Raw genomic sequence first — 144,179 nt, forward strand, 5'->3', positions numbered from 1 at the left:
ATCCATCCAAAATAAATTAAATAAAGCAGAGCTGATCAACAGTTTTCATTCAAAACTTTAAAATGAAAAAAAAAAAAGGCCTTTTTGAGGGGGGAAGCGGGAATACAGAGAAGATTTTTTTTTCCATTTCCCAGTTGGTTAATAAAAAAATCCCCAAAGTGAACAAAAACATTTTTGTAGTTTTTAAGTTTTTGCTTTACCCTACCCCCCTTCCTCTCCCTTTTATCCTCCTCTTCAACCTTTTTCATTAACAAAGAGACAAGAAGAAGAAGAGGTGGGAAACCTAAAAGCTGAAAAAAAAAAAAGAAAGGTTTTGGTGAAAAAAAAACACCCCACACCATTTCCATTTTTAATTGAAAAACATGAGAAACAAATCATTTTTTTAAATGGAAAAATTCAGGAAAACAAAAAAATGTGTGAAAATGTTTAATTAAATATGACTGCAATCTTTCAACCTGATCTAAAAGTGTTTTCTGAGGAGTGGTGCTACCTAATATGAGCAATATCTGGTTTAAATCAGGTGAAAAACAAATCACCACCCACAATAACCTCTGAAATAGGTAAATATACTTATCATCATTTCATATCTTGGGCACAGACGGGTTATATTGCTTCCCCACGAGCTCACAGATTAGTAGTGGCAGAGATAGAACACAGAAGTTCTAACTCCCAATCCCTTGCACTATCCATTGTATACCCTACCTACCTACCTCCCACCCTAACTATCATCACATTGTCTTTATGATATTAAAAAGGTGTTATGGCTGAGTGGAGGATGTTAGATGACGTTCTTTCTTCTCTAATCATTTTGTTGCTGTTGGGCATGAACAACTACTGCAGACCAGATATTTCTTACAGTATGATTCACCAGTGGCATATGGAGCTATAAAGCCAGTCCACTGGGCCACCAATAGGGTGATCAGATGTCCCGATTTTATAGGGACAGTCCCGATTTTTGGGTCTTTTTCTTATATAGGCTCCTATTACACCCCCCCATCCCATCCCGATTTTTCACACTTGCTGTCTGGTCACCTTAGCAACTAAGGAAGACGTCCTCTTCATTGCCCCATCACAGCACCAGCCACTGGGTTTTGGTGAATGAGAGAGGAGTGTGGCTCGAGTGCTGCTGTGCTCTGGCTATTCTCAGCTTCTGGGATGGCCCCTTAGGACACTATGCAGTTTGTGTGAATTAGACCAGCTTTGAAGCTTCTTCTGACTTATGCTGGGGGGCTGGCCAAGCCTACAGTTCCAAAATAGGAGAAATGCAAAGGTGACTTAAAGGAACCTTGACCCTCTCGTTGCCCCATTCCTGCATCAAGAGTAGCTCAGCTGGAACAGAGAATTAGGGCCCCTACTTCTCCCCAAAACATATTAACCAACAGCTCTACTTCAGCTCCCAAAAAATGTGAATATACATCCAAAATCAACTTTGCAGATGGATTTTACTTCCACTAAATTCCACAGTGAAAAAGCCATATATTTTGTTTAATTCAATTACGGGTATACAGCACTTGCAAAAAAATAGCTTCATATTTGGATTTATGGAATTATTTTATTGAAAAAGAATTACGTTACATATTTAAATCCCTGGTGGCAACTAATGTTTTATTAAACACAGTGTAAATCCAGCTGTGACCATGCAATAAAACCTCCAAGGGGCAAAAAAAGAGAGTATTTTATATTTGATTTCTGCACGCAACTACTCACTTGCCTAAATTCTGCCCATATGCCATTGTGTTCTCCTTGACATTGATGTTTAATATATGTTCAACATGCTGCACCCCTGCTTAAGTGTTCAGAAGGAGCATAGCAAAATTACATACCACCTATAAAATTCCATAAATCTCGGCCCAAGGTCACAAAACAAAACTTTGTGCTAATCTATTATATAAATGCACTTAATGGTGGTTAATAAAATACACAGGAAGCCAATCCGTAGCAGGAGAAGTTGATTCCACTATAGAAGTATAGGAACTAATGATGTGACTCCGTGGACAGATATTCACCCACTGTAATTAGTTTTAAAGTAAATCCATTTGTTTGGATTTTTTTTTTTTTTTTTTTTTGGTCATCAGGACATGCATTTGCACTCTCATGTGCCCAGTGTTTGAAAGGTTTACATTACATAAAATTAGGACTGTATAAACTGTCTGCTTCATCTCTTTTCTAATATGATTGCCCCTTCTCTTGAATAGGGTAGCCTAATTGATAGCCTCCATTGTATGCAATGCACGTCAATAAATACTGAACATGAATGTGAATCAATATTGTGTTAGTATTGGGATTAAGCAAGCTATTTTCTGCTCTCTTTTTTCCTGAAGAGATGAATATGAGTAAATAAAATGAGTGTTTGTCTGAAATTGTGTCTGGGGATTAGGTTTTGTGTTTTTCTGTTCAGGCACAATACTGCAAGTGACTCTGTCCTCACCACTTTGGCCTAGTGCTGACAATAGAAAACTCAGGCATGATGCTTGAGAGGAAACAGGAAAACCCTCCCTTTCCCCTAAGCAAACGAGCTGCAGTTACCGAAGTTAAAAGGTTCAGCTTCTTATAACTATTTTTCCTTCCCCCTCTAATTTATGGGAGTCTAATTTATAGGGATATTATTGGCTGTTCTTGATCTTGTTTGTTATTTTGCAGTATATACAATGCCAAATCACTTCAGGATCCAATATCATGCCGCAGTCCATAGGCATCTTATATTTATTGTGCTCATTTTTAAAGCATAGCATAACACAGCACAGTGATAAATGATCACGGAGACCATTTTAGACCTGCTCTTGATGCTACAGAGCTTCTCCAAAGTGACTGTCAGTGGGAAATGAAACTGGAAAAGGAAGACTTTAATGTAATTAGAAAAAAAAGAAAAAAAAAAGTCCGGTTGTCATCAGCTCAAAGTTAGGTCCTGGGAATTTAAAGTCTGAAAGGTAGGAGCTTATGAAAAAGTCTAGGCTATTACACTGCTCGTCAAAATTGGAGTGCTTCAAACGTAGAGAAAGATGAGTCTGCATTGTGAAATGCACCTCGCTAATTGTGTAATGTGCACATTGGGGAAAGGATCTCACCTGATTTATGTAGTGATCAAAATTCATTATTCCAGAGGTGACAGGCGAGTGCACTGACTCTTTGCGCTTTCAAGCCCTGGCCAACATTTCCTGGCTTGGACACGTTGCCTTTTGTCTCTAAGCAAACAATTTATTTTTCAAAATCACCTCAGTGACTTAGAAGCCTCAGTCTCGTTGAAAGCCACTCAGACTTAGGTGAGGCAATTGATAAAATTCTAGCTTTAAGCAAAAAAAGCAGCGGCTCACAGGTGGTCATTTGTTGGGTTCATAAAGCTATTTCTCAATTTTAATTGAGAAACTGACTTTTGTCAACAACATTTTGTTGTACGTTTTGTTTGTGCTCACGTGCACGAAAAAGTCATTGGTTTTCATGCACACACACAAATCAAACACACTGTGTTGTGGAAATGCACAAAACTATCATTTTTTTTTTGACCAGCAGCAAAAATGAATCCGCCCCTCCCCCTCCCCCTCCCACAACTTGCAGTGGATGTACTATTGTTTCCTTAGCTTGGATTTCCTACAGTCAGTTTCAATGGTGGCTTGATGGAGGGCTTATAGCTAATCAAGTTTCCAGTTGGAGGGGATCTGCTTAATTTTCTGTGGCATCTTTTATCATAATATGTCACATCAACTTGGATGAAATAGTGGATGGATTACCATTAAATAAGACATCATTCTTAAATGAGTTGGTTGAACTGTCTCTAAAAACAAACAAATATCAATGACTTGACCACCAAGTGTCTTAATTCTTTTATGACTAATTATTATTATAGTGATGCTCTTTCCTTCAGATCTGGGAGAGTGGGGGAGAGGACACCGTTTTGCACCAAATAGTGAGTTTGCATTAGTCCTTTTAATTGTAATCTACACTGGCGGCATCTCTTGCTCTGCCTAGTGCATTACCCCGAAGTACCTTAGAAATTAACAAGCCAGCAAATTCAATCAAACTTTTTTTATTGGCCTCCTGCCCCTTTCTCTTTTGTTGCTATAGTAAAAATGTTTCTACTTTTCTACATCTGTCTGCTGTTACCAACAAAACAGTGGCGAACAGGAGGTGATCTTTCTGTTTTCGTTCCAGCAGCCTGGCTCTGAATGAGTTTAATCGGCTGAGAAATGCGACTGAAAAGGGCTTTGCTACCCTTTCTAACTCCACTGAGCTCAGGCTTTCTGTAGCCTAGCGAGTGACACCCTATGCCTTATTTCACTGTGGATTATTTAGAATGCTTCAATTGTGACTTGTCAATGTGGTCCAGGACAGATCAAGGCAAAATCTCCGACAAGAAAACAGCAATGTGAATATGATGTGACTGACTACCACACAATAGACTAATACCTCTTAATTTGGACTTTTAGCAATCGTTTACCATCCGTATGTCCTTGAAGATTCCAAATCCATTCTTACAGAGAAGAAAAAAAGTCTTTTTTCTCCCTGTATGCTTGCCCCCCCTCCATAACTGGAGAGTATCGATCAATGACTCCGTATGCATTTAATAGCTTTATTTCAAAGCACTTTACTCTTAAAAGCACATCTCAGCACGGCATACTATTGGAATACTGTGCAGGTGTAATTAAATGAGCCCAATTTTTGGTCGTGTGCTGTATGCAGTGTTCTTTGTTTGCTGTTATAACTGACAAGATCAGGGTTGGTCATTTCTTATTTTTAGTTGGACATGATTTTGTTTGTGTCTTTTTTTCCTAATTAAAATACATTATCTAGTTAAAGTGAAATTAGTGCTGGTTAAAGATTTATAGATGTGGAGAATAAAGTCCTCATCGGAAGTATACTGCAAGAACTAGCAGCATGAACTTCTTGATATGCTACAAATCAGTTGTGTGTCTCAACAGCACCAGAGGGGAAACCTTTGTGGGTGAGGGGATTATTCAGTAGACATTTCATGCACCATCTTATGAGATGTTCTATGGAGATTGCCAGAAAGTTGCCTATTAATGCCAGTGATGGTGACTTTTTTAAGATATGGTCCATATCTATTAAGAACTGGACTGAAACAATCAACTTATTTCATATAGGTCACTAAGCAACCATCAGATAATGGCTTTTGTTCACACCGAGAGCTTGAAAAACCCTGCAAAAAGTATTTGAGAGTATTCATATGAGTAAAACCCATGAAATTCCTTTGAAGGTATTTGCTATCTTTAATATTCACTTTTCACTAACAATCAGCTGCAGAAATAGAAAACACTCATGCACATATATTCTCATCATAAATGATAATGGGCGATTTTTGAAATATCTTTGCAGTTTGGGAGTCATCCAGTCATTAAGAAGAAACAATGCCATGTGTCACAGATGACCAATCAGGCATCACAACTAGGCAATTATGAATAGGAAATACTCAAAACAATAGTCATGGTGAATAGTTTGAGATCAGTCCACTGGCTGAAATATGTTCACGGGAACCATTTATCATATAATTCGGAATGATGAACATATCTGTAAAAATCAAAGTCAGTCTGTGGCTAATTCATGAACAAAAAAGAGGATAAATTCATCAGAGAAATTGTTCACTGTGGATAGTTAGCTGAGCTCTAACCTGGGATAGCATTGAACCTGGTGACTTAGAGGTGTAGAGCTGAATAGCCCATCAGCAATCACATCTGAATCCAGTGTACCAGACTGTCTATTTGAAAATTAAACAAAGACCCAACTGCAGTAATTGTGTCACCTTATGTACGAACAGTAATTTTCCTGGCTAAGCTCAATATCTGGATGAGCAAATAGAGCAATTGACTGTTGTGTCACTTCTCTTTTCCAAAGCTTCATATCTGTTCAATTCTTTCTCAGTGCTTTCCTACTGCTCTTCACAAAAATATAGCAAAGCTTCTTATAATAGGCAATAAACTGCACAGATGGCTAAACTGTCTGAAATTAGACAAGAACCAGAACCTTCACACAAAACCTGAACCACAACTGAAGCAAACAAAACAGCCCTTGGAGAACTCCTTCCCTCAAACATTGTTCATGTTGGACAGGCCTGTTCATTAAAGCTGGTCTGAAAATGGTTTAATTATCACCACAGAAAATTTCGACTTTTTGGCACTAAGCCAAAAGCCAAATAGTTTTGGTTTTCCAGTGAAAATCTGAAAAATTTAACACAAAGTAGGCACATCCCTCCCCTCCCCCACCCCCACCAAAAATCATTTTATCAAAAAAAACCACACACACACACACACACATACAAAAACCAATTTTCCATCCAAACATCTTTTGACAGAAAATTTGAAGACTGCCCTACTGACCATGTTTGGTGTCAATTTATATGAATGGCCACTTCAGCATAGTTTGTAAATAAGCATAATTCCATTGACTCCAAAGGATCAACGTTGACTTCTCCTGTCTGAGGATCTGGCCCAAATACGGGAGAAGGAACGCATGCAATTATCTAGGCAAAAGAAATGTCACTGCTCCAAGACATTTACAGCATATAAAAGAAAATCTGGCTCTTTCTATCAGCCTCCTCATGGAGGGAAGGGAGGAGGAAGAATGAATGGCTCCAGCTGCATGGTGGCTCTCTGAGCTATCCTGCTAGTGTAAGGCAGAATTAATCAGAGAAGCTAAAGAAGATGATGTTCTACAGTGCATCATAATGCTGTACCAAAAGGAGCAGGCACCCCCCTTCCCCCCAGCCCTTCTTACACACTGCAGCATATGCATGGGGGATCAACAATCCATTGGACTGGCAGACTAGCATGAATGCCACAAAGTTCAGGCAGGCATATTAGCCAAGCTTCTCCTTAGTTTGCAACCAACTGCTAGGAAGTGCTGGTCTGCTAAAGAAAACGTAGCAGGTCTGTGCAACCTACAGAGGCCAACCTATTGGCTCCTTCCCCAAGATACAGCTAAGGAAGCAAGGGTTAATTCAGGACCTTCCACCCTGACCCATCCAGTGGATTAGAAGGTAGATAGGAATCCCCAGGTAGGAATCACCAAGGCAACTAGCATCAGATATAGCAGAGGGTGAAGGGACTCCTGTGCCTTCTGAATTCTTTCTCCAGTCAATGGTCATATAATATTTCTGGATCCACATTTTTGCCATGTTTTTGATTACTGATAGGTGAGTCTGAAAATGTTTGGCTTGGATGAGCATTCCAATGTATGGATTTTTGTGTGTGCTTATTTTACCTCCTTTGGCAGCAAATGCCTGCTTTCATCACTAAGTCGCTCCTCAGTAATAATTGCCATCTCCTTTGATGTGGTTAACTAGAAGCAAATATTAATATGTGTTTAATGGGCTTTCATAAATGGCTAGTGGGCCAACTTTCACTTTGTCCTAAAAAAAATGTTTGTTCTGTGATTTTGGCTGCTGGTTGAATGTAACGTGAAGGTTTAAAGAAAACACGTCACTCAGGCTCACCGTGAATGAATTGAGGTCCTTCTGCCACCAGACGCCTGTCTTTCCACACACTTATTGGGTCAAACATCCCATGGCCCCTCCTTTCCTCTCATGGGACCCTGGGAAAATATTTCTCTTGACATGAACTCCTGAGTAGCAAGCACTTGCATTTTCTTTCAGTGTACATTTCATTCAGAGTAGTGTTGCTTTTTTAGAAAATATTTCTTTAAGAAATTAGGAATGATCTTATTTTGTTTGTCATGGTAGATAATCAAACTTGTTGCACTGAGAACATGGAGATTGTGGGGTTGGGGGAGAGGGATGTTTTAATTTTAATTTACTATGATTTAGGGACCCTCTTCCAAAATCACTTAAAATGATTTTTAATATGTAATTCTCTTCTCTCTGATGGTTCTGTGGGATGGCGTTTCTGGGTATGGTAAGGAGTTGTCCTGTAGTTCAGTTAAAAGTAATGATAAGAAAACTGGTTCAGATAAACAAGCAGTGACCTGAACTTTCACCCGGAACTCAGACTTAATTTGAAGCACATTTATTTGTTGTGGACATTTTCAAATTAGTTTAGGTAACTTATTTCCCCTTTGCTCCCCTCACTTCCACTCTTCTGTGCTTCCTGGAGCCTTCAGGAACTGGAAAGGAAAGTGCCAAAATGCCCACCAAGCCTACTGAACCGTTTATACATGCGGAAGAAATTCTTCCCAGAACGGTCTGAAAAGGCCTAAAGCCAGATTGTTCAGAGGGCAGCTAAATCTTCACTTTCTTTCTCCATAGTCGTTCTGCAGATGGATAACATAACAGCTGGCGTCTGTCACCTTTCCTTTGAAGCTATCGTTGTTGAGGGTGAAGGGCGAGTATCGGTAAGTAGAGTTAGCTACACTGCAGCAACACACTCGAGAACAAGGGCTAAATCCTAAATGATATAAATCAACATTGTAGTGGCTTCCTCAAACTGAGGAACTGGCTCTTCAAGTCTGCAGTAGGAGCACACTTTGGGCACTTCAACTACTTCCCATTGCATGATGGGGTGGAGGCAGGGTTTCTGGAAAATAACAGAAGGAGGAATAGTCACAAAGATAAGTCTTTAGGAAATGGATATGGGGTCCCAGTTTACTAGTCTTCATCTCACTGAGGGCAATAAATTTCCCTGAAGACTCTATTGGCAGGGTATCACTGCTGAAAACGTTTGCTGCCGGCAACCCTATTATTTTCCATGAGAAACACAGTCCCGTGAGAAAGCACGTTCTCACTCTTTTTCTGTGGGAAACACCAGCAGAAGAAGGATCCCAAATCCTGCGAGACTGTGCAATTGGAAACAACACCAGAAGCCCTTTTGTTTGCGTAACATATTGTAAAAATATTGAAGGGGAAAGATGTTTACATAAAATTATCTTAGTGCGAGAGCTCAGTTTTAAGGAGCCTCTGGATTTATATCTAACAGCCAAATTTCCCAAGGAGGTTCAGTCTATTCCAGTTGTCAATTTATGATCTTTAAAACATTTTTAAAATTGACTGAACCTTAACTACATCCCACCTCATCTTGTATGAGCCAAGTTTTACAGATGCCATCTTAAAAATCAATTCAAAGAACAGCCATAAACTTGAAAGCTTCCTATTTGAAGTGTATATGGCAGAATGCAATTTTGTTTAATTTTAATTGACAGAGATGTCAGCCTCAGAGAATATTTTAGAATATTAGTAGGAACAGTAAACTCGTGCCTTGACACTTTTATGATATAATGGTATAATTCTCTAGAAAAAAAACCCACCACTGTCAGGATTTACACGAAAGTAGTACGTTTTACTTTTTCCTCAGTAAAGGAGTGACAAATGTATTACTAATTACACAATTACTTTATTATGTAGAACCAGTCATAAAACCCTTGATGTGCACTCAGCAAATCCCAGCTTCAAGGAAATTGAGGTTTTTGTTTTGTTTTGTTATTCTCATCTGAGGACCTCCATCTGTGGAACTTAGTCCTGTTCACTAGAGTCTGTGTATTAATGTAAAATTGATACCACAATGCAAGCCATATTTGTTGACATGGGGTAGATCCTCAGCTGGTATAAATGGAGCTATGACCTTTTATTCCTGCTGAGAATCTACCCCCTAGACATGTTAATCTGTTATCATGGAAGGCCTAAGTATATTCTAGGGATCGGCAACCTTTGGCATGCGGCCCATGAGGGAAAACCACTAGTGGGCCAGGACAGTTTGTTTACCTGGAGCGTCCTCAGGTTCTGCCAATAGCAGCTCCCACTGGCCACAGTTCGCCATTCCAGGCCAATGGGGACTGCCGGAAGCAGCGGCCAGTACATCCCTCAGCCCACGTCGCTTCTCACAGCCCCCATTGGCCTGGAACAGCAAACCACGGCCAGTGGGAGCTGCAATCGGCCGAACCTGTGGAAGCTACAGGTAAACAAAACGTCCCAGCCCACCAGCAGCTTTCCCTGATGGGCCGCGTGCCAAAGGTTGCTGATCCCTAGTATATTCACTTGAACTGGTTGTCTCAGATTCAGACTATTTTATGTTAGTTGTTTTTTTTTTTTATTGTACCCACATGCCATGGCAACAGAGCACCACATAAAAATACATAAATAAATGTATTCAAGGATTTACATAAGCCATGTGTAGGTGCCTGTCTGATTCCAACAGATAAAGAGATGGGCCTGAAGTGAAAGTCTGTATCTGGAACCTTTTCTATCACTTCCCCCAAACATTAAGTATGTTCTACTATGAACCTACATCCAAATTTTGTGAATGCTCTCACCTTTATAATAGTCCAAACTAAAACCCTCCCTCCCCCATACTAAGTGTTGTAGTGTTTGAAGTCCAGATCAAAATTCTGTACCTTCATCCCTTTTCTAAACAAAGGCATAAAGGGAAATGACTTGGTATAATGTGAAGTAATAACTAACTTTAATGGAACTACTTGTGTGCTTGAAGTTAAATATGCCTGTTAGTACTTTGCTGATTTGTGTCTAGCTGCTTAAGCCAGGTATGTCAGTGAGCTGGTGAGCAATTAATAATTATGGATGGACAAGCTAGTTGGGGTAAACAAGAACTGGCCAGAACCTTTGCCCTTCTTTTGAGACAAACCCAAATAAAGGTCAAAAGAGTTTGTTAAGGATGTGCTTTTTCTGAGTAAACTGGGTAAGACTTTTGAGGTACATCCACCACTAGTAAAGATGTTGGCATTGTGTCCCCCTGGAATTCCCCTAGACATGATCAGAGATGAACTCGTTTTCCTATTCGACAGGCACGTGCATGGGGCTGGTAATGTGTTATGGCCAAAGCTGGTGTTCGGTGACCATGGAGCTTTTAATATGGGAGCAGAGGAATCAGGATTAAAGTTTGCAGCTGCTAAGATGCTAAAGACCACATATAGCTACCATGACTTGGTTGTTATCAAGCGTAAAATCTTTTGAATACATCCTTAAATGGGGGCACTGTCCTAAACTACTCTCCTACATACTCCTTTCATAGCTTTAAACTGGAAAAGGTTGTTGTGATGCTGATGGACCGAGTGCCAACTCATGCCAAGGTCCCCATGTCTCAATTGAACACCGACAAATACACAACTGGAATCAGTCTGGTGCACCTGTATGTTAGTGTTGTTAAAAGAAGCCTTCAAATCATAAGGATATGTTTAGTGTTTAGACTTTATTTAATGCTTCTAAGTTGCTGCGTGCTTCTGTATCCTGTATTATAAGGTAATATTCGAGAGGTTGTGTTGTGAGCCTCTGTGACTGTGTAAATCACTAGACAGGAGAGGGGCATTAATTAGTGTGAAGGGCTGATCTTCAACAGGTGCTAGACCCATCCCAAAAATAAAGGTCCATCCATACCAGATGGACTATTGTGTGGCTTTGCAACTGGAATTTCCCTACGTACCATTAACAAGAGGACCAAAGACTTTTGTTGTTATTCTGCCTCCTCCCTGTGAAGATGAGTCATGCAAAGGACTCCTCCCATCAGCTGAGCTTTGCAACCAAAAGCATGTGGGAAGAAAATAATAAAACCCATAACAAGAAGGAACAGATTATCTCTATGCTGCTTGAACCTTGGGGAGCAAGATGTTTCTAGGCATAAACAAGAGATCCCCAGTTGTTTAGCCTGGGTTAGACCTAACCGTCATATAGAGCTTGCTGATGATAGAAGCTTTTATTACCTTCTGAAATTTAAGATTGTAATATATTTGTGTATCTATGTTTACCTACTTTAACATTGTAAATAATTATCTTATTTCCTTTTCCTATTTAATAAATCTTTATATAGCTTATTATAGGTTGGCTACAAGCATCTAATGTGAGACTAAGGTGCAATTGATGAGGGTAAGGGACTGGTCTTTTGGGGACTAGGAATAACCTGAATATTGCTGCAATTCTTGGTGTAAGGGACCAGCTATCACAAAAGTAGGCTCACTTGGGTGGGGAGATAAATCGGAGCGCTCAAGAGGATTGTCTGTGACTACATGTTAAGGCTGTTATAATACCTGAGGAGTTCACACTTGATAATTGGTTGGTGAAATCTAAATATAAAACTCAACATTAATTTGGGGTTTGTGCCCTGGTTCCAAACACTCTGCCCTGACGTCAGTACTCTTGAGTCACTGTAGATAGTTTTCAGAGTAGCAGCCGTGTTAGTCTGTATCCACAAAAAGAAAAGGAGGACTTGTGGCACCTTAGAGACTAACCAATTTATTTGAGCATAAACTTTCGTGAGCTACAGCTCACTAAAATAAATTGGTTAGTCTCTAAGGTGCCACAAGTACTCCTTTTCTTTTTACTGTAGATAGTGTTACAGTTGGGTTATTTTCAATAACATGCCAAAGGCGTTTCAAATCAATTTCCATTAATTCCAAAGGACGTTGCATAGTAAAAATAATGCCTAGATAAAGCACTGTAATGAAACTGCTGCCTTAATTGCTCTGATCATCTAAGAAGAGTTGTGACTATTTTATTCTGTAGGACAACATTGCACAAATTATGCTTAATCAATGAAACTCAGATCACTTTGGGGGTTTGATAGGCAGCATGGTCTAGGAGAATGGGCATGATTTTCAGCATTTGATACTGTAACTTCTAACTATCTATTTAGGATCAAATCAAAGCTCTCTCACACAGTTTCTCTGTGGTATTTATATCAATCACTGTAATATCTGGATGCTGAGTTCTAATCCCAGCTCTGCCACTGATTTAATGAGTGGCCTTGGGCAAATTCCGAGTTGTAAAATGAGATACTGAGAAGATGATTTTGTTAATATTTGTACAGCACTTTGAAAATGTAAAGTGCTACATACTGTAATTATTTGGAGCTTTGACACAGAGAAGCCCCCACAAAGGTTTGGATGCTTAAACAAAATATATCCAAACTCTTTCCCTCCATGGCATGACATGTATCCAAACATTATTGCAGTGTCCAGTACAGCGTTCTGCTGCACAGGAAGATCCAGATGCAGGATCCCCATTTAAATGATGTAAAACTTGATTGTTTTGCTTATTATGATTCGTTTATTATTTCTTCTTAGTAGTGTGCACTATGTGCCAGATACTTTCCAGACTCTCAAGTAGGATGGTCCCTTCTCCCAGGAACTTATGCTCTAAGGATATTTTTTGTGGGTTCCCATTCAAGTTTATATGAACCCAAAATCTGAATGTGGGAGTTCAGCCTAAACCATTGGATATTACATGGCTTCCACCCAAACCCATTAGTTGCCCCAGGAATGCCCAAAATTCAGCTCAGGTTCTCCAAAGGGTTTACGTTATTCTGGAAAGTTGTATATAGTGTATCTTTGGTTGGCGTTTTTATTGCAAAAGTTTGGCACTGCTCACTGTGATGGGTTTGAGCCCTTTGGGGGTGTCACCCGATGTGCTGGGATGCCACTGAGTCAGCCTATTCTTCCAGCCTGGGTCCCCTTCATCTGGTCTTTCTGGGTCAGGCTCACGAGCCTCTGCCAGCCAAGCACACAGGCAGGGCCACACCCAACTGCTCAGAGAGACAGAGATCTGCTCTGGAAAGATTCAGCCTTAGGGGCTTGCCCCAACACTCTGGGGCCCACTCCCTTTAAGGGCAACAACCCAAAGGTTTTGTGAAATTCACCCCCTCCCTCAATGTGGAGGGAGATATGCACAACTTCTTGCCCCCCACCCCAGGTAGAAATTACATAAACTGGGTTATATTATAAACAAGAAATAAGTTTATTATTATAACTACAAAAGGTAAATTTTAAGTGACTATAAGAGATAACAGACAGAACAAAGCAGATTACTGAGCAAATAAACCAAAGTATGCAAGCTAAGCTCAATATACTTAAGAAACAGGTTACAAAATGTAATTTCTTACCCTAAAAGTTATTTTAGGCAGGTTGAAAAGTTTCTCTGGTTCAGAGTTCCAGTTATATTTCTTTTCAGACTGGACCCCTGTCTCAGGCTATGTCTACATTACAGCCAGGATCGACGCTCTGAGATCGATCCACTGGTGGTCGATTCAGCAGGTCGAGTAAAGACCCACCAAATTGACAGCAGATCGCTCTCCAGTCGATCCCTGTACTCTACTCATGATGAGAAGAGTAAGGTAAGTGGACGGGAGAGTTTCTCCCATCGATCCCCCGTGGTGGAGACCCCGTGGTAACTCGACCGAAGGTACATTGACTCCAGCTATGTTATTCATGTAGCTGAAGTTGTATAGCGTAGGTCAACTTACTCCAGTAGTGAGGACATAGCCTCAGTCTGGACTCCCCCACCCCCCACCTTCCCTTCAGGTGGCTTTAGCAGTCTTTCTTCTTGGGCAAATAGGCCATGGAGAGGAGGAGTCCCGTTTGCTTTCCTCCCCACCCTTAAATAGGATTTACATAAGGCGGGAATTGTTTGTTTCCCAAACTTGACCCCCGCCCCCCTTTCCTTCCAGTGAAAAGTTACAAGAAGTCCCAGGTAATGTTTAGTATCAGGTAACAAGACCACCTGATTCTGTTGAATCACAGCATCCATGAGTCAGTGGCAGTATGGAGCGCCCGCAGGAAGGCAAAGTCTTTTCACAGTCCATGGTCCTCACTGATTGGCCATGAGCCCTATCTGGCTTTTCCATTGTTGTACCTGAAGTGTTAGCAGTGAGCATCACCCAAAGTAGCATAGTTGAAATACAAATACATAGTCAATATTCCTAACTACGGATACAGAAATGATACAGGCATACACATTGGATAGTCACATTTAGTAAATTATAACTTTTCCAGTGATACCTTATCTTGCATAAAGCACATCTCAGTTATGCCATATTCATATCATAAGTATATTTTCATAAAGAATATGGAGTGAAATGTCACACTCACATCCTCAGCAGGGCCCTCATTTCCCAGGCTGCAGAGACAACTGGGATGAAATTCACCAAGTGTCATTCCCAGTTCCATAGGATAAAGAACAAACATTTGTAGCTTGGATCAAACGTGTGGGGATTGTCCACACTAGTCTTTACCAAACATGCTAAATACCTCTAATTAATTAGCAATCAATGATGGACAGAATGATCCCCGTCACTCAAGAGATGCATTTCTGGCAGAGACAAGTATTAAGAGCTTTTGCATCCAGCTCTTCTTGGGTAAAGGACTATGCCCGCTCAATATCATCACTATTGTTATCTGTTAAGCACTATTAGTGTGATTGGTCCTGTAAGTAACAGAAGAATATATGGCCCGTGACCCAAAATCTTTACATTATAAATCAGACACAGTCAGAACAGCATAGGCACATTTTATACACCAGTAAAGCTCAAAGCTTTGGCTCAACAGTGCAAGTATCTCCTTTTATATTCATTTCTTAACTGTCATTCAGATTCCTGGAATAAATGCATGGGATTGTAATGAAGAGTGTTATATTATTCCATGTACAAAAAGCAACAGTATATTTTCATTGTAAATGGCTTTCTATTATTGTAGATTAAAGGAAATGAACAAAATAAGAGAGAACAAGGGTAAAGTCTTTAGGAGAGAGAGCGAGAGAGAGGGCACAATGGGTGAGTTTTCTGCTGTTACAGGCAGCTTAGCACAAAGTGGCAGCTACCTCCTGCAGACTCCTGGAAATTTAAAGATTAAGCAAAATCATTATAATCATGTAACCATCATGGAGAAGGAGAAGTTTTGGCACACAAGCAAAAGGTGTGCGGGAGAAAGGGTGGATTTGCTTCTCCTGCAGTGCTACCTGTTATGTTTGAGAGTCCAAGAGTTAGTGAAGGAAACAAAAGGTGTTGTGGTTGTTGGCGTTGTGGGATAGTCAGGTGGAAGATAAAGGGGGGAAAATGAAAGGATCTTCCAAAAAGAGATTTTCCCCCCATTGAAAATACAAAACAGGCACCAGGAAGGATTAAATGCTTGCTTGTAAAATGTCATGTTTCAAAATTAAGCCATTTTTTAGCTGTAACTTGGCAAAGTGATCTCTGTTTTTTTGCCGCTCTATAACTCAGCCATGACGTCTGGCCTGTTCTGAAGAGTACGCCACGCCTGGACTGGCATCTTCTGTGCTAAGCTTCAACCCTGTGGGATTTGCATTGAATTTATGAGATTATCGCATCCTGAAATACAGATTTTATAAAATGAGAGTAAAAACAGTCAGCACCATAGCTAAATAGTAACACTTGGTGTAGCTGAAAAACAATATTCTGAATAGTAGGTGGCACTCTTTTCCCAGGACCTATTTTTAAACATATCCAGTGTTTCTTCGACGGTATGAAAAACATTAGCCCATGGAAAGGTCCCACAGCCTGTAAAATGCTCGTGCTTAAGCAAAAATTTAGTTAGAGAATAGTAATTAAAGTCCAAAATTGCTAAAAATAATCCCATAAAACTCCTGTTTTTGTGATACTGTTACACTTAAAACTGCTTTAATCATTAGATAGATAGATAGATAGATAGATAGATAGATAGATAGATAGATAGATGGGGTGCGTGGGGATAGATAGATAGATAGATAGATAGATAGATAGATAGATAGATAGATAGATAGAGTTGTAGTAGCCAGGCAAGGTACTAACAAACTTCAACAGGACTTTATTTTTTGAAGTGGAAACCTCTTTTCCAAGCTGCTGCTGCACCCTTAGTAGCTCTCACTCTGCCTCTTCAACTCCTCCACCATCCTTCCTGTTTCCTGTCCCTTCAGACTCCCAACAGCCAGTACTCCCAATTCTAATAATTACAAGCAACATCTAAACATGATAGATAGATAGATAGATAGATAGATAGATAGATAGATAGATAGATAGATAGATAGATAGATCTTAGCCAAAGCCCACTGAAGTCAGTGAAAGTCCTTCCATTGACTTTAATGGAAGCTAGAATTTGGCCTACAAATAATGTGTTAATTTACACATTGGGCTTCAGCCAGATATAATTTAAAACAGTTTAATTATAGATCATCATTCATCCTCCTTGGTGCACTGCAGAGTAAAAGCTTTTTCGCTACACTGCTCTGACCCATCAGGTTTAAGGCCTACAATAGAACCTCACCACCCTTGACCTGTGACTGTTGAGTGACCTTCCTATTAATATCTTTTGTCCCTTATGTTGCCACTCTAAATTCTTTAGAGGTTTTTCCCCCCTGATTTCTGGCTCAGGGTTTCTGAAAATAAGGTTCTAATTCAACTGCTGACAGCCAGATCCTTCACACTCACAAGACTACGAAGCATCACTATATATTGTAGTATGAAAAAGTCTAACGTTGAACTTTTGAAGCAAGTGATATCAATGTGATCATCCAAATTCTACCCTCATCTGTGAACACCCAATTTGACCCATTGTCAGTGATTTTTTTTCAGACCCACACTGCTCCCAACAGGATTACATAAGAAAAAAAAAATAACCAGATTGTTTAATAAAAGTTGCTGAGCTAAGCTGATTTTATTTTCCAGTGATGAGCAGGCCCCACAGAGTTTGGAGGTTTGGATAAGGAGGCAACATTGTAGGAAGCCAAACTGGACAAGTACATTCACAAGAACAGCCTTTCTTGGTAGATTTCTGGGCATTCCTCCTTCTCATTTGACTAGAAATATTATGAAATTCATTTCTGTGCCGAGGAATGTAAGTGATACATAGGCCTTTTCCTGGCTTAGTGCTTGTGGGTAAATCTCATGCCTTATGAGTCCTTCCAACTGTATTTCTGCACTTCCAATACCAGGCCTGACAGCTCTTGGGAGTACAGAGATGCATGTGTATAAAAGATAGTGGGGAAAAGAAATTAGCCAGTTTTTCAGATTTCCAAAGAAGAATCACCAGGGATTCAGTTTGAATTTGGGATAAAGGTTTGGGCTGTTATTTTGTTATCCCCCGCCCCCTCCACCCTGCCGCGCTGCCGACTACTATAGCCTATCCACCAGGAAGTAAAGCTGTTCCGCCCTCCAAATTGCTAAAAAGTTACCAAGTATGAATTTTGTATAGCGGCCTACTGTCCCCTCAACAAGCCTGCAGGAATATTGTATGAAGGAACTTAAGAATCATGGAAAGGAAAATGCTATAGAATTTAGAAGAAGGAGAAGAAGAATTCTTCCGATTTTCAAAGGGCCTGACTCTGATACTTACTCACTTTGAGGAACACATCGCTCCACAAAGAGTCCAATAAATTTCATAGTTCTACTTCAGAAGTAAGGTGCTACACAACATAAAGATGGCAAAATCTAGCGCATATTTTAGATTAAAATACAAATACTAACTTCTTCAAAGTCTGGATCAGACTTAGGGTTAAGTCTCAAAAGTAACCAACAAGACCTCTCCCAGGCAGTATTAATTTTAGCTATAAAGTATGTTAATTAAATTAATTATGACTAATTTTGTATTTTTAAAGGAACACCAAAGCACTCTATATAGTAGAAGGGCACCAATTCATGAGAAGCCAGAATGGTAAGATAGGTAAGTTGGGTCACTGAAACAACAGAAATAGAAAATCCCTCCTTTATATTTATGTATTACAGAAGGTTCATTACATGCTGTATCGACAACATCATATTTTTTCAATGACACCTCTTCATTAAAGAGTCATTTTAAAGGCAGTTGATGGGTTCCAGGTTCATACTTTTCATCTAATATAAGGATTCATGAATTTGTATATTAAATTTCCTTTCCCGACGATCTGGTAATCCTTAAATAAAAGGTCCCATCGGTACTGATCCTGATCTCACTTAAATAGATTGACTAATATACACTGATGTAAGTCAATGGAGTTACTGGTCCATTGCTGTATAACCCGTGTATGGGAAATCAGGTCTAATGGGACTACTTGTGTGTACAAAGATTACAGCATTGGAATCTACTTTTATTTAATATTTTGGAAGGTTATATGCCTTTTCATGATTGGACATAATTTTCCTGAGCATAGCTTTCCATAGAGGTGCATTTGCCTCCATGGCAGCGTGCTTGATATATTGTACTGTTAATTTACAAGCTTATTAATGGAAATTGAGTATATTAAACTAAGCATGAAGCTCATAAGTGTATTTTGTCATGTTTTAAATACATATTAGGTTTGAAAAATAAAATCAAGGTATTGTACATCCAAAACAAAAGCATTAAGGTGATTGGCAAAACAGCTGGAGAATAATGAGACTAGAGTTCGGTTTAGAACATTTTTATTTTTATTGTCATTGTTAGCACACATTTTTGCGTTATGCATTGTATCCATTTGATTGTCATGTGTGTGTTAGCACATTTATATTATGCATTATTTGATTGCAGTGTGTGTGTGTGTGTGTGTGTGTAAGGGGTCATGACCTTTATTAAAGCAGTCAATTAAGGCACACATAGGACAGGCTTCTAAACCTGGCATATATTTATATTTATACTCATTTCTCATTTGGAAACTAAAGAAAAAAAAATCAATTGGAATTTGCCATTTGATTGTCTTTCACCTTGATTCTTTGATTTAAAGTAAGCAGGTAAAGAATTGACATTGCCCCAAAACAAACAAACAAACAAACAAAAAGCCTCAACCTGCCAAACAAAAACAAAGAAACAAACAAAAGACACTCTAACATTATTAGGCCTTCCAAAAGTAAATAAAAAGTGGTAATGCTGAGAGTGAATTGCTGCAGTGATTCCAGGGAGAATCCTGATTTTAGCACTGCTGTACCAAATTTGTCATTTAGGAAAGCTCTTGTTCCCTTTATTGAGTTCCACTGTAGCGAACAATTTCTGCCTGCATCCCTCGTGTGTCCTTTTGGTTTATTATCTTTCACTGTGAATTGAGCATCCACAATCAGTTTCACAGGAAGTCTAATTTCACTCACTGCTTATACATATGAGGAGGCCTTTCCTCTCCCCCGCCCCCGCATCTCCCAATGTTCTTATCAAATGAAGAATTGTGGATAAGGGTTAGGTGCAGATAAACATGAGTGTAGCACTTCCAGAGAGGTCATGATCCCCCCCATAAGGTGCTTCTTGTTATGCCTGACCTTCAGATTTTCATCATCGGCCCGCCTGACAACTTAATAATGCAGAGGTGCAGGATTCATTTCTCCCCTCTGAGAGAGCCAGTACGGGACGCCCTTTTCCCTGATTATTTCCCTGCACTCCCGGCTGCCCTTTATAAGCCAACCAGAACTCCATCAATCATGCTCTTCTTTCCTTTCCTCCTCAGCCCCCAGTCCTGAAAGCTCTAAAGCTGCAGTGTCCCCTTTTGTCTGGTCTCAGTACACGTCTCCGACAACAAAAAAGCCTCACTGACTGAAAACACCCTTAGCAAATAGCAATTCACCTTCCTATTAAAAAAGCGAAGGTGCTTGAAGTTTTCCCCTGCGTTTGAATGTATCATTATCGTGCACCATCCCTCTTAATGGACTCTGCTAAGTGAATGGGATGAGAGCAATTTCAATGGCAGTTAGAAGTTTTCCCTGCTTTGGTTTTTGTATAATTTTTGCTTTTGTCATCCTGGTTTCTTTCTGATTTTAGAAAGTATTTAATGAAGCAGAAAACAGTCTCAAATTCTTTCCCCTCTCCTCCCCCAGCCCTGTTTGGAGGGAGGCTGTCCTGTGTGGGGACTGATAGCTCGCTATTTTCAGAGTAAGGCTTTTCGGAATGAAAAGTTGGGAAGAAAGAAGGCAAGGCGCTTTTGGAATGGGAGGATATGGACTTGTATCCGATTTTAAAAGCTGTCATAAACTCAGTGTATAAAAGATGTGTTGACTTCACCCCTAGCCTCACTAGGGCTTTTCCAGCAAGTGATTCCTGAAGCGATACCGGGATGGCAGGCATCTGGCAAGAGGACGGTTCAGTGTATTCCGTGACAGAGAGGAGATCTTGCAAGGCCAGTGTATTATTGCCTAAAGCAGCTGCCATTTCTATCCTTGAGAGGGTAAGCATCCCCCAGTAAGCTACAGCTCAGCTGGGTGTGAGAACTACACCATATCCAGCAAACAAGCTTGGATCACACACTGACCAGTGGCAGCAGGATGCAAATCTGTGCCCAGCTGGATACAGAAGTTAATATGTTAGCCCAGATCACGCATTAGCCGCTGTCCTGGATCTGTAAGAATAATAAATAAATAACTGAGCTGTGTGAAGTACAACAGAACCAGTCATTTGCCAAATATCACTGTTGAGGCCGAAATTAATTTTCTTAACCCCCTCTGTGGCTGGCTGAGTTGGGAGCTGTGTCATAAGAACTCCTAAACTTATGGATTTGTGTTTTCATCTGTACCTCCATCACCCCAAGGATATAAAAACTTGCTTAGAAATGGAAAACACAACTCCCACGCTATTTATTCCTACAAACAGTTACAGCGGGACTAATTGGGAACCCCCTGAATAATGCTTTACCATCTGAATAGTTTCATGTATCGCAGATTTGGGAAATCCCAACACAGCATCAGGGCTTGCAGTGAAATATGGATCTGGATTCATGGTCGGTGAACACTAAAGGTATCTTCAGTGCTTAAAACATTCCTTTTTAAAAAAGATTTGCACTCAACTGAGAGTGTAGTGAAGGGCGCAAACTGCCACCAAAAGTGGGCCTCAAAGGCAGGCAAATGTGCAGGTGACTAAAAGAGCAATGAGCCTGATCTAAAGCCCACTGAGCTAGTGGGAATTTTTCTATCAACTGCAATGGGCTTTGGATCAGGCTCAGTAAGAGAAAAGGAACTACAGCTGAGTGGATAATTTAGCTGACATATGTCACCTGCTTTTCTGCTTGTGAGATGTCCACCAGGGGCTGAGGATTTCCTTGAGTTTATCCATTATTCAAAATCATTGACCGAATAACTTTCTACAAGCTATTCTTCACCTGCTGATCACGCATGGGCAGTTCTTTGTGATACAGAATTTGAGAAGTGTGTCCAATCCAAACTAATCACACAGGTCATGTTATTATTTCTGTTCCCCAATTGGAAGGGCATAATTCTTAAATAATAGTGTTTTGCATGAGAGTTTGTGAGTTTGACATTTGTTTGCCATTAATATCCTGTAGTGTTGGCCTATATTTCCAAACACTCCTGCTAGGATTGAGCCCAGGATCATGGAGTCACCCTGGGCTCTTCCAGCTCCTTCCACCTCCCACCTGTGCCTAATGGACAATGGGTACCACTGAAACGCTATCCCCATAAGTAGAATTCATTCATTTTACTAAACTGTTCTGAGTGAACTGTATCTCTTCCATGGATCAGAAACTTCAGAAGTCAGAAGAAAATTGACAAATCAGCTTGCATTATGATGCAAATATATTATTTGAATAAACCACAATAGAAAGAAGTTCATTGATCTGCTGGAATATACTGCCTAGCTACTGCTATCCCACCTTAAATCTATTCATCCTCATTAGTTTGAAACTCAGATTACTTAGAATGACATGCTTTGTGCACTGAAGGTGACCATTTTAAAAGCAGACCTGAACAAAAAATGTTATCCAAATGCCTCTGATATGTAGGAAACTATGGATTCAGATCCCCTTCAAACTTGGTTCCCTCTCTACTTTAAACTTATCAGTAAGATACATTTTTACTAACCCTAGTTAAATAAATACAGTACAATGTATTTTACTAATATGTTCACATAGTGAATGTATCATTTCATAGCCAATTGCAATCACTGTCCTCAAACTGATGTAATTCTGAAGTAACTTTATGGAAGTCAGTGGAGTCACATGGGGGTAAAATCTGGTGTGAGCAAGAGCAGTATCAGGCCTCCAATATAAACAGCAGTAAACTACAGAAAGCAAGATGCCCTACAGGGAGCATGGTAGCGGCATAGAGAAATCTAATGGGGTCAATTTCAAGCCTGGGAAAGCTGGGAGGTTCAAGCCTTGATTCTCCTTGGAAAGAACAATACAAATTATATGTCAGGGAAAAGAATCTTGAGATAGAATTTGAGTTTTGAAAAAAAGCTGCAGAAAAGAAAGAGGAAAGGAAAATAGAAAAACAAAGAATGAGGAAAATAAGACAACAGATGGGCACTGGGGAGACAAGAGACAATGGGAACAGGGAAGGGGTCAGATTGAGATCATTGCAAAGGAGAGAAGAGGGTTAATGAGAGGAGAGAAAAGTTAACTAAACTGGGCAAAGAGGCAGGATGATAGGATTCTGGGCAAAGGGTAGACTGGACTAGTGGCAGGAGCTCAGCAGGAAGGAATGTGTGACAGGTTATACCTCCTTTCAGGGTGCCACCAGATGTGCTGGGGTCCCAGAGTCCACCTTTTCCACCAGCCTGGCTTTCCTCACTCTGTTCTTACAGTGCTAGGTTCTCAAGCCTTCTCTAGCACACACACAGGTAAGGCCACACCCAGCTGCAGACACAGGCTGAAATCAGCTCTGTGTGGGAGGACTTAGCTAGGGGAATGGCCAGAACTCACATGCACCTCCTTTGGGGTGTAAACCCCAAATAATATTGTCTTGCGCTGTGTAGAAAGATCTGCACAGTGCAAGCTCATAAAAATCACCCTCTCCCTCAATGTGGTGAGAGATATGCACAGCTTTCCTCCCCACCCCACCCTGGCAGATATGAATTGCACAAACTGCATTTTGAAATTAACAAGAAATATGTTTATTAACTACAAACGGTAAATTTTATATCATTATAAGGGATAACAAACAGAATAAAGCAGATCACTGAGCAAATAAAACAAAACATGCAAACTAAGCTTAATACACTCAAGAAACACTTTATAAAATGTAATTTCTCATCCTAAATGTTGTTTTAGGCAGGTTGCATAGTTTCTGTAGCTTAGAGTTCCAGTTATTTCTCTTTACAGCCTGGACTCAGCCCCTGCCTTTCCCTTCAGGTGTTTTTAGCAATCTTCCTTCTTGGATGGGGAAGCAATGTACAAGAGCCTTTACTTCTACTTAAATAGAATTTACATAAGGTGGAAATCTTTTGTTTCCCAGTCTGACTCCACATGCCCTCTTAATGGAAAAATGCTGAAAGCCCAAGATGGGCTCTAGTACCAGGTGACACGATCACCTGACCCTGTAGTGTCAAAGCAGCAACCCGGGAGCTTCTCAGGAAGGTGGGAGAGTGGGATTTTCCAAGTCTTATTGTTCTTTCTAATGGCCCATTGAGGTTGATTGCTTACTGTCTGGTGGACGTTCCCCCAAATACACACACAGCTGTAATTGTTACATAGTCAATATTCCTAACTTCAGATACAGAAATGATACATGCATACAAAATGGATAAACACATTCAGTATATCATAACCTTTTCAATGATACCTCACATGACCGTGCATATAACATATCTTCGTTATGCCATATTCATATCATAACAATATTTCCATGAAGAATATGGGGTGTAATGTCCCAGAATGACCACCAGGGTTCAGGGTCAGCAGGGCGAGGGGTCAAACGAAAGGCAAAGCCAGAGACAGGCTGGGGATCAGGCCAAGGGTCAGTACTGGGTGTCAGGGGCCAGGTGGGTGGTCTGGGATTGGATCAGGCATCAAGGTCCGAGTCAGAGCAAAGGTCAATACCAGGAGTTCAGGAACAGCAACTGTGAGGTGATCGTATGAGCCACATTGTTATCCGGACACTTCCTAGAATGTCTCTTGGGTTTATATAGGGCTGGGAGCCGGTCAGGTGCCATGTCAAACCCCTTGAAGCAGCACTTCCTGTGGTCTGTATCTGCAGCGGGTCATGGGTAGGGGAGTGTGAGATTTGTTATAGTTGCCACAGGGTAGCAGTGTGGAGGTGTTTACTGCCTGGCAGATTGGGGTTTGAGGCCTGCTGGGCTTTAAGCAGGACTGGTTATAGCAGAGAGAAGCATAAACAGATGAAATAGGAATGAAACCCAAGAGGTGAGGTAGAGACAGGAAATTTGTACTGCCCAGCAGAAAGGGCCAGTCCAGGGCATTTGACCAGATAGAGAAAGAGTGGGGGCAGGAGTTTATTTTTAAGTTTGATACTATAATGCTTCCAATTGACATCTGGAATCTGGATAAGGTTTCCCTGGGGTTATTCTCTCCCCTCCCAAACCTAGCTATATTTTAAATTCACAACCTCCAGCAAGTTCAAATTGTTCAAATCCTACGCTTGGCATTTCTTCTTCATTGCAATCTTAATCAGCTGCATTGGTGGTGCCAATGCCTGTCTACCACTCTTTGCCAAGGCTTTGCTACCAGGACTGAAGCAGACTTCAATGCCCCATTCACACTAACAACTAAATGGACATTGGTGGGAGTTTGACACCTAGGCCTTGGAAGATATGTGGCCTTTGGTGAGTGAGGTACTGAAGGTAAATGCATACAGACAGGGTCAGACAATTCCTTGGACTTGAGTTCCCTTAGTGAAACATCAATTATGCAGGGGGGAAACTGGTTGCCCTCCATTGATATTTGCCAAGAGAATATGAGGAATATTCTGGATCTGAACCAAAGGGCCATGGAAAGAGCCAAGCCCTTTCAAATTGACTTGGCAAGGTAAGATTCTCTAGAGGAGCAGAAAAATGAGAGATATCAGTCAGAGCAGTAAACACCATATGTTTGTCTCACAGCATCTGATGGTAGTGAAGTGGACAGAGGCAGAGAGGTTGGCAGAGCTGATAAATAGGCCAGTGTAAATCAAGACACATTCACCTTTCCTCCCTTCCCACAGGAGTTCTATAAGACATGAGCAGTGTTATTGCCCCTCAATCCAGGAGCCCCTGAAAGATGCTCAGTGTTTTCCAGGCTAATTATTTACACTAAGTCTTGATTGAAAGAGGTGTATTTTTTTGAAATGTCATTTATTAAGGTATGAGACCCTCTTCATCTAGGGAGCAAGGCATGAATAAGAGAAAGGAAGAGACTACAGAACCATTCAATATGGAACATTTGGTAAAAAATTTCAAACATTTTTTTTCTTTCCAAAATATCCGTTTTAAAATTTTTATTTACTTAAAATGTTCCTTTCTTTAATATGGCCCCTTTATTCCCCCTTCTCTGTCCATTCCCCCTGCCAGTCCCCAGTCCCTCCATATTTCAGTGGCAAAATAGAAAATCGTGTGACAGTCACAATTCCTTCCCTGATCTTTACCTGGGCCAGTATAGCTGAACACTGCCCCTTACTGAGGGCAGATTGCAATGTGCCAGTCTATACTCTAGTGAGTTTAATACTTGTGGCTTGAGCATACCAGTATTATTTGTGTAACTTTCAAATGGACAGATTGTCTTCAAATCATTTTTAGGCATTTCTGAAAATATTATGAAGACAGAGAAAACATTATCACTAAGGAAACAACCAATGAAAAACCAAAGCAGCCAAAAACCCACAGACAAAAATTCAAGAATTTTATAAGGATGTTTGTTGATGGTGGGAAAAGATAGCTTAGCTACTAGTTTGATAGAAAAGCTCTTCAAGTTCAAGCTGAACTCAAAGCTTCTAAAATATTTCATATTTTGTTATCATGGACATATGTTGGCAACTTTGGAACTAGAAAGGAAATAACTGAATTAGAACTTTTACAAGTGTGGTCTCTGGCACTTTTTACTCCAAATATTTATTATTTTGTTCAGAAAGCTAGCACTTTTTTAGCGTCTTTTTGCACCAGATCACTCTCTACAATTTCCTGCTGAGATCCAACTCATTCCATGGGTTGACCTGAAAGTAGAATAGCATACCGCATCTCACGAGGTTTGAGAGTGGGTTAGAACATAGGACCATCATGCAATCTTTGAATAAGCAGAACACTCATGGAAATTAATGGGAGATGTAATCACAGGAAGTTTGAAGGATCAGTCTTCATACTCTTAAGATATTCCAACAGTATTTTCTTGTTCAGACAAGCTTTCCACAGCTCTTACTGGCTCAAACAATGGTTTCCTCTCTTTTGGCTCACCTGTTGACTGTGAGAGAACCTTTTTAAGCTAAGGCTGCTGCACCACAGACAATACCCATGGAAAAGCATTATTAAATCAGCCAATGTGGGAATGTTCCTGATAGTATATTCTATACAGGTGGCTCCATTCTAATTTAAAATGTACACAATGAACATTCAGTGAGTCTAGCTACTAAGTGGGTGACTCCACTTATAGCTAGAGTGCCTGGCCACCAACTGGCAGACAAAGCAACAAACAGGTCTGAGAAGTACGTCTCTTTTACAGAATACAATTAAGAATCTCAAAATTGGTGGTGCCAAGCAAGAGTCCATAATCAGGTTGTTTAATGCACTCCTGGTATGCACTATGGTGATGAGTGTGGTATAAGAACCTGAATAGAATAGCTGTCACTGAACAGAAAAAAAAGTGGCCCCATTGTACTAGATGATTTGTAGTTTGCAGTCAGCAAGCATGATCATGAGGGTGGCTTCTTCAGTGAAAATGACTATAAGAGACAACTTTTCATCACTATCACTTGTGATCTTTCTTTCAGTGTTAATAATCTAATCTGTAACATGAAGAAGGATATTTTTAAGGTACTATTGTGTCTATGTTCCTTTAAATCAGGTTTTATTAATCAGATGGGCGCACTTATGATCTTAAATGCTTTCTTTTTGTGATTTACTATTTTTATGTTAGAATTCCTCTAGGCCAAAGACGTATGAAAAATCTATATTTTGTCATAGCTTTTTGTTATATTTTTAATGATATAATATAAAAAACCTATTGTAATAAAGAATACCTGTAGCATAAATACCCTACACTAAGACACTTTTATCTCAGTGACAAAAATCTGTACTCATGTAACACGCTGATATGATGGATATGAGCTCAAAGAATAGTTCCAGAGCAGCAACCTTTGTGCAAAATTAGCAAAAATAAATATTAACTTCTGAAATATATGATAGAAAATCTTTAATGAAAAACTCCCAAATTATTCATTTTAAAAGATATATTGGTTCATAACCCAACTAAAATAAAAATGCACTACTAAATGTTTTCACAGGCATAATTCTGGAAATTTTACAGTATTTTGTAAAAGAAAGACAGAAGACCCTTTGTTGGAAAGTAGGAATTGAGATTTGTGTGTGGAGAGCATGGTCTATTTAGGCCTGAATTCTCAACAGAACTCAGGAAGTCTCCTTCACATTACTTTAGGAGGTCCTCTGACCCTAGGTCCTCCCTAGAGAGCCACTCCCACCTTCCTTCTTTCCAGGTAAGGTAAAGAGTAGTGCTGGCTGGTCAAAAAAATGCCATTTTGGAAAAAATCAGAAAAACTTCATTCCCCCCTCCTCCCATTTTGATGACATTTCCATGAAAACTCACAGGGTTTTTTTTTTATGAGAACCATACTCATTTAGTAAAAATGATTACAGAAAATTGAATATTTTTCAGTTGTCAGGTTTTCTGTCAACCCCCTCCTCAAACTGTCATTGAAAATTAATGTGGGTTTGTTTTTTTTTCTGAAAAAAATGTTTGGTTTCGATGAAATGTCATTTTTTCCATCTTTTTTTTTTTTTTTTTTTAATTTGATCCTACCCTGCAAGAGTGTCATCAAAGCCTACTTAACATTTTCCATCATGATAGCTACCTGCCAGCAGGGGATTTTTTTCCACAGACAAACTATATTATCAGCAATGCTCTCATCTAGACCTCAATGACCAGCTTTATAACCACTTTTACTGTGAACATGGCAACATTCCAAGTTCCCATTGTTTTTATAAAATAATATAATGTAGTTTTCCATAGAATTGAATAGGTCTGATGTGTTCTTACAAAGGTTACCAGGGTCCTAGATGTCACTAGGAGTTTGAGCTTCCACTGTCATCGGTTGCGAAGATTTCATTCTTTTGACTCAAAAAGTGACAGTGACACCAAACCAGACTTGTCCCTAATGCTGCAGACGACTGATAACATTTGTGTCCATGCTATCGGAATTCACACTTGTCTGCCTGTGTGGTGCTCAGATAAAGTTAGAAATGAGTAGCTGTATCAATCAGTTTGCTGCTAAAATAACCACCCACTGTTTATTTTTCAGCTAAGTCAATTATGCAAGCTGGTGCATCAACATTCACTAGGTGCTGATTTCAGATAAATTGGCAGGCGTTTAAGTAAATATATGAAAAAAAATGAGTATGCACCTGTTTTAAAGAAGGCAAGATCTTAAGGAAATACCGGAGATATGTTGCAGTAAGCAGAAATACAGCAGTTTGGTGACTATTTTTCATGTTATTTGTGTTTGGTTTGGTTTTTGAAAATGGCTTCATTTGAAAAAAACAAACAAACAACCCTTTCATTTTAAATATAAAACTCCACAATGACTTCAGTTACTCTTGTACCCATTGACTTCTGGATATAATTGATAAAAGACATTGGATCCTGTGCTTGAGGAGTGGCTTCAAATGTAGAGATGTGTGAAGGGGTAAAAAGTAAAAAATAGTTTTGAGCGGTGTAATAAAAAAGGGGGGCCGATTAACCAGTACATTATTCCAGTTTGATGTCACTGAATTATTATTATTTGTACCAACATGCTTAAGATCAGGGGTCCCATTATACTCCGCACTATACAAACACACTGGGAAAGATAAGCCCTGCCCCAAAGAGCTTACACTCAAAGGCTCTGTCTACACTATGAGCTAGGCCGCTAGGATGGGATTCCCCTGCTCGTGTGCACATACTCGGAGTAGCGTGATGAGAGCTAGCATGAGTATCAATAGCGTTGCAGTTGCACAAGCATCGGAGGGAGGGCTGAGCTGTGCTGCGTACGGACCCACCACTTTCAGACAGGTTTGTACATGACTCAGCAGTGTCACCCTGCTACCGTGGCAACACGGCTACCCTTGGCCTAGCTCTCACTGCAACTACTGCAAGAATGTGTACACAAAAGTGAAATCACACCCATAGTTTGTAGTGTTGATACAGCCTAAGTAGACAAGACAATCAAAAGATGGGAGGAGGAAAAAGATGGGTGAAGGACATGCACAAGATCACACAGCAGGGTAATGGCAGGACCAAGTCCCAGGTCTCCCAAATCCCAGGCCAGTGCACTACCCACTGGACCACACTGCCTCTGTGAAATTAATAAAAATACTCCCGCATGAAACGGAAGTAACGAAGTAGTGACTTGGGCCTATGGGTTGATCTGTGATAAGTTGTGTGTGTGGGGGAGGGTTAATGTAAAAGTTAAGTCATATAAACCAAGGCTGCATTCAGTGGGTTTATTCCTACCATGCTACAAAGGGTTAACAAACTAAGCCACTAGGACAATGGCATTCATAGACAGCTCTCCTCATCCCCCAGTCTCTGCTTTATTAAACACTTGATCAGTTGGCTTAAAAATTAACCATATGGTGCTATTTGTAGGCCATGGATTCAGGGCTCAGGTAGGGCACAATCTCTTGAGTCTGTTTGGACAAATGCTTTCAGTGATAATATCACAGTGCTGTCTTTACTGAAATAACAGCGGAAGACAACAAACTAATAGGATTGTAACCTATATAGTTGCAAATAAAAAACAGGGTGTTGTCCTAGTAAGTATAGGGAGATGCCCCGCTATAGTAAATGAATCTGGGGACACTAGTAAATAAAACCAGTGAAAATAATTTTGAATAGCAGTGACTCATTTCCTTGCTCTACCTGAGTCCCTTAGCCATCACCTGCTAACCCCACAAGCAGTAGAACTGGGTCAGTACTGCAAAACAGCATTTTTGAACCATTTATTTGAATTCGGAACAGCAGTTCATTCCATCCATGTTCATGCCACCTTGTTATTTGCTTTATAGAAACTCATGTACGAACAGTTTTTGTTTGGATGAATGTTTGGGGATGAGCTGGTCTCTGCAGGAATGCCTGTATTTGCCTCCAGCCAAAGGTGTCTTGCATGTGTTAAGTAGTCACTCTTCTCCCACATAGAAAAGCTTTAGTGATCCAATCAAGAAGCAGAAATAAAACTATGTGATCTGTATCAGAGGGGTAACAGTGTTAGTCTGTATCCACAAAAACAACGACGAGTCCTGTGCCACCTGAAAGATTAACAGATTTATTTGGGCATAAGCTTTTTTGAATAAAAAAACCCACTTCTTCAGATGCAAGGAATAAAAATTACAGATTCAGGTATTGTTATATATTATGTGTATCTAGGTGTCCAGTCATGCACCAGTCACAAATCATCAGCAGTGAAGAATTAAAAAGTTCATAACCAATCCGTAGGCTGAAATTTGTTCACATAAACCTAATTACTAATGGAGAATACATTCAGATAATTACTAGTAGAGAATACGTTCAACAACGAGTAAATTCTGCATGAAGATAGGGAAAAAATGGATACATTAATCAAATAAATTCTTTGCAAAATGAATAATTCAGCCAGTTTATAAAGGCATATATTGTTTGGTAATGGATGAAGTGTCATCTAGAGCAGAGTTTCTCAATGACTGGGCCATGGACCGGCGCTGGTCCCTGAGATCTCCCTGTCACAGTTTAGGAAGGCAGCAAGCCCGTCCCTGATATCAAAAAGGTTGAGAAACACTGATGTAGAGCACAGAAGTGGTAGTCAGAACTCTTTTAGTTTATTCTCAGTTCTACTTCTGACTCATTGTGTGACCTACAGAAAGTCTTCAGGATGGTATCTCTATGTGCCTTGTAGTTTGTCCATCTGTAAAATGGGTATTACAATTATACTTCTCCTCAGGAGGCTGTTCTTGGTCTAATTAGTGTTTGGAAAGTGCTCTGAGATCTTCGGATGAAAGGTGTTATATAAGTGCAAAGGATGATGATTTTTCAGGGATTTCTAGCTCAAAGAAAGGCCAGGACAAGGTCTATAAGGCTGATTTTATCTAGTGAATGCTGAACACTTCTAGTGAATGGTCAGTCTAAGGCTTTCCTGTGTCTGACTTATGTTTATCTTCATTAAGTGGAATAATGTAAGTCAACATAGTTACAAGTAAACTGCTGGATGGGGAACAGTTGTTAGTTCATGGGAAATGGATTGTAAAAATGTCACTCCTTTGATGTTAGAAGAGGGTTCTAAATTGATCCATTTCCGGTTCAAATCACTGAGGAATCTCACCTGATATTTCATCACCATCCTCACATGTCTTTCTAGCTCCACAGGGAATGGATTACCCTGAAAGTTTATGCACAAGATGCTGCAATCAACATTCACCAGAGAGTCTTGATTCACATGGGAAAGCAAAGAAAACTTCTCCTGTACTTACTGGAAAGCCCATTCCAATAAGCAATTGTCCTGGGTTCTTTGAACTTTAGAAGAGGTGGAGGTGCAGTCATATAGAAGATGAACTACTTCCCTTGAAGGAGTTGAGCACATATCTGTGCAGATTGATGGAGTCATAAGTCACTAGAAGCTAACCTGGGTACAGTCTGAGGTAAAACTGAAAACTAAAGTCATTCCAGGTGGGCTGGCAGAGAAAAAAACCCTAGACATCACATATGAGGTCATAACTTCTGTTCCACTGCAGTCCACATATAAATATTTTAAATTTATATTTTTAGAAGTTTTAAGCATCTCTATCAAATGCATTTAACTTTAGATTTTATTTAAAAGGACTCCTGACTTAGTGAGGTTCCATGCTCACTCAGGGATTTCAATAAAGCTCTCTTGATCAATCAAAATTCCCGAGTCACACCGTGTGACATTGAAATGCCTTCATTTGCCATAAGTGCCTATGATGGCACGTAAACATCTGGAAATAATGAAATGTTCTCCTCCCGAGCTGCAGAGGAGGGAAATTCTGCATTAGACTAAAAATTGTGTACATTGCAAGAGGGAAGGGTCAGCTTTCTAAAATTACTGTGATCAAGTCAAGTCAAGCTATTTAATGGGAGGCTCAGATCCAAGATCAAAATTATTTTACAAATCTCCGAGCAATTTCATGTCGGAACAAGCATGGCGTTTTGTTATGTTTTATAGTGCAGCTAGCCAATAGACAGCACATTTTCATAGTTAAAAAATAAATCCCCTTTCATGAGAGACACAAAGCAGGTGTGCTCAGTAAGAATAAAACTGTTCCCTGTATTTGCTGAAGGTAGGTAGGAAAGTCCTTCCCAATGGGAAATGGTTGTAAATCAAAAGAAGATCCAGAAACAGAAGAATTCTAAGCTGAAACAATGTTTTCCGTGGTTCCTCATTGAAGTTCTTCCCTCCACAAACTTTATAAATAGAGCTTCTATTCTGGGGAGTTCATTATTTTATTTTTAGCAACTTTTGAGTTCTATGAAGATGTTCAAAAATCAATAGGGATGGATCGTGTTCTGTCTTTGATACTGTAATGAGAAGAGCTTTTTGGCTTACCTCCCAAAATTCTTGTCTAAGTAGGATCTACTTTAAGTGTTATTATATATAAACAAGGATTTATATGTTAGTTTAAGCTTTTTAGCTTTGTTATTGAACCCCGGTTTAGCATTTTAGTGCATTTGTTCTCTAGTCTGCTTTAACATAATACTGTTTCAAACAACACTACTTTAAAGCACACTGGGGAACCTTTAGTGCACATTAGCAGGGTGTACACTGATCAATTAACGTGCAACACATTATTGCATTTTAGAAATCACACACCTAAAGTCTGCATTACTATTCCATTTAGACAAGCCATTAGATACAAGCAAGGATAGTGTCTATATAAACAAACTGCACTGGGAAAGGGGTGAAGTCAACCCAAACTGAGTAGCCATTTCTGGATAAACTTTTTTTTTTCTGGGATGTTTATTGGTTAAAACCTAAAATCAGAAGCACAATCATAAAGTACAATCCTTATTCTACAGGAAGCGTTATTTGACCAGATGTCCAGTAATCAGAAGAACAACAACAAATAAAGGAAACCCAGAAATAAAACAAATATGGAACTGACAAGACACATGATCTACTTTATTGGTCAGTCATTCTGCCTTCCATTGTATTCCTTCTCCCATACCTTGTTTGTAAATTACACATGCATGGGCCATTGTTGATCATGTTGTCTGTAAAACATCTCTCAGATTAGGTGCTATGCACAAAATAACTAACAGCTAAAGGGGTGTGAGTGGAGGGTAACTCATCCGAACATCTGAACCTATTTCAACCAAAATTATTAATTGTGATCTCATCAGCTTAATAATTAATGGCGAGGAGGAACATGATGAAATCAGCCTGCTACCCCTGTCTGTATATCTGTCTGTCTATTTACACTTATGGATTGGTCTGTTTAACTAAGGCCTGTTTCCAGTCCCATGGAAGTCAAGGAAAGTCTTTCCATTGGCTTCAAAAGAAAAGAATTCTGTCTAGGGGACTTCTGAAGTGACATGATCCTAAAACTGAGACATGCGATTCAGGAGGAGTAACTATGGTAAATATTAGTAACAGGGTTTGAATAAATTCACATTCTTACCTAAAATCTATTTGAAACTCTTGGGTAGGCTGAACATCTTATAAGAATAGGGTTTCCTCGCTAAATTTCTGCTAGCTTCTGTTTTTAGTGAGGCCAGACATAGCTTGAGAACAGTCTATTTTCATCATATTTTGGCACTTGCAGTTTTGGTACTGGCTTGACTATACAGGCCAGCTCCTGAGCTGGTGTAAAAGAAATTTACTGAATTGACAGTGTAGCTACACCCGTTTGCCCTAACTGGCGATCAGGCCCTGAAAATGCAAAGACATACAAAAGTTGATATTGTTTTCACACACACGTATTTTAAAAATATTTATGTACATATATATACACAGATACATACAGTTTTTAAATTGATTTAATCAAAACCTGCTGATATTGTTTTAAAATTATTTTATAGATAAGGTTTGTTTTGGGCTTAGATTTAAATGATGAAAGAAGTTCAGAGCAGTTTTTATTTTATCTGACTTGGCTTACTGACACCTGCCAAATTCAACTCTAATATCAAAAACATACACAGTACAGATGACTAGCTGAGGCCTGGTTTAATAGTCCAATTATAAAATTGGGAATTCCTACATTCTAATCCCAATGCTGATAGTGATTCTTTCTGGGGTTCTGGCCAAATACTTAGGCTCCTTTTCTCAGTTTACCTTTCTTCTGAATGGGCATAATAATACTTATCTCCCAGAAAAGCTTTGAGGATTTATTCATGTTCAGAAAACATTTTGAAGATGACAAGTTCCAGGTGTTGTGATTATCATGTTCCCTTTTTAATTCAACCTATTTTCTATCCCTCCAGCAGAATAACATGAAACAGTCTTGAAATGTTTTTTAGTTTCCTTGGCAAAATCTATTGCAAAGTTCGGCATCTGTATTTTTTTAACATATTCACACTGGGTTAAAATTATGTGCATAAACATTGCTAATGTATTTGCTATTAGGCTGTGTGACACCTTATTCCTTTAAAAGTTTTCATCTCTTGCCATGGTCTAGGAAAAGTCTCTCCTATCTGAGAGGGCTAGTTAAGATGTATCTTGCGGTTTCCCCGTATCTTTAGTATGCAGGGAGCGCAGGGATGGAGATAAAAGAAGAAATGTCTATCTTTGAGTCCTCTGCAATACAGAATAAGTTATCAACCTACTAACATGCATGTCTGAATAGACTCCTTTGGCAGGAGGGAGATTTTATCTGTCCTGACATGTGAATTCCTCCCTCATGTCAATCCATGAAAGTACTAAAGAATAAACTCTCTAGTAAAATGAATGTGGCATACCACTGGGACGTAGAGAGCATCATATTTTCCCCTGCCTACTTTTTCTTTTTTTAATTCTCCAACTGAAGCCTTGATATCCATGTAAATTAGTCACTCTGAAGAACAACTTGAAAATCCATTGCTTTAGTCTCACTAGCTAGGGAAGGTGGCTTACTCCACTAAGGTCTGGGAGTTTGCTGTCTTTCCTCCCCCGACCCCTTTCTTCAACACTGCAATGTGCCTTCACAGCAACCCCCACACAGAAGCGGCTGAGTTGTGTTTGTGCTAGAGGCTTTGCAGCTGTGCAAGTCAAATGAGCAGGCACTAGTTTTGCTCTCAGATCTGGTAGGCCCCAAGCCACAAATATGAGCAGCCAAAATGTCCCATTTACCATTGTGAAATGCCCAGCCATGCATGACAGAAAAAGATGGGACAGTTTGAAAGGAGCAAGACAGCATTGCACTTAGGCTGACTGTTGCATTTGGGTGGGAACGGAGAGAGAGAACGAAGTAACTTTGCTCTGTTTACCTATTACTTATCAGTTTCTTTTTCATGTAGAAGTTGCCGCATAATCATATACAATTTAGGAACTATTGTCTCACTACTTGTTTGTACAACATCCCAACCAATAGGGCTTGATCTTTGATCGGGCCCTCTGGCTGTACTGTAATAACAAAGAAAATATTAATCATAAAATAATAATTAATAATGAGTGTTATGATCATTCTTTTTAGGCTGAAAAAAAATCAAAGAAATCTAACTAATTTGTTCTGTGTCCTTTTGTTCTTCAGTCTTTATCCTTAGATCTATGTGGCCCACTGCGCATAACAAAAATACATTTGTTTACATTATAAGGTGTTTGAAGCATGGACTCTCCTATTATTTATGTCTTGTACAGACCTGTTGAGGCTTAACTAATTGATAATTAAAACAATAAATTATTATTATTATGACTTTTTTTCTAATCGTTCTTTAAATTATCTCTCTGTATAACTGTTTCTAAACTTGTTGCTAGATGCATATATAATATTTCTGCACGCTGTAAGACCTCACCCCCATTCACTTTTCCTTATTTTTACTTTTTGTTTACTTATTATTTTCACCAGTTATAGTTCACAACCACTTTCGGTGCAGCTCATCCTTGGTTCCTCTTCATGTCCATTCATATCTCCAAAGTTTCACTGGAACCTCAGTAACTGAAATGAAAAAGCCAAGTTTCTCCTGGTTTGGATGCAAAATCATAAATAGGCCCCAAATTTGTGTCAGCCACATCTCAGTCATGGCTGTGCCCTGTAACCACAATTGAATTTTGGATGGTGACAGGTTTCTGATTGGTAGCCGTGTTAGTCTGTATCAGCAAAAAGAGGAGTCTCTAAGGTGCCACAAGTACTCCTTGTTCTTTTTAATTGAATTTTGGCCATTCCTGAGGGGTCAAATCCTGAACCATTGACCTCAATGGGAGTTTTACCATTGACTTCTAAAGGAGCAGGGTTGAGGGCCAGCAATCCCATATCCAATGTAGGTTAGAGCATAAACGGGAAATACGTGGTGGTACTGGGGCTTGGCCTAGAAGGTTATTAGATTAAAAGATTCACAGAAGGGACCATTATGATCAACTGCATAAGGGGCCACTGTTGTCACCTCTCTGACTTCCTGCACTAGACAGGCCAAAACACTTCACACAATAATTTCTACAACAAACCCATAACTTCTGTTTGAGCTTTTTTTGGAACGATAGCCAGTCATCATTGAAATGCTTCACATAATGTAGAATCCACCTTTATAATTAAAGGAGGAAATGGCAGAATTCAGAGTACCATCACAAAGCTGTGGTGCTGGAGTCAGCTGCTGGGAAAAGGTTTGCTAAGGAGAAAAGAACTCTTATTTTCTCGGCCACCATCAGAGTGTGGTCATGGCTGTGATGGCAACTCACTCATTTCATTTAGACACATGAATTCCACCAAATGTGACATTTTCAAATGTCTGTCTTTAGGGCTTTTCAACTAAACTAAGACCAAGTTTGTTGCAAAAGCTAGCAGATGAGCAAAACTCTTTCATTTTATGGATCAAAGCATTTCCCACTAGATTAAGGCTTTTCATTTCCAATATTGCAAATTCTCCATTTCTAACCCAGAAAAAAAGTCTCAAGTGTCAGATTTGGAATATAGGGGGGTGGGACTTCCTGAGATCTGAAAGCTGCCAAGTGAAGGAATCATCAGCTTTTCCAAAACACAGATGTTTACCCTCTAACCCTTTCCTTTACCCTTGAGTGCCAAATGTGAAGACAGGAAAAATAGCAGAGGCAAGTACCATTGAATGAAATTAGTTAAACGTAGCAGTACAAATGGAAGGCTGGTCTGTTAAGAAGTAGGGCCACACAACAATTTAAATCTAGGGAGGGAAAGAAAAGAACAGTGATCAATTGCTTCATATGAAAATATACATATACAAATTGCACAGTAAATAGGCTTGATCCTGCCTTGTTATATGCAAGTGTGTATGTCAGAATAGCTGATAAAATCATCTACTTGTTTATGTGTGCAAAGGAGCCAATTTGAAAATATAGGAGCAGAGGAATTGCCATATTGAATCAGACCATTGGTCCATCAAGTTCGGTATCCTGCCTCCAGCAGTGGTTTAATCCTTCTACTTCAGAGAAAAGCAACCCCTAACATGCACAAAGGACTTAGCCAGTTCTGTACATCAGATGGGGTAGAGGGAGGACATGTTCTTCCTGACCCTGCAGACAACCAATTTATGTGCCAAAGAATGAGCTTGGCTTGGCCTTATCTTATGTATGTGTAACTACTAACGTAATTATTGGTTCAGAGTAGAGCTACAAAACAGTATTCATGAATATTTATTCAAATAAAAGTCACTAATTCACTTTGACATAATGTGTGACCCTTTTATTTTCCATGAACATTCAGATGAGCGATGGGTTTTGTTTACGGAAAGCAAAAGTCTGAGAAATACTCTTGCCAATAAGTGTTTGTGTGAAAGCTTGTTCCAGAAGTGGCTTATCCGGCTCCTCTGTCCTGTTTATAAATAGTTCAGCTAACCAGCCAGGGAGCAGAAGCAAAACCACGTAACACAGGTAACCAATCAGTGTGAATATTGAATTACTCCTATTGAATATGGACTCAAAGTAGTGGTCTCAGCAAATAGTTCATGAGCATTGATAGACTGACATATATTTACGTAAATTGTTCATTTAATCATTTTGAATATAAACAAATGCATTACAATTCAAACCCTGTGCATGCATAATTCTTGAAGAGACGTTCTCTTATGAAGTATTCTCTGTGGATAGTTGTCCCAGATGAGATTGTCCAGCATTTTTGAAAAAATCATCCACAGTATTTAATATGACCTCTAGCACCAGTGAAATCCACAGGCTGGCAATACAATTTGGGTTTGAGGCTGGATGCCATGTAGAGTGGTGAGTTTCAGTTTCATGCCTGTGGTACAAGTTAAAAATGCAGAGGGCAGCTTTAACATACACTAGTGGAGATTTGGGTATTGTGGATGTTCATTCCACTGGACCTCCTGGCCTCCACTTTCTTTCCCTCCCCTGCCTGCAACATACCCCCTCCTCTCACCCCTTACCCTGAGGAGGTGTTTTTATGGTGCAAACCAGTTTTATGCTGGTGGAGATTTCCCCTACGCGAGAGGAATTCTCTTGTGGCAATATCTGGCTACCTTCGATACACTTTGTAAACCAAGAACCCTACTCCTGTGTTTCTGAAGGTAGGACTGACCACATAAGACTTGCAAAAGAAATTGGTACTGGATCTAGCTCAGTGGCAGATAAAATTTACAGAGGATTCCTCATTCTTGGTATTAGAGAAGTAAGTGAGAAAAGTTGGAGAACTTGCAGATTTAACTACAAATTTAAATTTGAACCAATCCCCTCACTCTTACCCAAAACCAGGAGAAGGGTTCAACAACTAAGAGGCTCTTCGGGATTAGAAATATAATGCGCTATTTATATCACAACAGGCCACAAAGCTATATGTAAAATGTAACTAGAGCTTGTCAGTTTCAATTTGCAGAGGTTTGTGAGAACCATTTATCTGCTTTCAATTCATACCCTTCGAGTTTAACATTGAGTTGCAGATTCAAACAAACCCCAACATCCGACATGTAATGCAGCCACATTTTAGATGTTTTCCACCCAACCTGAATTGGCCCAGGTTTACCTGAACTGTAGCCCACGCTGCCTCAGAACACAGCCTGGCCACTCAGTCCAGACTCTCTGACAGTGCTGGGAATCTCAGTGAATCATTGGGTGAACCTGGCTTGAATTTCAGGTTCTTAATGGAACTGGGCAAGTGGCATTAGAACTCATTGAAATTTCTGCACAGTGGTAACCCCCCTGTTGGCAGAAATGAACGCACCACGATGGGGCTGGGCTCAGAAGATTTGAACAGACCCGTTTTGAACAGGTTCACACTTTCACCCCAGTTCCCTCCCTCCCTGCTCCCACCTCCTCTCGCCCAGCTCTTTAAAGCAGCCTTATCAGCATGAAGATCACATGAACAGAACTCAATGTGATGCTCTCCTGTTAGATCAATTCCCATTACAGTTACAATTTGTTTTGTATCTTCTTTATTTTGCAGCTTCTTTAAAAAAAAAATAAAAAAAATAAAACCTGTCACATTCCTCCCCCGCCCTCTCCCCTAGGGCCTCAGCTTGTGCTTGTGCGTAAGTCCTGGGGTCTTGGGTGTCAAATGTCAGGCCTTGTACTGAGCTGTCAAAGAGGAGAATAGGCTGAGATGATTGATGACTGGAAAGCCTGAAATCCAAACCTCTGCTGCAAATGCTTCTTTTACAAAAAAGCTGGGGCAACCCACAGTGGCTATATTCAAGGTCAGCTTGCATACCATTACACCCACTGCTTTGGGCTTCTAACAAGCCAAAGCATTCATAGAGGATTTCTCTCTGTCCCTGTCTCTCTCTCTCTCTCTCTCTCTCTTCCCCTCCCTCCCCTTACTCTCCTGGCAACCCCCTGCCAAAATTTTCAAGCACTTAATCCCAATAAAAAAAAAAAAAGGCATGGCCTTTCCCCCCTCCCCCCCTCCGCTTTTCCTTCAGGCTGCATTTGCTATGAGGAGCCACGGGCTGAAGCTTTATGCTGCACAAGTCAGATGACAAGATTATTAATGGGAGCACGGCAATGTCATATCTGATTTCATGCATATTCATGAACAGAGTCATACAGCTGGGACCATGCACCATGGAGAGAGAGAAAGTTTTCCACCCCCTCCCTGCCGTGAAGAATCTGATCACTGAGATTAAGAGTCCTTCTTTGCAAAATTCAATTGTGCTCTTTATGCGTTAAGAAAAAGGGGAACCACTTGCATGTTAATAATGATGTGATACCAACGTGGTGCAAATATCTTTTTTTACCTTGTCACTAAATTCACTGAGTGGTGCAGTTCTGGGCCTGGATTACAGAAGTGCAATAAAAGAAGGTGGAATGACACCAAAATTTACCTTAACAACCTAAAGGTATTTCTGGGGGGTGAATTATAAATTCTATAACATATGCCTTAAGAAATTGCATAGTGAACATAATTATCAGAAAAGCTTTATCAATAACTGTATCCATTTTCTGCTTTGTGCATAGATATATGGTATTCCAAAGATGAGAGAAACATCACACAAAATAATAATAGTAATTGACACTTACTGGCTAATTTCATCTGAGCATCTTCAATACACTCTGCAGAAGTGCAGACCATCAGTCCCAGCTGACACATGGACAACCTGGAGCACTGACTTATTTTAAGGAGCTGATCCAATGTCCATTTACTTGAAAGATTTCCATTGAACTAAAGGAGCATTGGATTAGGCCAATAGTAACTTGCCCTAAGTCACAGAGAATAGCAATGTCATTATAATGGGTAGCTAACTTCAATCTTAAATACTGTATGGAGAAACAACCTCTCTTTCTGTAGTACACAGACAAGAATTACAAAAAGACAAACATTGGTGCACTTTTAAAAAGATCTCCTGTGTCACGCTTCCATTTTCAAGATCTCTCCCAATTATCAATATTACTGTTGAGGCCATGTAAGAATTCAACTATATATAATTTACATATTATATTTATAATACATGTATATATTACCATAATCCTAATAAGGAAAAATCTATTATTTGGACACTTAAAATGTCCAATTCAGCTAGGCAATATTGACTACTGGTTGATAGGAAGCATATATCCCCCAGGCCAGATAATGTACCCTCATAAAGGTACTAAGACAACTAAAGCACAAAGTACAGTTATGGAATTAATTTAGGAGTTGGTTGCTGAAAATGTTCTGACAAAGAAATATAATCATGTGTGGTATGATCTTCTAATGGAAGCAGTGACCACTCCTTGAGACATTGAAAACTAATTCTGAATAAAGCACTGCATCACTATAGGAAACAATCTTATGTTGGACCCCGTGAATAGGAATGATGACCTTAGATATCTTTCCATCTCTCATTGCTACCATTTGATGCCAAATAAATCACATATAGTGTGTGATGTTCAGTTACCAGATTATTTTAGCTACCTGCACGACTCTTGCTACATACTTTTTGGCATGAAGTCACAGCACTGGAAAATCTGGGCAGGCTCATTCTCTCTGGAAGGTGAGGGTTTTTGTGTGGGTTGACCTCAGAAGAGTGAGGATGAATGTGCAGAGGTCACTGCAGTATGCACAGTATTTTATGTGCTCCTCATGTCTATATACAAACTACCCCCACTCAGAGCAACTGCAAGATACCTGAAATATGGCCCCAAAGGCTACAGTGGAAGAACCAAAATAAACAGCAGGAGAGTTCTTGTAATTCCAGCTGTCAGTGTCAATGAGGTTCTGAGAGGCCACAGAGTGCAGCACAGTGATTACTAGAGTCACACTAGAGGAGTGTGGCCTAGTGGCTAGAGCACAGGGCAAACTCAGGAGACCTGACTGCCACTGGCCTGGCTGGGTTTCCTTGGCAAGCCATTTCATGACTTTGTGCCTCAGTTTCTCCATTTACAAAATGGGAACAATGATACTGACCTCCTTTGAGGTCTACTGATAATATATATAGTGCTTTTAATCATTGGTATGAAGGTGGCTGTGAATTTGTCATAATAGGCTATTAGATGATGATGACAGTTTCTTGAGCACTCCACTAAAGCATTGGCATATCATATTGCTAAATATCAAACCTTGTTTTAATTTCTGCATTTTAGGATATTACATCCTATCTGTAATCATTTCTCAAGTAGTGGGTAATTTAAAGCACTAAAATCTGCCATTTTTCCTCATTCAGACAAGCAAAGCAAAGAAAATAAAATCAACCAGTAGATATTAGAACAATGGGAAGAACATGACAGTGATATCAGAACAGAGGAAATAACATGTTAATGACATTCAATATTCTCCCTGTGTTGAGTCATCAGCATTTTTATTACCACTTTTCCTCAGAAAACAGTATAAGAATTTATTGTGTCAATCTGTCTCCATCACCTGTGATATAATATTTTATTCAATAAGATATGGAATAATATTTATCCTTCAACTTCAATGACTAGTTTTAAGAAAAACAACAGCTTTTTACACAATAGTTACAAATGTAGGAGTTTGTCTGTTTTAATGTCTGACCCAGAGGCCATAAAGACCTTCCATGAGGAAAAGGGCTCTAATATTCCCTGAACATTTACTTCACTGTTTTTTTCTGGTTGCTTGTCCTTCTGTATTCTGGTTTGTGAAATCCCATCCCCACTCAATGAAAAAAAGAAAAGAAAGCACTATGCCTTACTTTAAAAGGAAACTGAGGCTAGGGGAGGTGAGAAATCATGACAAAATTTGAACCTCTCCCACTGTATTATTTGGAGCAGGAGCCTCATCCATTGGGAGGTGGAGTTTATCAAGATAACCAATTACTTCCAAGGTGGTTGTGGCAACCGAGAGCATCTGAAGCCTAATTTCAGAAGCTAAGGAATTGGAGGACAAGAGCCAAACGGGTCAAAGTATGACAGTCTGAGAGAGAAAGAGTGTTTGTGTTGGGTGAAAGACATGAAGATGGGCTGAACCATGTCAATTATGTTAGGACTGATTCAGTGACTAATGAACTTCTTTTAAAATTCTACATTTGACCAGAATAATAAGATTTCGAGAAGCACATGCATATGCGTGGGTTTCTACACCGTAATGGATAGAAGTAATATGTGTACAGCCCATTGTAATGTACCCATTGCATGGTTGCTTTCTGAGTTTAAGTTTCTAGGCATATGCTGCGTGCAGAGGCAATTGCCGTTTTGTGAGGTAGAACTGTTGCAACCTATTACCGAAAGGCACATTCTGTGCTTTCAGGTGTGACACTTAATAGTTTAGTGGGCTGTAATATTTTGGTCTCATTTTAGTTGTTGGGTTTAGTTTGTAAGTGCTGGGCAATGTTGGTGGCCTGTGATATCCAAGAGATCAGACTAGAGGACCTAGTGGTCCCTTCTGGCCATGAATTGTATGACATTGAAGGACCAGTTCTACATTTTCACACTAATTTATCAGCACAAAGTGGCTGAAATCTGGCTATTCCTTGCCAGGGAAGAGTTCCCCGGATGGAGGGGAAATTCCCATTGGTGTAAAGCCTTAGTCTACTAGGACCACTCCCTACAGCATTGGGGGATTTTCAGCTCCACTTTGCTGAACTTCGGCTGGCATATGCTCTCTTTAGAGTCATGCTGTCATTTACAGAAGCTCCTAAGCAGCTGTAATATAGGTTGGGGGACAACTCAGACCAGACCACAGAATTAAGGAGCTGGAACCAGTGCTCTGACAGCCCCCTCCATGTACCCAACACACAAAGTGGAACTTGTTCTCAGGTGAGAATCTGGCCCTTTAGTATTATTTTAAATCTAAAATCAAAGTTATTTGGACTGAAAGTACAGAAAGAAAAGGAGTACTTGTGGCACCTTAGAGACTAACCAATTTATTTGAGCATGAGCTTTCGTGAGCTACAGCTCACTTCATCGGATGCATACCGTGGAAACTGCAGCAGACTTTATATACACACAGAGAATATGAAACAATACCTCCTCCCACCCCACTGTCCTGCTGGTAATAGCTTATCTAAAGTGATCATCAGGTTGGGCCATTTCCAGCACAAATCCAGGTTTTCTCACCCTCCACCCCCCACACAAATTCACTCTCCTGCTGGTGATAGCCCATCTAAAGTGACAACTCTTTACACAATGTGCATGATAATCAAGTTGGGCCATTTCCTGCACAAATCCAGGTTCTCTCACCCCCTCACCCCCCTCCCAAAAACCACACACACAAACTCACTATCCTGCTGGTAATAGCTCATCCAAAGTGACCACTCTCCCTACAATGTGCATGATAATCAAGGTGGGCCATTTCCAGCACAAATCCAGGTTTTCTCACACCCCCCCACCCCCATACACACACAAACTCACTCTCCTGCTGGTAATAGCTCATCCAGAGTGGCTGTTTGTGTAGGGAAGGAAAATGATTGCCACAAACTTTGCATCAGAATCTCTATCTTATTTCTCCCCCCTCTCTCTCTGCAAGGAAGGGCTGGATACTCAATCATTTTCTACCTAAAGCATACAAAGAAAGCCATGTTTCCTGCCATTTATCCAGTTACTTCCTGAACTTCTATGGTAGGCGCTCCCCTGGGCCCATATTGGGCCATGCAGTTGAGTTGCCTTCAAGCTAGCTTTTAGCTTGACCTAAATATTGCTACAGGAATCCCAGTTACTGTGTCTTCCAACCTTGAGCTCAAACTGCACATGGGCCTCCTGTATCATTACAGGCAGCTCCACTACCTACAGGCTACTCCATACAATGCCTTCAGAGTGCTGCAGTCCCCTTTTCAAGGGTGCCTGACCCAGATGATTGGCCCAGACCTGATCTGGTGACCTGTGGCAAATCATCTGTCCGCATTTGGAATAGAGTTGAGACCCTCCTCTGGAGTGGCATTATCATCATCCAATGAGAAATGTGCTAGCAGCAGAAAGTCAGAGATGGGATTTCTGCCAGCTGTCTGAACCCCTCTGCCAACGCCCTAGCCAATCAGGGCCCAGGGGACAAAGCTGACCCCTTCACAGCCATATTAATACAACCTGAATGGGGGACTGCATGCCTGTATGAATCCTCCAGGCTTATGATGAGAGACTCAATAACTAGATGGGATAAAGCACTAGTAATAAACAGAGACTAGGGAACAACCCTGTAATGTCAGGGAGAAGAAAGGTTTCAGAGTAGCAGCCGTGTTAGTCTGTTTTCGCAAAAAGAAAAGGAGTACTAGTGGCACCTTAGAGACTAACCAATTTATTTGAGCATAAGCTTTTGTGAGCTACAGCTCACTTCATCGGCTGCATCCGATGAATTATCAGTCTGTGTAGAGTCACTCTCATTCTCTTTGTATGTATAAATATTCATTGGCTCAAAGTCCAACATAGAATCATACAATATTAGGGTTGGAAAAGACCTCAGGAGGTCATCTAGTCTAACCCCCTGCTCAGAGTAGGACCAATCCCAACTAAATCATTCCAGCCAGGGCTTTGTCAATCCTGACCTTAAAAACCTCTAAGGTCGGAGATTCCACCACCTCTCTAGGTAACCCATTCCAGTGCTTCACCACCCTCCTAGTGAAATAGTTTTTCCTAGTATCCAATCTAGACCTCCCCCACTGCAACTTGAGACCATTGCTCCTTGTTCTGTCATCTCCCACCACTGAGAACAGCCGAGCTCTATCCTCTTTAGAACCCCCTTCAGGTAGCTGAAGGCTGCTATCAAATCTCCCCTCACTCTTCTGCAGACTAAATAAGGCCAGTTCCCTCAGCCTCTCCCCATAAGTCGTGTACCCCAGCCGCCTAATCAGTTTCATTGCCCTCCGCTGGACTCTCTCCAGTTTTTCCACATCCTTTCTGTAGTGGGGGGCCCAAAACTGGATGCAATACTCCAGATGTGGCCTCACCAGTGCCGAATAGAGGAGAATAATCACTTCCCTCAATCTGCTGGTAACGCTCCTACAAATGCAGCCCAATATGCCATTAGCCTTCTTGGCAACAAGGGCACACTGTTGACTCATATCCAGCTTCTCGTCCACGGTAACCCCTAGGTACTTTTCTGCAGAACTCCTGCCGAGCCATTCGGTCCCTAGTCTGTAGCAGTGCATGGGATTCTTCCATCCTAAGTGCAGGACTCTGCACTTGTCCTTGATGAACCTCATCAGATTTCTTTTGGCCCAATCCTTCAGCTTCATCAGGAGCGATTAAAAGTCACTCACCTCAGACTAGCCTATGGGCTGGTTGTTAGAGACCTGAATTCAAGCCCCTGCACCTGCATGGGGATTCAAACTTGATCTTATCGCATCTCAGACAAGGGCCTTAACCACTGGGCTAAGTGTTATCAAGGGGCCTGAACTGACCCAGGCAGAGTTTTCTGAAGCTGACCCTGAAAAACTTCTCACCAGCTGAAATGATCCAGTCAAATTTGCAGTTCGTTTTGGTTCGACTGAAACTGCATTTTTCAGGAAATAAATGTGCCCAGCTCTACTCTCTAGTTTCTGTGATTCCATGTAAACTGACAGGAAAAGTTAGAAAATGCAGCTGTTACTGGGTTACTACTTGCTAGTTTCATCCCCTGGAGCCCAGAGCCCCAGCTGCAAAGAAGCACTGGTCCATTTCCTGTTAGTACTGCTCACCAGAAAATCCCCATCTCCCCAGCCCCAGAGAGAGAGGGAGTGCTCCAGTGGGTTATTGCCGAATGGTTTGAACTAATGCCAGCTTCAGTGTGTTTCTCTCTGTTTCAGGGTTTCCCATAGTGCCCATCACCATTGTATCGAAGCTCTGGGCAACAGGTACAATCAGGCCACATCGGCTTGGCAACAGGCAAATGTCATTTCCAAACACATCACATTAAGCCCTTGCCCCTATAGTCACATCCATCTGAACTTACTACTAGTTTATTCCCTTTAACTAATCCCCTATTAAATAGCCAGTGGCAAACGTAAACCTTGTTTTTGAAGTTGCTCTTCATGGACTAATGAAAATGACATCGCCCCAGCCTTTCAGTACCCGCTCCGCAGCCACGTTGACTGATGCTCACTCTGAGCTCCCTCGGATCCTGGCAATTTGAGGTCCATGGGTTTACAGCCCCACTCCTGCAGGAAGCTGAGTGCCTTCCACTCCCACTGAAGTCAGGAGCCGCTGAAGGCGAAAACCGGCAAACCAAAAAGCACAGTGAAATCAGCTTCTTCTGCCTCTGCAGATGGAGCTGCTGGGAGGGAGGATCCTGTGCCTCAGAGAGGAGAAGCTGTCAGAGGCCCTGTAGACTGCCCATTGAGGTGTGCGCTCTCTCTCCCTGGCAGCGTGGCTTTTTGCCAGCATATTGCACTGCCTCTGGGCATCCAACACTCCCTGCTTGGCTGCCTTTTTACTCACCTGGCCCCATTGGATCTTTCTGATATCATTCCTGCCTTCCCTTTAGGCACCACACTTGTCATTATTACACTTTCCACTCCCTGTTGGGCCTTCCTCTCACCTCCCTAATAATTTAGAGTAATTTCAACTATTTTGGAGGTTTAATTTGAATTGTTTTTTTTTTCCTTTTAGTTTTGTGGGAGTAGCAATGTGTATCTGGAGGAACGAATAAAGTTATTTCTCTCTCTGCACTGTATGTATGCGCACAGTATGCATGTTATATATAGTTATACATATATGGTATCTATAGCTGTCTAGTTTCTGCTCACTTCTTCCCCCATGATACTGATCTCCCACTGCTTCCCATTCACTTGACACCAGGGTGTCTACTTTTATCCAAATGAGCTACTGAATGAAACTCACGGCTCAATTTTTTATATTGGGAGGGAAGATATAGAGCTTCTCGTGACTAACTTACCATTGAGTCTCTCCTTGATCCTGGGTGCACACACTCGGACACCACACCTCTCTTTTTACTGCCGCATCACTACATAAATCCACTGAAGCAGGGCAGAGTTTGAAAAAAACCTGCAGCCCCTCCCCGCCATATGGTATACCAAGCTCAGTCCCTAGCATTATAACAATCATGGGTCAAACAGCAGACTTGGAGTAAGCAGGTGCCACTCCACTAACGTCAGTCAGGGAAGGATTTTGCACAACATGTTTATTCTATTCAAAGGATTCATAGCAATTTACAGGACTTCCCAGTATTCCAGCCGCATTAAGAAGAAATGTATTTTTAATTGAAACTTTTTAGTCAAATAATATGACACAACATGCATATGAAGCAGAATGAACAAACATTGAATGGACACACAAGCAAACATTTCACAAATTCTTATTTGCTATATAAGCCCCTGATCTCACAAATGGATCCACATGGGTGGCCCCTTACTTCCACAGAGAGTCCCATCAAGTCCATGCTTATCTGTTTTGCCCTGTGTTCCATTAATCTCCTTCCCACCTTCTGGGTGAAACTGAAGATGTTTTTGGTCCTAATTGACAAACACTCATATGAGTGAGGACTTCACTATTTGAGGGACTGCCTCTTTCCCTATGCACTGTTTCAGAGGTTGAATCCCCACATGTTTTGTCTTGTGGACCATAGAAAATGTGTGCCTTCAGTGAAGGACTGCTGTCTTTGGTGATCCACCAAGGCCCAAGTTTATTGACCTTCAGAATATAGTCGATAAGGTGTTTTCCTTACTTTCATTGGGGGAACTTATACAAACCTCTTCCCATGTCTGTGCCAACACCCACCAAAACTTGAAGTCTGTAATAAAAATAGGAAAAACTGGAGGTTAACTTTTAGCTTAACAGAAATAAGTGCTAGATTCTAATCTCTCTTACAACATTGCAAATCTATTGACTTTGCTAGAGTTATATAAAGGTGTAAATGAAAATACAATCTGCCCCACTGACTTTTGTGAAAGGACAAAGAAATGTTTCGCGCTGGATGGGAAATGGTTTTCCTGTCCCATGATTTTCAAGATTTAAAAATTAAAAAACAAATCCCATTCTGCATTAGGAGGAGACTGAGACCTTTCAGAAAGAAAGAGAGAGCACCCCTCTCTTACACCAAAATAACAAATATCTCACTGGCTAGGTTACTTGCCTAGAATGTGGGAGACCCAGGTATAAGTCCCTTCTCCAAATGAAGTAAAATAGGACCTGAACCTCAGTCCCCCACTTCCCCTGTGAGTACACTAACCCCTGGTGTATTGGCAGTTCAAATTCCTGACTAGCTCTAGAAATGATAAATATTTTTCTAAAAAACCAGGTTCTGTCCCTCCTCCAAATGAACACTTGCTATACATTCTGTGACGCCAGTTACATCAGCTACATCGATGTGCTGATACCTCCGTCCCAGACAAGTCCTGACGTTCACTAATGTCTTTTAAAGTCCACAGCTGCTTTTATCAGAGTCTCTCAAAGTATTACTAGTAAAGCTGCATTTAATGAGTGTCAGTTAAGAAAAGAAAATGCTGCAACACTAGATCTGCAGTGTTACCCATCTTTCCCTGTGTGCTCAACCTACAGCAGCGACACCACTGGGCGTGTTCTGCAACCTCCTGTGACCTTTTGCCGACACCCATGCTTTCCCTTTCTCTTTTGCTCCCTGAAGTAACTGTAACAAGCAAGATAACACCTCTCAGGTGAACACATGGCATCTAGTAGTGTAACTGGGTGAAGTTACAGGCCTCTTCCAGTGCCAACTGGCACTCAGGCACCAGGAGCATTTGAAATTTACTAATCCTTTTTCAAAAGATGCAAATTGCTAAATCAGTTCTAATGCCAGCTTGGCTGCTTCCCCTCAACCAAAGACTTTAATACAGCAGAGGTCCCTGGAGGAGAGAAAATAGATTAACCCACCCTTAAAACTTTGGTAGTCGGTTTTACATACTGTGAGCCTCAGGCTGCTACTTGAATTTCACTTCAAACGTTTGCTGCAAAGTATCAGCTAATTTTTTTCTCTCCGCCTGGTTAGTCTTTAAAGGAGAAAATTTCATTAACAAACCATGGATATAAAATATGAAATCAGAGATCAGCTACTGCAGAGGAGAAGCCAAACATCACTAAAAAGGATTAGTTTCTTTCACTGTCTAGAAATTTCTCATGGAAGACCTTGGCTGCCCTTTTGATATTAAAACTTCCTAACAAGTATTACACAGGAGTTTTAAATTAGAACTGGCTGTCATTGGGACAGTTGTAAACTGTTAAATATGTCCCTTTGCAGGCTGATCTCCTGAAAAGTACATGCTTGCCCACTGGAAATCAGTGGGGAAAGGTGGGCATTTGGGGAAAAGTGCCAACTGGACCCATTAATTTTTGCAAATTCAGTAATAATAAAGAGCACTTCAAATAGCCCTCTAGTTCCATTTTTAGTAGCAAACCATCAAGTCAAAATAGAAAAAGGTTTGGTCAAAAAATGTGACCTACTGGGCTTGATTCTCCTCTCACTTGCAGTGGATTGGGTGGAGTTACTCCTGGTTTACACTGGTGTAAGAATTAGGCCCATTGTTTTCAAGGTTGCAGTTGAAATAACAATCATATAAGCTATGGGCTACATTGTGCATATAGGCACCACCTTAAGTAAGGAGCAGCTGCACCATGCCATATGTCTGCCATGCCTCTTAGATCTCCTAAGTCACACAGTGGGGGGTAGAGGAATAATTTGCAACACACCTTAATAGCACGCAGCATTCTACATCCACCATCCATTCAGCTACACTGGCTGGGGTAGGGGATCAGAGCCATGACTCTGTCTGTTTCCTGACCACTTTTTTCCATGGGGAATGTCTTGGATGTAGTCCCAACACTCCTCTGAATACTGGGAGCAGCCATCCAGTAAGCCCTAATGGGACTGCATACGGGTCATCATGAAGTTGCTTGTTGTCCAGAATGGCTGGTAGGTCTAAGCAGTGGGGCACTGCGTGTCAATAGTAACCGATGCTACTAATAACTAGAGCTGATCAGAAAAGGGTGGGGGCACGATGAACCACGTGAAGTGATGAGGCAGTGCATCATGGGAGTTGCTGGCAATGGTGCATCATGGGAGGTGTAGTCTGACCCAGGAGCCTGGGCCACAAAGGAGAATGGGATCATGAAGAAACAGAACTACAATTCCCATGAAGCACTGCGGCAGCATATCAAAATCAAAATACATTGTTTTGGTGCCAAAATATTTCAATTTTCGGGCATCCATTTTTTGACAAAATATCAATGTTTTCTGTGAAAGGCAGACACTTTTCATGACAATGTATGGTTAGTTGAAAGCCCAATTTTTCATCAAAAAACAGTTTCCACAGAAAATTTTCAACTATCCTGGCTAATAATACTTTTAGGCGCCTGAGTCTTTTCTCATTTAATCTGGTATAAATTAGGAGCAAATCTATGGAGTTATATTAGCATAAAAATGATGTAAATGAAAGAAGAATCAGGCCATTTATTATTAAAATGGAACTACTTTGTTAAACCATCTTTTTTTTCAATAGTTGTTCAGTGTTTTCTTGCCTTATATCCTTACTAAGGGATGAAACTTCACTCTATTTCAATTTCATTTTTGAGTTCTCTTACTGTGGGACAATGTTGCTGTCTTGAGTTCCAGTCCTGCAGAAAAAAATGTTTAAATAAGTATTAATAGAAAACATTTTTGTGTCATACTTTTGTTGTTGTTTTGTTTTAAATATGAAACAAATGTTGGACCTGAAGTACTTGCTTTTGTCCCTTAACAATTGGGGCAGCTAATCAGAATGTGCCCCTGGGAAGACCTCATCCAGTAAGAAAATTTGACGTTCTCACTGCACACTGTTTTTTTTCTACAACAATGTCATTACGTTTGGTAATATATCATTGCATCTGTGTTAGTCTCTCCCCATTCATGAAGTCATAATCTCCTCCAGGATGGAAACTCTAAACTCACTAACAAATCAAGATATAGCCCAGTCAATTGCAAAATCCTCATTTAATCTCTCCCTCCCCCACCACAAAAAGTTTTTCTTTGTTTGTTTTATGCCATTTTCTGACAACAATAATCCCCTTTAATTGCTGGTTCTGTCAGTCACATAATGAACCTTTACTTCTGTTATCTGACCAGTAGAGCTCATAATTAGTGTTTAATTATAGTTTATACAGCTACTTTGGTCTGAGAGGAAAAAGCTGCTTTGTTACAGTCAATGAAGTATTAAAGGCTATGTCCAGGGTAGGGACGGGTTTATTAAACACTTGGGTAAGCAATAATAAACTAACATTGATCGAGCAACTCGATAGCTTTCTTTTATGTGTTGGTTAAAAAAAAATCCAGATAGAATTAAAAATAACTTGGCATGGTGATGGAATGTCCTCGCTAATAACACCTGGCCATTGCAAGGGTCTCTAGCACTTGATGTAACTCAATCTTCCCTAAAAGAAAAGAGTATTTTACAAAGTATGTGATAGCAGCACTCCCACAGTCTGAAAAAGGTAGGAAGAAAGAATTTAGTAATGTCCATCAGTCTGTTCAGAGCCAAGTAAAGATGGCTGATGCTGAACATGCGCATGTTTGTGAGGGAATTTGCTACCACTAGTGGTAAATCAAAAGGATTTGTTTGTTTGTTTTAAATTAATTTGCTTTTTGCCCAATTTTTTGTGGAAAAATTGGAGAGTCTCAAGCAATTCTGGAGTTTCTGATCCTTCTGAACAAAATCCTGATACAAATACAAACAAATTTCCGCTGTCAGCAGGTGTCCCCACAACCACTAGCTGTCAGAAAAATATTAGTCTAGGCTTAGCTCTGATGGGTCTTCTAGGCCACACAGACTGAGATGGAATGCCAGTATGTGAAGCCAAGGGTAGGGAGCCATGTAAACCACCATCTATAAATAGTTATTCTGCAACTCATTTACTTGGATTCATACCACATCCCAACCTCTCACACACCATCCATCTGTCTCGTGTACGTTTATAAGATTGACAAGAGACACAGGGGATTGACAAGATGCACTTGAACCAAGTCACAAATTCAGAGTCTAAAGGCCCTTCACGGGATTTTTGTCATGTTTAATTTTCTGGAGAAGAGAAGTGACTGGTGAGGTCCTGTTAGGGTTTGAGAGTGGGTTTCTGATGTCCTGGAAGAGTTCAAATGAGAGAGAAATAGTTGTATGTGATTTTAGATGGGATCCAGACCTCCTAAATCATGACCAGCAAGAAGACAAATAAAAATGCCCTCTCCCACTTCATAGTCTGCTTGATATTTAGATTGGGAACAGACTGAAAGGCAAGTCTAATAATTACATTCCAAATATTTGTGCAGGGAGAGGGGCTGTTTTCGGGTATATTCATTGCTACTCATTTCCTAAGCCACAGTAACTTAATCCTTTTGCAACCTCCTTCCCACACATCCCATCATTGCATACATTCATCCGGTTCCCTTGAAAATGTGATGCACTTTCCACCTTCAAGATGTGTTTAGACTCTCCCTCTTTGTAAAGTGAGCTGCATTTCAACCCTTCCTTCTGGGGAAGAGAGAGCAAAGAAAAGAAATAAAATCTTAGCAAATCCACTAACAAAATTAAGCCACTAAAGAAGGTCTTTCTGATGTGACAGCAACATCCTTCCTTATTTAGTTCTGGAGAGATTGGAGTCCAATGAAATATGTAGTCTCAGTGTGCTGTCAATTTATTCCTTTTACAAGTTTTATTCCTGTATCAGAAAGAGGGATTTCATCATATCTGAAATAAATTGCTAAACAGATTATTTATTCATATTATCAGGTGGGATGTTAATTATATTTGACCTTTTCGGTGTGTGCAGTTGTAGTTATTTAAACAGACTTAAACAGACTAGCACCGTATCGGACACTTCTTTAAGTGGAATTTTGTTCTATTTCTATTGAGCTTTATTCTGTCTCTTCCCAAGTGATGAAGTCATATTGTTATCAACTGTATATATAACATTGTAACATGGTATCACCATATCTTGGGGAAATGGAATTTGCACAGGATGTCTGTGCTGAGCTCATAGATGAATTTCTATTGTCCATTATCGTTTATATCTAATATGAACCATTCTACACAGCTCGCCTCTAATCCCCATGCTTGTTAAGGAGCTTAAAGAGTAAAATCAGTTGATTTCAGGGCCTTTTGGAGTTCAAGGTCAAAGTGATTATTTCTTTTCTCTGTCTCTCTCTCTCTCTCTTTTTTAAGGCATGGATTCATCACAGTTTCCAAAGTTCAGTTCTTTCCTGGTTCCCTAATTAGAAGCCATACCAAGAGCATATCTGGAGGCTTTTATACATGAGATCAACCCCTTGCCCTGGGACCAATTATAGAAAAATCGCTTTACACATTTTACTGTTTGAATACCTGATGTTCATACATGCTGTCATGTTGTACAGTGAAGCCATGATAAAAAAAACATACCATTAGCAGCTTGGGACATGATCATATTAACTTAGTTTAAAATATATATCATTATATATAGTTTTGTGTATACATATATATGTATATGTATACACACACACAAAACTATATATAATGATATATATTTTAAACTAATTATAATTTCTCTCTCTCTCTCTCTCTCTCTCTCTCCAGATATATAATACACTCTCTTTATATTACTATATAACTAAACTAAACAACTATATAAAGTCCCACACAACCATAAACTACAGCTGGTGAGAATCCCCCTTTCCTCGCTGAAACTGTAGACCCTGTGATAAAAAACTCCACAACCAAAATGTTTTCAGATTTCGCTTTTTCAACAAAAACCCGACGTTGTCCAGGACATTTTTTGTTTGGCTGAAACTCAATTTTCAATGTAATGTAATGTGTGTGTGTATACACAAACACACATCAACACATAACATTGAGTTTCAGTCAAACAAAAAATTTCATGGAAAATGTCAGATTTTTGTTGAAAAACTGAAATCTGAAAACGTGTGTGTGCATGTGTATTGTGTGTGTATATAGGCATCTCTATATACACACACACCTCTAGCATATATCTATACCGACATATGTATTTATGCTGAGATTTTCTAAAGCGCTTTACAGTACAGATACATATTTATACACACACACACACATATTTATATATATAATGTGATTTCTATATACAGAATGCAAAGCTAGATGCATATTAAGCATATATAAAAGTATATCGCAAAAGAAAAGAAATACTTGTGGCACCTTAGAGACTAACCAATTTATTTGAGCATAAGCTTTTGTGAGCTACAGCTCACTTCGCTGTAGCTTACGAAAGCTTATGTTCAAATAAATTGGTTAGTCTCTAAGGTCCCACAAGTTCTCCTTTTCTTTTTGAGAATACAGACTAACACGGCTGTTACTCTGAAACCTGATAAAAGTATATGCGTACATATGTGTGTGTAAAGCCTCCTGTAAATTAACTAGTGGTTTCCTTTTCAAATGTAATCAGTATTTGAATGTATCAGAGAAAGGGTCAGAGATTAGAAGGGATTCAGGGGAGAGGTTTAGGTTCACCATTCTGAGAGCCAGCAACACACAAAATGCAAGAGTGTCTCCAAAAACACCCTCAGCCTAGCTTACCCTTCACTGCTCACGACCTGAAGTTCCTTCTTCTGCTCTCACCCCTGATCATTGACCTCCTATTAACCCTTGTAATGGCCCAGGGATATGTGCAAGAAAGACACAGAACTGAGGGGGACCTGAGTCTTATGAGAGCTTTCTGAGACTACATCCACACTGATCAAATTGGCCTTGTCAACACTGGTTCTCCACTTGTGAGGTAACTCCCTTCTCTTCATGTGTCATTTTATAATGCCTGCATCTGTAATTTTCACTCTGTGCTTCTGAAGAAGTCTTTTTTTACCCACAAAAGCTTGTTCCCAAATAAATCTGTTAATCTTTAAGGTGCCACCGGACTCCTTGTCTCAGAATTACTCTAACAGGCCAGAGGGAATTTCAAATCACAACCGAAAGAAGGGAGTGTTGGAGACCCTTCCCGCCCCTCTGCCCCTCCCCCAAGAGTTCTTTCCTGAGTTTTCTTCTGCGTCCTGAATATTGGAGACCACTGAAAGGCTCTGTTTCATCTAGAAACCTATTAGGAATTCAGATCAGTCTCCACTGACATTTTTCAGACATTTAACTTTTAAGAAAGCGCTGCCTAAGCGTGACATCATAAGTGGCTCCATGCTCTTGAAGTGCTGTAAAAAGACTAATGGAGACAGCTCTGTTACTTTCGCCAGACTCCTTCAGTGCTTTCCCACTGGACAAAACACTCAACTTTTTTCCCCCTTAAGTCTGTAATGAAGACCAAATACCACTTCTTTCATTAATTAGCATGGCTAGAAAGTCAAAGAGGGCCTTTGATCCTTTGAACTGGTGCTGATATTCAGAACCCACTGCATCGAAGCCTCTAAGCCACTTGCAGTGTCTATCCCCCTTTTTCTGTCTGTGCACAGCTTTCAGAAAAGGGTTAATACTTGGTCGGCTGTAATCCTGCAGGAGAGTGCACAATAGAGCTCAGGCATCCAATAAAAATGTTATGTTACCTTTTACACATAGATTTTCCCCCTCATTTGGTTGCCCCAAAGCCTTACAGGATAGGTCATCAGAAAGGTATATCCAGGTACCCAGTGTCCCCCTCCCGCTCCCTGCTGACTTTTTTTATTTTACAGTTTGCCAAAGTGTAGCTCACAACATCACTGAGTGAAATTCAAGTGAAGTCATGTAAAAAGGGCCTATGTGAAACTGAAGTGGTGCAGGGCCTCTCTAGAGTTGTGAATTTCACCCTATGTGCACAGCCAAAACAAGGCAAAAATGAACATTTTGACAAATATCAATGGACTCTTCCCAAACATTACTTTCGTTCACCAGATCATCACCTTCTGCTGGTAAATACAGGTAAACCTTATAGCATGGCCAGAAGATCATCAGATATGGACTTTGCTGAGCCAACAGAGGGAGTGGATTATGGAGCTGATGACTTTTCACTGTGATCACTCTCTATTCAGTCTTCCAGAATTCAGATAGAAGCAGCATTAGCAAATGGTCTAGTTCTGCCAGAAGTGCAGGACACTGGACTGGATGACCTCTCAAAGTCCCTTCCAATGCTACGATTCCATCATTCTATGTTCCCCTGCAGATTTCATGGGCCATGACAGTGCATACAGCAGAAGAGAAATGCTTTCTAAAATAGCCAGTAACCATACCATGTAAGGCTTTATAAATCTAAATCAACACCTGAAATTGCCTCTGGAAGCAAACAGAACTAATGCAGGATATGGATACAATATATTTCTCCCAGCTAACACCACTACCCTAGCCAAAGATTCCAACTGGTTTTCAAGGGGGGCGGGGTGTCCTGAAGAGCACACTACCATAATACGGAAATCATGGTGAGTAGAGCTGGTCAGGAAACATTCAAAAAAAGTTGTTTCTGTTTCTTGAAAGATTGCAGACTCCCAGCCAAATGCAGATAAAACAAAAGTGCCTCTAGCCATTCACACTATAAGAGTAGCCAGGAAAATTTAGAAGCCTGGAAGAACCCCATATCGTAAACCTCACTGACAAAACTCTGTGTGGGCAAGAAGGGGATATCAGACCCCTTTCACCTCCTCTAGAAGATCCTTGGAACTGGGGCTTCCTGGTATTCAGCCTCTCCAAGGTGGTGCAGAGAACAGCTGGGTTTTCCAACAGCATAGCAGGTAGAGGGAAGAGAGTAGGAGGCTTTTCTACCAGAGACAGTGAGAAGATGGCAATAGTAAATAGGGATTAATAGGGATACCTGGAATAAGGGAGAAGCCCAGGGTCAAGTGAAACTAATGTTCATCAAACTCAAAGCTCTGTTATAAGCTGACCTGTAGAGTCTGGTTTGTGACTTCATGATGTACCCCTCATGAACTGAAATACAAGTTAACACTGGCAAAGGTAACACATGCAAACCAGACCCTACAGCTCTGGGTCCAGCCCTACTAAGCTAACTAGGCTCCTACTCCTTTGCATGAAGCACAAACAGTTTATTTCTGAGAAATCATCTCTCAAACCCAAAATGCAGAGATTTGTCCAGCTCTATTAAGGAAACATGTCAGTCTCAGGTTTCCAACAGGGAGAGAAAATAAAATAAGACTTTATAAATTATGAAAAGCAAGTTGACAGTGTGTCCTTATAAATATGAAGATTACCTTCTCTACCCCTCATGAATCTGAAAAGTCAGTTTTCAAAAACACTAAAAACTACCCATTCAGCAAACTGCAAAATAATGGGCAAGTTTTGCTGACCAGGGAATAGTCTCCAATTTAGTTCTTTTTTTAAAAACAAACAAACAACATTTACTGTATATTTTGCTATCCAAATATTATTATGTCTACAGAAAAGCACCGTTTTTCTACAGAAAGGTCCCGTGATTGACAATGTGAATATCACAGTGAAATACACTCCGATACCTGTGGATGCCCAGCAAATCTATTTAAGGTCCCTGAGGAAAATGCCCCTCTCAACCACACCAGGAAATTTGTTATGTGGTCCACTTTTTTCTTTTATATTTAGTCTTGTCTCTACAGAGTCACTGACTGTGATGGTTCATCTGCACACGGTATCAGATATTTAGTAGCATAGACATTTTTTTTAAAACCCCTCTTTTAAATTATCTTGGGGACGAAACATAAATAAGCACATTACATTACAAAGGAAAGGATGGATATTCTTGTGGCGAAGGCATTGGAGTTGGACTCTGAAGTCAGTTCCTGACTCTAGTACAGACTTCCTGTATGACCTTGGGCTAGTCAGTTAGGGCCAGATTTTTAAAGGTATTTAGGTGCCTATTGATGCAGACAAGGAAAATTTCAATTTTGTCAAAAAGTTTGATTTTCTCTTTGGAAAATTGAAATGACGGCTCCCTGATTGTTCCTTTGGAAAGCTCTTGGCAATTGCACTTTCTGCCTGGAGGGAGAAAATAAAATTGACAAGTGCCTTCCAGGCAGGCAGCCAGGGAGCGCTCGTTGGGCTAGGGGGGAGACAAAAGGCGGAGAGCCTGGGTGCTTAGCCTCTGGCTGCCTGCCAGGAAGGCTCTTGTTAATTTTACTTTCTGACTGTAGGGAAAATGTGAAATTGACAAGTATCTTCCAGGAGGGCTTCATTTTCTGTTTTGGTTCTCCAAAAATGATCTTTTTCTGGAAATCCCTTCCCATAAAAAATCACATTTTGGACTTTTCATCTTGATTTGGGATGATTTTTTCTTTTCTTAAAAAAAAAAAACTGACAGATTTATTTATTTATTTATTTTTGCAGGAAGGCATTTCCATTTTCCAGTCACTTCTAGTTTTCAGTAGGTGTTGATTTTTATTTATCTGAAATGACCGAACCAGTATTATTTATTCCCTCACATTTTCCCTCTCATTTTTAACCCACGTCTTTGGAAACATGGCTAGATCTCTTAGCCAAATAGCCACGCTTCCTCTTTCTGGAGGGTTTTGCCCCGTCTGACCACTTAGGAAGGCCTATTTACACAGGCTCACCCTTTTTGCATATACAAACTCATATGAGTATCAGTATCTAACCGGGGACAGTATATGATGCATTCTGTAGCTTGTAAGCAAGTCCAGTCATCAGGGGCTGAATCCATAATTGCCTTATGCAGGCACACAAGGCCCAAAGGCAATGGAAATCATGGGCTGAATTAGCACATCTCCATCAACTTCAGTTGAGCTGTATGAGTTTACACCAGCATAGAATATGGCCCTGTCTGTTTGTGATGAACTCATGAACCAGACAGTGAAGAATCCACACCGGAGGCTCCACCTTCTCTCTCAGCACTTAGCAGAAGTGATGCCGATCTTGGGCCCCCACAAAGGAATGTAGAGTAGTGGGGGAGGAAAGTGGGCACATTGTCCACAAAGTAATGAGTGACTGGATGTGTACACAAAATGTATTCTCATGGTCTGAACCACAGCTGGGAGGAACATTAATACTTTATCCATTATACTCCCAGCAATACCCATTAACCCACCGGTGACATGGTCAGGTCCTGCAGCATTCACTGGGACAGAAGATTCCTTTCCCTCAGCTCCAGCCATGTGGTTTCACCTGAGCAAAGCCCTTTTTCTTAAGCTTTACTCATTTTTTGCAAAATTGGACCCGTCGGGAGTTTTTTACTCTGTCGTAGGCAATTTTCACAGTCAGTGATCTACTGCAGATTTCAGCGTTGGATAATTCAAGGCTTGTTCACACACCACTTGAGTCCAAACAGACTGTATAAAAGGAAAATATTTTAGGTTAGGCTAAAGGTTTGGGACTGGGAATCAGGAACCTCTGAATCTTAATCCTGATTCTGCCATTGGCACCCTCAGGGTATGGATACGCTATGGATGCTACGGAGGCATAGCAGCTGTGATGCTGAAGTACCTTAGCATAGGTGCTTCCTACATCTATGGACGGGTTTTTTCTATCTATGTAGTTAATCCACCACTCAGGGAAGCGATAGCTAGGTCAACGGTAGAATTCTTCCATCAACCCAGCGGTCTTGGTGTCCTTTTGCCAGTCACTTAACTTATCTGTTTCCCCTTCTGGAAAAGTGTTATAGAGTTTCATTCAGTGCTTTATTTTTATTTTTTACTTTACATAATCCAGTAGATTTCCAAGAGATTTTACATAATCTCTCAATAGAGAGAAATCTGTAGAAAGATTCAAAACACCTATAGAAATTATTCATAGTCATTTAGTCCAGAAGGCACCATTATAATTATATGATCTTCCCTCCTGTGTAACTCAGTCCATAGAACTAGAGCTGGGGGTGAAAATTCTGGACAAAACATTTTTTCACCAAAAGATGCAGATTGGGGTCAACCAAAACATTTTGTGAATTGGTGCTGAATTCGCTAAAATTGTTTTGGTCAAAGCCCCCTGTTCAAAACCTTGAAACAAAATGTTTTGACTTTTTGATTTGAATTTTACTTCAATTATATAATTAAAAGGTAAAGACCTTGAAAATTAAACAAAATGTTAAGTTCAACCCAAAGTGACAGCCCCCACCCCCTCCCCTGCCCCCAGTGCCATTCAGCTACCAAGCCAAAAAAAAAAAAAATCAGTTATTCACATAGGTCTACACAGAACTTAAGCCAGTGCTTCTTGTCCTCGTCCCTGGAAATTGGGGATGAATGAGAGCAGGGGACTCAAACCACCAATCTTTCAGTTAGTAACTGAACTTGCTAGCCCATTATGTCACTATTAGGCCTTGTCTATACTATGGGGATAAGTTGATCTAAGATACTCAATTTGAGTTATGTTAGTAGCGTAACTCAAGTTGATATAGCTTAGATCTACTTACCGCAGGGTCCACACTATGTTATGTTGACAGAAGACACTCTCCCATTGACTCCCCTTACCCTTCTCATTCCGATGGAGTACCGGAGTTGACAGGAGAGCAATCTGCATCGATTTAGCAGGTCTTCACTGCAGCATTGATCCCCTGGTAAGTGAAGGCAAGCCCTGAGATACTTTACAGGACAGGCTATAAACATGGGAATACCAGAGTGAATATATTCTCTGTTAAATGCTATAAGATTTCACAGTGATATCAGTTGGGGTTTTTTTTGTCCCTGAAGATGTGGGGGGCTAAAAGTGTCCTCTATGGTTCCTCATTCCTGGAACCACTCTGTGTCACAACTGCCCCTTCCTGTTTAGGTTACAGAACCCTTCTATGTTTTCTCATCTGGACCTTAAGGGACTATTACAGCAGCCAAGCACAGTGGAGTCCCAACCACATCCTCTCCACATTAGACTACAGTGGATCTGTACCACCTATGTCTGGAAAAATCACCTAGATTTGCCAGATTTAGGGCTGGCAGAGGAGCTCCATGTGACCAGTCCAGAACACCAGGGTCAGAGCTACATTTAGGATTTAACAACTATCAGGAATCCTGGATGTATCAATGTTTGTGCTTGGGCCATAGGAATCCAGCACAAATCCCAGGGGATAAACAAATGGCTTTAAAAGCAACTTGATAAGTGAGTTCAGTTTCCCTGCATTTGCTACATGTCTTAGATGGTGGTGCATTTAACACAGCATGACTGATTACTGCAGTGGTTGCTCCAATCAGCCGCTGTCAGCCAGCGGCGGCCTGGTTATTGAATGAAGAGGGGTTGGCTAGGGTGTCTGGAAAATACAGCTATGTACACCCCCAAACCAACACCAAAACCATCCATACTCGGATATTTAACAGTCAACAATTTTCAGTTAAGCTTTTACCATAGAAAAGGGAGGGGGAGGGAAAAAGTATTGCTAAGAACATTGATTTCATTCCAGGTAATGCTTCTTCCTAGTGTCTGGACGGCCCCTACAAACAATTTGTTCCTTTCAGAAGGACACAGATTAGGGAAGTACTTGGTCAAGGGGCAGTAGAGGGCACTCCAGGCCAGATCAGGTTAAGTTCTGGTCACTTTATCTCTTGTTGACGCAAAGACCCGAGGCCACGGCCCAGGGTTTTCCTGCAGAAATGTGTTTACAAGCAGGTCAAGGACTTGCAGACAGATAACCATTAGCAAAACAACTTTTCTATTGACAAAAGAGCAAAGAATGGTGTATTTGCAGATGAATTATCTCGTTCCTTTAAAAAAAGTTAAATAAAAATGCTGAATCTTACCTTCTTCTCACAACTAGTTAGCATTTAAGGAAAGTTACTGTCTGTCAACTTGCAAAATTACACTGAGCACTTGTGCCAAGCTTCAGTGCTCGGTAATAAATCTGTGCTCAAACTTATTACTGGTCAGCAAGTGTTTGGGACTTGTTAACGAAACTGTTAACTTAGGTTCTGCTTTCAAATTATAAATACGTTCCTAGCTATAGCTGTGCAAAATGTTCACCATGGGAAACTCACCTGGTGTCAGGTTTCATTCCTAACCCCCAAACTTAGACAGGTTCATAGAAAGGTTTTGCTAAAGTTCAGAAACCATTCAAGCAAACCTGGGCCGATTTCTGGTGTTGTGCACAAAGCATGGGAGAACTGCAGCTGCAGTTCAAAACCAGAGGAAACTCGACAGATCAGGCTGATCTTTGTTTTGTAATTTGGTGTCCATTGAAGCCCCATCACTCAAAGCTAAAGTTTGGTAGATACAAACCAAAGAAAAAAATTCCCCAAAGCCCTTAGAAAATGAGACCACTAGGTTTTGCATAGCTTTGTTCCTGGCCTGTTATATTTTCACAGAAGACATTAGTTCAAATAACCATGCACCATTTGGGGGTTTAAAAAAAATGTCAAAATGTTGCTCAAGTACCCCTAACATTTGCTACCAGTCAGTTGGTGTTAGAACATAAAAACTGAGGGAAGTGAGTGCTTGGAAATTCTTGTTTAATCTCGTCATATAAGTCTGTGGTCTATTCGTTGTACAGTTTGTGGTCTGTGAATCATGACTTTAAGACATTTTGGATTTTAAAAGTGATGAAAGGCTGATATTAGTCAAAAATTCAAAGTATGTGTACATGGGAAAATCAGGATGTTTGATGATCAAATAATAAATAAAGCAAAATAAAATGAGCTAGGCTATATGGAATGAGTGGAAAAGAGTACATCCAGCTTAAAGTCCAACACTTTGTTAAAATGAAGTCAGCAGTGCAAACTGAACTTATGCATCTGAGCTTGGGGGGGGGGGGGGAGAGGAAGAAATCTGGTGTGTGTGTGTGGGCACACATGCGTGAGAGTTTTTGCAAATGAGGGAAATGCGAAATCATTTTCTAGGACAGCCCAGAAACTGAGATGAATGTAATCATGGGACATCATGAGCAGTCTCATTAAAAGGGTGAGCCTCAGTTAGTTTTCTCTTGAGTCCCTTTTTTTGTTCTTTTGCACCCTCCCCCTCTCTCACACACACACCACTGTTTTTTTGCATCGGCAAAGGGTCACAGGGGTGCTTGCAAGCCTCTCTCCATAGAAGGCCTGACAATGTGCCATGTGCAGACTTAACAATGAAGTGCCATTCAAAACCTCTCCCTTCAGATTGTCCCTTCCTTTTAAAGAGACAGCCACTGTGAATGAAACTATTTATTTTTCCAAGGAAGGGCTAGCTTGTCTTTTATTAACCGAGAAACAAAGTGCTATGCTACTGTGTACAGTAGAATTCTTATAATCTAATATTAACTCCCTTAGCCCCATTAATACTATTAATAACTCAATAGCTTTTTGCTATCCCCTTTGTTTTTATAGCAATGCTTTATGCAGGAAATAATATAAATAAAGTCAGGTATTGTCAACTCTTCCTATTAAAATGGCATTTTTAAAGGCTTGATTTGTACATAGCCATGTCACTTAAAGTGGAAAAAGTTTCTGTGAGTTCCCTTCCAAGCTGTTAAAGATTAGCTTGATGTAGATAAGACTATTCCCCAAACTCATTATCTGTCTTCAAAATGCACCTTAAGGACTACTTAATAAAGTCAAGGTTACATGAAGAATATTTCAGTGAAAACCAGTGAATGACTATTAATAAATCTGCATTACAGATTGGTTATTTTGTCTCTGTCTTTCATCCGAACGATAGATGATCCTTCTGTTCTTTTTTAACAATAAGCATGTGTTGCTGCCTTTCACAGGTCACCAATGAATCAGAGGCAGCAGCGCTAGTAAAGAGCATTTCAATGTGTTTACAATTAATGTGTTTGATACAATATAAACTATTTTTCAGGGGGAGGTCTTCTATCTCTGGCCGGTAGCAAGCTGAATCATGCCTTTTCCAGTCAGTTCAAGCATATGTTAAAACAATCGTCATGCTAGCCTTTATCTATTGCATTTTTATTCCTTGGGAAATTCTGTTTTCCTGTTTATTTCTGCATTTCTGGCCACCCGACACATCAGCTGTTACCCCAATGACCTGCAATGCCAAATATCAGTGACACAGAACAATAAGCCAGAAGAGAGATGCTATGGAAATATACACAGTTTATTGAATTAATAAAACAGGGACCTGATTCCACCCCTGTCCTCTTCCCTGCAGAAACCGCAGAGACTCCACTGGGTGTGCTCTCAGTGAAACTTTATTTCAATTCCCATTCACCAATGTCACCACAGTCCCCCGTGCTCCTGCCTAGTTACAATATTTGCAGAGTTTTAGGCCCTCTCAGCATGACCTGAGGGGACAGAGGTCTCCCTGCTCTAAGGCCCCAATATGACTAGACCAGGGATCGGCAACCTTTGGCACGTAAGCCCCCTGGCAGGTTGGGCCGGTTTGTTTACCTGCCACATCCACAGGTTTGGCCGCTCCAGGCCAATGGGGGCTGCGGGAAGCCCATGCCGCAGCCCCCATTGGCCTGGAGCAGTGAACCCCAGCCAGTAGGAGCCACGATCAGCCAAACCTGCGGATGCGGCAGGTAAACAAACTGTCCCAGCCCGCCAGGGGCTTTCCCTGGCAGGCCATGTGCCAAAGGTTGCCAATCCCTGGACTTGACTCTGCTAGCCCTGTTCCTCCCTTCCTCTCCCTTCACTTCCTCCCTGTCCCTCTTTTATCAGCTCTCAGCTGATGGCATCAATTGAGTTCTTACCCCTCCCAGCCTGGCAACTTGATCAGAGAATTACCCCCAATCAGCTTCTCCTGGGCACTAACTAGCCTCTAAGTGATCAGAGTGCAGGGTCTGGGTCTATCTATATAATAGAATCTCTCCCTGCACTGTCACATCCTGTAAAACCTTTCCATTACTCCACAGTAGTTGCCCATAACACTACAATATGTAAGAGTTGGACCACTGCTGTATAACACTGTAGTACCTTTTTCTAAAGGCTTTGCTAAATCCCACCCTTACTCCCATTGACGAGTAGCTTTCTCTGTTAGGAGTAGGGTGGCAGAACCTTGCCCTCTGTTTGTATTAGCAATGCCCTTTCATGCTCTCTAGATACCGAAGACAAAATTGTACCCTGAGATGCCTTCATGCAATACCCATCTATTTTAAGCGGAATGGCCCATGAGTGTAGGGGAGCATTAGGATTTTTCTCAATTTTCCATTTGATAAAGTATGCTGTAGAGCCAGGCACACTTCATAGGCAGGGAGCTTCATTGGCTGATTATCCAATTGAACTTATTGAAGCTATGATGGCTGGGAAATTGATCTGGATATCTAAAACGAACTGGCTTTATCAGACGCTTTCCCAATACCCCCTAGCTTGAGTTGGGTGGGAATTAATATGAAAATTGTTTTATTTTCTTTCTGTAGTGCTTACAATTTCAGTGGAAAGCAGGAAGCAATGAGGCTACTCTCAAATAATTTAAGAAAAACAAACACTGGAGCACATGGTTTTTAAGCTTTGAAATTGCTTTTGGTTTTGTCTGACGCAGGAAAAAAAAGGTCAGGTCAGTTTTTATTATACACAGACCAGTTTTCCCAATCTGGAAATGTAATTGGTTATCTCCCATTCAACCAGTTGAGATCAATGTGCTCCACAGAGATGTTTCTATATGTGTCATGTTCTAGTTTCTTTCGTATAAATGGACCCAGACCCAAACGTCTCTAAACCCTGAGAATGGTCAGATTTATATGGTGTCTGGACAGTCTTCTGATAATGGGTCAAATATCCACTCCCCCCCAAAACACATACACTTTGAATCTCCCTGAACTCTACTTAGGTCATAAGTTCTTTGGACCAGAGACTGTCTTTTTGTTATAGATATGTACAGCACCTAGCATATTGCCCCCCGCCCTCCCGCTATTCCTGACTGTGGTCTCTGAGCGGTACTATAATAAAATAAAATAATAATAAATAACTACTGTGTGAAAGCTTGGATCTGTTTACAGATCATGGCACAAAACCAAATGTTGTCGCTTGAGATCTTTTCTAGTTTACAACTGGAGAGTTTTGGCATATCCTGTAGAAATCTAGTCTTTGGAAATGGAGCCAAAACGGAGCCATTCATCTGATTTTCCAAGCCTTAAACATTTGGAAGAAAGGGACTCAAATCTGAACCACTCCTCATCTCAGCTTTGCTTTTGCTAAACCAAAACTCACCCAAAGCGAATCCCAAATCCCTTAGTTTAATCCATCCCTGTTGATAATAGAAATGGAGATACAGATTAGGCTGGTTGCATACACATCATTACCATTGGCATTATTACTTGTCACACGGTTGCAGACTTGGAGAAACAGACGAAAGCATTGAATTGACCCTCCCTGGCCTGATGAAAGAAAAACAACAGAGTTGGTTGGAAAAAGGTGTTAATTCCTAAAGGATGTAGGGTGGGATCATTTCAAAAGCACCAAGAGTAGGCTTAATTCTCTTCTCATTGGAGACATGGGAGCTTTACCATTGACTTCAACGAAAGAAGATTTAGGCGAATATTTAAAAGTGTTTGAAAATCCCACCCTCATATTTTAATTGTCGGAAGGGTAAGAGTTAAAAAAAAACATACTAGAGATCCTACGCTGTTCATACTTTTATTCTGAATTTCTCATCTCCCTGATTGGTCCAAAACTTACGCTGCACTGAGTGAATTAAGAGGCTGATTGAAAAGTGCATGATTTGCTAGTTACCTGTGAGACGGCACTTTAGAAATGGAGGTTTAGGGGCAGAGAGAAGGCATCTATAAAGAGTAGTGTGCTTTGAAAGGTCTAGGCACTGCTGCAAGAAATGGCATTACCTCACACTTGTCAAGGCTCAGAAGTTTTATTACCAAGGCATTTCACTTTTCCCTCTTATTCTTAACACAGTGACCAGCACTGGGACTGAGAGGATTTGCTGATCTAATATAGATAGTGATTTCGTAGGTTTGTTCAGATTTATACAGACAGCACCTTGGGATCAGGAATTACATTTAAAATGTAATAAAATGTGCTTGTGCACTTTTACTTACAAATGCTGTACTTAAAAAAGTAAACATCAAATAATCTCTGATATCTTTCAAGAAAATGTTGACATAGCTCAAGAAGCTCATACAGATCACCGAGTAGTTTTCTAAGTAAATGTAATAAACTCATTTTCTTATTCTGTCACTGTGCCATGAAGTATCACATCATTGGGATGGAGGGAAACTAAACCATATAGTTTTGTTTAAAGATATATTTTTAAAACCCATTGTGTACACACGTACAGAGACTACATCGCTTTATGTATGTAGCCACAGTGTCTGTGTCGCATTTTGATTGTTTTAAAGCAATTTAGTATCAAGCCTTAGTCATGTGAATTTGAGTTAGTTTATTAATACTTTGCAGTATGGTGAAAAACAAGTCACATTAATATTAATAATAAGATTATTTATTTGTATTACTATCATGCCTAGTCATGGACCAGGACCCCATTGTGATAGGTGTTGTACAACCATAACCCAAACTGGTTCCTGATTCTAGGGTGAAATCTTGGTCCAACTGAAGTCAAGGGCAAAACCCCAGTGGTTTTCAATGGGTCTAGGGTTTCATGCCTAATATGTAGCTTCAGTAGGACTCCGTGCAAGTTCAGGGGTCCATCTCCATGGATTCTGATGCAGCATCAGGAGCCTTAGATTGATACAATTGCTCTAAGTGGTCAGAATTACACATTTATGTTATACAGCCACTTCCTCTGATGTGTCCCACTCCAGAGAATCTTTATTATGCAACAAAGTCCTTATGTTTGTAATGTGGCAAAATACATAATATTGTCATTTATATAATTATGAATAAATATAGCTTGTAATTTGATATAAGTATTCCTTCAGAGCAGAAACCAAATATATAGAGTGTACAAGCAAGAAACATATAATTATGGTTCTATGGGTATGTTCAACAACGTAGTGAAAAGATAGATTCTTGGAAGACACCACATTTCAATGCCCTCAATGTCGACACACACTTTTTCATCATCCTGAATGGAGCCTTTTTTTTAGGAATTGGTGAAAGCACTGAACAGCAACTACGGACACAACAGTCATGTCCTTTGGTCAATGAAGCAATAGCCTACAGTCAATCATGTCAAAGTTGATTAGATGACCAGCATGACCAACCTAAAACCAGCAAGAGGTCATCCATGATCATGACCTTCAAATGTGGAACCTACCCAGTGGATCAGTGGTGTTCAAATCACCTTGAACTGAAAACTACTGTCTTCTATGTAAGTACCTCCTGCCCCCGCCCTCTCAAAAAGGGGGGGGGGGTCAAGATTGGGCAGTAATTGTCAATCGCTCCACTATCAGATACAATTTAGTGTCAGAAGTGATTCCTTGAGGAGAGAAGGGTGACTTACACTGTTTAAAGATGGTCATGACTCTCTTTTGAGGTTCAGGTAATACCACCTGTAATTAGCAGCCCCACATCAAACTCACATGTTTCAAACAGCCAAGAGGAAAAAGGTTTATAATCTCCAGTGGTGGGCTTTAGAGAACCTAGAAGACTTTGGGCAGCCTGATCAGAAACTAAGTTATACCCAAGCCTGGGGTGACAGTTCATCAGGACTCTACAGATCTGGCAATCTAAAGGTCTTGATGAGAGAAACCAAGCCTGTGTGTCTCCATCTGTCTTCAGTTTTTCTATGTAAAAGCTGTAAATTATTATCCATATTTTACAGATTGGTAAACTGAGGCATAGGGAGGTAATGTGATGCCCAAGATCACAATGCAGCATTTCAGTGACATGCACTTCTCCATTTTGCATGAGTGTTTATGTGTTTGTGTCCCCCGTTTCATCCTTCCAGTTCTCTCATCACAAGAGAGTCTGTTCATGCCAATAAAATGTGAGGAAATGTTCAGTTTTCCTGCCAACGAGCCATTTTGTCACACTGAGCTGAGAAAATCCTTGGAAGAGACTTTTATGCTCATTCAGTTGGATTCTTAGCCATTGACTTTGACGATTTGGTTTAAATAAATAGAGAATCAGGAAATTGAGACAGACGTGAATCCCACAACAGAACATTCAAGTGTATATTCTCCTCCCAACCAATCTCCCCTTTTCTTTCCAAGTTAATTAATAACTCTGGAGGTTGTAAAAAATCTAACTTGGATCTGCAAAAAGCTCTTGGTTTGTGTCCCTTAACTGCTGTCTTTAGCATGGTGGAGGTGACTGTAAATTATCAAAAAGGCTGTTAAATGAGGCATAGGACTCTCCAAATGAAGGAGGTGTGAATGGAGTCTGTTTTTTGCCAACATTTTAGACTGAATGATTTGGACTCGGAGGAGTTGCACCTAGAAAACATATATACATTGACACTGTAGAGCAGGGATCGGCAACCTTTGGCACACGGCCCGCCAGGGTAAGCCCCCTGGTGGGCCAGTCAAGTTTGTTTACCTGCAGCATCCACAGGTTTGGCCAATCGCAGCTCCCACTGGCCACAGTTCGCCATCCCCAGCCAATAAGGGATGCGGGAAGCAGCACGGCCCAAGGTATGTGCTGGCCGCCACTTTCCACAAACTGCATTGGCCGGGGACGGTGAACCGCAGCCAGTGGAAGCCACGATCCACCAAACTTGTGGATGCGGCAGGTAAACAAACCATCCCGGCCTGCAAGGGGGCTTACCCTTGTCTGGCTGCATGCCAAAGGTTGCCGATCCCTGCTGTAGATCTTACTCATGCCAGGCTGAGCTCAGAGTGGTATTGGATTCCTTCTTATACACACACACACATGCACAATTATTATATATATAAAGGGCTGGGATACAAATTTCTTTAAACAATGTTCTGTTGGCCCTGGTTGTTTGAGGACTGCTTTAATCAGCTTCTGCCAGCAGGGGTCACTGTGATGCATTCACTGCTAAAGTGCGCGTATGAAAGGATAGCGGGAGAAACATAGGGGAAACAGACATAAAGAGAAGATATTTAATAAGCTTTGCCCTCCCCTTTCCTTTGAAAGGTGGTGTTTGGTTAAAATCTAAATGGAAGCCTTTTATATTGTTGTACCCTTTTTCACATCTAATCTACAGCATCAGACATCTGATCTCGATTCTCATATTATTATCCTCTAGCATAATGTGGATTGCAATCTCGCAATGGGATTAGGAACACATAAAACCTTCCAAAACATTTTTCAAGATTCCCCATATCCTTTCAGATGTTCAAACCAGAAGCGGAAAACGACTGAACTGTAGCTTGTATGCTCATGGATATCAAGCCGATAGCTTGCAAACCCAACTTCCAAAGGCTTCTAAAGTGAATACATATAAAAGAAACTGAGAGCTGATATTTGTATCAACCAAATGCTTTTCTGTTAAGTCCTGTCTCATGACATCTTTAAATGATAAGAGTCTGGATCACGAACGCAGCATCTAGACTGGTAATTATGAATGCAGCCTCATTTTTTCATAATTCTCCATGAACAAATCCTGATTTCCATAAGCGTTGTTTGTTATTCATGTTGGCTTATTAGTTTTGACAATTATTTTTCATTGCTTGCAAACTGTTCATTTTGACTCTTCAATAGTAGTCATTCATGGTGTGTAGTTGATCACCTAGATCACCTGGTTTTTTTTTTTTTTCCATTCCTTGATTGGAAGACGGAAAGTTTTTCAACTGGAGATCAATAAGAGATTAATAACCATTTTTAAAAGAATTTTCAGATGAATAATCATTCCTACTAAATTTGTGAAACTTTAGTGATTCACAGCTATACTTGCAAATACACATTAGTAGTTTGAATACTACCAATAATCACTGAATAACTAATCATATGACTCCATTATACAGAACAAAAGAGACTTTTATTCACCAAAATATTTGTAAATCAATTTTTCTTACCATTCATCCAGCTGTACACTTGACAAAATATTGGTCTTTGAAAAGTTTTGGATGAGAGGCTGAAAGTAACTGAAAGTTATTAGAAGATAAATGCATGTACATTATCATAGATATTATACTACTACCTATATAAATTGTAATTCACAAAAAGATTACTTGAAAAGGAACAAATAAAAATTAGAATAATAATTTCCTCACCAGGCTTCCATACTTATTGATCCAGTTTCTCAGCAGATATAAATTGGTTTAACTCTGTTGAAGTCAACGGAACAACTCCAGTTTACTCCAGCTGAGGCATTCTGACCCATTGTTGGGATGATGAAGATTTATAGTCATTCTGCTCAGAACTGAACAAAACCTCTGGATTTCACTTGCAAATCTTTAAAGGTCCAATGCTTAAAAGATTTCTGGACTGAGCCCTGAATGGCAAAGGGATACATCTATGAATATTTTGTCAAATACAGTATTTTCCACTGCAAAATATTTTTTGCCCATTGTCATTGAATTGAGTAACTCTGCCATTACTACACTTACGGTCACTGTCATTTTCAAGTTTCAGAGGAACAGCCGTGTTAGTCTGTATTCGCAAAAAGAAAAGGAGTACTTGTGGCACCTTAGAGACTAACCAATTTATTTGAGCATGAGCTTTCGTGAGCTACAGCTCACTTCATCAGATGTTTACCGTGGAAACTGCAGCAGACTTTATATACACACAGAAATCATGAAACAATACCTCCTCCCACCCCACTGTCCTGCTGGTAGTAGCTTATCTAAAGTGATCAACAGGTGGGCCATTTCCAGCACAAATCCAGGTTTTCTCACCCTCCACCCCCCCACACAAATTCACTCTCCTGCTGGTGCTAGCCCATCCAAAGTGACAACTCTTTACATAATCAAGTCGGGCTATTTCCTGCATAGATCAAGGTTTTCTCACATCCCCCCCACCCCCATACACACACAAACTCACTCTCCTGCTGGTAATAGCTCATCTAAACTGACCACTCTCCAGGTTTAAATCCAAGTTAAACCAGAACATCTGGGGGGGGGGGGGTTAGGAAAAAACAAGAGGAAACAGGCTACCTTGCATAATGACTTAGCCACTCCCAGTCTCTATTTAAGCCTAAATTAATAGTATCCAATTTGCAAATGAATTCCAATTCAGCAGTTTCTCACTGGAGTCTGGATTTGAAGTTTTTTTGTTTTAAGATAGCGACCTTCATGTCTGTGATTGCGTGACCAGAGAGATTGAAGTGTTCTCCGACTGGTTTATGAATGTTATAATTCTTGACATCTGATTTGTGTCCATTTATTCTTTTACGTAGAGACTGTCCAGTTTGACCAATGTACATGGCAGAGGGGCATTGCTGGCACATGATGGCATATATCACATTGGTGGATGTGCAGGTGAACGAGCCTCTGATAGTGTGGCTGATGTTATTAGGCCCTGTGATGGTGTCCCCTGAATAGATATGTGGGCACAATTGGCAACGGGCTTTGTTGCAAGGATAAGTTCCTGGGTTAGTGGTTCTGTTGTGTGGTAGGTGGTTGTTGGTGAGTATTTGCTTCAGGTTGCGGGGCTGTCTGTAGGCAAGGACTGGCCTGTCTCCCAAGACTTGTGAGAGTGTTGGGTCATCCTTTAGGATAGGTTGTAGATCCTTAATAATGCGTTGGAGGGGTTTTAGTTGGGGGCTGAAGGTGACCGCTAGTGGCGTTCTGTTATTTTCTTTGTTAGGCCTGTCCTGTAGTAGGTAACTTCTGGGAACTCTTCTGGCTCTATCAATCTGTTTCTTTACTTCTGCAGGTGGGTATTGTAGTTGTAAGAAAGCTTGACAGAGATCTTGTAGGTGTTTGTCTCTGTCTGAGGGGTTGGAGCAAATGCGGTTGTATCGCAGAGCTTGGCTGTAGACGATGGATCGTGTGGTGTGGTCAGGGTGAAAGCTGGAGGCATGCAGGTAGGAATAGCGGTCAGTAGGTTTCCGGTATAGGGTGGTGTTTATGTGGCCATTGTTTATTAGCACTGTAGTGTCCAGGAAGTGGATCTCTTGTGTGGACTGGACCAGGCTGAGGTTGGTGGTGGGATGGAAATTGTTGAAATCATGGTGGAATTCCTCAAGGGCTTCTTTTCCATGGGTCCAGATGATGAAGATGTCATCAATATAGCGCAAGTAGAGTAGGGGCTTTAGGGGACGAGAGCTGAGGAAGCGTTGTTCTAAATCAGCCATAAAAATGTTGGCATACTGTGGGGCCATGCGGGTACCCATAGCAGAGTGAATTTGTGGGGGGGGGTGGAGGGTGAGAAAACCTGGATTTGTGCTGGAAATGGCCCACCTGTTGATCACTTTAGATAAGCTATTACCAGCAGGACAGTGGGGTGGGAGGAGGTATTGTTTCATGATTTCTGTGTGTATATAAAGTCTGCTGCAGTTTCCACGGTAAACATCTGATGAAGTGAGCTGCAGCTCACGAAAGCTCATGCTCAAATAAATTGGTTAGTCTCTAAGGTGCCACAAGTACTCCTTTTCTTTTTGTCATTTTCAAAAATGTCCTTCTTCTAAAGGTGATTTTATTTTTGAATTTTCATCCAAATGGCATAAAACTAAACTTTAACAACTTTTTGAGGGGAAAAAAAATATAGGCAGGTCAAATTCTACTTGTCAAGACAATATCCAGCTTTTAAAATATGATCCAGCATGGCAGGACAAAGTCCATTAAAGCTTACTGGGTGTTGGATCTTCAAAGCCCATGTATTAATCTTGGCATTGATCACTCTGGTTTGGACAATAAGCTTAGAGGGATTGTACTGAAGTTAGTATACCTCAAAATGTCTTTTAATCTGCTCTCTGAATATGAATAATTCTTCCTGAGCCTGATCCCAAGCCCTCTGAAGTCAATAGGAATCTTTCCATGGTCTTCAATGAACTTTGGTTTAGGCCCTACATATTATTATTTAAGTATAAAACTTGCATATTTAAGGAGATGCCAAACTGGTACGCTCATTCTGAACTTCCCTGAATCAAGGGAGAATTAGATCTGTAATACACAGACCTCAATAGATGTTGCAATATAGCCCTGTTTCCATAATGGACTGAACCAGGGCATGGAATGTGTCTAGCTAAACTCCGGGGAAGTCTGCATTGGAATCTGGGTCCAAACTCTGTGGCACAGACACATCTGCAAACAAACCTTGATTTTAAAAAAATGATGAGAAGTGCCTCCTTTTGCAAAGGAAAATGTGCAAAAGCAGATCAGACAAAATATTTTAATCTTTAGACATTTGTCCTCCAGCACAGTGTTCCTTAAAAATTCTTCCCCTTGTTTTACTGCGTCTTGCATTATTCATGTACTATATTTTTTATTTTTGTATTAAAAAAACAACAACAAAGGTTGTACTTAGGAGTGCAGGAGCTTTTGAGAACCTCTCTCCCTTGCTTTCTCTGCGTTAGGCTTCATTTGATAGCTATGAACTGTGGATAAAGAATAAATATGGCTTTTCTGTGCCTCGGGACTCTCACCTGACTAATTTATGTCTGACCTGCTAGAAGACCACTGACCTTGGAAAGTTTAATTGAGGCTGGGATTATATGGCCGTTTGAGGCCACCTGAATTCTGAGGGTGTGACTCTCTCTCTCTCTCTCTCTCTCTCTCTCTCTCTTTCTCTCAATCTAAACTGATCTGGAGTGTGTCTGTGTGCACACACCCTAAACTGAGTTGGCAGTGGAAGAATACCTTGTTGTATGTGATAACAAATGGGAAAGGCTTCCTATTATCAGAAACATAACAGGAACACTTTTTCCCCCTCCCCCCACACATGGAGATCTAATTTTTACAGTTGATTCAACTTTCTTATGAATGTGATTTTGCCTAAGAAGTGAACACTTAAAGGGTGGAGTGGAAATAATATAAATCTATGGACACCGTTTATTTAGTCCCACTCATACATATTTTAACTTCCCTTTAATTAAATTGTTTAAGTGCCTGATGGATGCTGATCATTTTCACTTATTTTACACTGTAGAAAAGTTATAGACTCTTAAAACTCTAGATAGATAGATTAGATTAGAATAGATTAGATACACACACATACACATCCCATAAGAATGAAAGGTGGAATAAAATGAAATAGTCTAGATATCTGCTAGCCAAACAGTACGATCTTTCTTACTGGAGATTGTCCCAAGATGGATATAAAGAGCTCTAACCTGAGCTTCTCTGAAGAAGAGGCTGACAAATATGCCATATTATGCATGAAGTTATTTTATGACACAGGCTATTGTCCACTGGAGACTGAGCGGACACTACTAAACTCATTTCACCTAAAGCCGCAAACTGCGCTCAAGGCCCGGAGGGGATTCTTCTCCTCTCAAGCCACTGTCCCCTTTCCAGGGCCAGAACATTCATTTTGCCTTGCACTCAAAGTCAGCAGGGCCAAAGCACTGAAACAGCCTAGCGAGGTGGAATTAACCATTGAAGTGCTGGAGGATTTAAACAACTGCTATAGTGTTCCCCTTTTCAGATACACTTTCTACAAACAATCCTCTCCAAAAATCAAACCAGATTCCACAGCATTTTCAAGGTCAAACTAAGCTTTCTTCCCCACCCTCATTTCTAATGGGGTGCCCAGACTGACACCATGACCCCTTTCCATTTGTAAGTGTCATGGGAAATGAAAAGAGGGTATATAGTACAAGCTGTTAAGAGCAGCCTGAATTCCCCCATCTCTCTCCAGAAAACGATGTCATGAATCAGGATATGTTCTATTATCTTTATAGCGGGGGCCTGGATCAGCGTTCACATCACACTCCCTGTCAGTAACCGGCCCAAGACGGGGAAGCTAATGATCCAACCAGCGGACCAAATTCGGTGATGAATCCTGGTCACGTGCCACCTGAGGCACATTGTGCATACACTAAGAAGATCTTTATAGTCTTCATAATCTTTATAATCTGTGACGTAAAGCATACCTGGAGACCTGGAATACTGGAAGTGATCAGATCCAGTGCAATCTAAATTTGAAGCCTATTATTTATGTTAAGGGCCAGGTTTTGCAATTCATGGCCAGATTCTTGGCCTTTGTTCTACTGGCTTTACGCATGCATGTGTGCATACACAAAATTCCCAAAACAAACAAAACCCCACACACAACCAGCTGGGGATTCCCTTTTTGTAGGGAAATCCTCAGGTAGTGTCATATCTGGCTTTATGCAATCTACTCCTGTCCCCTGCCACAGGCCAAGGACAAGCATAGTTGGAGGGTTGTACCCTGGTTGCACCCCTAGACTAACAAACCATCCCCTAGGGGGCTGTTTCAGCTGGCACACAGTAGGGCTACTTAGAAGCTGCTCTAACCTGCACCAATCAATAGCAGAGCTAATAGAGGATAGTGACCACACCCCCAGTAGCCTTCAGTTGGCATTTTCAAGCATATTATGCAATTGAAAAAAGGAGGTATACAATACAAATTTTCACTTGATAGTCATGTGTTCTTACAGCCCTGTAGCAAATTAAAACAAAAAATAACATACAAAATGATATAAGAATATCATCTGAAGAGAGAAATGAGTCAGACCAATGGTCCATCCAGGCCAGTAACCTGTCTTCTGATTGGTTTCAGAGAAACAGCCGTGTAAGTCTGTATTCGCAAAAAGAAAAGGAGTACTTGTGGCACCTTAGAGACTAACCAATTTATTTGAGCATGAGCTTTCGTGAGCACAGAAGACATTATATACACACAGAGACCATGAAACAATACCTCCTCCCACCCCACTGTCCTGCTGGTAATAGCTTATCTAAAGTGATCATCAAGTTGGGCCATTTCCAGCACAAATCCAGGTTTTCTCACCCTCCGCCCCTCCCCACACAAACTCACTCTCCTGCTGGTGATAGCCCATCCAAAGTGACCACTCTCTTCACAATGTGTATGATAATCAAGGTGGGCCATTTCCTGCACAAATCCAGGTTCTCTCACTCCCTCACCCCCCTCCAAAAACCACACACACAAACTCACTCTCCTGCTGGTAATAGCTTATCCAAAGTGACCACTCTCCCTACAATGTGCATGATAATCAAGGTGGGCCATTTCCAGCACAAATCCAGGTTTTCTCACCCCCCCACCCCCATACACATACAAACTCACTCTCCTGCTGGTAATAGCCCATCCAAAGTGACCACTCTCTTCACAATGTGTATGATAATCAAGGTGGGATTGTGGCCCGTGCCAGATGGTTCAGAAGGAAAGAACAGAGCAGGGCAATTTATTGAGTGATCCACCCCCTGTCATCCAATCCCAGCTTCTGGCAGTCAGAGGTTTAAGGACATTCAAAGCATTGGATTGAATCCTTGACCATCTTGGCTAATAGCCACTGGTGGACCTGGTCTCCACGAACTTATTTAATTCTTGAACTCAGTTGCACTTTTGGCCTTCACATCACCTCCTGGCAACAAGTTCCATAGATTGACTGTGCATTGTGTGAATCTTAGTTTTGAACCTGCTGCCGACTAATTTTATTGGGTGACCCCTGGTTCTTTTATTATGTGAAGGAGTAAATAACACTTCCTTATTCACTTTCTCCCCACCATTCATGATTTCATGGATCTCTATCATATCCCCCCTTAGTAATTTCTTTTCTAAACTGAACAGTTCCAGTCTTTTTAATCTCTCCTCATATGGAAGATATTCCATACCCTTAATCATTTTTCTTGGCCTTCTCTGTATGGTTTCCAAGTCTAATCTATCTTTTGTGAGATGGAGTGACCAGAAGTGCACCCAATATTCAAGGTGTGGGAGTATCATGGATTTATAGAGTGGCATTACGAGGTGTTCTGTCTTATTATCTACCCCTTTCCTAATGGAGCCTAATGGTAAAACAAATAACCCTGCAGCAGCGGCTCCTGAAGGTTCTGTTCCACGGGTCTAGCTGGGCTCAGCTCACCACTCCTGGACTTCCTGATGTGGGGTGGGTGGCACTGGGGCTATACCTGAGTGAGCAGTGTTACAGCATAGTGTATGGGGCCATTGCGCCACTCACTCAGCTTGATGGAGGGACAGCTGGGACAAACTTGAGCAGCACTGCGACCCCATGCACCAGTGCAGGGAGCTGAACACAGCCAGCGACACTGAACAGGAGCTGCAGAGCTGACACTGCTGGGTGAGTATGCGGTAGGCTCACTGTGCACTAACTACCCACCGGGCATCCTACCCCCTAGGAGCAGCACACAACCCACACCCATTGCCTCCTACCCCGGGGTAGCACCTGCGGTCTCTCCCCTAGGGTTTTGTGAAAGTAGCAAGCCTATAGGCATAAATGAAGGTGGGACCACTCATGACCCATCATTACACTCCCTGCCACAGTTGCATTGCTGGGGAAGAAAGGTGATCGATAGTCATTTATGCAAGGGGATCTAGTCCACAACCTCTGAAGTTGCACCTGCAGAAAAGAATGCTCAAATCCCGCATTTGCTCATACAAATGAACACTGTGTGTGCAGGCTTTGTGGTCTGACTGCCAATTATCTGCTTTTCATACATCAGGTGTTCACAGATAACTGGTGCCAATAGTGGGGGTGGGGGGGACAGAGTGAGGGCAGCTGGCTTCAGCAGAGTTACTGAGTACAAGGAAAGCAGAAAATCGAGCGGGGCCGGGGGGTACGGGGAAAGTGACCCTGCATGCCTCCCAGACGTTGCCTCTGGGTGCACATTTATTACAAGTGGATTTTGTTGATCTTTCGGTCAATGTAAAAAAGTGATGCTCCGCCAAGAGGTGAGAACAACATGCTCAATCCTTCCAAAAAGTTCAGTAAATTCTTTCTCAAATGAAGAACGGCACCCTTCACAAAGCTTCCTGGATGCACGAAGTCTGTTTGGACAACTCAGTCAGTCCTAACCAGTCCGTACGTACCATCCAAAACTGACAGCATTGCGTAATAGTGAACATCACCTTGGTTGGTAGTACTGCGTTTGTAGGATGGGAGCCAACATTTGTACATGTGACAGAGCTCTGGGGAGGCACATTCTAAATCAGAGTAAAGAAAACTTCTCTTCTGGCATATACTGTCTGTCACATCCCTGCAAGGTGTGTCCCTGGCCTGTCTTCCATTCTAAGTTAAATAGAAAAAAAGGGGACGAGCTACTGAGTTGCTGGTGTGATAGGGAAAAGCTATGGAGCCATGAGTACTATTCTCACAGCAAATGCCTTGACACAGCCTTAGGACAGTCCAGTACTAGAGCGAGCTCCAAAAGAAGCACTGGTTGGGAGGGCAAGTGCACTTTAACCCTTGACACAGTGCACTTATAGAGGCATTTTGTGAGGAACACAGAGACGTTTGGCCCTAAGGTGAGTAAACCACCTATTTCAAAACAAAGATCCTCCTCATTGTGTCCTCTGTCTGCCCCATGGGTAATATATTGTGAAGCAGCTAAGTGACTTTGGAGCATTGATTTTGAATAGGACTTAGACTGCAATGTCACTTAGGGTATGTCTACACAGCAACTAGACACCTGTGGCTTGCCTGTGCCAGCTGACTAGCCCCTGGGGTGGGGCTTTCATTGCTGTCTAGACTTCTGGGCTCAGGCTGGAACCTGGGCTCTTGGACCCTGCAAGGTGGGAGAGCCTGGAAATCTACACAGCAATGAAACAGCCCCACAGCTTGAGCCCCATGAGCCCAAGTTGGCTGGTACAGGCCAGCTATTGTGACTAGACAGACCCATAAGCATATTTGAAAATTTTGTCTTTCTGCTACTAAAAGCCCAAGTCACTTTTGAAAATGAGACAGAGGCTCCCAAGTCACTTAGGTGACAGAAAATTTTACCCTAAATCACTTACAGCCAGATTTCAAAGGTGTTTAGGCACCTAAAGATGCAGATAGATGCCTACCGTGCTTACATGCTTTTGAAAATCCCATGAGGCACATATCTCTATCTGTAGACACCTGAATACCTTTGAAAAGTTGGCCATTAAGCACTTCTGAAAATTTTACCCAATAAAAATAATAACCAGATTTAGTTCATTGGTGGAAACAGCAAGAGTAACTTAAATTTTACTGGTTTCAGAGTAGCAGCCATGTTAGTCTAAATTCGCAAAAAGAAAAGGAGGACTTGTGGCACCTTAGAGACTAACCAATTTATTTGAGCATAGGCTTTCGTGAGCTACAGCTCACTTCATCGGATGCATTCAGTGGAAAATACCGTGAGGAGATTTATATACACACAGAACATGAAAAAATGGGTGTTTATCATGCACACTGTAAGGAGAGTGATCACTTAAGATGAGCTATTACCAGCAGGAGAATGGGCGGGGGGGAGGGAGAAAACCCTTTGTAGTGATAATCAAGGTGGGCCATTTCCAGCAGTTAACAAGAACATCTGAGGAACAGTGGATGGGGGGGGGGGGGTGGAGGGGGGAGGGGGAAATAAACAAGGGGAAATAGTTTTACTTTCTGTAATGACTCAACCACTCCCAGTCTCTATTCAAGCCTAAGTTAATTGTATCCAATTTGCAAATTAATTCCAATTCAGCAGTCTCTCATTGGAGTCTGTTTCTGAAGTCTTTTTGTTGAAGAATAGCCACTTTTAGGTCAGAAATCGAGTGACCAGAGAGATTGAAGTGTTCTCCTACTGGTTTATGAATGTTATAACTCTTGACATCTGATTTGTGTCCATTTATTCTTCTACATAGAGACTGTCCAGTTTGACCAATGTACATGGCAGAGGGGCATTGCTGGCACATGATGGCATATATCACATTAGTAGATGTGCAGGTGAACGAGCCTCTGATAGTGTGGCTGATGAGTTTAGGCCCTCTGATGGTGTCCCCTGAATAGATATGTGGACACAGTTGGCAATGGGCTTTGTTGCAAGGATAGGTTCCTGGGTTAGTGGTTCTGTTGTGTGGTATGTGGTTGCTGGTGAGTATTTGCTTCAGGTTAGGGGGCTGTCTGTAGGCAAGGACTGGCCTGTCTCCCAAGATTTGTGAGAGAGATGGGTCGTCCTTCAGGATAGGTTGTAGATCCTTGATGATGCATTGGAGAGGTTTTAGTTGGGGGCTGAAGGTGATGGCTAGTGGCGTTCTGTTATTTTCTTTGTTGGGCCTGTCCTGTAGTAGGTGACTTCTGGGTACTCTTCTGGCTCTGTCAATCTGTTTCTTCACTTCAGCAGGTGAGTATTGTAGTTGTAAGAATGTTTGATAGAGATCCTGTAGATGTTTGTCTCTGTCTGAGGGGTTGGAGCAAATGCGGTTGTATCATAGAGGTTGGCTGTAGACAATGGATCGTGTGGTGTGGTCTGGGTGAAAGCTGGAGACATGTAGGTAGGAATAGTGGTCAGTTGGTTTCTGGTATAACGTGGTGTTTATGTGACCATCACTTATTAGCACCGTAGTGTCCAGGAAGTGGCTCTCTTGTGTGGACTGGTCCAGGCTGAGGTTGATGGTGGGATGGAAATTGTTGAAATCATGGTGGAATTCCACAAGGGCTTCTTTTCCATGGGTCCAGATGATGAAGATGTCATCAATATAGCACAAGTAGAGTAGGGGCATTAGGGGACAAAAACTGAGAAAGTGTTGTTCTAAGTCAGCCATAAAAATGTTGGCACAGTGTGGGGCCATATGGGTACCCATAGCAGTGCCGCTGATTTGAAGGTATACATTGTCCCCAAATGTGAAATAGTTATGGGTAAGGACAAAGTCACAAAGTTCAGCCACCAGGTTTGCCGTGACATTATCGGGGATACTGTTCCTGACGGCTTGTAGTCCATCTTTGTGTGGAATGTTGGTGTAGAGAGCTTCTACATCCATAGTGGCCAGGATGGTGTTATCAGGAAGATCACCGATGGATTGTAGTTTCCTCAGGAAGTCAGTGGTGTCTCGAAGATAGCTGGGAGTGCTGGTAGCATAGGGCCTGAGGAGGGAGTCTACATAGCCAGAGAATCCTGCTGTCAGGGTGCCAATGCCTGAGATGATGGGGCACCCAGGATTTCCAGGTTTATGGATCTTGGGTAGCAGATAGACTATCCCAGGTCAGAGTTCCAGGGGTGTGTCTGTGCGGATTTGTTCTTGTGCTTTTTCAGGGAGTTTCTTGAGCAAATGGTGTAGTTTCTTTTGGTAACCCTCAGTGGGATCAGAGGGTAATGGCTTGTAGAAAGTGGTGTCGGAGAGCTGCTGAGCAGCCTCTTGTTCATATTCCGACCTATTCATGATGACAACAGCACCTCCTTTGTCAGCCTTTTTGATGTCAGAGTTGTTTCTGAGGCTGTGGATGGCATTGTATTCTGCACGGCTGAGGTTATGGGGCAAGTGATGCCGCTTTTCTACAATTTCAGCCTGTGCACGTCAGTGGAAGCACTCTATGTAGAAGTCCAGTCTGTTGTTTCGACCTTCAGGAGGAGTCCACCTAGAATCCTTCTTTTTGTAGTGTTGGTAGGAAGGTCTCTGTGGATTAGTATGTTGTTCAGAGGTGTGTTGGAAATATTTCTTGAGTCGGAGACGTCGAAAGTAGGATTCTAGGTCACCACATAACTGTATCATGTTCGTGGGGGTGGAAGGGCAGAAGGAGAGGCCCCGAGATAGGACAGATTCTTCTGCTGGGCTAAGAGTATAGTTGGATAGATTAACAATATTGCTGGGTGGGTTAAAAGAACCATTGCTGTGGCCTCTTGTGGATGCAGTAGTTTAGATAGTTTAGTATCCTTATTTTTTTTTTAGAGAAGCAAAGTGTGTGTTGTAAAGGACTTGTCTAGTTTTAGTAAAGTCCAGCCACGAGGAAGTTTGTGTGGAAGGTTGTTTTTTTATCATCCACTTTCACTTTTATAAAAAGACTTATGCCCACCCCCCTACGTGCTGTGGGATTTAAGACCTTTGTTTGGTTTCCTCAAAATGTACATGATGCCCAATATTCAAAATACCATTACATCCAGATTAGGGACATGTCACATTCTGAAGCATTTGGGTTCCAAATTTTCCTACCTACTTGCAGTATTTTCCCCCCTTGTTGGGTGTACTGACCTTTTCTCTCTCCCTCATCTCATTTGGTGAAGGGAAAGCCAACCACTGTCTCTGCCTGGGTAGGAGGGCTTGTTAAAAACAACTGGAGAAAGGACTAATCCATGCATTCAGCAGTTGGATCAATTCAGAGGAGGTATACTCATTACCACCAACAGGGGATCTGGCACAGAAGACTGGCATATTCATCCAAACCCATATGATCCTGAAATCCAACATATTAAATATATACTTAATTTAGTTCAGTTCCCATCCCTACCTCCCACCAGCCACTGTCCTGTTTTTGGACCCTAACTGTAGCTACAGGGTTATGAGCCACAGACTGCTGTTAATACTACTGCTTGGCCCCTCGGCAGGCTAATGGATTGTCCTATGAGAGCCTAAATAAACTAAATAACTAAATAAAACTTTATTGAGTCTTTCAGTCACTAATCTGCATCTGCCAGACCTTTGACATTAGTTGACCTGAGCTTATTGGTTCCAAATATGAACAGAAGAACAGAAGAACACCTCTGAAGAACTGATAGAGACAATAACAAAAAAAAAATCCTGAAAAAGAATTTTTTTGTGTTCCTTATTTATTACAGTTTTAATAGAAACTCAGTGGAAGTCTTATCTGATGTAATTTGGTTTAGATTCCATGCTACTTGTTGTATTCAACCAAATTCCCTTATCTTCTCATTGCTTGTGTTCTGTTGTGCCAGAATCCAAGCAAACTGATACACTTATCTTCAGTTTTATAATAAAGTTTTAGCTTCCATTGGATAAAAGAGAAAGAGAGACAGAGAAAGAGAGAGGGGGAAAGGAAAACAGCAAGGTACCAAACATATCAGGAGTGTCTGATGGTAAGATTATTCTGTAGTTAGCCTTATATTTAGCAGAGAAACTTCAGTGGCTCATCAAAATAACAGACAAATAAGCAAACTAAAAGGGCATAAAAGTGGGCAGGCTATTGAGAGAGAATAAAGAAGCCAAATCCCCAGCTTTCAGGCAAAAGAGGGACACCTATTTACAGCACTTGAGGATCTGGCCCAAGGTTAGCATTATTTCGCTTCCATAAAAAGCATATTAATAAACCTGTGGAATAATGAAGGTGAGCAAACTTGCACAGCAAACTGGAACTAGTTCTGAAGGAAGGTGTGTGGGGGTTGGAGGGAACCTGATTGGCTTGTTTTCTAGACAAAATATTAAGTTCCCTCAGTTTGGGTGAGAGATGCTAGTGGCGCTCTACTGATCTCCCTGTCATTGAGCTGAAGAAGCTCTACCTCTGAAGCTATGAGCACTTCCCGTTCATGTCCACAAATGAGCTATTTTCAATGCCAGCTCCACATTCCTTTGCAGCCCTGCCAAGTTCCAGCCTGAGATTGTCTACATTAGCTTCTGATCTTGCACAGCCATCAGTTTCAAACAATTTCCATGCACATTTATTTAGGTCTAGATAGGAACAGGAGGTCCCAAAGGTGACAGGGTGCTTGCATTACTCTAATCCAGTTACTGCTGAGTTAAAATGCTTTCATTACAGTTTCAAACCCCAAGAGAGCCTACGCATGGTGAGATTAGGGCTTCTTATTATGTTTTAAAACCAGGCTGACAGAACGAAAGAACAGCAAGACAGAATAAGCAATTTATTTGCATACTTCCCCTCCCACCCCTTTTCCCCACCTTGATGGGTTCTGCTACTAAAGACCTTTAAAGTCTCAGCTGTCCTCTAGGTGTTTCATACTACCTTGATCGATTGTCTAAAGACAAAGTGGATTAAAAAATAAGTTATCTATGTCAGGGGCTTGCTGTTGACTGTACATTCCGTTGTTCTCACAGGTGATGCCAGAGAATCAATTAAAGCAGACTGAGGACTGACTCTGGCCTTCCAGAGTCTCAGCACAGCCACAGCTGAGACTCCTTTGAGAGTCTAAAAAGTTGGGTTATTTTTTTAAAGGAATTTGTGTGTGCGAGCTGCCTCTGCACGTCTTGGTTTGGGATGAAGAAGGAAGTACTAGAACATGTCACTTGAAATTATGTTCTCAGAGACTTCTAGCTAGAGCCTCATGAATCCTTCTCATTTGGCAAGAAAAGATTTGAGCAATATCTACATACATTTGTGCCAGAAGCACTTCTCATGGGTTTGCAGGCTTTGAAACACACCAGATTTCCTCATGTCTGAATATCCAAGGCAACCACTGGGTTTGACAGGTCAATGCCCCTTTGCATGGGCTCCCATAGAGTCACTGGGTGCTCAGAAAAGAAGTGTTACCAGTGGAGAAAATCACCCACAACCTCTGCTCTATCAGGGACCTTCAAAATCATGCCACGTTGGGAAGGGGTGAACTGAGATGGGCTGCCGATTCAGCACCTCCCCCAGACAGCCTCTGTCCTTCTAGGGAGACAAAAAATAAAGCTGGTCTTGCATTGTAGAACCTCAAGGGAAGATCTGCTGCTACCTACTCTTCTCCAGGGAGAATCACCCATCCAATCACCGCCTTCCACCCAAGAAGTGTAGGTTCCAAAGTGCATGTCCTACTCTCCTGGATGGGAAGGATAGCTCAGTGGTTTGAGCATTGGCCTGCTAAACACAGGGTTGTGAGTTCAATCCTTGAGGGGGCCATTTAGGGATCTGGGTCAAAAATTGGGGATTGGTCCTGCTTTGAGCAGGGGGTTGGACTAGATGATCTACTCAGGTCCCTTCCAACCCTGATAGTCTATGATGTGCATCTATGAATTTGGCTCTGGGAGTTCCCTTGAAAGTTTATCTTGGATACCAGGGAGGCCTAAGACCACAGGTATCAGCCTGCCTAGATATGGCATGTCCTTTTTTAAGGTAGCAGGTGGTGAAAGGTTTTGTATCATGCTGAGTCTCTTTATTGTTGGCTGCCATGCACATCATGTGGCAGCCACATTTCAGTCTCTTACAGAATCCTCGGAGCTGCAACATAGAAGGGGAAGGAAAAGGAGAATATGCTCTCCTCTTCTGATACAGCACTCCAGAGAACCAAAGGCAAACACAGACCATTTCACTCCAGTATCTGTAACAGAGCCAGAGTCAGAGTAACTGGTTAAATGGCAAGTCACAAAGAGCTGTTTAGTCTGATAGACACAAGGCAACATTGTACTTCAAAGTTAGTATTGCTAGCTGGTAACTGGAACTTACCAACGGATGCTTCAATCAATTTGGGATGAGATATACATATGTCCAGCACTCTTGGGGTTTGCAGTTATTATTAATTCCATATACAAGGATGGAAGCATCTACTCCAAATGCATTTCTTTTGTCTGCTTCATAGGAGCATTTCCAAGGTGACTGTAAGAGGGGGCCTGGTTGAACACACATGCTGATGTGCTAACATGTAGAATCTAGAAGACTCAGGATATTTCTACACTGCAATTAAAATCCTGCAATTGGCCCATGCCAGCTGACTTGGGCTTGTGAGGCTCGGGATAAGGGGTTGCTTAAATGTGGTGTAGAAATCCAGGTTCTGGCTGGAACCTGGGGTACATGGGAGAGTCCCAGCTCCGACTGACTACACTGCAATTAAACAGCCTCTTAGCCCAAGTCCCACAAGCCTGAGTCAGCTGGCACAGGCCAGCTGTGAGTGTCTAATTGCAGTGTAGACATATCCTGAGAAAGGGAGCTGGGAGAGAGAGCAACAGAAAGTTGCAGCATCCAGTGTGACTGGCCATGCAAGACGTTTTGATAGGTTTACAAAGGCTTTGCCATACTTTTGTCAAACGCCCTTTTGGCTCAGTTACTGCCACTGATTTCTGATTCACTCTGTGTTTAGTAAAGTTCTTGTTTTGGCTTCAGTCTTTAACAGTAAGAGTTTAGACTTTTAGAGGTCAGTTTTACTCAAGCGAGCATCTTCTCTGTGCAGGGAAGCAAAAACTAAGTCCTAAAATGGCAGGGATGGAGGCTGCTTAAGATCTCTATTTATGTTCTCTCCATAGATCTGCCACCTGCCAGATGTTATTGTTTTTTTTACTATCTATCTATCTGTGCAGAACTCCTCATTGTAGCACCTGTGAACCATGACGTTTCCCTGTGAACCCACACAGGGAAGAGGGGTGTTTGAAGGTGCTCTATTAAACCTCTGGATAGGTCACCTGCAGAGTACTGGGAAAAGCAGCCTTCACAAGACTGATATTCCCCTCCACACTGGTGGGTGGGCAGGAAGTGGGAGGAGCCTTGGCTCTGCTCCCTCAAATCTTCAACCAGAACAACTGAGTCAGAATGGCGGAGGGTGTCATCTGTATCAGGTTAAAGAAGTTTACTTCTCTTCAGATGTAAGTGTGCAATCAGGGACCGCTCTGCACCTGAGTTAGCATGCTTATGTGCTGCACCTTACTTAGTGCTTGTGGTAATTCCACAAATCGAGCCCCAAACTGTTACCACTATACTATAAAAGGCAGCATATGCCTTAGGTTCCTGCCTTCTGCTGATGGTTTTTCTCCTCATTCCATCTGAGTGAGTCTAGGAGATTGTGGCATATACATGGTTGAAAATGAAATCAACATACAGAGAGAGGAGAATCCACCCCTTTCTGTCCCTGGCAAGACTCTACATCACATGATCTCAGATCAAAATTCTATGGGCTCTCCAGTGAAAAAAGAGCTTCTCTAACCTAGCTACCTTCTCAGACAGGATGATAAAACTGGTTCAAATGCCACCTTACTGTGATTCATTGGCCTGAAATCAAGCCAAACTCTTTTGAACATTTAGAAAAGTTGTATTACTAATATTTTTTTCCATTCTCATGTGCTTCTGCATTTCTTAGTTCCCAGCCAGGACTGCAACTGAAATAGTGCAAGAGAGACCTTGTTCTTGTGAGATTTCCAGACCACCTTTGCAGTCACAATATTTTCTTCAGAATTTGAATATCTGGGAACATCTCATAATAAAATCTTTCTAAGTTCACCCAGCCCTCATGCTCACCCATGGAAACAAAGGGGCAGTAGAGGAAAGAATAGAGGAATGAAACAAATTCCATCTTTCATTTTCACCCCAATTCCCTCTCACACACAAAGACAGCTTCAAACATTCAAACACCCAGACATATGACAGAACAGTCACAAATCCTGGATTCAAACGCATCGTAACTTTAGGGTGTTCAGAATGAAGATCTGAATATTGCTATTGGAGCCCCTGCATCAAGGTGACTCACCAACCAGTACACCGCTGGTGGTCCCCTTTGGCTTGAGACTTTGGCTCTCTGGCTGGGTCACCTTTGATCTCATCCCTTTCAGGGTGATCCAAGATTTTCACACAATAGTCCCATGCCCAATAATCTTTCTGCTCCCTTTGTATCTGGGGTATTCTGGATAGCTGTCTGGTGAAAGATATAGGGGAACCCAGTCCCTCCCTCTACCCTGGTTTCCAGCCCAGGGACCTCTGGGGCAAGTGCTTAAAGTCTGCCTGGTCAGATCTCTTGCTTCTTCCCTGGGCTATTTTCTACAATGCATCCACTTTCTCTTCAGGTGGTTCATATTCTCAGCAGGAGTCTGTGCTGGGACCCAGCCCCTAGTCTTAGTCCTCAAAATAGAAAAGGAAAATAAATTACATTAACAGACATAAGGAGCTGCTGTCTATTTTACCTGGATCTTCCAGCTGACTGTCGCACTGTTCTGGGCTCATAGGCCAGCTAAGGTTCTCTGCTGGGCTCCTCTCTAGGAGCTGAGGGCGAGAGCTCTGTCCACCTCCCCAGGCTGGGCCCTTCTGTGCTGGGCTTCTCCTTTTTTAAGGCTCCTCCTCCAAGACTGCCATTGTTTGCAGGTGCAATGGGGCAGGGTTATATGGTTCAAAGTTGCTCTTTAGCCCCTTCTTGTGATGTGGGGATTGTACACCCCATCATAGCCCCTCTGTACTTTTACCAAGGGCTGGCACTAGTTAGAGTTGCTCTTTCCCACACCCACACCCAATCCCAAAGAGACAGAGAAGTCAAATACACACACACACACAGTTAAAATGCTGTTGTATCTGGCTCCTCAGCCTTTTGTACAATTTAGAACTGTGGATTTATAAGGCTTAATTGTTGTTTTCTATTGTTCTTTTAAAAATATTTTTCTGCATCCCTCAAAGTGCTTCGGTGTTCATGTGCGTTGAGTTTGAGCTGTAACATTAAGTGAGAGATCTTAACACTGGGTTTAACATTGCTATGGCCTTGAAGCAACATCCTAAAGCAACAGGCTCTCTCTCCCTAAGCTTAAAAATTAAGACTCACTGAAGTATGAAGATCAATGGGAGAGTCAGGAAAGGGCAAACAGTCTGGTATAATTACACTATGTCTGAATCAACCTGGCTTTCCCAACAAAAATGTGTCAAGCAATACAGACAATTCATAGATTTGAATTCCTCTGTTGTGACTGGGCCAGTGCTATATTTGGAGAAGCCTCCCAAGTGATGTAGGCCAAAACCTTGCCTCATGCATTAAATAAAAGGAGTTGATGAGAACTGAGTATGTTTTGATGGCATCAGATAATAAAATAAATAATAATAAATAATAATAATAACCTATGAAAAAAATCCTCTTTCCCCAAGCCTAAACTTCAATATTTCTTGTGAAGTGTTCAGAACCCAGATACAACAGCATGGAGTTACTGAATGAACATCATAAACTAAAGACATTCTGAAGGACAGTGCAAATGACCCATTTAGCTATTTGTCCAATGTGACAAAAGTAAATGATCAACCAAAAACTAAAAGCAATTAGTGGTCAGATCCACTTCTGGTGTAAGTTCCCTTGAGATTAGTGACTAAAGCTCACTAAACTCAGGGGAAAGTGAAGATCTGGCCCTCAATTTTTAAACTTTTTTAATTTTAATATTCCTGTATTTTTGCTCCCCCAAAACTTCAATAGCTGAGAAAAGATTTTTTGTTTACAGTTTTTTTTTTCTTTTTACGCTTGGACAGGCGTGAATCCAGGGTATATTGTGATAGCTATGCTTTGGGGGGTGGGGAGGTTGTTTTTATAAACAGAGATGTATTTGAATCAAAACCCCAGATCCAAACATCCGAACCTTTGAGTATGAGGGTTGGAATCTTAATCCAGATTCAAATTTTGCAGCTGTCCCTAGGTTGAACCTAATCCCCATAGCTGGACAACATCTGAATTTTGGGACATTTGAAATTTGTATCTGAATTTTGCAGCTTGGTCCCATCTGTAGATTTTATTTTTTAAGCAACAGGTAAAGTTCAGTAAATGGAGAGTTCAGAACGGGCACTGAAAAGCACTCAAAATTACAGATTGTTCTCTAAAGCACATCCAAATTGTGCAGAGATGTTGAGTTTAAAAAATTTGTCTGGACATCCCATAAGAACAGTCTTGTGGGATTTCCAGTGTTTCCTGCTTGTATCCTCTTCTGGGATCGGGAAGCACAGAAGTGTGTGAAAATAGAAAATAATGGGGGAGGGGGGGAGAATGTTAATCAAAGGTATCAAATTCACTTGTTTGTGGGGATAGAACCTAGAACATTCAGCAATCAAAACTAGAGCTGGTTGAAACTCAGAGTTTCCATTTGATGGGGAATTCTGACATTTTCAATTGTGTTTTTGTTTTGAATTGAAACAAAAACAAAAAAAAATAATTTCTCACAAAATTAAATGGGGGGGGGAGATAATTTCAGGTTGAAATCAAAACACTGCATTCCAATTTTGACGTTTTAAAATTCTATATTTTATTGTACTTTATAATAATTATAAAATAAAACAAAATACATTTCGAAATAAGAACTTGTTTTGATATGAAAAATCCAAATGTTCCTTTCCGATAAATAGGTTTTTTAATCCAAATGCTTTTTTCCCTTTTTTTTTCCAGAACAAAATTTTGTCAAAATCAACACAGTCCCACAGAAAGTTTTGATTTAGATGAAACAGCATTTTTCCTCACAGAAGAAATGTTCCTCTGAAATTTTTTGACCAGATCTACCAAAACCACACCTCCCTAGCCCATAATTTAACTAGTAACTTCCAAAGCTCTATATAAGTTGCAGGCTCCTATCCTCTAATGAGCGAAACTCACTCATTTTCAGAGGGCCAGTACAACCATAATACGCATTGAAGCCCAAAAATAGTGGTTCAGTGGGACTTAAGAGGTACATACTCCTAGACTCAGGAATTAATTTTACCGCATGTCGTCCATCTAACACAGGGAGACATGATCACAGCTAATGGGTGACACAAGATTTTAGGACCTTCCCAAAGGTTCCTTGCTAGAAATGAGCAAAGGTTTAGTGTGAAATAGTAGGAAGAGTTTTTTTCACCCCTCTATTTTCACCTCTATTCCAAGTATCTTCATAAAGCCAAATTTAAAAAAATAATAGAAGGGGAATGTTTACAAAAACAAGATGGACATAACTTTTAGAATCCTAACGAGAGCGTAATATTAGTCACATAGTGTCCAAATGTCTCCAATCTTACTTACCAGAATTGGGGAAAAGGATAAATATGAGGGTTAACTTGGCTCTGGCTGAATAGGGAAATGAGAAGAGCAAATGTACATTAGTCAAAGAAAGAAAAAATAATATCCCAGAAATGAATAAGAAATAAGTATCCTCAGAATAATACTATATAAATACATTTGCTGTAGGTCACATAAAAGATTCATGGCACACACATGTACAGGTCAAATTACCTTTAAATATTAAATTTCTTTCCAGCGGTGGAGAATTTCAGATTTATGCTGTTTTCATAAGGAAAAAGGATGCACCCCATGCATTATTATTTGCCGACAAACCAGACCCTCTGATTTAGCCTCTAGATTTAGGTTAGAGACAGCCTTTTTCATGAGAAAAAATGGGGGATCATCATGAATTTCATCTCTTGTCCACAGAAACCTCTACTTTCTTTTGGCCAATATTTTCTTATCATTGAACAATACAAATTAGCAATGGAAAAGACCTGGTGGGTCATTTACAGTAGTTCATTTCCCCACCAGTGTAAGATGTTTCCCTGGGGTATGTTTTGTCAAGTCTGGTTATAAAAGACTCAAGCAATAAGTCTTCCATCACTTCCCTTGGGAGAGTATTCCACTTTCTAATAGACCTCACTACCTGGACATTTTCAAAGTCGCAGAATTCCTGTCCTATTTCTGGCAAGAAGGGAGACCACATACGCCTTATACATGGCAAAGTAAGATTCAAATTCAAAAGCTATAAATAGAAGGGCATAGGAGAATGACTGGATCAAGAGATTCGTAATGTACTTGTATCAGTAGGCCAAATTTGACCGACATCTGTTCAGAACAAAACATGCGAATATCTGATTTGGCTATGTGAAATGATTTGTGAGTCTCAGGCTACTTTCAAATAGACAGCTGTCTACATTACAAGCACAGCCATCACATGAATAGGCTTGGCAATTGAACTCAGCATTAGATTTTGTCTAGAGCTGAGCAAATTCAAAGTGAACAATATATTAAAGGAATTTAACCTTTTTTCTAGTTGTAGAAAATCTATGATTAGATCCCAATTTCCTTGAAATTAGTCATTAATAAAAATTATTGTTATTATTATTATTATTTGTCTTGTGGTAGCACCTAAGGGCTCCAGTCCTGGATCAAGGGCCCATTGTCCTAGGCGCCATACAAACACAGAACAAAAAATATGGTTCCTGCCCCAAAGAGTTGAGTAATTTTACTAAAATTATAAATACATCTTTCACAAGACTTGGTATTTGGAATTTTGAGTTGTGTTGGTTATCTGCGATTCATCACATAAATCAGAATAAAATGTTTGTGATCCCTGATTGGATGAGCCTCACCCAATTCCCATTGAAACCAATGGAAAGCCTCCCTTTGACTTTAACGGGCTTCAGATTAAGACCACAATCGGAAAGAGTGCTGGAAGAAGCCACTGCTGATTTGAATCACTTTTTAAAAGTAGCAGCAGATAAGCCGGAATATGGAACATTTAGAAATTTTGAACCCCTTTTTTCTTCTCTCTGGGCCAAGTAAGGCTTGACTATGGCATCAAGACTTGTACGTGGCATTATTCTTAGGGGGAAGAAATCTGTCGCTGTAAGTATTGGCTAGTTGAACAATTTAAATTACATCTTTTTACAGTCCCACAAAATAATTCCATGTGACTGTACACGTCTGAGTTTTGAATGATGCAGTCAGATTATTGTCAAGCCAATTTAATTTGTCACCGTGCTAGAGCTCTGATGGGGGATTGGGGAAACTCTACTGCATCAACCAGTGCCCCATCCCATATGAATTTACCAAATGCTTTGTATTTCCTGATCAGTAATTGTCTGAAATCACCAGTCACTCACATAAAGCAATTTTGTGGGCATGCATGGTCCAAGCTGTGAAGGCTGTGATCAGATCCTGGTCTAACTCACTGAATAGCCCTCTGTAAAATTGATCTAATGGAGGATTTTGAAAATGTGGTACCTGTATTGTGTCTACTGTGTTCATGATTTGTAAATGATTATTCTTGGCTGCCAAGTGAAGTGATTGTATCCCTAATTCAGCGTTGGGGCTTTTTGTATGGATATTTCTCACTGTTACTTAAACCTAAAGGTACAGTAAACAATATAAACCACACCACTTCCGAAATGAGTCATCATGGATGTGAGTCTAAAATTCTGAGTCCTCAAGACTTCACTTCCATGAGTAACACTCAGTCACTCGAAGTTCCAAGAAAAGTGATATTTTGGGGAGGGGTGTTAATTTCAACAAATGCTCATGGGGAAATGTTTGTGTTATGTGCCCAGCTCCAGTTTCAACAGTCACTATACTTCTGATCTATGATGGAAAGTCATTCTTTCCACTTATAGCTTTTTCCTGTTGCCAGGCCGAGCATACCATCTGGCACTAGTGAGCTAACCTCATTTTCCCAAGTACTCACCTTGCCCTATGTCCACATTTCACATCTGACAGGGGACACAAACACGCAAGATTTTATGTTTAGACTTATGTTTAGACTTTAACAGGAGGGCGCCTGCCTTTGTTTCTGGAACCCATTCAACTGAGTGCTCTTATTTCCCTTCCCCGTGCTTCGTGCTTTATCTCTCTCTGTAATGTTGTGTGATTATGGATACAAAAGTCACCACCCGTACAGGATAGAATTCTCCACAATGGATGTTTTGTTCATATACATTTCACTGTCTGTCTCTTGTCAGAGGGTGGCTATCATCTTCACACTAACAATATCCCTTGGTAAATGATAAAGTCAAGCCTGGAGTAAAGCTAGACGTTTTATCACCATGTTCAAACTATCCCCTTACAGCTCTGTACTTGCTAACTGCACATCCTTTTCCTACACAAAGACTCAGAGCACATTAAAAGGCACTTATTGACGCCAGTGTTTGTTTGCAGGAAAAGTGCAGCTCCTACCTGCTGTGACAGTCACCCTGAGTAGCTCCTCTCTCATCACCAAGAGAAAACCAGTCTTTTGCAGTTATACTTCCTGACATCCTCTTTGCTCAAATTTGAGGTTATTTTGTTCCTTGCCAGCTCATTCTTCTTCATTCCTCTGCTGATGCTAATGGATGGGTTGCCCCTGCATTTGCTGATGAAGTCTGTCTGTTGCCTTACTGCAGTAGACAAAGTCAAAGATATGAAGCTCTTAGGTCTGCGTTGGCGGGCATCCTCAAACCACAGGAAACTGACAGTGTGGGACCCTAACATGTGATCCGTATATAAATGCTCAGAGGAAGGGGGAAAACAAGCCTCCAAATCCCTTCCTGATCTCAAATTTAGTGATCAGCCTAACCCTGTAAAAGAATCGCCATAATGTAGCATCTCTGCCCACATTCCTGGGCAAGGATTGGTAGGCAATATTTTGATAACATTTTAAAATGAAACAGTAATGCCATGAGGTAAAGGTGGTATTTACATTTCTCTCTCTCTCTCTGTTTCACAAATGCCATCATGGCTGGGTGACATTTTTGATAGCCAGCCCTCTTTAGCCTAGTAAAGCTTTCGTCTCATCATTGAATATACCTGTCACTGCTTCAAGTCCTGTTAGGAATCTTACTGCATTCGATACAGCCATGTCTTGTTTGTCTGATGTATCCTCTCTTACCACCACCGCTCCTCCATCCCCCACATCCCTTAGTTTGTTTTTTTCTACTTAGATTTTGAAGGTCTTCGAGGCTGGGACCATAACTTCCTCTGTGATGGTACAGTACCTAACACAATGAGGCCCTGACTGGAGCCCTAGGAAGTACAAATAAATAAATAAACTTTCTATTGTGGAGTGTCTACTGATAGTCAAATAAAGAGTAGTTTTCCAATCAATTTAATCCTCGGTGTAAGTATATTGATACACCAGGATTAAAGTTGGCACCTCATCTGCACTCAGAAATAACAAAAAGCTGTAAAGAGAGGTGTGCAAAACTCAGCTGGTTTATCTTCACAGGGGTTTGTACAAACACTGTCTTTGCTACAAAGCTTCAGATTAACCTCATATGTCCTAAATTAAGTTCCATTCTAAGGCCCTGTTTCAGCAAAGGACTTAAGCACATGCTCAACTTGCAGCATGGCATATGTGTATTCAGTTAAGTTCTTTGCTGAGTCAGGGCCTAAATGAGCATAAAAATCTCAGATCAAAGCTCATTTAAAAAAAAATAAAAGAGGAAAACAACTCAAGGTTGACTTTAAAAGATCTGACAACCATTTTAGACTATCAACCTTGTGCCCCGTTCTTTTTTTGTTGGAGAGGTTTTTGCTGTAGTGTGGGCTCCTCCTCTTATGCCAGAGTTGAATATTATACTGTGGAAAAGGATAGCACTTTAATGATTGCTTATCACTGTCTGCTTTCTCTCTCTTTGGCTGGGGATTTTCATTTCCTATGTCATTTATAACTAGCTGAGGTCTGTATTTTTTTTTATTATTATTTTGTGTGTGTGCTGTGAAAAGGTAGTATGCTACAGATTTCATCACCATGTTACATACCGAGCTCATATTAAGTAATTGTTTAGCCTTAAAGAGTGGCTGGCACCTCATGGAAAACTTCCAAAAAGAAGCACATTCTGCTAGGTACTGGGGGACAGGCTATGGGCTATAAGCTTTTCCATACTTAGTAATACATTTTACCATTATTGATATGGACTAGATTCAAACAGGTGACTATCTGATGGCTACATTAATTTCTAGGGGACACGGATATACCCCATGAAAAACCACTATTAAAACTGGCAGTAAACAGCAAAAAAGACCAAGGCCTGGATAGTAATGATGAAAACCAAGCCCACCTCTAACTCTTAAAGATACCCTTGACCTAGAAAGACTAAGTCACATTGGCAGAGCAATATAAAGAAGCTTGTGCTCCTGTTTGTTGTGATGGTGAGTATTTGTCCTCTTCATGATCTAGGAATGTCCATCTGGAATCTCCACTCCATTCTGGGCCTAATCCATCTCTCAATGAAGTCACATTAACCTTCGGTTGTGATATAATTCATGGTGGGCAGAATCATACTTTTTTCCCAAAATTGCCCAGGGAAAATATTTACAATCCCCTCTCACTGAAAAAAGTCACCCTAACTAAAATGAAAGCTTCCCCTCTCCCCCGTCCCCTCACAACCCTATGAACTTTTGCCCCCAAACTTGCAGTTAAAAACCTACAACTTTTCCTAAAAGCTTCTCCGTCTAAAAAAACAAAACAAACAAACAAACAAAAACCTCTCATAATGAACTGCCAAGCATATAACAGACTCCCTGTACCACACCCTTTCTTCCAGGCGATCCAGGGATACTAGAGAGAGTTGCTCTGTAAAGTACATATTGAAGTGTTATCATCAGAGCAACAAGACAAAAAGGCCTTTGCCATATTAGTTGCTCTTCTGCCTGTGTCTAGCCTAAACAGTGATTTTAAGACTGCTAGACAGCTAAATATATCTGGCTTCAGTCATCTAGGCTTGTAGGTCATTGGATTGCTCCTTTCTACTATCTTTTGCAATGAGGATTTTTCCCAACAAGAGAAAAAGCTTTTAAGCAACTACAGATTTGTGCCAAGCACTAATTGAATGAAAGGGAAAGATGTGAGCCAGATACAGTGGGCCAAATTGTCCTCATAGTTAATGGAGTTACTTCAGATTTACACCAGTGTGTTTTAGATCTGGCCCAGATGCTCTGTTACCAGAAATAGCAAAACATTGAAAAAATGATACATAATTGTCCAAAGTTAGAGAAGAGTTGAACAATCGAAGAACCTTTGATTAAAGATACCTATTTCCTCTTACAAGCAACACTTTATACTCCCCAACTCTGCAAACCATTGAAGGAATTGGCTAATGGTAACATATCTATTTTGTTAGACACAGTTCAGTAGAGCTTGTTTTATCTGATGTCTTAATGTGTGGGAGAGTGACAGGTAGTATTTTGTATCAGCATAACAGCTTATAAAACAATGCTTATCAAGTATCTTCATCATTGTCAGCATGCACACAAATGATTTTATAATTTAGGACATGTCTCGTTGGAAGGCAGCGTTCAGAAGTTGGAGCTGTGGCTCTGCAATACAAGTGAAGAAGTGGAGTTCCTGCACTGGAGACATTTCCCCATTACTGTCATCTGACTTCAGGCTTTTAAGGAAATAACCTTCTTCCCAACAATAAATGTCACTGGCCCACAGTGGGGGCAAAGTTTATAAGGGAGCCCCTTGGAATATCAAAATAGAGACCCAGCTTCCTCCATAAGAATGTGGAAACTAAACAGAGCTTGGCAGGAACCAGATTTTCTGTTTTGCAGGAAATTCCCAGATTTCAAAAAGTTTTTCTGTTCAGAAGTAAATTTTCTTTCAGGTCGATCGAAAATATTTTTTCAATAAAAAAAGGAAACATTTTGTTCTCATTTCAGTCATTTTAAAACTTCTTTTAAAATGCTTTCTTATAAAAACAATTACTTTTTTGAAATTTTAAAATATCAAAATGTTTCTTTTTTTCCTAAATAAAATGTTGTCGACTGACATATTTTTGGAAACATATTTATTGAGTTGAAAATGGCATTTTTCATTGAAAAAAAAAAGGATTCAAATTTTCTGACCAGCTCTAAAACTAAGCCATTCTTCCATTAAGAAGCCCCTGGAAATGGGGGCTCTGCATTAAATCCAGGACCCCGCAAAGTCAACGGGAGTTTTGCCATTGACTTCAATAGAGGATTTCACCCTTGGAGTGCAATGGCATTGTAGAATGTAGAACCACTGGTTGACTCAGTTACTGCAACATTCTGTTCTCTGGCCTTGATAAATGCCATCATGCCCCTCTCATACCCAGTCAAACCCTTGAAATCCCAGGGCACATTGGCTGAGGAGTGCATCGACAGGAAATGTGAAGAGACCAGATTTTAACACTCTTCCTGGCCTTGAAAGCAATCTAGAGAGGCAGCGGGGAGGTGAGAGGGAGGGGAAAGGGGAATCAACCCTTTTACGTGTATTAGAATACAACAGATTATTCTGGTCTGACAGACCTGGCCTACCTACTATCCTTGATAAGCACTTAAATCTTAACAAAAAGAGAATCAATTTGCATTTTCCTTTCTGCTACCGAACATAATGCTTCATTTTGCAGTTGCCATTAAGGGTTATTGTTATCTATACCCAACACATTAGACAGTTTGTGTCCATTGTTGACTTGCTGTCCCATCAGAATGTCTCAGACTGATGGCATTTTTACACTGATGTAGCCTTTGTCCTGCCTTGATGCTATTATCTCAGATGTGTTTATTCCAACAGGTCTCTTCAAGACCTGAAAACTGTCCTCTGTGAAAACATGTCACTCATCACCTCTTCTTACGGTGTGATTTAACAATGCTGAAGGTCTCAACTCACACACACACACACACACACACAGAAAGCTTACTTGGGTGGGCAGGCAGGTAAAGCTTCTTTTAACCTGAATGGAGTGAAACTTATATGCACTAGAGCAGCCCTGAACAAACACTGAGCCCATGTAGGCCTCTAACAATACCGCAATCAACATGCGAATTAGCATTTTCTTCCCTGATCTATGGCCTCACTCTCTTTTTTTATTCCAGGGCAAAGGAAACAAACCACAAGCATTCATTAAGCAAACAGCTGTGGACTGGAGGAGATCAGAAGTGCAATCTGGAAACCATGTGTGCTTCTTGTGTTACAGTAATTGGGAAATGATGATCAATGGCAGGTACGGTAACACAATTGTTATAGGCATGCTAAAAAAAAAAGATCTAAATCCTAACACCGAATAATAGAGCCACTCTGCAAAATCTACTTGACCACTGAAGAACCGGTTTGCAGCCTAAAGCGTATAAACAGCGGGTGTGCAAAGCCACTCAAATGTTGACAAATGGTCTTCTCAGAGTTTAAAATGAAAGCAGAACCACAATCTATTTATATATTTTTAAATAAATAAATAAGAGGAAAAAAGGAAAAGAAAAAGAAATTGAGCTTCCACAGGAAAATAACATATCTGTTTGGCCACCACATTTTATTATATATGTGATTAGTTGTGTTGTATTTATTAGGCACTATATTACAGTTCCATGTACCATATCAGTAATGAACGTATTCAAACATATCATACTCTTCCTTAATTATCTGTGTCAAGCAGTTTTATAATTTCTGCCTAGGAAACCATGCTGTCTCACAGTGCCATGGGACTTTCTAAAAACAAAAATCTCTTTCAATCAGAGTCCCTGTGTGAAATTCAGCTTCACCATGCAAAGAACCCAAATGTCTTGTGGTGCAAAAGTGCAGTTTCACTGATTTCAGTGATGTTGCATCCATTTGAACCAGCAAAGAATTTTGCCCACCAGTTCTACAATAATGTACCCACTCAAAAAAATATGTTTTCTGTCAATTAGCATCATTCTCTTTACTTCTGAACTATATAAACCCATAAGCTGAAATTTACCCTACTGCAAATTCAACATGATAAGGCCCATGCACAACTTAAGACTTCATAATAAAGCTTAATAAGTGGTGCACAGACTTTTGTTGGTCCTCTGCATAGAGGTGAATTTTAGTGCTCAAGGGAGTGTTTGGTTTGACATCCTTGGAGAATGAAGTTGTTTAGCCACAGAAAGATATGACTTAGCAGCAGTGTAAAAGTCTCCATGATTCCCTGTCAGTATATTTCTGCCCTGACTTGTAGGGATGTCCTATAAGGGTGGGTCTTCATTGTCCATTCAGTCATTGGCCTCTCTGTTGAGACTGCCAACAAGGCCAGCCGGTTATTAGGCTACATCTTCACTAGGAATTGGACTAAGACTGCCAGTTTATTTTCCATAGGCCACCAGACAGTTCCCAGTTGGCTTTGGCAGTGAGTTTCAATTATTATCGACCTAAGCTGGATTCATACCAGTGACATAGTGTTCAAAGGCTCTGTCCTATTGGCAATGTCCTTTGTCAAGCAGTCTTCAAGTTCCTCAGCTGTTTAGTTTTGTTGCAAATGTATCATTTTTCTACTTTTATTTTAAATTTTAGATTAAGGTTCTTTACATTATTAAAATTTAGGTTCAGAGATTTTAGAGCTCATGAAAGCACCATCTGGATGTATGGAAGGTACTGTGCAAATTTCCCCAGGTCATTCTGGCAATACACTCCTGCCCTGCAACTCTCCTTTGTCTTATAAGAAGGGTTGATTCTTTCCTGAGAAGAGGCTGCTCTTTGTGCCAAATTGTATAATGTGAACAAATGGCCATCGGGGATTAGCCGAGAACACCAAACTTATTACACTTACGCCCTCGGACAGATGATTGCATTTTTCTTTAGAAAATTCATTGTTGCCATCTCAAACATAGCCTGTTATTTATGGTCATAAATTCTTATCATTATACACAAGATCATTTTAAAATTATAATGAAACAGTAAAACATATGCTCTGGAGTTATGGTACTAACACGGTTGCAGTGAATCCTTTTATAGGGAAGCCCTAAAAATAATAAGCATTGTGTAAAGTCCAGAGACCTTACCAATGTATTTCAGCGGAGCAAAATGCTTGCTGTAGACAGAGAATGAACACCCTGTTATAGTGAACAATCATTTGGCAGCATAGGTTATTTTAATGGACACATCACTTTAAACGAAGCCTTCACCATCTGTTCTGCCCTCTAATTACAGATGCAAAAAGAACATAATTCACAATTGCATCATAAAAAAGTAAGATATAAGTGATTTAAATGCATGTGTATGTTCTTTATTCAATGCAGCATGCAGCTGTTATGTTGTTTTCATGTTTCAGACACAAATCAGGATGAAAATGGCTCTCCTTTGATGGAGTGAATTCCCTCACTCAGGACATTTTGTGTGTGGCAAGCCAGAAATTCACTAAGAGTGAAATTCATCCCTTCCCACACAAAAGCCAAGCAGCTGGACTTTATATGGGGAACTAAGCTGGGGTGGGGAGATGGAATTCACATCCACAACTAGTGTTGCATAGGGTTGTAACAGACCCTCCCCAGTCAGTTTCCTAGCCTATGGGCTAGCATAACAGCCACCGGTGCTCAATTGGGAGAATACTGAAGCCATTGGAGGGTTATTCCATTTAGTCAATGGATCAGGCCCACATGTACGTTTTTTGGCCACAGGAGCCTCAAAGTCAAATATCTCATAGTCCTTCCTAGCCCTGCTTCCCCATGCTGGCCAATTCTGAGTCACTGTGGAATCCATCCTTACTTTTGACAGGGGCTTCAGCCCTCCTAAGCAGCCCACCATGAGACTTAAGCCACATGCAAAGCACTTTCCCCAGCCCGTTGCACCAGAGTGAATTTACCCTAAGAGAATAATTCACTGTGGATGCACAGTATATTGCTCAGAAAGAGAAATTGGAGAGTTCCTTGTGCCTGCGAGCTCATCTATCAGTAGCTGCAAATGGCAGGAATATTCAAGCAAATAATCCATTCTAAAGCTTAAACGATGCCATAAAAATGAAAGAAAAGTCAATTATTCTTAAGTGAGCCAAGGTAGTTAAAGTGCAACCTTTTATCGGACTAACAAATCGGTTAGAAATAGCTCAAACAAACTTTCAGGTTGATAATGTGTTTTCTTCAGATTTTGGCAGCTTTTAAAATGAGCTATGATCCAATTCAGCTTGTTGTTAAAGACCAATACAGCTTCAAGCATTTTATTCATTTTTTTCATGTAATAAAGATTGCTTCATTTAAAGATGGCTTTTATTTACATTTATTTGGGGTGGGGGAAATCAAGGTTAGAATGAAAAACGTTTCTTTTTTTCACAAACCCAGAACATTGGGATTTCTTTTCCTTCTAGTTTCAACAGGAATGGCAATTTTAAAACACAAGTTTATCCTATATTTATTTATTTTCTTCAATAAAATGTTTTTGTTCTTATTTGTAGGTAGTTCTTCTATGGTATTGGCTACCTGGGCATAGGAGCTCAGTTAAGACCCCGAGTTAGCAAAGTACTTAAAGAAATGCCTAACTAAGCATGAGTAAAAAGAAAAGGAGGACTCGTGGCACCTTAGAGACTAACAAATTCATTTGAGCATAAGCTTTCGTGAGCTACAGCTCACTTCATCGGATGAAACCTGTAAACATGAGTAGTTTCACTGAATTCACCTAATACCCTTCAACTCATCATCACCTATAAATGTTTCGACCCAGCTTAACTAATGAATTTAGCAATTTTTCTCTGTCCCTTTTCCTGTAGGGGTTGAGCTACTTCAGGAGAAGCAAATTAAAATAACAACGTTTTACTTTTACAGAGATTGTTTTATTTTATAAAATTTGAGCATGATTTATATTCAAGAAACCGCTTGAATCCTGCTCTATGAAGTCTTATATCTAAAATGATCACACACCATTGTAGGCGCTGGATCTATCTCCCATTAACTCCTGGGGAAGTTGGATTAGCTACTATATTTGTACAGAAGATACATGTCCATAATAACAGGTTTCAGAGTAGCAGCCATGTTAGTCTGTATTCGCAAAAAGAAAAGGAGTACTTGTGACACCTTAGAGACTAACAAATTTATTTGAGCATAAGCTTTCGTGATAAGCTTCATTGGATGCATTCAGTGGAGAACCATAATAGTTTGTACTTCTTCTTGGGCCTTTACAATAAATATGTAGTATTGTCAAGAGGATGAGGTGCAGGGCTGAAAGTCAGGAGGTCTTATGTGTAATGCTGTCCCTGCCAGAGACCCAGTCTGTGAATTTGGGTTTACTTTCTTTGTGGCCGATTTTACCCTATTTAAATTAGGAATAATAATAATAATATTTCCACCTTCCTTTGTAAAGTATTTTGAGTACTATGGATAAAAAGCACTATAGAAAATCTATTTATTATTATGTAGAAGAACTGTTTGAAAACCATTTTTTTTCTGACATTTTTCATTTAATTTCATTACTGGTTTTCAACCTGTTTATCGGGTGGTCAAAATGTTGCAGAAATTCAACATTTGCATCAAAAAGTTAACATCTTTTGCAAAACCTTTTCTGCCTTATTTTGACAAGCTCTGTGCAGCAGGATTCCATTCTTTGTGTGAAACGTATATGGTCCAGCACTGCAGTAGTCAATGGCAAATCCTGCCCCTTACATCTGTGGTGGAACTAATGTCATTCCCAGGCTATGTAAGCAGGAAACAAGATATGATGAGCAAGCTCTAAGTACCTGTATGCTGCAGATCCCAGCTCCCAGTAAGCATCCCTCCACATACAGCAGGTATTTGGGCACAATTGAAGAGGAACAGGACAATTAGAGCCACTCCCATATGGATTCTTTGGCCATTTTCTCCATATGTTGCCTTATTACAACCAGTGCAGTCCATTCCTCTCAGTAGCAGAGAGTATACTATAGAGTGAAAGAAAATTGGGCAGGTATGTTGGACCACAAACATTTAAGACTTAAAATGTAAGTCAGAGAACTTCATCATTGGTATGGAATTTTCCAGCGCAACACTGGAAAGGGAGGGAGCTCAAAATGTGAATGCAATGCCAAGACAGTTGTGTAATGGTAAGAATGCAAGCTGCTTCTTCTGAATAAGACATATCCTGGAACTAACGTAATCGCGGAACTGCCCAAAAATAAAGAATTACAGTAATTCAGCAGGTTTCAGAGTAGCAGTCTTTTCTTTTTAGTAATTCAACATTAAACCTACAAAGGCATTTGCCAGGGATGCTACATCCCAGCATCAGCAGAGTGCAAGATGCTGCATTACTTCTAAGTCAGCTATTACTGTGAGTTCCGAAGAAGAAGAAGAATTGACCAGCTTTGGAATTTCCTAACAGCAGAATACGCAGCCAACATAAACATTTTAAGCCGTAGTTGGTTTCCAGCATACTTTTCCAAAGTACGCTACTTTGTTTAGGAAACAAAATTGCAGTGGGGCTGCCGAATTAAAGTATCTCATGCTTTTCCCAGTCAAACCTAATGAAAACCTTGACAGCAGAAAACTTTTGTCCTTTGAGCAGTTAATATATAAAAGACTGGAGATGGGAACGGAATCAAAAGACTTGTCCTAGGGTCCAAATGAGCTTTGCTTGACCCAGGCACATAATCCAAAAGGGCATGGGAGAAAGGTGGCTTAAAGCCAACTTTACGCTCTCTCCCTCCTGATACTCCAGGCAAACAAAGTATGGTTCACCCCTGCAGTAACTTAGGGCAGCTTCTGGGATGCTCTAAATTAGACTAACTGGAACAGCCTCCTAGGTTCTGCTTTGCTGGCTCAGGCTCACCAGAATACAACCTGTTCAGCCATGTTCTTGCCAACACTCCTTCATTGTGAGGCTGGAAGCAAGCATCATAGAGCTAGTTTTACACCACTCAGGACTACCCTTATGTCAGGGGAATCCCCAGCTGTCCTGGTAGGGCATCTTTCTGGCTTCTTGGCTTTGCCTGAGTGAAGGACCAAGGATCTGGCCCAATCTATTTGGGACCAAATTGTCACTTAGCCCTGAGAATGTGCACAAGGATGGAGGAAAGACACACAGAGTGCTCTCTCTCTGTATCTCTGGAGACACATTGCCCGAAAGGGGCAGCGATGGACAGGATGGAGGTGGGAACAGAACACCTTTCAGTTCTACCTGCCTGAGGTACAGACTAGACAATCCAGTCATTTTACACTCTCTGTGCACCACTCTAATTGCCTAAGGCAAGCCCGTGCCTAAATGGCGCAATACCTCAAGGTATTGAAAGAAGTCTTCTCTCTGGACTTCAGTGAAATAAAGCATATGAAAGCAACAACCTTAAGACCTTCAGAGAAATTCCTATACTTTTGACTGGACTTTCTCTGCTCAGTTCTGACTGGCTGTTTGCACCAACCCTCTCCCTTCCCCTCCTGCTCCCTCACAGTCTCTTCATAGAATCATAGAATCATAGAATATCAGGGTTGGAAGGGACCTCAGGAGGTCATCTAGTCCAACCCCCTGCTCAAAAGCAGGACCCATACCCAATTAAATCATCCCAGCCAGGGCTTTGTCAAGCCTGACCTTAAAAATGTCTAAGGAAGGAGATTCCACCACCTCCCTAGGCAACGCATTCCAGTGTTTCACCATCTTCCTAGTGAAAAAGTTTTTCCTAATATCCAACCTGAACCTCCCCCACTGCAACTTGAGACCATTACTCCTTGTCCTGTCCTCTTCCACCACTGAGAATAGTCTAGAACCATCCTCTCTGGAACTACCTCTCAGGTTGAAAGCAGCTATCAAATCCCCCCTCATTCTTCTTTTCTGCAGACTAAACAATCCCAGTTCCCTCAGCCTCTCCTCATAACTCATGTGTTCCAGACCCCTAATCATTTTGGTTGCCCTTCGCTGGACTCTCTCCAATTTATCCACATCCTTCTTGTAGTGTGGGGCCCAAAACTGGACACAGTACTCCAGATGAGGCCTCACCAATGTCGAATAGAGGGGGACGATCACGTCCCTCGATCTGCTCGCTATGCCCCTACAAATACATCCCAAAATGCCATTGGCCTTCTTGGCAACAAGGGCACACTGCTGGCTCATATCCAGCTTCTCGTCCACTGTCACCCCTAGGTCCTTTTCCGCAGAACTGCTGCCTAGCCATTCGGTCCCTAGTCTGTAGCTGTGCATTGGGTTCTTCCGTCCTAAGTGCAGGACCCTGCACTTATCCTTATTGAACCTCATCAGATTTCTTTTGGCCCAATCCTCCAATTTGTCTAGGTCCCTCTGTATCCTATCCCTGCCCTCCAGCGTATCTACCACTCCTCCCAGTGTAGTATCATCCGCAAATTTGCTGAGAGTGCAATCCACACCATCCTCCAGATCATTTATGAAGATATTGAACAAAACCGGCCCCAGGACCGACCCCTGGGGCACTCCACTTGATACCGGCTGCCAACTAGACATGGAGCCATTGATCACTACCCGTTGAGCCCGACAATCTAGCCAACTTTCTACCCACCTTATGGTGCATTCAACCAACCCATACTTCCTTAACTTGCTGACAAGAATACTGTGGGAGACCGTGTCAAAAGCTTTGCTAAAGTCAAGATACAATACATCCACTGCTTTCCCTTCATCCACAGAACCAGTAATCTCATCATACATGCTCAGCTTCATTCCACACCTGTCCCTCTTACCCTCTTCTCTGCTCTGTCCCTCTTGCCCTCTTCCCTTGTCTTATCTTCCCATTCAGCTGATCCCCTCCTAAGTAAACCCACTTCCAAACTAATAAATAAAGAATGATAACTGTGGAACTAACACAAAGTTTGCTGACATCACATTGTTCACTCTAGTTGTACATTCTACTCCTTCCTCCTGCCTGTATCTGTTTTGTCTATTTAGACTGCAAGCTCTTTGGGACAGAGACCATCCACTACTCTGTGTCTGTGCAGTGCCGGATACAATGGGGCCCTATTTTTGGTTGGCCCTTAAGCACCACTATCAGAAACACGTGTATATCTGTAAGACCCACCAAGTATAACTTTTACGCAGGCAAGGACTCTCTGTTCAGCAGGATCACTGAATTACCTGCCTGACAGATACAAAAAAAGTAATTGCCAAGTATGAGGACACAGGGACAGAGTTTCAAAGGCATGTAAGTGCTTAAAGATGCAGAGACACACCCACTGGGATTTTCAAAAGTGCCTAAGCAGATTAGGTTTCTAACTCCCACTGCTTTCTAAATACCTTCGAAAAAATGGCCTGTGGTGGCTTCATTCAATGTTGCTTATGCTAGCATAAATCCAGAATAACTCCTCAAAAATCTGGTTTTCAGAGACGCTGAGCAGCCACGGTAGAAAACTGACTTCAACTGGTGCCCAGAACCTCTGAAAAGGATGCCCAAGGTGCCTCAAGTTAGGCACCTAAAAACTAAGGCACAAAAATAAGTACCCAATATAGATTTTTGCTGAGAAGGGCTGAGATGCACAGCCAGTCATTGGCTTAGATAGGTATAGACCCCAGGGGTCAAACCCTGACCCTACTGACTTGGTGTGAGTTTTGCCACTGATTTCAGTGTGGCCAAGACTTCTCCCCAGGTCTCTTTTTCCTCCCAGACAGCTGCCCTATCCATTCAGCCACACTGTTGTCCTACTGATGTTCACAATGTAAGCGTGAGGTAGGTACACATTTTACAGAGAGGAAGACTGAGGTAAAGAGACAACTTGTCCCAAAAGTCTCTTTCCTTGACTATTACAAGTGCCACAAGGCATCATGCTAATTTTCAAATGCAGAACTTCTCATTTTTTCTTCAGCTGCTAATCTCAGAAGGCCAAAAGAATGATGACCAAAAACATCCTGAAAGATTATGCTTTTGTCCTTTCTATTCTTTTATCAAATAGGAACAAAAGGCATTGTTTAAGCATGTAAAACATCCTTTACAGTTTGTCCAAGGTCATAGACTGAGAAAGATGAAGACCCAACAATTAAACTCCACTAGACCCCATAATCTGGAAAATGAAAAATGATAGTTAACTCGAAAATGGAAATATGCACCTCAAGGAAGGATCCAGTAACTCCTGCCTCAGCACCTTTGGTTATTCTATATAGACAAGCAAATAGGAATATTCAATGTCCAACACATTTATGTTTCCAACTGGTACAGCAATCTTAACTAGCCACTTATATTCTGCATGATATGGTCTCCACAAGTCCACTAGAAAAGGAAAAGGAGCATTGAACGGAGACAAATGTTGATAGCTCAGGATGTTTCCATTTTCTTCTAATAAGGCATTGTGTAGGATGACAAAAACAGATCACAGAAGACATTCCGCAGCCAGTTAGAGGAGACAGGGTAATACTCAGGCTGAGAACCTTCCAGACACTTTAACTTGGCTCTAACCCACCACGTTCAATGGGCTCAGAGGTTCTCTAACCCACATTCTTCCTCCCCTAACATGTCTCAGTGGACCTGTGAATATAACCAAATAAAAGCTTAAGTTCTAACTACATTAATAGGTGAAATATCTTAACAATCCAGTTCCTACTCTTTAAAGCCCATGGGATTCATGGTTTTCAAGGAGTTGGTTTTAAATACATAGGGACAAGTTTTACTCCAGGAAGCTGCTCCTTAACAGATTTCTGCTTCCTAGTGTTGATCTTCAGACACTATCCAGTCTGTTTTAGGGTTAGGGTTTGGGGTGGGGAGTAGATTTAGCTCAGAAAATTCTCATTCCCAGCTCTTCAGGCCATGCCCATATTTCCCATGAGAAAGAAAGAACCCACCATAACAAAGCAAGACCTAGGGAGTACAGCCCGCTTCCGTACAGGCAAAGAGGCATGGAAGCTTTGGTTTTCCCTTCCTCCCCTGCTATTCCTGAGCCATCCTGATACACAAGAGAAAGAAAGATGGCTATACCAGCCTGAGGTAATAATGTAAGGCCTGGGAGGAAATGTTGTCTTTTGGAAAAACACAAAATTGTGTGACTGCATTAAAGTCAACACTATTTATCTTCACCTCTTGTCCTACAGGATGACAAAGAGGCACAACTGTTAGGCCCATCCCCTCTGTGCAGCTGCAATGGAAGGAGGGCTGGGATTGGTGCTTTCAAGTGTCAGACCTTTTGTGCCCAACTACTAGTTTATGAGGCTGATGTCAAGCATCTCACTCAATGAAGCCTTTGTCCTAGGTGTATAGGGCAAGACAGTGGAAAAACTACTCTCTCTCATATCCCAGGCTCATCGATCTTCAGCTCACCCGGTTGCTCCATTTTCCCCTCCCCCTTGCGTGGATAGTAAGGATTTCCCCCCTCCTGGGTTAATGTACTGGAAAATTGCTCTGCATGCTTATGCGGCGGTCCCTTCCCGCTCAAAGAGAAAAGGAAAGAGAAAGAAATCTACTTGGGAAGGAGAATATTTTTCCCACTGAACTCACAGGGCAGACCCCAGCTTGTGGGTTCTGACCCTGATTAAGAGAATTTCAATGACCTGCTAGGAGGTTTATTGTGACGGTTGGCAGAATGCACTTCCGAATGAAATTTTTTATTATTTATAATCACAAAGGTGGATTTGAAAGGTCCACATTCTTTTCTCCCACCACTCGCCCCTGCTCTGGCACCCCACCTTTAAACACCCCCCATCTCCCTAGATCCCAATACCTCAGAGCTCTCCCAGCTCATGGAGTCTTCCACTGTGATGTTTAGATTCCAAGCACATATTTTCCTTTTACACCATTAAATGGGGGACTGGACTGTATGATGTGAACTTAACCACTGTTGACTTTGGACCTAAAGACAGGACAATGTTACATGATAGCACAATACAAGATCATTTTTAGCAGTTCCCTGCTAAAAATAATCCAAACACACACACAAAATGTTTCCATTGGTGGGGCTTTTGTTTTGCCAAAACAAAACTTCATATTATCTCTCGGGAGAATGTCTGGGCTGCAGCTTTAACCATATACAGAAGTGAACTGCCTGAAGTGTAACAGAAAGTGTCCATAAACAAGCTAAAATAGACAAGTCTGTTTTCCCAGGTCTTGAAGGCCAACATACGCGAAAAGGCATTAGCTACTCGTGGCCACTGGACTGATCCCAGGAAATGACTGTAATGAACTTGGTATTTGACTGAGACTGGTCATGGATTGGAAATGTTCAGTGTGTAAGGTTAAATGGTGGGCCCAGTTCTGCAATCAGTTAAGGGGATGAGAATTTTTGGCGTCAATTTCAATCAGAACAAAGGCAGCCCTTTTATGTAAAAGATTGACACATGACAACAGGGGCTTTAATCTTAATCTTTTCTCCCAAAATCTCTGGTTTGGAGGAGAATTTCTTATTCACTTAAATTCAGCAACCTTAGCCTTTCAAATCTAGCTACAGAGAGACCAAGCTAAGAATCTTCTAGCTGGTGGGGAAAGGGACCATTAGGTAAAGGATTCTATGAAAGAGTATCCATCTGTCCCAGGAGAGTCCTAGGATTGGGACATTGTCACAGGGAAAGGTAAATATTTAAGGTCCTGGGACTATAATACAGAATTATAATACATCATTATTATTTTGTTGCTTACCAAAATGAGTTCGGAATACAGCTCTGGGGTTAGGGGATGTTAACACTTTGTATCCATTATTTAAGGAATTTCCATATGTATAGTTTTCTTATATATAGGCTGGGAAGGATTAGATTTTTCCCCCTCTGTAAATATTGATTTCTCCGTACACAACAAAACCAATGAAAAAATATTTCCATAGATGATAATAAACGTTTGCAGACAGGTAATGTATGAAAAATATTGTTTGGGAGCTTATACGCTTTGATTTAAGGATATTTACTTTGTACAGCTTGAGATATGATATTGACAATTTTATATTTAACATTAACCTTTTGAATCTCAACATCTACTGTCATTAAATAATTATGGTCCCCCTCCCAGCCTCACAATTTCCACAACTCTGAAAATTTAAATTGATAAAAATAGGGGGAAAATGCTTTACAATAATAATTGATATTAGCAGTTGAAATTATATTAAAAAACAACAACAAATTCTTCCAAGCCTGCTTATATATAATAAATATAGTGTTACATCCAAGCTGCAAAATTAAAAGCCAGATTTCAAACCCTACCCACAAAATTGTGGTTACATTCTGGGTTTTAGTTCAGTCATTAATAGATACAGACACAGGCTGAGAAATTCAGCTCCAGATCCAGGTCCAGATTCCAGCCCTGCTCTGCAGAAAATCTGGGGTGATCAGATCTGAGAGAATTGATTTGGCCCCACCTTTATTAACATATCATTTTTCACCATTCCAACTCCCTTGCACATGGAAGGGGTGGCTTTAACATGCACCTTGTGGCTTCAAATTCAGGCAAAATACTTGCCATGGTTGACCTGAATATTTGCGTAGAATATAAAATAAATGAGGCAATACTGACAAACCAGGCTCAGGAGAGGGAAACTTTAAAGTCAGACCCAAATGTTAATACAAACACCCTAATCTCTCAGTTTGTCCCTTTTTGTTGTCAGAGGTCAGAAACATTTGGTCCCCCTAGACCCTTAACAAGCAGATGTTACTGTAACATGCTCAGGGAATCAAGCATAAATATGACCCCTGACCCTTGTTGTCAGCTGATCCACTGAGACTCTTAGAAATATACTCTTAACTTTTATAAATTCCCACTTTTTCCCACCATCCCACTCCATTCTTTCAGGCCCCTCTCCCTTGTGTTTCCAAGACCTGTCGCTGCAGCAATGGTCCTGACGCAGTTGCTCCCAGTCTGACCCCTCTCTTCACACAGGTCAAAGGCCTTAGACCCAGGGCAGGTCTCTTTTCTTGCTAAAGGCCAGCTGATGAATCATTCCCAACTTGAAGGGAACAGAGGAGAGGGGAGGAGTTTGTCTCTCAAAAGGCCTTCAAACAACTGTGGCCAATATATCAGCATTTACACTATTCTGACACTTTCAAAACTCACTTTCCTTTCTGGGAACAACAAAAAGGTGGTGGGGGGAGGGAGGGGGAGTTTTGGAGGAGCTGAAAGGAACTCAGTGTCCAGGCCATGATATATAAGAGCTAGGTCTTGATACCAATCTTCATGAGATTGTTTTTAAGGACACACTAACGTGGGCACAAAAATCCACCCCCAGAATTCAGACAGATTGATCGGAGTCAGCTTGTCTTGTAAAGAAAGAAAGAAAGTGTGTGTGGGGGGAAGGGTACTAACAAAATGAGCTTGACAAAAATAAATCTTGGATCAGGTCCCCTTGACAGGACAACTTTGTTTGACGGCATAGTTTGCAAGTGTTTCTTAGCATCTCAGAGCTGTTCTTTCCCCAACCCTCTCTTTTATTTCCCCTATCCTTATAGGCTGTTCGATTTTAATCTTGCATTCCTCCTCCCTGTTCTACCTGATGATCCATGGCACATTTTCAGAGCCTGTTTGCAAAGGGGGATGTTAGTCTTTGTTTTGTGTTGTCTGCTGAGAGGGAACATCACATTCTGAATCAATTATGGGAGTAGTTGTGGAAATACTCTCGGACAGCTTCTAGATCTGCCTAGATGCTGCTTAGTCTTTCCACCGTATTTAACTTACCATGTGTCTCAGGCCAGAGAGCCTCTGGAGACAGCAGGAGACAATGTTTGAGATTTTATATATTATTTTAAAATACAAATAAAGAGGCTTTTGGGCTCTTACCAGTCTTTGATTGAAGAGGGGATTTCATTGCCTCTGGTATAGTTCACGTCCCTTCTCTGGACACTGCTAAACTATAACTGCAGGGGATTACTTTTATCCCTGGCTAATAAGGCTACTTCTGAAGAACTCGTCTGTGGAATGCACCAAATGACAAGTATTTTCAAAGGAGTTCCTGGGGTGGATCTCTTTAGACTGACCCAAAGAACTGGCCTTTTGCTCATTCCCACACAATTATTTGATTCCAACACTGTATGTCACTAAAATACAGTCACTCCAACTTGATTATTTTCATTAGAGCTAGCAAAAATAATACCATCAGCTTCTTCCCTTCAGAATAAAAGTCTGATCCAGAGAAACTGGAAGTTTTCCCATTGACTCCCAGGGGATTTGGATCAGGCCCAAAGGCAGTTTCTAATTCTCTCTGTGTTAAATATGTTCAGGAAAATGGCTTGTGGTAACTGTTTTAAAAGATAATATAAAGCAAGGTCATTTTAATGGGTTATAAATTCAATTTAATGTTAAAAATAAATACAATTTAATGTTAAAAATAATCCTGTCATGATTTTCCATGATGAACACTGAACATCTCTGAAGGAGTATCTGTGCGCTGAGAACAACCCCATTTTCATGTGCTCCAGCATCACACCTTGGGTTGGCTGGTGACGGAAATTTTGATGTGGTTCCCTTTAGGATGAATGGGGTCTCTTACAAATCCTTCCAAAATATGTAAGTTTCACATCCTATTATGTTTGTTACCCAGTCTCCCCCATCGGTTATATGGCTCATCTACCAGTTATGTCTGGGCTTTTTAAATTGTAAGTTCTTTGGGGCAGAGGCCATCTTTTACAGTATCTTTGCAGAGTGCCTTACACAATGAAGTCCAGTCTCATTGTGGCTTTTATGTGCTTTGCATTGTAAGTTGTAATTATAATAATATGTCCTTTAGAAAAGCTATTGCTATTATAAAAATATGATATATGAGCGAATTACAAGTTTCATTGCTTTGGTGGAGTGCGAGTGGTTGTTTGGAATGTGGGTATTTTGGGGTTTGACCACAGTGGGAGGTTCACTTATTGTCATCTTCTGGATGTGCATTTTGTGTGATTTGAGGTTTGTGTATCTTATTTCTTTGTTGTTGGTGTGGATGGAAGATGGCTCCCTGGCATATTGGGGTGGAGAGACAAGGAGAGTTGTGGCTTGGGCGAGTTGGGTGTGTAAAGGAGCTGAATTAGTGGGTTTAAAATACCCTTTAGGATGGCTCACTGTAGAGGAGTTACTCAGTAAGTCCTTGTCTTGGCTAGGATTTAAATGTGTATCGTTAGAACACATTAGTTCTAGTACAGAAAAGGAGAACTTGTAAAAGACACTGTTTTGTACACGCTAGAGATGAAATCCTGGCTCCACAGAAATCAATGGGAGTTTTGCCATTGACTTCATTGGGGCCAAGACACCACCCCAGAACTTTAGAACTTGTTGGTTAGAAGGTGTTCATTAGAACATGTTAGCTAGCACGTACTAAAAAAAACATACCTTTAAATCCTATTCAACACAAGGCTTGAGGTTCTGACAGGGCAGAAGTCACCTTGTTTAAAGTCTTCAGAAAATCTCTTGACATCCATGGAGAAACTCCACTCATATCACTCTGGTGGAACTAGTAACAGAGATTCCTTCCATATGAGTTTTTGGTGGCATGAGGCAATTTCTTTCAGCTGTGCCATTTGCCCTTGTTTATCCTACGATGACCCTGTAAGAGCAACACATGTCCTCATGAAAGCTCTGTTACTCTAATTCTTTCTACTCGGGCCTCAAGCAGGGCATTTCTGTGTCTTGCAGCTTGTTCTGAACATGGCAGCATGTTTGCTCACCGGTTTGAACTTTCGAGTAAATTACATCTGCCCTGAGTTCTTTTCATTGGCTGCTTGTATAGTACCTGCTGGTATTTAAAGCCTTTAAAATCTTAGTGCTGGTTATAACTGAGACATCACTGCTATGTCCAGACAGATAGCAATGCTCATACACCATTCACCTATTAAGGCTCTCATCATTTTACTTTAGGTCAGCAAGTGATTTGCTGTTCTAATGTTCTCTGCTTATTCTATGTATGTAAGTAAAATCAACAGTATAGGGAGTTCTGCTGGCAGACTAAAGGGAAAATGAGGCCCTCTAAGTATGGATAATTTGTCTGCATAAAAATCAGGGATAGAATACAAATCTAGAAGTTTAATGTACTAGATATTCTTTTCTGACAGTCTGAATTTGAAACCTTACTTGGCCCCAAAGTGGAAATGAGTTTCCCTGCCTCATTCTCATTCTTTCGTGAACTTTTTCTTACATTACCGACAATCTAGCAAAACTGGCTTGCCTGCCTGGGACTGGCTTAGCACACGATAAGTCCCCCTTGAAATGCAATGGCAAAACTATGTAGGAAATGTCACACACCACCTAGCCATACTGTGGAAAACCACAAATAGTGCATATGCATAAATTCCACTTTGAAGCTGGATGGGAATTTTTTTTTTTTTATCCTGTGAGAATTTGAGTATTTTGAAAATTTTCCCCATACTGCATCAGGATGAAAAGTTGGAATCTCAAAAATCTTCGAACAAAATTCAGATTTTTTTTAAAAAATCAGGTCCTTTGAACCTTTTCACTTCAATCATTTCAAAATGTTTTGTTTCAATTTTTTCCTTGCTTTTACCTTAGACTTCAAAGCAAAAAAGTCATTTTGAACTGAAAAACAGATTTTTTTCCCCTTGGAAAAAGATATTAAAATCAGACTGTCATAGGGAGCCCTGACTAGAACTCCCTCCTGTGGCAGACCACGTCTTCCTCAGTTTCCTTCCTGCAGACTCCCCAGAAATAATCCAAAGCATTTTACCAAGTATCAGTATAGCCCTTGTGCAGCTTATTTAGTTCAAAAGTCCCATAGATGTAAATCGTAACAGAATGAGTCCAAACACCAGAGTCCAGAATTCCCCCAGAATGGCCCTTATAGTAATACAACATACAGCCTCAAAGTCTCTCACCAGGCCCTGGCTCTTCAGTGCAGTCCCAGCATCTCTCACTGTGTTCTGTCTCTCCAGCACAGTCCTTGCCTGTCCTTGTACCAGTACAGCCACCCCAGCCCTTCCAAATGGAGTGTAACCCCGCTCTTTCTAGTGGAAATCCCCACATATATCTCTGCTGGCAGCATCCTAGCCAGGGGAGAATCCTTCACTCTCCCTGGCCCTCTCATGGTTCCTCTGGGTCCAGCACTCCAGCTCTGGAGCAGTCCGCAGATAAGCTCCTCAATTGCTCCCCTCCCTCAGCCCTCTCCAGCCCTCTAGCTTAGAGCCTGCAGACACCTCCTTCTGCTGTTGCTCCTCCTGCCTTCAGTACTCTCCAGCCTTCTGGTCCTAGCTCTCTGGCTTGGGGACCAGCCAGCAAACTCCTCTTGCTGCTCTTCTGCCTTGAGTCTTCTCCCAGAAAACACCTTCTGCTTCCTTCCAGGACTCCTCCAGCCCCCTGGTCTCTAGCAGCTCTCACCTGCCCTTCCAGAATGAACTGGTCTGATCTGACTCACTAGGACTCTCCTCTCACTTCTCTAGGCCTTGGTGTCCTCTTTAAAGCCCTCTTCATTAGCCATATTGGAGTGTGGTGATAAGACACAGAGGTGCACTGCTGACCCTGCTCCCTCTTAAAGAACCAGTGTCACCCTGGGACAGGTACATTTTGACAATTTTGAAACTTTTTTATTTTTTATTTCAAAGCAGCAACTTTGTTGAATCAGATCCTTCCTGGGAAACAGGTTTTGGTTTCACCAAATTGGCATTTGCCAAACAACAACATGTTTTGTCAATTTTTTTCCATACCAGCTCTACTACAATTGCATGTACAAGCAAGCATTTGTCTATTCAGATTCTGTAGTCAGGTGTCTACCTGCCCTTTATGGAATATACACCTTTCTCTTTGCATGCTTTCTCCTGCATCTGTGGTAGGCACATGAAAATCTGGGTCTCTTTGCCAGGTGCAAACCCCTGCAATGAATTCTCTTTTAGGATCAATAAAATTACCCTTTTTTTAAAAAAAAAGGAAAAAAAAGAGAGATTATGATACAGTCCAGAACTATGTCTTTTCCTCCAAATATCAGCACGGTATTGATTTGTATTGTGCCACGTTCCACCAGACGAATTGAAGAGATGTAGACATTTTACATGATAAATAAACATAATGCAACATTATGTATATATAATAAAGAGTAATTTATTAATAAAGCCTGATGGGCTTATCTGATACAAACTTGCTCCAGCAAACGAATCACAAAGCTCAGAATTATCCCCAAATCTATGGACCATGTACACTGTTTCCACCACCCCCTTTAGCTATACTGCTTTAGAGATCTGACCCTTTGTATTTTTTTCCTACATCTTCATTCCACAAATAAATAACTGGAAATCAGAACCCTTTCGTCTCTATTTTCAGACTTTCAGCCTCCCTCCCCATAACAAATTTTCTAGCCTTATTAATATTCCTTTACCAGAGTAGCTACATGCAATACACTCCCAGAGGGTTTTTTTTGCGAAAGAGTGAAGTACGTTTGCCAAAATTGCATCCCTTTGCCCGCTTTTATTAACTGATCAACTTAAACAAGGTTGTAGAAGGATTCTGAGGCACACCTATCATTTTTTCCATCGATTATTTCTCCTTGAAGTGCTCTCTACAGTTACGTATATTTCAAAGACGTGTTTTCAAACCAACTTGGACTTACGGAGTTTCCTCCCACCTCCACACTGCATTTAGCTTAATGTTTTTCAGAGTTCTAAACTCTGTTGCCACAATGCTAAACAAATAGCAAGGGGGTCAAGGGGTGAGGAGCAGGAGCCTCATGGGTGAAAGGTTGAATAACTTGAAAGAAAAAAAGTTACAGTTTTTTAAAAAGAGGTTTAACAGGTTTTCTCAAGTGCTGACAAACAATCACACCCTACAACCCTTCTTATTTGAGCAGGTCACAACTGACATTAACTTTTTAGCTGCTGCGACTTTTTGTGTTATTGGGTTTTCATCATGTTTACCTCTTGTGATATTGCAGAAAGCATCATCTCCTTGTTCATCCTCCACAGATGGGCCTTCCCTAGGAAATATTACTTTGTAATTGCATTAGCTGCGTGTGTGAGAGCTGAAAGGGGAAATGTTTGAAGGCTTCCAACTCCTTTGGACTTTTAATATCAGTTGGGCACCTAAAGCTGATTGGGAATTTTTTGGCAAAGTGTTTCTTGCCACTGAAAAATGCTGATTCATCAAAAGCAAAAATTGTTCATAAAACAGGGTCAGGTTCAATGAATTTCCCAGCTAGAAAAAAAAATGTCAAGAAAAAGTTTTGCAATTGTTAAACCATTTTGTTTTAACATTTTCGAAGGGAAATAATTCCAGTTTTCCACTTTGTTTTTTGTTTAGAAATTCAAGCTAACTGGAGTGAAAAAGGTTAAAAAAAAAAAAAGAAAACTCTAAATCAAAACAATACATTTTTATTAACCTGAAACAGAAAAAAAAGTTTTTTGGTTCATGAATATTTGAGATTTTGAGATGAGAAATAGTTCCAACTCTCTAAAATATTTGAGGGATGGAAAAACCATTTCCTGCCTGGGTTTACATCTAAAAGAACTTTGTACCTTTGAGAAATCTTCTCCCAGCTCCATAACCAAGTTCATTCTCAAGTATGGTCCCTGCAAAACACGTGCATGCCCATCAAGTTATACAGAGATACTACTTGCCAATTAAAGAAGCAGACATGTTGTTTGTCACATGGCTCTCTCTACATTTTCTTTTGTTTCCATTTTATAATAAAATGGAAAGCAACAGATTAATTGCCATGTCTAGAGAAAGTGGCAGATTTCTATATTATTTCTATGACTATTATATGTGCCTCAGTTTGCCTGCTATATATTATCTTGTATGTCTGAATGGCATTAAATCAAAGGAGTTTGTTAGGGGGAAATAAGAAAGGAAACAATGAGAGAGGTAAGTTACCTCCAAAGAGCATACCAAAGGACCTCAGCAGAACAGTGACGGATCTATCAATTGAGAAATGTGCACCGGCCTGACTCCAGCCAGCCTAGCAGATTTATTTTTTCCAGGCCCAAACTTAGGGTCAAAGGGACACGAAAACCTTGAAGACCTGTGCCTAGAGAGGAAGGCAGTGCATGGGCACCATGAGCTTGAGGTGAATCTCTGACGGAGAGACACTGAGAAGATTCTGGAGGAGCTGTTTGCCTCTCCCAGACCAACAGTCTGGGTGTCAGGTCTGAGTGGAATTTTTCTATAACTGTGAGGAAAGAATGAAGTTGGGTGAGATTCATGCATGTCAGCCTTCTTTGTTACTTCAACCTATTTCTCTGACTACCGTGTTCCTGTTGACTAATAAATAATACTTCCTTTTGAAAAGGCTGAGCTGTGTTGTCTCATACATTGTCTGGTTACAAAGCTCCCAGGAGAGAAAATTCCTTCAGGGAGCCAAGCCAAAGCAGTCCTGTTAAAGGAGCCATGTTCAGAAATAAACACTGAAGCCCAGGGACCCAGCCTAAAAATGGAAGAGTTCAGGGACAACCCCCACCCCCACCCCTTAAGAGAAGTGGAGGCTTAGACCCTGTCACTGGTAAGGTTGTTGTGATGAGAGACTACAGAGGGGTACAAGGCATAGCATGCCCTGGGATCTGTGACACCAGGTATACTGCAGGAGCCTCCCAAAGAGTATGAAAGATATGACATTGCAAGAATCCAGCATATACGGTCACTAGAGAGCCAGCTTCCATTGAAGTCAACGGCTGTGTTTCTACTGGCTACATTGGGGAATTGGCTCCAGCCCTTGAGCAGGAAGATTGTAATGCCTTTCTGGAAGCTAGTGGTTAGCATGTCCTGCTCTGCAAGAGTCCTCAATGGCTGGAAGACACTACACTAAGTTTTAGGGGTTGAAGGAAGATTCATTGCCAGACTGATTTCACAGCATTTTTGGAGATGATTTCTTTCTTATTTTTTGGTTTTCTGTTTTGTTTTTATAATTGCTAGGGTTTTGTTTTTACAGTAGGTAAAAAGAAAACCACAGAATGAGAAAATGGTTTTGTGCCACCACACAACATTACCACAGAGGGACAAAATTTTAATCTCTGCTTCACCATGTTTTGCCATAGGTCATTCATCATGTGTTGTAGCTATTGCCAGTGGTTACACTACTGACATTCAGTTGCTCATGATTAGCTCCATGACTTTCTATGGTTAAGTTAGTGCACATAGGAAACATATCATGTGCTTATGGTTAAACTATAAAGGTAGTCATCAGAAGGTCTCTTCAGCTGGATTTTCTAGTGTAATCATTAGAGCGGGTTATAAAGTGAACCCTTAAAGTGTATAAATATGGATGATTCCCCATTCCTCTTGCTCGCCTGTTGAAATTGGATATGTAAATGCTTGGGACGCCCCACCAAATTTCTGAGAATGAATGCATTTGTAAGGGAAGCTTAATTTGAGGTCCAAAAATTAGATTTTATAAAAAAAAAACCCAAGATTTTTACAATATGTATAATGTTTTATAAGTTTTCAATATTTATAAATGCTACAATGAACAACAAATGTAACCATGATGATACCTCTCAGAGGGCAAAATTCTCCATGCTTACAAAGAAGTAAGTACTGTGGACCTCCATTGCATTATCTACACCAGGGATCGGCAACCTTTGGCCCGCAGCCTGCCAGGGTAAACCCCATGGCGGGTCGGGCTGGTTTGTTTATCAGCCACATCCGCAGGTTCAGCCAATTGCAGCTCCCACTGGCCGCGGTTTGCTGCTTCAAGCCAATGGGGACTGCAGAAAGCGGTGCGGGTGGAGGGATGTGCCAGCCACCACTTCCCGCAGCTCCCATTGGCCTGGGACAGTGGGAGCTGCTATTGGCCAAACCTGCGGACACTGCAGGTAAACAAACTGGCCCGGCCTGCCAGGGGCTTACCCTGGTGGGCCGCGGGCTAAAGGTTGCTGATCCCTTATCTACACAGGTTTCAGAGTAACAGCCGTGTTAGTCTGTATTCACAAAAAGAAAAGGAGTACTTGTGGCACCTTAGAGACTAACCAATTTATTTGAGCATGAGCTTTCGTGAGCTACAGCTCACTTCATCGGATGCATACCGTGGAAACTGCAGCAGACTTTATATACACACAGAGAATATGAAACAATACCTCCTCCCACCCCACTGTCCTGCTGGTAATAGCTTATCTAAAGTGATCATCAGGTTGGGCCATTTCCAGCACAAATCCAGGGGTGGAGGGTGAGAAAACCTGGATTTGTGCTGGAAATGGCCCAACCTGATGATCACTTTAGATAAGCTATTACCAGCAGGACAGTGGGGTGGGAGGAGCTATTGTTTCATATTCTCTGTGTGTATATAAAGTCTGCTGCAGTTTCCACGGTATGCATCCGATGAAGTGAGCTGTAGCTCACGAAAGCTCATGCTCAAATAAATTGGTTAGTCTCTAAGGTGCCACAAGTACTCCTTTTCTTATCTACACACTTGCTCCATACATGGTAAAACCCTTTATATTATATCAATGGGATTTCTGCATGTGAAACAAATTCATAACATGCTATATGTTTCAGAGAGGAAGGATGGGCTCACGGTTAAGACCCTGGACTGGAAATTCAGGCACTTTCAGTTTAATTGCTGGTGCTACTAAAGATTTCCAGTGTGACCTTGGACGTGCCATTTAATCTCTCTGTGCCTGAACTCCCCATCTGTAAATTGAGGATCTCTTAAATTGAGGCTATGTCTTGTATCTTGTCTATTTGGATTGGGAAACACTTGGTGGCTGGGATATTCTCTTACACTGTGCTTGTGTAGTGCCCAGCACCATGAAGTCACAATCTTCGTAAAAGTCTCTACGTGCTGATGTAATAATAGCAATACCCTCCCATGGTTGTGAAATCACACATGCTAAGAGTAGCCAAGAAAATTCTCTGGGGCGGATCCTCAGTTAGTGTAAACTGTCAGAGCTCCAATAACACTTTACACAAGCTGAGGATCTGTCGCCAGATCATCAGCCTGGACCTACTGCTTCTAGAAAATAATGGTAGAAGAGTAATTCCCACTGAGACACAAGCACCATTCACAGGTACGGAGTCAGTGAGATACTGACAGGTATTTCTAAAAATTCTTTCGAAAATTCATTGTATACGTGTAGTCTAATGTACTAAATATTTATTCCTACAGAATTCTGTTACCTACAGAAGCAGAGCTGTGCAAACTAGTGGAGCTTCCCTACAAATGTAGAGTTTCCCATAAAATTGTTTGTGGTCAGCAAAAAAATTCCTCAAAGTTAGATGTGTGTTTCTCCCCATGCGTCATTATTTGCATCTCTGCAAAAAAATAAATTCCAACTCTTTGTGTTTCATTTTAAAGTTTTGGGCTGAGTCAGTTGCATTTTATCACACAGTGGGATTTACATAATGAGCCAGATTATCAACTGGTGTAACAAGGTCTGGTTCTACTGAAGTCGGTGGAGTTATACTTTCTTACACATTAACTGGCCCAACATGTCTTGAATATCTAAAAATATCCCTTACACTTCTAAGGATCAAGAGAAAATGGCATGTTTTCAGTTTCACCCATGCGTGCATATTCATTGCACTGACATTCTTCTGTTAAGTGAAATTGCAGGAACATGAAATTACCTTGACTCACAAAATTCCCTTACTTTCACAACACTCAAATTATAAGTAATTACTTGCACTGTTCCTTTAAGAATAAAAACAGCACCATCCAGCTCACCTCAGGGAATAAATATGCATCTCACTTTGATGAAATTTGCACACAATACAGGTCAGGTAGTTAATGAAGCCATAAACCATAATATGTCTGAGGCACTAAACATCACCTTATTCATTTTGCCTTGGTGTTTAAGAGAGCAGGAGATGTTTATTGCCATGAGACATCCTCTCTGCCTTTAGGATCGCCAGTCATAGCCGTCTCTTTGTAAATAAACATATAACCTTTGCAATGGTAATTTAAGACTGTGCAGTAAAGAGGATGCAGTGAATGCATGGAAGTGGAAGAGAAGATAAAAAGCCTCATGAATAAAGTCTAAGGCTGCAGGCTAAGGTGTTTATTAAGTCCCAAGCTGTTTTTTTCCTCCACTTTTCCTCTCTGCTGAAATAAAAACAACGATGGCTATGATGCTCTAAAATTAGAGCACATTTGTCGTTTTTAAAAGGAGCCAGCAACGGAACTTCAACTGTGCAACAGCATAATAGGTATAGAAAATAGATCTGCTCTAGGCCTACCCTCTTCTGTTGTGTAATCAGCCAGTGGGAGAGCAGGAGATCGGCCCAGATAATGTCAGTTTCCACTCTACAGTGGCAAAGGTATAAAAAAGGTGCACATTAAAATACACTGATGAAATACGGCAGTCCAACTAGTCAACTTCCTAGGATGGTGGTGTTGTGTGGAACCATTTAACCTTTCAACTAAGGTGTCGTATCTTTATAATGACAGGTTTCAGAGTAGCAGCCGTGTTAGTCTGTATTCACAAAAAGAAAAGGAGTACTTGTGGCACCTTAGAGACTAACCAATTTATTTGAGCATAAGCTTTCTTTATAATGTGTCACAAACAAAAGCCCAAAAGACCAAAACAACACTGAAAATTAATAAATACCAGAGAAAGGCACCAGCCAAATCCCTTCAGCTCCCAGCCTTATACCTCAGGAATATACCATCTTGCACTGCTCAAGATGAGCCTTTATAAACCTAAGCAAACCCCTTACCAAATACTTCAGGCAAACTCACTGGTAAAGATAAACAGTTAAACACATTTATTGACTACAAAAGATAGATTTTAAGTGATTATAAGTGATAGGCAAAAAGTCAGAGTTGGTTACCAAAAGAAAATATACGCACACAGTCTAAACTCTCAACCCTATTAGATTGGGCAAAATCTAGATCAGGGATCAGCAACCTTTGGCCTGTGGCCCGCCAGGGTAAGCCCCTGGCAGGCTGGGCCAGTTCGTTTACCTGCCGTGTCCTTAGGTTTGGCTGATCACAGCTCCCACTGGCAGCCAGCATATCCCTTGGCCAGTGCTGCTTCCCGCAGTCCCCCATTGGTCTAGGACGGCAAACCGTGGCCAGTGGGAGCTGCGATCAGCCGAACCTGTGGACACTGCAGGTAAACAAACTAGCCCAGCCCACCAGGGGACTTACTCTGGTGGGCTGCGGGCCAAAGGTTGCCAATCCCTGATCTAGATTAAGCAATTTTTCTCACCCCACTGGATATTGCAATCCTTCGTATACAGGTTTGTCCCTTAAACATAGCCAGTCTCCTCTGTTGGAGTCTTCAATTTTCTTCTGAGTGTCTTTGTTGCTTGCAGCACAGGTGGGGGCAGGAGAAGGGACAAGCATGGGCCCCCTGTGTTCTGTTTAATACCCCCAGCCCCACATGCGTGGAGAACACAAGTCCAGACATGTCTGGTGGGCACTGATGAGTCTTCAAGCAAGATGGAGCAATTCCCCTGTTGTGGCCTCATGCAGGTGAGTCATTGAACTGGAGCTCCTCTGCTGGACAATGGTGGTGGATGGTTGTTTGACACCGACTGGGTGTTGGTTACTTTCCTTGCTGTTGTCTCTGGGAAGCTAATATCTGGCTGATTCCCCAACCAACAGCATGTTTTAGTGACAACCATACGACACAATCTCATAACTTCATATGCACTAAAGGAGGGATCGGCAACCTTTGGCACATGGCCCATCGGGGAAAGCCCCTGGCAGGCCGGGCCAGTTTGTTTACCTGCAGCATCCGCAGGTTTGGCAAATCACAGCTCCCACTGGCCACAGTTCGCTGTCTCAGGCCAATGGGGGCTGTGGGAAGGGTAGCCAGTACATCCCTCGGCCCACGCTGCTTCCCGCAGCCCCCATTGGTCTGGGATAGCAAACCGTGGCCAGTGGGAGCTGCGATCAGCCGAACCTGTGGATGCGGCAGGTAAACAAACCAGCCCTGCCCACCAGGAGCTTACCCTGATGGGCTGCGTGCCAAAGGTTGCCGATCCCTGCACTAAAGATATGCATATTTAGATAGAATGATGACTTTCAGCTGATCATAATCTTTTCCCTGATACCTCACATGGCATGCTTTATGTGCAATATCACAATTATATACACATGAGGAATATGGGGGTTAAAAGACCCCCCCAGGAATAGTATGTCACACTCACAACCTCCTGAAAGGAAGTGAAATAAGAAGAGTCTCCCCATTGTATATCTAGAAGAACACAGACACCTGCCCAAGGTCACACATAACGTATGAGGCAGAAAGAAGTTACATGTCATGATTTCCAGCCCTGTGCTTTACCCTCAAAACCATCCCTTCCCCTTTTCTATCCTCCTCTGAAATATGATATTGTCGGTTTTCTCAAGAATTCACACATTTGTCCAAAGGAAACTGCTCTAAATTGCAATGGCTGCCTCTGGCCCCAAGAAACCAATATGGTAGCTGGAGATCAGGTGGTGGAAGGTATAGCTTAGCCATGCCTCTTACACTTGGCCATCCCCTGGCACTGGGGTTTGGTATAGTCACATCTTTGGGCGTAATGCTACCCAAAGATTACCCTGCATAAGGAGAATCTTTAGGTGGCCAATTAAGACAAATTAATGGCTACTTTGCCTTGTCATAGCAGAGCAAAGCAGGTGTATTGGTGTATTGGTGAACGGGTAAAAGGGTGTATTGATGAACGAGTAAATCATCCTCTTAAAACATTCACGCTGTCTGCAGTTGTAATGTCAAAGTACTATTACATCTCATTGCATTACCAATAGCCATTCAGCATAAATAAAACAAAACCTCCATGCTAATTTGCTAACTGTCTCCATTCTGACTGGCTGCTGATAAGGAAAGTGGGTAAATGCAATAATAAATACATTATAATTATATTGTACAAATTTAGGAAATTGTAGGGGTCATATTTTACTTTTGGGAGCAAATTTAAAGGAATGACTTGAAAGCCTGTAAATGTGACAATTTCTGCCTTTTAAAAAAAATCCCAGTTAGCATCTCCATGCCATGACTTTGCAGAGCATATGAAAAACATATCCGAGGCAAATTGAGACAAAAGTTTGGGGTTTTTTTAACTCCAGGGAATGATAATAATGTGTCCCTCCATTTACCCATGATCTCTGCAGCTGGCAGGGTTTGATTTCTGTTAGTAATTACTGTGAACAGATGAGGGGGGATTTCCCCCCCTTTTATTTTGACCTGCAGTTAGAGAAAATTTGCTTGTTTTATTTTAGGTTTAAAAATGATGAGGCAGCACCAACCTATGTTTCACCCCAGAGCTGTTGATATTTCCCCCTTCCTTCCCCTCCCTCCCCACATCCTAATTGATTTCAGACTGTGAGTGTGCAGATTCACAATTTAGTGGGAAAAGTTTGCTGCCAAGGCCCCTCGGGTGTTTTCTTTGCAGTTTGTTTTCTTAACTACAAGTCTGAGGTTGTTTTGTGGGTGTGTTGCAGGAGGGGGAAAGGCGAGGGGTAAGGTCTGTTCCTTCTTCAAACTTAGCAACATAAAAAGGTCCCATTGGATTTTAATGCAGTACTTTTGCCTCCTCACTGTCCCATTTTGAATGTTGCTGCTGCCTGGCCTAAAAGGAGATAAGAGCAGCCTCAGTGAACTGGCTTAAAGATAATAGCGGGTAATAGAAATATTCCTTATTTACAGAGTAGCCTCTCTCTCCTCCGCCCTGCTGACTGGTGAAGTTACTGCTTATAAAACTGAGGACCTAATGGCACTTGGCAAAATCCAAACATGGGGCCTGATTCTCTGTACCTGTGTGGGGGCAGGACTGGATGGTCTGGAGGCAAACATGGCTTTCAGCTGCCTTTGCAATGCCTGCATTCTGAGACTCTTCAGTGTAAGGCGGAAGAGCCTCAGAGGATGTCTACACTGCACTGAAAAACATGCAGTCCTGAGTCTTAGCGGCCATGTCAGCTGTTGCAGGTTCTTGGGGCCCAGGCTGTGGGGCTAAAAATAGCAGCGTAGACATTCCTGCTATGGTTGGAGCCTGGGCTCTGAGACCCTCTCCCTCACCGGGATTCAGAGCCCAGGCTCCAGCCTGACTGTGAACATTTACGCTGCTATTTTTAGCCTCACAGCCTGAGCCCCGCCTGCTAGAGTCAATTGACCAGGGGGCTCTGAGACTTGATACTTTGGGTTATAATTTGCAGTGTAGACATATCCACAGAGCCGCTCTACCTTACACTCTGCTCCCTATATCCCCACAGATGCCCTGAGCATCACTCCAACCATGCCCCCTCCCCACTCTTATGCAGAAGTCTAAGTGTAGGGTTGCCACAGAGGCCTTCTGCCATCCACAGAGGCTCACTGCACTGGGGGTATTCTCAGGGAGCCGTTGCCACCCACTTTAAGGCCCTTTGCATTGCCAGAGCAGCACAAAGTATAGCTCAGCCCAGGAAGCCTTCCCTCTGTGCACTTCCTCCACAAGGGCTGGGTACAGCAGCAGTTGTGGTACGTGGGTGTCTTTCACTTCTGAGGTTGCAGGGCTACAAATCACACTAAGAGGGTGGAGAAAAGGTGGAACCACGCCACGTGACTTAAGCGAAGAATCGTAACCACCCACCCAGCTCTCTTATCACAAAAGGGTCAAATACTCACAGGAAACTGCTTGAGAAGTCAATCCAGAGAACAACAAATCTATGTGGCTACAAAAGAGTCAATTAATTAGAAACAATGAGTAAATGCAAGGAGATTTTGATCTGCTTCTGGGCATAACATGGGAAAGAAAAATGAGTGTCAGTTCACTGAGGAAATTATTCGGTATGAAATAGACACTTACCACAGTCACAGGAAGGTAGTATATGAAGAATATGTGTTGGGATTTTTTTTTTTCAATAAAAACTCATAGGAGAAGTAAAGCAGAATGTGTGGGAAAGAAAAGCTGATCAGGGAAAGTTTTAATGACCAGAAGTCTTCTCACCCATTACCTAGCCTAGATTCCCAAAGGTAGTTAAGTGCCTAAATCAATGGAACGTAGGCACCTAAATGCCTTTGAGGACCTGACTCTAGTTCCTAACAGAGAAAGTGAGTGCGCACATGCATGCTGAGAATGTACCCAGGAACGAAAGAGGGCAAAGGATCTACATGCTTAGTTATTCTCCTATTGCTGATTTTACTCTGCTGTGGTTCTGCGGGTAGAAAAGAAGCAGAAGGCTAAAGACAAATATCAGTGACCCTGTTGTTTCCTGCGGAGAGGAAGTACAGGGCCACATGATCGTCCTTCTTCGTGCACAGCAACAGAATACGGAGAGAAAAGATGCACCACTGTTTGCATACAGCCCTGTAGCATATGCAGCGCAGAACCACCCCACCCCAGAAAGAGCACTGGGAGAGATTTTGCCGGTTGAGAGTGGACACTTGGCTTCACCCATGAGGCTGGAGCAGTCTGCTACGCCAGTGAACTGGCACTGCTCCACGGTCCGGTGTACAGGAGAAATGGACTCTAACTCTATCACTTCCTCACCCATTTTTGTGCCATTTGGTGAGTGCTGGGGAGTGGATGAGCAGTTCCTAATTTTAGGGACAGCTAATGTGAATGACGCTTATTCAGGCTGTTCTAGGGAACAGGCTCCTTACCTAGCCCCACTTCTGCATTTCCGTGCTAGCTACACCATCTAACCTACAACAGGTAGAAAAGGTAGGTCAAAAAGGCAACTTGTGCGTGCCCTGCTATTCTTTGCAGTCATGTTACAGCAAAGGGAGTGGGACAGAAAAGGGGCGAGAGAGAACATTTTCCACCTTTGATCCCCTCCTTCTAGTTCACTGTAAATGGCATTGATTTAACCAGTTTTTCTAGCTCAAGGTATAGTTGGTGTCGTATTGAAATATAAACTGGATTTTTGCTGCTAAACAAACAAAACACAACTGACCCAAAAAACAATGCTATACCTTTTACAGACTTGTGGTCTCCATTACAAGCTGTGCTTGTTACAGTTCCCTGCTCTAATTTGTGGTCAGCTATGGCTCCTTGTATGCCTGCAGATGTATGAAATGAAAAAAAAAATCCTTTTTACAAATGGAAATACTTTTCTACTTAGACAACGTACATGTTTTTGGAAAGAAGTGAAAAACTGTTTAACCGCATTTGGCAGCAAGATTCTAACTGCGTAGGCACTGAACTCACCATTGATTGCTCTTCTGTTCTCTATTGCTTGCACCCAACAATTCAATTGATATGCTTAAAACACAGGCAATAAATTACTTAAACTTTCTTTTAGGAATGGGTAAACTAGCTTGGAAAAAAATATGACACTCCACCAGCCTTCAAACTTGATTCTAACTGAATTCAAACTAACCTCTTTCTTAAGGTTCTGGAACGTCACAGGAAATAAAGAGGTACCTCATGGTACATTTAAACTAGACCTAAACATGAAGTCTAAGAAATCTTATAAGATAACCTCTTCTTGAGATTTCCAGACTGAGGATGCAGATTCAAGAGATTTAAGATGAAATTAAGTGGGATTTAAATGGTGTATAGGCTGTATATGCTGGCCCTCTGTACTGGGAGGAATTTCACCCTTAGATAGTTTAGACAAGGGGCCAGATTCACCACTCTAGTTTTATGCCAGTGTAGCTTTGTAGTATCAACATTGCAATCAATGGAGTTACATAGTCATAAACCTGGAATAACAGTTGCAGTAACTAACAACTCTTTTGAGAGTCTCCCATCAGTACTCTCCATGTGTTCAGTTTCCCTATTTCCTCCTCCTCACTGTGTTTATAATTGTTTGGGGCAGATTATGGAAGACAATATATTCTCAGGTTAGATTTGTACCGAATACTAGAACATCTGACTAAAATGCTCCTGTGACTCACTTCTTATTTTTCCAGATTCTGCTACAGCTATGTAGAACTGATGTCCATTCCTTTTTCTTTTTAATCTACACTAGTCACTTGCATATAACCCCCCGCTCCATCCCCATACGAAATGGTAATGTGAGTATGGAGTCTTTAACCTCTGAGTCTGTAGTACAAATCTCATTCAATAGTGGTGTCTGAAAGTTGCTAGCCAGAGGCATTTAGGAAACCTGTGTTAAACACCTTGATGGATGGGCTTCATTGGTGTCTACTGGACAGATGTCTCTCTCTGTCACAAAAATCACCATCTCATCTGGTGTTGATTTGACACCTTATTGGGTAGAGTCCCTACTTTACAATAAAAAATGGGAACATACTACAAAACTCAGATCAGGATGTTGATTTTAAAACTCTCAAAGTTTGGGGCTTTTTGAATCTGGGGTTTTCAGTTCAGTCTTTCATAGAGGAAAAACTCCAGCTCCAGTCAGATTCAGTTTCCAGATCTCATTGTACCTATTAAAGGTGTGTGAAGATCCAGGATACATTACTAATTACAATTAGGTTGATACATTACAGAAGAGTTCTCTCCCTCTATCTCTCAGCTGTGGATCTGCAAAGAGGTTCCCAAACCAGAGAAGTTTCTTTTTCCTTTTGTTTCAAGAGAGACAGAAAGAAAAGCACAGAAATGAAGAGATTATAAACACCGTAGTCAACTACTCAGTCTCAGAGATAAATGATTCACTTATCATTTTAAATATACTTTAACTGAATGCTGAAAGAAACACCAAATGTCCGGAGCTTTGATTCCTTTCAAAGTAACAGAAGAAGAATACTAATCTTGTAAGAAATACAAATAGTAGGCCTTCCAATACGTTTCCTTTAACATCTCAAAAAGGAAGGTCTCCTACCTTCTGCTTGCTCTCTCTCTGTCTTTCTCTTTCTCTCTCACACACACACTTTCTCTCTCTCCAGCCCTAGTTTTTTGGGCTAGTTGGTTAGTTGGAGTCAGTTGAGGAAAAGCTGCCTTTATTTGTTCCAAAGACAGTAATTTTTAACTTTCACAATGTAGCCATCTTCTGCGAGGCCCTAACAGTAAGTCAAATGAAGTAAAAATTCAAAGAAGGCAGAAGCAAATTTAGAATAAAATCAGATCTTTAAATGTAACATTATCTCCATTTGAGAAGCAGCTTCATTAAATGGCAGTGGAAAGCAATAAAACAAATAAATACTACCCACAAACAGCAGAAAAAGTTACATTGAACATAAATCTGCTTGTGATCATTTTAATTAAAACTTCTGCTGCATAATGGTTGATGTGATATTTGCTTTAGTACTATTTATTATTGAGATTATATTTTTACATTCAATTCAGCCTTAGATTCCATACCCTCAGCAAGAGGTCAGGAACAGAGAGACCAAACTAAGGCCTTGAGGGAGAGCGCTAGCTAGCTTTTGGTCTGGGACATCAGTGGATGTAAAATGCTTCTCTTCTTACCCCTACAGAAGGGGGAAGGGCAGGTTCTCTTTCTGATGAGGGGAAGGACTCTTCTTCTCTCTCTTGTGTGGTCAGGAGTGCACAGAGGCCTGGATCCTCAAAAGTATTTAGGAGCCATTGATTTCCATGAAAGTTACGCTCCTAAATACCTTTGAGGATCTGAGCCCTGGTGGCTCAAAACACACCGGGTCTCTTAAAGCTGAGAACTTATCAGTACACTGACCCAGATACATCATCAGAGTCTAATATTTTCCACAAGTATCTTGAATGCCTGGAATATTCACCTGATCATGAATAACACTAAATATGTGAAGTTTTGGATAAAGTATTTCGTGTGTCTCCCATTCCCTAGCCTCCATAATGAAACTGAGGGAGATTCTGATGCTAAACCTAGCTTTACCTGTGCTTGCTCAGGTTGCTTCACTCTGCCAAGACGACCCAATAAGGTGAAATACATCCCAGCATTTGAACACCTATGCTGATTTAAGTTCTGCTCTGCTTAAAAGAGCTGCATGCTGGGGGCAGTTCACTTCCTGGACACTGGAATTCTGAAGCTGACTGGGATAGCTAGTGTGCTCATGTACAGATGTATCTACCCAGAATGGTCTTGCAGATCAGCACTCAGACATTTCAGGGGAATGAACTTTGGAAATAAACCAAGAAGTTTGTGTGTGTTTGTGGGAGTTCTATTCCCACGCCTTGAAATGGCGTTTCAGAAAACAGTAATATTGGAGAGAGTGGCTTTTTGCCTAGTTAACAAAACTTTTGATAGAGATAATGAACCATATTCTGACAAAGCTTTAAATGAATGGGAAAGCAAGGGGACAAAATGCATCACTCACCCTAATGGATTTGCAGATGGTAAGATGTCACAGTACTTTGTGCTTGTGTTTCAACATTCACTATGTAATGTTTCATTTTCCAAGTGAGAATAGTGCTCATTCTTGCTGTTTAATGTCTACAGATTCTGGTAGGGACTAAATCATGATATGAAGCATAAATATTTTGGAAAGCCTGAAATTGGATAAGTGTCAGTCACTGTCACATCCAATAACCTTAACTTTCTTAGTCACAATCCCAACAGTTCTATGTAGTTTTGTTTCATCATTTACGGAGAGAGGAAAAAATATATCCTAAACAGTTCTGGGCAGCAACCATGGGCGGAAAATATGTAAGATGGTGAAGCCTGTGAAGTGTGCAAGAAAAACAGTGCTAGTTAAATATGTTTGAAGATGGGGAATCCCAGGGCATTCATGTGCTTCGGTTCAGACAAGGGAGGGATGTGGAATTTCACAACATAAAGCCTTAAAAATAAAATAAAATAAAATAAAAATAATTGCTTTGGGGACCCAAGGTAAAACGCAGGTGTTTTGAGGGGAACATAAACATTTTTTCCTAAATGAGGCGTTGAGGGCTGGGAGAAGGGCAGTAAAATTAGTGGAATTACTGCCTGATTTTAACCAGATGATTGCTCCAGTTGGACACCAGAGCGTTTTCATTAGGGACTCTAATTTACAAGCCATTCACCGCATTCCAGTGGAACACAACAACTCCCCCAGGTCCTAAAGAATGCCAGCTCCACAGCTTTATGGCAGAGATGCCTTAGTACAGGATTGAGGATTGATTTTTTTTAAGGCCAGACTGACTGTAGATTTGTGCCCGAGCTTTGCAACAACAAAAAAGAGCTAGTTGGTCCTGCTGCCCTGAGCAAGTTAGATGGTCCCAGGAATCCATGTAAATCTCTGTTAGTATTCTATGAATGTGCAATCTTTCTACTCAGAGTTAACCTGATTTATACATAGCTTGCAGTCAGATGTACATCATAACATCTTTAGATACTAGTCTATTCCAGATATAAAAATGATCCTTCTCTGTTCTTTTAACAGATCTTGCCAGCAGAGTGTGGCCATGAAAGCCTTCAGCAGCTGAGGCTTTGGCCCCAGTGTGATCAAGCTCAACACACATTTGTCTGATCTTCATAGAGATGAATGGCTGTAAGAACGTTGTGGATAGAGGGGGTTTCCATGTAGCCAGGCTTGGGATCTGGTATTACTTTCAGAGGTATGTGACTGTGCCTTAATCCACCTGGCAGAGCAACAGTAACTGCTTTTTTTGTTTAATGAATGGTACTTAGCTCTCTGACATTTCTCCTGCTCACCCCTCTCAGCTTTCTCTGGGATCCATCTGTACCAAACCAGAGCAGCTTTCCCCTGCATCCCCATCTTCTGTTCTACCTTCACAGCTCTAGGGGCTGCTCCAAAGCCCACAGAAGTCAGCATGAGTACTTTCCATTCAGTTCATGGGATCAGACCTCCGTTCTAACATCTCGTCTTACTTTTCTCTGATGCCCTGTTTCTACTACTGTTGTTCAGTGTATTTCATTTCCACCACCCCTCCTCCCCCCCGTTCAGCTGTGGTGGTTCCCTGTCAGTCAGACCCAGCTCAGAGCGTGGGCTCCTCTCAATAAGCTCATGCTTGTGTTTCCTCAATGACCATTCACTTGGGAAAATTTGTCTCCTTTTTTGGTGGACTGACGAAGTCCCAATGCCCACAGTGAAGGGGTTTTGATGGTGATTCCAAACCGCATCTATAAACAAAGAATAAATGTGAACAAAGAAGATCAACACAAGTCCAGATATGGAGAGGATTCTTTTGACCATAATGAAATTACTAAAGAATAGTTCTAGTTGCATTTCATGGTCACTGGCTTGCTATAATGTGCATGTGTTACATGTACAACTCTGAGCACGTGGATGCAGGAGACTGGTTTTCAATCACAATGAATATCTCACCTTTTTCAAGCACAGCCATCCTAGCCTACACTCCCTCTGCCTGTGACCCTTGCCAAATTTCACAAGCCAAACAGGACTGGCTCTGGCATGCCCTTGAAGGGGAAACCACCCATTTCAAACCCAGAACAGATTCAGTGCTTGGTTTCTTCCCTCAATCTCAGTAGTGAGCTAGCACAGAGTATCCAGTATCCTATTTGAGAACGGATATTGAAATAGCAGGGACAGTAGTTCCAGTATCCTGAACAAACTCAAACACAGGTATTTACATTCTGGATTGCCTGAATTCTCATATAGTTTCAAATTGTATAAAGTATTCTCAGTAGTTCTTCTAAGCTATTTTGTACTTCTACCGGTATTAGCAAAAATTGAGAACCACATTCCTCCACAGAGGCAGTTGCATTTCAATGACTGGGCTAGTGAGATTTTATCTGCATATGTAGATATGTATAGAGTGTGTTCAAAGGACTCTTTTTTAAAACTACTAATTGGAAATAGACTTGTTTTTCTGTTCTGAAAAATGTTTGTGAACCAATTCTCCTTTCTATGAATGTCTGCTATTTGTAAGTATTTGCTGAAGAGTTTTTATGGTCAAATTGCAGCCTATAGGTTGTTTGCGAACTGTTCATGCCAGGTATATGCTATTCACTATTCTCAGGGTGTGAGTGGTCACTTAGGCCACGTGATAATGTCATTACTCCCTGACTGGATGCCTGGATCTTTTTACAGAGTGAAATGTCAAATGCCAAGCAATGAATTACAAACAATGAATACTTCACTTTCTGGATGAATTTTCAGAAAAATTATTTGTACTAGAATGTGTGAAACTTTTGAGATTTACTAAAATATTCATGAATACCTGGCAGCCACACAAATATCAGTGGACTGAATTCACTGGGTGAAATCCTGGACCCACTGAAATCAATGGCAAAATTCCCATTGACTTCAATAGGGTCAGGATTTCAGCCCCAGCCTCTACCTGCAAAAAATATACGAATCACTTTTTGTATTCTTTGACCAGCACTTTTCATATTTCACTTGTTACATTTGTAAAGAGCCTTAAGAATCTTAGAAATGAAAAAATATGGCATAAATGTAACACAATAAGATATCTTTCTATTCTTTTACAGACCTTGGAAAGCAAAGATTGTGACATGGATTTTTGTGTGCTTTACAAAGATGCTATTTTTATTGTGAAGCTATCAGATGAATTAGGCATGGAACCACTTTAATTACTTTCAGCTAACCCACTGAATGCCAGTGATCATTAAACCTCAACTGCCCGTATCTTCTTGGAAGGATTTTTTTGCTACCATCAACAGATAGAGGCTTTTGAAATGTTACCCTTACCTTATAGATGATTTTCTAATGCCTTAAAAGCCCATGTCCCACTGATTTTCAGTGGGACTAACTGGTTTGCAAAATATGTCCATAGTTTTGTTGTTGTGCCTTTTTCAATAAACCTTCTAGGATTCTTTTCTGTGATTTTAACAAAGAACAATCTGGTATGAATTACTTCCCTTCAAAATGCAAGGACACTTCAAGACTTCAGTTCTTGTTTTCATAAGATCTCCTTATATAATTGAGGACTAAAATGCAGGGCAATTTGTTCAGATCCTTCACCAGTCTGGTTACCATCATTTCATGGATGCATACAACTAAATAGAAAGAAAAAATATCTAATGAAAGAGGTACCTATTTTTTTTTTTAATATAGTAAATCCAGGCTGGTTTTGTAAGAGGACCTAAATTGGCGAAATAAGAAATTTGTACTTTTGAACACGTACTTTCACTTGGCTATATCTTTCTATTGTTAGCTGTGGGATAAAGGTACAATCAAATGTCATATGGAGATGGTTAAAAATGATAAGGCATCAAATTTCAGGTGATAGGGCAAAGTTAGGCAATGTATTTCAAAAGTGACTCTTCTCTTTTGTGCACAGTCTCTGTTTGTCACAAGCGTTTAATTTCACGCTATGCAAGGGACTGGACTTGTGACTCACTACGATCATTTAAAATCCAAATAATTCTATGACTCAGGGTTTCAGTTAGAATGAGAAATATGCTATGAATGTTCCATTTAGGATTGTTCCTCAAGTTTTTCCTAAGCCAAACTAAGACTATCTGCCTCTTATTGACAAGTGGCTCGAGATGAAAGAAAGAAAATTAAGATCATGATTGTTTAATAACATGGCATGAATTTGGTGTTTCCTGTTATTAAATGCACTGATTAGTGAAATAGTCAGTTATTAATGTATTTGTTCATTATTTTGGTGATTAATAAATAGAAATGTAGCATGATTTGAAAGATTTGACAGGAGACCTTGACAGAATGTGAAAAACAGCCTTTGCCTATTCAACTGAAAAGCTAATGACCTTATAAAGAAAATGTAAAAACTTCTGAGCTATCAGACCAATAAGGTGTAAGCCAAGATGCCAATGTTGAGAGAAGATCCACTCCCTGTTCTGAGACAGAGGAGAAAGCTACACTCTATCTCTGCTCCAGAGATCATGAGCAAGGAGCTCAGATGAGGTGAAACATGAAGATCATGCTTCTGTGAGTATGTACCTGATATTCAAGAACGGGCATGGACTAAAGCCCAAACAAAGTTGCACAAGCTTCTCCCATTAACTCTACTGATGCATGTCACCTGAAATACTCAGCTTCCTCACTCATAGTCACACTGACAGAGAAGTTCTTGATTTTGTGAGGTGGATTCATGTAGTTTTGGTATTCAAATGGTGCAGATGCAGAGGAAAGCCCACTTTCCTTTAGCCTGATATATGATGACAGGACGTCCAGAGACTTTTTATTGTACTTTAAATGCTTAATCCCAACAGACAATGACATAATGATAGCTCTTGACACAAATATCCGCTGCAGTTTAGCAAATTAGTTTGAGGCCACAAAAATAATTTTCACTTAAAAGTGAATGTGGGTTGATCCCAAGTTTCGGAGTTTGCTGAGAAAACATTACTGAAGGAGAAATAAACACACTCTCCTCACTTGGGCCAGCTGCTGAAAGAAAATACTGCATAAGAGAAAAAGGAATGTTTGGATCTAATTTAGAGGATGTTAATTTCCTGCTCGTGTTTAGAAGATCTCACAATATCTGACCACAGGCCTGGGTATTGGTTGATATCTATCCTTTACCCAAATATATCTTCAGGCAGATGGAGAATAAGCTTATTGGGATTTGATTTTTCAGAAAAACACAAACCTGGATGAGCTAATGTTGTTCCAGATGCATTATCTCATAATCTCCAGGAAGAGAACATTTCAGAGCAAAGGAACATGGAATTTTCCCTGAAAGAGACCTAATATATGTCCTTAATCCCCATGCTGCTTGAGAAAAAAGCACTTGTCCAAAACTAAAGAGGAACTTTGATTCTTGCCCTGACTTAGACAAAGTAACTCCAAAATCTTTAAGGCTTTGCAATGTGAAAACAAACAGCAGGGCGAAACATAAAACACCTTTGGTTATTAAAAGATGGAAGACCATATCCTCGGCCACCTATCTAGCCATTTCCTGCTGCTCAGACAATGAATTCAGGATCACTTTCTATTATTTTTCTGTTATTTATTTGAATTGCAGCCCCTCCCCCCACACACATACATATGGACTGTTCCCAACTGCCCTTCTACCTTGATTTATATACTATATTTTATAGCTCACTCACACAATTAACCCCTTCAACTTAGATGACCTCCCTCCTCCCCTTCTCTTGGAGTGCCTGCCCAGCAAGGGCTGGGAGGTCAGCAAATGGTTCTACCACTGTATCTGCTGTGATCCAAGAGCAAGCGCAAGAAGGGAGAAAGTCCACTGATCAAGTAAGGCGTATACACCCTGTCACTGTAGTTTGAGTCTATGAAGGTGTTGTTGGGGCCTGTCCATTACCAAAACCCAAGCTCCCAACCACACAAAACAGCTCACAGAGTTTAGATCTGCTAACATCAGTGGGGACATCTGAGATTATGAAGGCACCCCCCGTTGCTTCTAATAAGTGTGTGTTTTGGGGGTGGAGGGATCACACATGAACCTCCAAAGTCCCAAAAGAGAATGGGGAGAGGAAGAAGTCTCACCTTCCTGAAAGATGCTGGGGCCTTCTTAAAAAGCCATTTCCCTTAGGAAATTCTGTGGTGGGCTCCAGTTTATATGGTGCTCCTTGGAAGGGAGTGGGGGGGCTACTTGGTCTATGTGCCCTAAATGTCCATGCTCCACTGGAGGTTGATAGGCTTGATGGTGCCATTGGCTGGATTCAGAGCCTATATGATGCACAACAGGGTACCTAAGGCAGCTGAGCTGCAGCAAATGCACCTGGAGCAAGAGCAAGCGCAGGCTGTACGTGGTCTCAAAAAAGGTTAAGCACGAGGCAGAGTCCCTGGCACTGAAACTCAACCCCCCTGTGCGCCTGCACCCTTACTCAAAATTTCAGTTCATAAAGCAGCAGGGTGTGGGCAAAGAATGGGCAAGTCTGATTAGACATGAGCTTCAGCGTGCTTCTAGTCTTGCCAGTGCACAATTTACATACATATCCCCTCTTACTCTTTCTGCTAGGCTGGGATAATTTGGTAAGCACACGACAGTGTGTGCATTAAAGGTGTCTTTCCATCAGCTTCAAATGTCTTTGGATCAGACGCTTAATGCCGGATCGGGTCCCCTTGCTTCCCAGAATTCTTTTTTTTACACTGCACTTGCACCTTGAGAATGGTGCACCTTGGTGGAGCAGGATTAGGACCTTCAACATAGCCTTGGCGAACTCTTTGTGAAATCTGACACGGACAGGATTATAGTTAACCAATCAAAAAGGAAAAAGAAAACCGCTCCATTTTAATTGTCAGTCCATGTAGCAGCAACAGTGCTCCTCATTCCTAGCACAGCTCCCTATGCTTGCTGATCTCAGAACCTACAGGGAAAAATGCAGAACCCTCATGAAGTTTGAAGAGCTTCAAATAAAACCAGAATGAAATCATTTAGACCCTTGTGGGATGGATTCATTGTGAATGAAACTTTTAAAGAGCGTTACAAATACACTTCTTTTCCAATAAGGTTGCTGTCTCTTTAAAACCAAAGGATCAGGCAAAGCAATTCGGATCATTAAGACAATGTACCTCTTTCCGACGTCCCCTTGCTAGAATATTGAACTCCCTATGATTCTTACTGAGGTAACTAAGGGCCTGTCTACACTACCCGCCAGATCGGCGGGCAGCAATCAATCCAGCTGTGGTCAATTTATTGCGTCTGGTATAGACGGGATAAATTGACCGCTGAGCGCTCTCCCGTCGACTCTGGTACTTCATCAGAACAAGGAGTGTAAGCGGAGTTGACGGGAAAGCTTCAGCTATTGACTTACCACAGTGAAGACACGGCGGTAAGTAGATCTAAATACGTCAACTTCAGCTACGCTGTTCACATAGCTGAAGTTGCGTAACTTAGATCGACCCCATGCGGTAGTGTAGACAAGCCCTCTTCGGTGTATAATTTGGGGTACGTCTACACTGCAGCTGGAGGAAGCGAGCAACCCAGCCCAGACAGACAGACTCATGCTAGCGAGGCTTGAGCTCGTATGCTAAAAATAGCTGCGTGGATGTTGAGGCTCGGACTGGAGCTTGGGCCCCCTTGGCTTGAGAGCTGCAGCCCAAGACACAGCATCCATACTGCTATTTTCAGTGCACTAGTTCAAGTCTATTGACCCAGGCTGGGAAGCTCGCTCCCAATGACAGTGTAGACATACCCCTAGTTGAAAAAGAGCTGTGTGGAAATGAACATTTACTTAAAAAAAAATAATAATAATGGGATACATTTTGCTCTGCATTACATCTGTGTAAATACAGAGTAATTTCACTGAGTTCAACAGAGTTACTTTGCATTTGCAATGGTGTAACAGAGAGCAGAATTTGTCCCGAGGTAAGCTGTTGGGGGATGAAATCATAAAGCAAAGTATGTCTGTATTATTGTTTCTCCATTCATAAAAGACAAAAACCTCATCAATGGGGGGGGGGGGGGCGGAAAAGACAGCTTAAGGGCTTTAAAAATATCTAATGCTCCAGGTTCTAAGTTGGCAGTGAGTGGGTCACTGTCTTAAAGGGAGGGCACTTTATTATATTTTCTAATTCTTCCAAAATCTGTTTTTAGGATATATGAGCTGGCTCTAATATGACTACTCTGTTCTCATCCTCCAGTGGTATACTCTGGTCTCAGATCATAAATTGAAAATAGAAGATCAGTAAATCAGGGTAGACCATTTCAGAGGGATATTGTGAATTCCCAGTCAGATCTTCCAGTTTATCTTAAATATTTCATTTTAATGTCACCTTTAGAAAATCTTTCATTCAAGTAAGTTACAACATCCATTTTTAAACTGATTACACTTCCCCACTGACCTTCTGGAGGGAGACTTCCACTTTCACATAAATATCAGGTCTGTGGCTCTCTATTATGGTATTAAGAAGAGGACTTCTTTGACACAGCAAAGATCTTTAAAACCCTTTTGCATGGCATAATGATGCATAAACAATGCCAACAGAATGCCAGCATTGACAATTAGCCAGGCAGGTATAGAAATACAGAGAGCCATGCTTCTTGGCCAGCCCCTATTTTCCGCAGTTGACAATTTTTTCAAGGGATTCTCATTGAGTTTACCCTAGAATGATCAAAGGACTGACATTAATAGTGGCCTAAACACACCAGCCCAACTCAGGTTAGGTTTGCTGAGGAGGGAGAGGATGTGGTAGCACAAAGTGGTTAAAAGTGGCTAGGGAGGGACATAAGGAACGAAGTACATGCCCTCAGTGGAGACTCTCAAGTACATCATACCTCCTTCTCCTCAATGGGAAACAACAGTGGTAGCAACACCTCCCCTTCTTGTGATGAACCTTCCCCTGGGGCTCAGGAGACCAGGCTGATGCAGGGAAATGTTTTTAAGCATTTTACAAAAGAGATCAGTATCATTCTCCCCCTTTTACAGATGGAGAATCCAAGATACAGAGAGAAAAAGTGGCTTGTCCAACATCAGCCAGCAGACCAACGGCAGAACTGGAAACAAAACCAAGGCCTCTCAGTTCTCAGGCCACTGCCCTATTCACTAGGCCACACTATTCTTACAAGAAACATGAAGTTTGCATTGGATTATAAATGTTTTTTGTTCATTTGAACAAATTGTGAGCTGCGCTGGACCATGGACTGAGGACAGCTGGACTGGGATTCTTCTTTATCTTGTTCCTAAAATAATGGCCAATCTAAAGAACAACCCAAGTGATGCTATATTGGAAAAGTTACTTATGTAGGTCTGTTCTGTCTCATCTCACCCTCCTAACCCATCCTGCTTTCTTTTGCTGTCTGACTGGAGCTGTTCCTGCTGCCTAGCATTTTAAATGGAGCTGGGGAGAGCATATAGTCAGGGCTGTTTATTTATACAAGGATATATGCCACACTTAACTCACCCACGGTGATGTTGAATTTTCTTGTCATATGATTTTGTTTTTAAGAACCTGTCCATTTAGAGGACTCTAAATAAAACTCCTTTTAAATATTTAATATTCTCCCAATGGCGTACTCCCTTAGGCTATGATCCTTATCCATCTATGTAATCTTTAGGCTTATCTATAGCGCCTATCACTAGAGTATTCCCAGGTAACTTAAATTTGCATGATGAGGTCCCTGGATTCTAAGGAATTTTCTTCCTTTCCTTCCTCTGGAAAAGGAGCCTGATAGACAAATTCTCCATGTCTCCTAGACTCCAAAATATAAAAAGCGAAATTTGTATTCTCTCATTATTTTCCTTTTGCTTTAGGTGCCTGTTTGCATCCTCCAATGTCCCTCCCTACAGCTTCCAGAAAAAAAACTGGAAATAAACACAGCAAAAATCTGAACTGCAAAACCTATGGAGCAACCAGGCTGCACCACGAAGGGCAGGTATGTCCAAGACAAATTCTCCATGTCTCCTAGACTCCAAAATATAAAAAGCGAAATTTGTATTCTCTCATTATTTTCCTTTTGCTTTAGGTGCCTGTTTGCATCCTCCAATGTCCCTCCCTACAGCTTCCAGAAAAAAACTGGAAATGAACACAGCAAAAATCTGAACTGCAAAACCTATGGAGCAACCAGGCTGCACCACGAAGGGCAGGTATGTCCAAGAGCGATGTCCAGTCTCATACATCCACCGTCACTGAGACGCCTTGCTACTGGAGCTAAGAAGCACTAGTGAGAGTGGGTCCTTAATTGAAGCTTTAGGGTCAGTTCAAGTAATTGGCTCAGTCCAGGATTGGTTCCCTCAGAACTGCCTTTACATCCATGGTAGGGGTCCCAGATCCCTCTCAGCAGAATTTACCATTAGCCCTAAATATCAGGTTTGGATAAATAAAATCAGGAAAGTTACACTCACCAGAACTGTGACTGCAAGTAAATGGCCATGATGCATTTTCCTAATTCCCTCAAGGGCTTCATGCTATCCACAACAAATTGTCAGCTATCTGTTTCCTTTCTGCATCGTATGGAGCTTATACAGTCTTTTTCGCAGGTGCTTTTCATTATATATCATGACAAGTCTCTTAACTCCTTTGCAGATCTTCCACCTAACACAACACAATGCAAATTCACGCATCTTCTCTCAGCGATCCCCCTCTTCCAAAGCCTGACGTATGTCTGTATTGGAGCTTCATGATGCTTGAGTGTGCCGATCAGAGAACACTATAGAAAGCATTCGGTCCATTTGTCAGTACAGATCTCTTCAGTAGTCCTCATGCATTGGAGAGCTCTATCTTTCCCAAAATGTGACTTGGGGACAAGACAGAACTTAGAAATACCTCAGGTGGGAATGTGTACATTACATTAGTTAACCCCGCAAGTTCTAGCAGCCTATTCAAGGGTACACTAAAGAGTCAGGAATATAGCATTATTAATTATTATTAACATTACAGTAGCAGCTAGGGCCCCATTGGGGAAAGCACTGCACAAACACAGTGCCTGCATCCTTCCCCTTCTCCCCCCAAGTAAACAGAAAAGCCAGTGGGAGAGAGGGGACATAGAGTTACAGAAAGGTGAAATGACTTGCTCAAGGTGACACAACAGATAAGTAGCAGAACCAGGAATAGAACTCAGGTTAACTGATATCCAGAACAGCATTCTACCTACTAGACCAAACAGCGTCTCCATGTAAGTGCAGTTTGTGCAGCATTTCACTAATCACAGAAAAATGTTTTCTTCAGAGACAAAAAAATCCAAAAATGTTCTAGCAAAGATTCTTAAAGTTCAGGTACAATCAGGAAAGTAACACGCTAGAACATGATATTCCACATGCATTCCCTTTTCATGATGTCCATTACATATTTGCTCCATTTTCAAGTCAAAATAGGATTTTTCTAACAGCCAATGCTTCAAACCCAAACTGGGATCTCAAAATGAAGGAGCATTATTTCAGCCTCTGGACTTGTTTTGAGAGAATTTGGCCCTAGCTAAGGCCACCACTTGATTCAGCAAAGCACTTAATCACCTATCTAACTTCAGCCTCTCAAGTAATTCTATACGCAACAATGGGTCTGTGCCTGCTTACAGGTAAGCCCTT

General features: G+C 41.1%; 1 long non-coding RNA gene across 1 annotated transcript; it reads right to left on the bottom strand.

The window, feature by feature from the left end:
• Positions 1–48,529: 48,529 nt before the first annotated feature.
• LOC125644232 (uncharacterized) lies at positions 48,530–113,608 on the bottom strand. Its single transcript, XR_007358930.2, has 6 exons — positions 113,462–113,608; positions 72,207–72,427; positions 60,351–60,591; positions 51,960–51,992; positions 50,287–50,371; positions 48,530–49,155 (listed from the first exon to the last, which is right to left on the bottom strand). It is a non-coding gene; the product is annotated as an uncharacterized LOC125644232 (long non-coding RNA).
• Positions 113,609–144,179: the final 30,571 nt, after the last annotated feature.

The sequence above is a fragment of the Caretta caretta genome, chromosome 10 (assembly GCF_965140235.1).
Source record: "Caretta caretta isolate rCarCar2 chromosome 10, rCarCar1.hap1, whole genome shotgun sequence".
Lineage (NCBI taxonomy): Eukaryota > Metazoa > Chordata > Testudines > Cheloniidae > Caretta > Caretta caretta.